The 127,088-nt window shown below is 53.0% G+C and overlaps 1 protein-coding gene across 2 annotated transcripts; it reads right to left on the bottom strand.

Moving 5' to 3' along the window:
* Positions 1 to 6,973: 6,973 nt before the first annotated feature.
* On the bottom strand, positions 6,974 to 126,385 carry ACOT7 (acyl-CoA thioesterase 7). 2 transcript variants are annotated; one of them, XM_087446906.1, is made up of 10 exons: positions 126,228 to 126,358; positions 111,572 to 111,742; positions 88,370 to 88,487; positions 81,477 to 81,633; positions 76,303 to 76,394; positions 70,018 to 70,132; positions 61,524 to 61,610; positions 41,273 to 41,389; positions 27,086 to 27,270; positions 6,974 to 7,382 (listed from the first exon to the last, which is right to left on the bottom strand). In XM_087446906.1, the coding sequence occupies exons 1-10, from the start codon at positions 126,356 to 126,358 to the stop codon at positions 7,284 to 7,286; spliced, it is 1,272 nt and encodes a 423-aa protein (XP_087303032.1). In that variant the 3' UTR covers positions 6,974 to 7,283. The 2 variants fall into 2 exon arrangements, with proteins under 2 accessions (XP_087303032.1, XP_004425584.2); XM_004425527.2 differs by lacking the exon at positions 111,572 to 111,742 and having other exon boundaries at positions 126,228 to 126,385.
* Between the last annotated feature and the right edge of the window lie 703 nt (positions 126,386 to 127,088).

Below are 127,088 nucleotides of genomic sequence, written 5' to 3'. Positions count from 1 at the left end.
GTTGAGCCCAGATGGGCATTCTTGCCCCATGCATGCCCTGTCCCAGAATAAGCCCTCTTACCATCAAATGTCTCCAAATCCTTGCACAGCCCACAGCCTTCCCCAATGCATGTCGGGGGCCCTCAGCTTAATCTGTCCCACTTCATTTGGCCAAATGAAGACGTGCCTGGCAGGAGGAGCCCCCTAAAGCTCCTCTGTGAGGTAGCGGTGACCTGGCGACCACTTTCATGCCCACTCTGGGAAAGGGCAGCCTGCTTGGTCCAGGTCAGCCTCCAGCCAGTCTTCCACGGGGGGGCACGCCTGGCAGGTCCTGGCACTACCACAGGCTGCGGTTCAAATTATGCTCCAGCATACTACCTGTGTGGCCTGAGGCAGGAGGCTGGGGTGGACAGACACTATGTCTCTAAGGCCCTGGGCTAGGTCTCGCACACAGTGGGTGCTATGGGTGGCCAGCAGTATTATGCTCTGGATGCTTTGGGCAGCATGGGCCTGGAGACACCCCAGGGACCAGACCGTGGACATGGGATGCTGGGCAGGAAGCCTGGGTCAGGGAGGTGCCCCATCCTGCCAGAGGGCCGGGCAGTGAGGCCCTCGCTCCCCCTTCCCAGCCTGGCAGCCCTCAGCCACCTCCCTGTGTGGAGAACTGGCCGGTCCTTCTGAGGTGAGGCCCCCACCACAGGTCCCTCTGGCCCCAGCCTGGGGCAGGCAGCTTGGGGAGAAGCACAATGCTAAGTGAAGGCCTACAGTGTGCTCCACCTACACTCGGCCCTTCTCATCTGAGAGCCCGTTTAATCTCATTCGCTGCAATGTGGGAGGAACAGGCCACTGCAGGCCCCTGGCGCTCAGGGCAGGGGAAGCAACGCTGTCCGGACAGCTGCCAGGCACCCCTGCTTGTCTCGTCGGAGTTCTGTTGGTCTGTCTGTGGCCTGACCTGCCTGGACGCGGAGCGACTCCTGAGGATGTGTCTCATGTATCTTTGTGACCCTGCTGCGGGCCTGCCCAGACTCCTGACCCAGGGAAGGAGTCCATTCTGAACCACACCAGCGCCCATTAAGGGCATCCTAGCCTAGCCTAGCCCCAGACTTCTGGGGCGAGAGAAATTCCTTCCCAAATATTCGGCTTCTGCTTGCAGAGCGGCATCCCCTTCTCCACCCCAGACCCAGCGTGCGAGGTGGGGTGGCCCTGCTGGACCCTTCACCAGCCATTCCGGTGCCCAGTAAACCTCCTTGACCTCAGCATACAGAGGCCTCACAGGCTGGGGTAAAGAGCTGCTAGACTCCAACTCCAGCTCCCCGCCAGTTACTGGACTCAGCTGGGCCTCAGTTTTCTCATCTGTAAGCTGGACATGATAGTACCTACCTCAAAAAGCATTGTGGGGAGTCAATAAGCTAGGCTAGGAAAAATGCTTAGAAGGGAGCCAGGCACACAGTAGGTGCTCAATAAATGCTTGCCACGCAGATGTCTGCACTAAAGCCCTCCCAGCTCCCTGTGCTATGCTGTCTTTTAAGGGCCAGGACACTGAGCTTGGAGGTGTAGGTGAGCCTCAGACCTGTGGGCAGACACATAATCACCCCAACTAGAACCTGGAACAGCCCAGCTTTGGAGGTGAAGAGGCTACAGGGCTGCCCCTGGGCCTGCGGGGTACCTGGCAGCCTGTCTGGGGTCCAGAGCAGCTGCTGTGGGCCAGAGGCTGCAGACACCAGTGATGCTTATATTATCAAATAGGAACCTGGATTCAGCATGCACCTGGTGGGCCAGCATCTATTGCCACCTGCATCGGGCTGCCTCGGCAGTCAGATTGGGAGGTCTTCCCACAGATACCCAAGCAGACTGTCTGACACTTGTGACCCTGGGCCCAGCCCGGGCCCAGCCCACCCTGCCCACCTTTTGATCACTGGTGCAGCGTAGTGGGAAAGGTGTCCCAGGCTGGCACTGGCACGCCCGTTCATGGTGTGCCAGTTCTTCCCCTCATCTAGCCTAACAGTGCCTCACTGCAGGGAAAGGCTCTAAGTCTGTGGGCAGAGGGAGGAAGCATCCTCCTGCGAATAGGCATGCTGCTCCCAAATAGCGGCCTAGTGATTCTGTGTGAGGGATACTGTCATCATCCGCATTTTAAAGATGGTCAAGCAGACGCAGATAGAGGCAAAACCATTTGCCCAAACTTATGTGCCTGAGCCAGGATCCAGACTCCGCTTGCCTGACATCAAAATCCTGGCCTCTCAAACCCTAAAATGGGCAGGAACAAGGCATTTTTTGTTCCTTGAGCTGAGGCTGTCTTTCTGAGCCTCCCATCCCTACAGGATGGATGCTACTGTCCCCACACTACAGATGGGAACACTGAGGCTTGGAGCCCAGGGTAACACAGGAAGGAAGTGTGAGGGCTGGATTTGGGGCCCAGGACTCCTGAGGGTGGTGGTCCTGGGATGGGGAAGGAATGTCACTGGGGTGGGTGTGATGCAGAGTGAGAGTGGGCTGACTCTGCAGGGAGTCCCCCTTCCTCCAGGTTGGTGACCAGAGACCCGCTGATCACACACCTGCTGTTCATTCTTCACAGAGAGCAGTGGACACCTGGGCCAGACCCCAAGGCTGGGATCTGGCCAGTGCGGCCACCACCCAGGGTGTCGCCGCCCCCTGCTGGGAAGTTCCTCCTGCATCACACTCGAAAGCATTCCCGCAGCATTTCAGGATGGGGCTTCCCATCTCTCCCCGATCCCGGGGACCCTCCCTTCCTCCCAGCACATCCCAGGGTCCCAGGGCAGGCTGCGGGTGCGACAGGCCTGGGATCCACCCGGCCCAGAAGACTCCCTCCGCAGGGTCTGCGGGGGGGGGGGGGCGTGACGTCACGGCCCCGGGCCAATGAGGCCGCGTGGCCCCAGGGCTCTATTGCGCAACAAAGAGAACCCAGAACTTGAAAGGATTCCCCGGGCTGGGCTCGGGCTGCCGCCCCCAGGCTGCTCTCCGCCCGCGCTGCCGCCGCGCAGGGCGGGGTTCGCGGGACCGAGCCTCCGCATCGCCGGCACGCCCCCCGCCCGCCACGCCCGCCCCCACCCCCGCGGTCCCCGTTCCTCGCTGCTCCGATCCCACTGCTCGATTCGGCGCGTCCCTGCCTGCGGGTCCTGCCCCAGCGGGGACCCCATCCCTGCCTAGCCCCGAGGGCGCGTCCGAGCGGCGGCCCGGGGAGCCGGACACTGGCTGGGCTGCAGTCCTCGGACGACTCCCATATTATGCGGGGCAGGGGTGACCAGGAACCCTCAGACCGGTCGTCCCCGCCCCCTCCAAGCAAGCCCCCTGGGGCGGCGCTGCCAGGCCCGGAGGCGGGGGGACGGAGGAAGGGGCCGGCCCCGGGGAAGTTACCCCGAAGGTCCCCAAGTTGGGGGGGATGCGCAGCCCTAAGCGGTGCCCACGGCCCCTCGAACAGAGCCTGCGACCGACAGACCGCGGGCAGCCCCTCCCCGCCCAGAGTCCTCCCGCCGGGGTTCCTCTGCCCGGGTCCTCCTGCCCGGCCACCCCCGAGCCAGGGCGGCGGCGCTCACCCTGCATTCCGGCGCCCGGGGCTCCTGCTTGATGCTCCCGCCTCCGGCTCCGGCTGTGGCTCCCGCGCCCCCGGGCCGAGCGCGGGCCGCCGGGGGCCGCGGGGGTGGCTGGCAGCGCAGCGGCCCGCGGGCCGGGGCATCCTGGCGGCAGCCACTCGTGGCCGGCGCGTTCCGCTCGGCTCGGCCGGGCCCCGCCGCCCTTCCCTCCGTCCCTCCCTCCCCTCGCGCCGCGGCCGCCGCGCTCCTCTCCCGCCGCTTGGCTGGCTGCGCCCGGGCGGCCAGGGGCGGGGGGCGGAGCAGGGCGCATGCCTCCGCGGGCGCCTCTGCACCGCCCCTCAGCCCGCCCCGCCCCCGCCCCCGCCCCTCGGAGGCGCGGCCCGCCGCCTGGTCCGTGGGTCCGCGCCTGGCGACAGACCCCGCGGAGGCGCGCCCTCCCCACCCGCCCCCGGCCGCGAGGCTGAAGCCCCCCTGGGGAGGGCGGAGCCTCCCCCGACGCCTGGACCTCGACGCGGCCCCTGGCTGCCTGTCTTCTTAGGTCGGTCCACACTCCTGACGCCGCTTCCGAACCTCGTGGAGAAGACCCAGGCCCAGAGTTCTGGGGGCTCGGAGGCCAAGGGGGCTGGGACAGGAATGGACAATGAGAACCTAGGGCCAGGGAAGGGGGGCTCAGGGAGACCTTCCCGGAGGAAGCCCCATCTAAGGTGAACAATCAGGGCGGGGCGTGGAGAGGACATGGGGGCCTGGGGACTAGCAGCTTCTAGGAACTGGGGAGTTGGTCGGGGCCAGGGGACAGATCAGGGAGAGGCGAGCTGGGGCCAGCTAAGGATTCAAACAGCCTTGGGCCCTGGGGATCTACTGCGGGACTCAAATGAATGGACCACCAGGCTGCCGGGTTGTTGCCTGGATCCTACCGGCTCAGGAATGTTGTCTGTGAAGCTGGGACCACGAGCGCAGCTGGAGAGGCCAGGACCTGCAAGCTGGCGCCCTTGGCTTCCTCTCTCCCCTCCCTCAGGAGCCAACCCCCCAGCACTCCTAGTGGGGGCACAGACTGTCACCCATAGGCTGGGGGACATCCAGGGGAACCCATTAGTCCCCTTGATGGGGGCCTCTGGAGACCCCTCAAGTCATGAGAGCGAGTGGCTGCTGGCATCTGGGCCTCCCATTCAGGCAGAGGATCCTGCCTGCCTCTCCTAGGAAGCCCATGACCACACACCCTGGGCACAAGGCCTCTGGAGTCACTCTGGACTGCCCTGCATGGCACTGTCTTGCCCATGCATCTGGGAAGCATCCATGAGTGGGCAGCCCTGTGTCCGGAGGAAGGTGGGCAGGTGGGCACCTGCCCAGGACCAAACCCAACCACATGTAGCCAGTGCTGCCTGTACCACTCCATAGCCTAGCTCCTGCACCCACCGGCTCCACCCCCCAGGAGCACCTGGGAGGTTAGGAGCAGCTTTTGGGGGGCCCACTGTGGGCCTTAGGGTCAGTCCTATGAAACAAAAGTAAAGGTATTTGTATAGAAAGGCTCCACAATGAGGCAATGAATTTGTATAGAAAGGTGGGTGAATGGGGAGTCCTGGGCCATGTACTCCCTGTGTGTGGCTTCTGGGTGGTCAGGGCCCCTCGTGAGGCCTCTGTGGACAGGCCAGCTCCCTGCCCAGGTGTCCCTGGTTATAAATAGGCCACTAGCAGTGGGAGAGGGGCACAGGGTGGCTGGTAATCAAGTGTGTCATTTCTAAGGTAAGCACAGGTGATTCAGCCACCCAGAGCCTTGGGCCACACTGCTGCCCAGCCGGCGGAGGGCAGGTGCCCCAGGCCTTGGCCCCAAGCGGCCCTCTACCAGCCCAGCTCACCCCCTGCTGCCTGTACTAGTTCCCCTGCCCCGGGGTTAGCAGGCTCTGGGGGCAGGTGGGAGATGAGCCTCTGATGTCCAGCCCGGGGCCTCGGGCTGAGTGCTTCACTAGCCTGGGCTCCTCCCAGCTGCCCTGGGAGGTGGGTTTTAGGTTCTTGGTTTGCCCAAAGCCCCACAGATGAGTGACCAAGCCAAGACTGCACTAGAGAGTCTGAGACCAGGGCCCATCTTCTTTTGAAGGATGTAGATGCCCCGGGGGCCTGCTTCCCTCAGGGAAGCCTAGGGATCAGGCACTGCTAGACCTGCGTGGCAGCTGCTGGTTTTACAGACCTTGGTTTGGCTGGTCCTGGCTGGGTCTTCTGCTTGCCCTGCAAGGCAGGCCTTCTCATGGCTCTTCAGGGGTTGGCACAGGGCATGGGTGGAATTGGGGAGGCCCTCCAGGGGGCTGAGGGGCAGGGTGGGGTTGCTGTGGCCTCCTGTGGCGAGTGTGTTCCCACCCCCTGCTCCCAGGCAGGAAATAACCCCGTCAGCTGGGACTGGGGCCTGACAGCCGAAGACAGATTCCGAAGCTCTTGGCGGGTGTTTCTGCACATCTGGAGCCTCGCGCTCTCTCTCTCTCTCTCTCTGGGGCTCGAGGGAGCCCTGGGCAAGGCTGCAGCTGTTGGCAGCCAGTCTCCATCTCCAGGCTTGGGGGACGAGCCTGAGTTGGGAACATTCTCCCAGGCGCCACTACTGGGTGTGCTTGGTGGAGGGGTCTTTCTTAGCCGGTGGGGGGAGAGGGGGGCGGTCCTGGCCCCTGCAGTGGCCTTGGCAGCTTATCTGCCTTCAAGGCCGCTGGACCAAATGTACACAGACAGAGTGACACAGATGCATGCACACGGCCTCACACATGTGCACACACATATGCACAGACGGACACAGATGCGTGCTCACACACACACATAGAGCCTCACACTGACACCACTCACATACACGGCTCCCAAACCCCCATCCCACAAGCCATCCTAACAACCCCCCTGCCCAAGTGGCTGGGGGAATTTCCATGTCAGGCATGGGGCCCTGGCACCAGCTGGGAGGCTCCTTCCAACAGAATCCCTGCCTCTCGCTCCCAAAGGTGAGGGCTGAGGTGTCAGGGCCGCTTCTAGTGAGAAGAGGCCAGGGCAGGGCTGACATGCTGAGCCGTCCTCTGGTCAGGTGAGTTCAGCTCTTTCTGCACATCACCTCCCTGAGTCCTCACAAGCATCCCCTGCCCCCATATACAGGAAGGCCGTGCAAGGCTCAGAGCTGGCATCCTGTATAAGCCAGAGAGACAAGGTGTGGGGTACTGGGTGGGGCCTCAGGGCCAGGACGTGGATCCAAGGCCCTGAGGAGGAGGGGTGTTCTCTCCAGCCAGCAAGTCATCAGGCCAACCTGAGTGGGCACTGTGCCTGAGGTTCTGGGGTACACGTAGATACTGGCATCAGAGGGGAGGGGCAGAGGGTGTGGGCCCAGGAGGAAGGTGGGCCGGCGAGTCCATGGGAGCCCCTACCCCCATATCCTGTGCCCAGGGGGCGAGCAGTCCCCCAAGACAAACGACTACCCAGAACCAAGCTCCAGCCAAACAGCAGCTTTATTAGTGACGCTGGTTCTTTACAGACCACGCAGTGTGCGCACAGGTATACCCAGGGTCCCCAAGGACTGCCTCTGGGCATTGGGACAATACTGTGTAGCATTTACACGGGAATGATACAAATCAAGCTTTGGTGTATAGGTTTTCAGGAGAGAGTACAGGTTAACACTGCGAGACGAATACTTCACACAACACCAGCTCTCGGCGTGAATTGGGTTTTTGGCCAAGGGGGTAACTTCTAAGTGATTAGATGCTGGGGGCTGCTCCGGGCCCAGCACAGGATAGAGGGCGTCTAGGGCTGAGGCTCCGCTTGGCCCTGTCTTTTCGCCTTCATCTGCAGGTACCGCCCTTTGCCTTCCTCAAAGCGCTTCTTCTCGTCCTCGGTCTCGGGCTGTGGACCACACACAGAAACAGAGGCAGGTTAGAGATGCTGCAGAACTCGGGACCATGGGCTGTGGCCTGGGCCCTGCCCCAGGAGGGCACTGAGGACCCCGCCTGGCCCTGCTGGCCTCCTGGGACTGCCTGGGTGGCAGGTGCCGGCCTCAGGCCCACCTTTCTGACAGGCCCATCAGCCGGGCTGAGATGCCTCAAGGGGACGGGGAGCCTCCAGTGGCAGAGCTCTGCCGAGGGGACACTGAGGAAGGAGTCCCTGTGATGCTGGCCTCGTGGGCACGAAGTAGTCAACAGGGAACTGGCACCCCCACATCATCCTTCACAGCAGGCAGGACTCCAAGCCCCAGTGCCTCTTGGATAATGGACTGCAGCTGAAAATGCAGTTGATCATGAAATGGAAGAGGGAAAGACAAAGCAGAGCCGAGCGAAAGGAAGGAACAGAGGGACCCCAAGCTTGCTCCACTCCCAGGGAATGCCAGCTGCTCACGGTCTCTGCCCCAATGGTAAGTGGGGGCTGTGTGACAGCACCACACTGTGCTGGCTGTGTGACCTTGAGAAGGCCACTTCCTTGAATGGGAGCGATAGTGACCGCTTTGTGGGCAAGGAGCCCTGGACGACACAGATGCCCAGGAAGTGGCACCTTGAGCCCTCCTCACCCCTTTTCTGCCGCTTCCTTCCTTTGAGCGATTTAAGCTGGGTCTGCATACTCAGGGGGCAGAGCCAACTGACTAGCGGGCTTTGGCCACAGGCTGGGATTTGCCTGGGAGGGTGATGGTGCACGCCTGCCGACCTGGCGTGATTATGAACGGTGCTCCCTTTCACTCTCAAGGGTGGCCTGGCCTCTAAGTGGTGTGGCCGAGGGCAGAGGTCACCACAGCAGCAGCAGGCGGTCACTTCCTGAGGCCCCATCTGCTCCACTGCAAAGTTCTCTCCCACCCGCCCTGGCCAGGGATTCAGGTAAAGAGCTGTGCTCATTCCTCGGGGACGACATTTCCTCGCGACACTTTGAGGGTGTCTGAAAGCCACAGAAATGGGGCAGTTGCCCTTCATCCACAATGACGCCAGGCCCAGCAGCTATTTTTAGGCCCAAGTGTGTACAGACAAATGGTATACTGCACAAGAGAGAACAATCAGCAAGGACGTAATGTCAGGTTAGACCACATACTCCTCCTTCAGCCTTCTCAGAAACCGTTCTCTAAATGTCACCAGGTGGAAACTGTCAAAACCTTGCCTCTTGGAGCCAATGGAACATTCGGGTATTTAAAGGACTAGGATTGTGCTCCTTACAGTGCTTCTGGGTCCTGTTTGAAGTCTTCAGAGCACACGTGGAAAACGGTGGCTTTTCCAAGACATTTTATTGAAGAAAGTCCTCTTGCTGCTCTGATTTCATCTCTGGCTGACTTTTTTGCTAAATGAAACTTGAGGCTATGCAATTTGACCTGAAACAGCCCAGGGAAAATGAAATGTTCTATCTGTTTTCGTGGGCAGTTCTAAGGGGGCACGACCCCAGAGCTTCCTGGGGGCAGAGGACTTGGAGCCCAGCCCCTGCTGCTGAAGGCACCCCATGAGGGCAGGGCCACATCCTGCTGGGCCTGGCTGAAGGCTTCTCTGCACACCCAGGCAAAATGTGCTAGACCAGGGCTTCTCAAATGTTTATGTGCACACAAACCCACTGGGGATCTGGTAAATGCAGATTCTGATCCAGTGGGTTTGGGGGTTGGGGACTGAGATGCATTTCTAACAAGCGTCCAGGTGATATGAGGCTGCTGGCCCCTGGACCACTTTGAGTAGCAGGGCCCTGCCCACCTCCATCCATCCTGCCCCTAATAGGGGAGTGCCAAAGTGGCCAAGAATGCAAGGTCAAGGCCACCAAGCTAGGACAGCAGGGCCTTTTTCCTCCCCCTTCCCTACGAAACTCACTCAGGGTGGCCGAGGAGACCTACGGCTCCCATTCATCTGCAGCAGCCAAAGGCCATGGCTCAGCAGAGCAGCATGGCTGGCCCCTCCTTAGGGGAAGCAGGGGCTGCAGCTGGGCTTCCTGCCTGCCTCGCAGAGGACCCCATCGTGGGCAGTGCGTGTGGGGTCCTGGAGCTTGGAACTGGGGAGTCGGGGCCTACTGGGGCTGGCTGAGAAAAGGAGAGCTGGAGAAGGGCGGGGGGGCTGGACCACATGCTAAGGTTCCTCTTGGCTCTAAAAGCCCAGCCTCCCTCTGCTCAGGGTTCTGGAACAGGCCGGCCCTCTAGCTGGTGGAGTTTCCCTCCCTGGGGCAGGGAAAAGAAGGCAAGAGGCTTGGAAAGAAAAGGAGAGTGTGAGCCTGGCCTGGGCAAGGCAGCAGGACTGAGAGGGACAGCCGCCCAGGCCTCTGCCGAGCCCACTGGAGCCTGGTCCTGCCTGATGTGAGGGGCCTCCCTGTTTCTCCAGCCCATCAACATTCCTGGAAACCGGCAGATGTGGCATTCCGGCAAGGAACTTGGTCTCTAAGTGCCTGGGTCACCAGCCAAGTGCTCCTGGAGCTCAAGGGAGCCAAAAGAGGGGCTCAGGGAGGGATGGCAGATGGCCCTGTGGAGCTGATGGCATGAGCTTGGGAGCCGTCATCAGGGGTGCCCTTGATGGCGGGCAGGAATGGACCATCTGAGGCCAAGGCCCTAGGGAGTGGGCAGCTGGCATTGGGGCCCAGGAGACGTCCAGGGAGCAGCCCCACTCTCTGCAGCCATCACTCTGTCCATCTGTCCATTCATGAGTCTGCAGATCCCTGTGCGCCGTCCACTTTGGTTCTTTCCCTTGAGGATGCGCATCACTGTGCCACTTGTGTTAACACCACTGACAGCAAACCTGCAGCAGGAGCGAGGGTCTCCATGGCCTCTGTTTCCCCAACTGGGAAAGGGAGGTGAAGCCTCTGAATGGTCTGTGGCCAAATGGGTTTGGGAACCGGCACTAATTGGCCTCTGACAATAAACAACACACACTGGATCAAAGTTCTGAAAGGCTTGAAGTAAAATAAATCTGTTTAACTTTGTTTAATCTGGGCTTTTCCAAACTGATTTGGCCAGGGACCCCTTTTCCTAGGGAACCCCATCTTGGGGTTGGCCGAATGGGAAGTGCTGCCCACATTCTTCTGCCATCAGCTTGCCATGTGCGGCATCAAAGCTGGCCTTGACAGCCCTGGGAGATGCCCAGATGGACACTGGCCAGGCTCTGTTGGCCTCTAGAATGGGCCACTTCTGACGCAGGCCAGTGGGGCAAGGCCAAGGCGCAGGCTGGCCTAGCTCGGGACCCCCACCATGCTGCATGCCCTTCCTGGAATGGCCTCTTCATTCTGCCCCGAAACTAGCCCAGCCTCCTCTCCGGGGCCAGGGTGGGGGCGCTGGCCAGCCTGGTTTGGATCTGGCTTCACCACTTAGCAATTGTGAGGCCCCACAGCTTCACCCACATTCCTCTTCTGTAAAATGGGCCGCTGTCCACTCAACAGGGTTGCTGCGAGGATCACAGTCCTCTTGCTGTTCCTGTTCAACGTAAAACCAACATAAAGAGTGAAAGAAGCCGGGCACAGAGGCCCATCTCAGATATGAGTCCATGACATGAAACGTCCAGGACAGGTAAATCTAGAGTGCAGACTGGTGGTTGCCAGGGCCTGGGGGGAGGGGTGATGGCTAAGGGGTGCGCTATTTCTTTTGGGGTGATGAAAATGTTCTAAAATTGATTATGGTGATGGTTGCAGAATTCTGTGAATATACTAAAACCCACTGGATGGTACCTTTAAACAGGGTAACTGTATGGTGTGTAATTACATCTCAATAAAGCTGTTTTAAACCAAAACCACCACGCAGGTGAGCACGTTCTCCTCACAGTTGACAGCAAGTCAAAGGCAAGGTTCGGCGTGGTGCCCCCACCACATCCTGCAGAGGAGGGGCAGCGGGGCGGAGGAAACCGCCCTGAATTAAACCAAGCGCTTTTTCTGCTACGGCAGCCAAGCCTCACTTCATCCACTCCCCACATGCACACAGAGCACCTCCTGCAAGCCGCTCTGTGCCAGGTGCGGGGACCCTGCCTCGGGAGCTGATGTTCTAGCTGACAAGACACCAAAAAATAGGCAGATTATGCAGCATGTAGGAAAGTGATGATGGCACAGCAAAAAGACAAAATAGAGCCGAGTGAGGGGTTGGGAGGGCTGGTGCCGGGGAGGGCTCCCAGGAAGGTCCCGATCCACGCGAGGTCCTCGGGGCCATCTGCCAACAGCAATGGCTGCCATCCTCCCCATCTGGTCACTCACCAAATGGCAGAGCCAGTCACCCCGGGAATGGCCTCCTTGGAAAGGAGCAGAGGGCAGCATCCCAAGGGCAGCTCAGGGCAGACCCTTGGGCAGTTCCTTCCACCCTGTGCCTCAGTCTTCTCATCTGTAAAGTGAGGAGAAGAGTCTGTCCCTCTTGGGTCTATGTGAATGCAAGGAGCAGAGGGAGCACCCAGGCCATCCCCAACTGGAGGTCTCAGCACACGGTGGCCCCTGTTAGCTGGCATATGATCTGTCATTGGGGTGGGGGTCAACCTGGATGACCTTCTGGGTCCCTTCTAACTCTGGGCTCAGGAAGCCAGGATTCTTGGCGATTTCCAGCACAGAGGAATGCTGCATTTTATAAGCAAGAGCTTGACTCTGGGACCACTGGTCCCGCAGCAGCTGTGAGGAGAAAGTCTGGACCCCAGGCTGGTCTCTGCACGGCGAGAGGCTGCCCAGGGCCCGATGGCCAGAGTGCAGTCCGCTAGTAAGAATAAGCCAATGACAAAGATCCCTTACCTCCTAGAGACAACACGCTGAAATACTTGGAGGCAATGATGTGATCTCTGAGACTGGCCTCCCATGAGCCCGGCGGGGAGGTGGCCAGAGGTACAAACGGACAAGATTGGCCCCGTGTTGATAACTACATAGGATTTCTTTCTACTCTTCACTTTTGCATATACTTTAACTTTTTATAATTAAAAAGTAAAGAAAAACTGACTAGACCCATGAGGTCAGCTGCAGTTCTAGGAAACTCAGCCCCTCCTGCCTTCCTTGGGCACAAAGGACTTCAAGTCACACGCAGTCAAGGTGCCGAGTCTGGGGGAAGCTGCCCCCCCACCCTGGGCTCTACTTTCCTGAGTCCCTGTTCCCAGTCTCCCCACCTGGCACTTTCCTCTGGGACAGAACAATACTCGCAGCATTTTGGTCCAATCCACACGTGTGTGCTGGGACCCCACAGACCCAGCATAGCCCTGCCCACCACTGTGTCACGCCCCAGAACTGAGAACCGGCTGGGCCCTCATCTCTGCTAAGCCACGCCCCACAAGGGAGCTCATGGGTGTTGCTGGTGATGGCCCACGCACTTCCTAATGACCTAATGACCTCTGCTAAGCCTGTCCTCCATAACTCCCAGGTGTGGGACGCGTGAAACACCCATCGGGGCTGGGCGTCACTTCCACGGTCATGCAACCATGTCCTCCAGCTGCCCAGGTGAGCCTTCTGCAATGACCGAGCCAAGATCCTTCCCGCCCCACCTCCTCCCATGAAGGCCACGCACGTGTGGTGAACTTGCATGAGCTAGCGGTGAGCAGGGACTGCTCAGGTAAGGAGGTAAGGAGGAAGTTCTCTGGGCACCAGCCTTAGGGAGCAGCCTGCATCGAGAGAGTCCTGACGCATGCCAGGCACCATTGCAGCACGTTGGAGTCTGCATAACAACCCGTGAGGAGTCAAGTCATTACTCTTCCCCTTCTACCAGTGAGGCCACGAGGCACAGAGAGGTTGAGAGCAAGTGATAGCTGGCAAATGGCACGGTCTCGATTTGAGCCTGGGCACTGCTGCTGCCCTCTGGGTCATCCTATGCCGACAGGCTTTTAGGGGTGGGCTCAATAGTGGGGAAGACGGTGACCTTCCAACGTCCCCCTGGGGAACGGGAAGGGCCTGCCCTCCCAGAACAAGCCTGGAGCCCATCTGGACCTGCAGGGGCTCAGCCACCGTGGCTCTTCTCCATCTGGGAGGGGACAAGCCTGTCAGCCCACCTGGGTGAAGGCCCGCTCTCCTGCTGGTGCCAGCCTGCCGGGGGCCCAGGGTCAGGGATGCCTTCCTGTCCCAGTCCCCTCGCTCCAGCTGTAGAGCCAGGTGCTTCTCTAAGGAGCTGTGGGAGCTCTAGTAGAGAAGAGCAGATGTGTGCTGCACCCTCCCTGTCGGGCCCAGGTGCCAACACTCCGTCACTCCCATGAGCGGGGAGTGGGACACACGTGGCTGCCAAGAGCCCAGGTTTAGTGCAGCACCGCCAGGCAGCCAGGGTGTCCTCCAGATTTCCACAGACACAAACCAGAACACTGACCCTTCCGTCACATTTAGGGGAAGTCAGATGGTGGGGCATCACCCCCGTGCTTTTCCCCACACTCATGAGGAGTCCTCTCTCTAGGTCATAAGCTCTGGGAGTGAGGGGTGGGTGCCTCTGGAAGCAGGGGAGCTGCTTCTGGAAGCAGCTGGGAAGCCAGGGGAGCACAATGTTGGGTCCTTATCAGTGCTGGGTCTGGGGGGTGAGCAAGGTATGCGAGGCGCCCTGGTGCCAGTCCCACGGAGGTGCTCACCCCCGAGGTGTGCACACGCAGGGTGGGCACCTCACTCGCCTCCTCTCGCCCCACCTGGTGCTGATGTGCAGCTGTGACAACTCAGTCTAGCAGGGCTTTTCTGAGCTCATCTTCTGGTCAGGCCTGAAGCACCACCCTCCTCCAGATTACGACGCACCTACTCACCCCTCAACAGCCCACAGGCCATCAAGTGTTCCAGAACGTGGGCGCCAGAGGCTCTGGACACTTTTCTCACTAGTCCAGTCAATGCATGACCTGAGGAACAGCAGAGGCTGAAGTGCAGGTAATTTCTGTCTATGCTGCTGGTGCAAAACACGGTAAATTCTAGTGTCCACTCAGTGGAGGGAGAAGCCAATGCCGGCACTGGGCCTCGTGGCTGCTCTGACATGTCTCTGATGTCCAATATTCCGCAGCTAACTTATCAGCCAGGATCTGCCCTCGGACAGAACTAATGCCGTCTAATGATGGATGTGTAGGCAGCCGGCTGGCCAGAGAGCGAGGCCGAGACATTTGCAAGGCCTGGAAGGAAACGGCCAGCTAAGGGCTCATCTCTATTCTTGTCTCTGGGGATGGTGGCATGAGCTGAATATTCCGGGCTCTATGGAGTCCAGCCAAGCCTAGGAGGGGTATTCAGTTGACATCTGGGCATCAAGCACCCACCTTACGAGGGCTATCACCCCAAATGCTGATGGCCTTCCTCATCTACTTGCCCTGGAGGATGTCCAGCCAGGGCAGAAGTTTATAAACACAGTCAAGGACAGTGAGGTCCCTCACTGCCACTCCAGGAGGAAACGGAACCAAACGGAGGCAGGCTGTGGTAGCAGAGTCCCTGCCCTGCTGGCTGGTGGACATTCAGCCTTGCCAGGGCCGTGAGCTTTGATAAACAGCCCTGCTAGCCAAGTGACTCAGAGGGGCCACCACTTCCCTGCTGGGTGTGGAGCTGACAGAACGAGACAGATGGCTCCCAGCACACGGCCCCACCCACAGCCCAGCTGCCGCCTTCTTGCAGCCCGTCTCCTTCCATCCAGCAAAGTAAATAAATACATAAGTTGTTGGCTGTTGCTGTTTTTAATGGAGGCTCGGGGGCGGTGGGGAGAGGGAAAAGGCTCCTCCATGGGGAGTCACATTTGTTTCAAGTGCCTGAAGCTGTTGGCGGGAAGGGCCCAGGACCACCAGCAAGCGGCTCTCAACAGCCCAAGCAACCCCCAGCCTAGGGAGCTCGGGCTCAGGGGGCTCCCCATGCACATGCCAGGAAGAGAAGAGGAGGGGATGGCAAAGGGGACTGAGGATAGTTCAGGGCACATGCCCCCGCTTACCATGGGCGCAAGGAGGTGCCTGCCTGGTACAGGGGCCAGTGGAGGGGGCTGAGGTACCAGGCTGCAGGTCACAGGCACCTCAGCGGTGCTGCCCACCTTCCCAGGGCCAGACTCTCCCACCTGCAAAGTGGGGAACCCAGGAGGTGACGTGGCAAAGTGCTTTCCACAGAGCTGGCACAGGCAGTTACGTCGTGTGTGTGGGTGGGTGGGTGGGTGGGTGTGAGTGTTACTCCCGTCATCACAAACAGCCTTGGAGACCAAGTGCACTGCTGTCTGCCGACCCACAGCACTGCCCTGGGAGGAGGGCGGATGGCCCTGGGCGTCACCTGAAGGCAGCAGAGCCTTCGGAGCTTCACATCCAGCCACAGGGACACTGGGATGAGGGAAGGCAGGTCGAAAGTGCCCTTGCCCCTCTGCTCAGGGGGAGCCTCTGGGCCCACTGGCTGCAGGGGCCTCCGCTCTGCGTCTTCTTCCTTCCTCCTCTCACTCTTCCTGCCAAACGCTGTCTTCTGGGCTCCTTTCCATTGGAGGGGAAGCCTGTGGCTTTCAGAGCCTAACAGTGCAAACCAAATGTTTTCCATTTTGCGTTTTCTATGCTTCAAGAACACACATTTGGAACTTGGCACAGAGGGTTAGTGACTAAGTTCCACCCTCAGTAAAATCAATAGCTTGTCCTTTTTGTAATTAATGAATGTCTAGTGCGAAGAGGGTTTCCAGTGGTGATATAACAACTTCCTGTGAGCCTGAGGGACGCAGACCTTCTGAATTAGGAAGCCAGTGGCTCACCCTCTCCCGTCTTCATAATGGGAGACAAGGGGGGTCTTGGGACAACCATGCAGGCAATTAAGAGCTCTTCTGATCATTTCGGCCACTCCGCGTGCCCTGGTGAGTGAGGGTCACTGTGCGTGCCAGGCAAGGATGAGCTCGGCATCCAAGACCCACTAGCCTCTCAAGCAGCTACGTCCCCAAAGTGCAGCTCCACCCTCAGACCCTGACCTCAGGGGGCGGGGCTGGGCACCCGGGGAGCCGCTCTCCATGGGCCAAGCCAGGCCGTGCCCCGCCTGCTCCCAGTGGCTGCAGGCCTGGGCTAACACACGCTCCGCTGCGTCTCTGTGGGGTCTCCAGGCAGCAGCCGCCAGCAGACACAGCCAATAATGACCCTGCTGTGGAGAGTCATCAACACCCTCACCAGGGGCTCCCCTCACCAGGCAGCATCAGCTTGGCCCCTGAAATAACTGCCCCTGTGTGCAGCCGTGCAATTCCTCTGCATCAAGGCCAACAGGAGGCTGTGGAAGAGGTGGGGAGCTCAGATGCTGCCTGGGAAAAGGCAGCGAAGGGTTACAGGCTTCATTAGAAAAGGGAAATCAGGACTGGGTTCTACCTGGCGGTTCTCTCAGCAGCTTCTCCACAGGCTCAGGGCTCCTCGGCTGGCTCGTGCACGCCCGGCACACAGTGCTCGCTCCTGTGCTGGGAGTGTTGACATGGCTGTCCCCACCGGACAACGACAATAAGGAAGATCAGAGCTGCCGTTTGCCGAGCGCTTACCGCGGGCTGGGCCTGGGCCAGGAGCCGCATTCTCACCGCAGGCCTCTGGCCTCGCGTGCATTCACTCTGTGCTGGGTCGGAGTCTTTCCTGCCCTCTGTCTGAGGCCAGCACCGTGCCTGGGACACAGCAGGGGCCCAGGGGGCATTTGTTGAGGGAATGAGCGAACCAGCAAGCCACAGAAGATCAAAGTAAGAAAGCCTTAATTCCAAACCGGTGTGGTCTTCATGCTAAAAAATACCGATGGTCTTGCTCAATGGACACACATTCAAGCATCATCTGCCCCCAGTCAGCTCCGGAGGGCTCAGACCACCGAGGGGCTCAACAGGGTCCTGCGACGGTGACAAGGCGCGCCGGGAGTGTCCAGCACACCTGGGATGGATAACTCCCCAGAAGCACCTCCTCTTCTGCTCGCAGTGCTGCCATGCTTTCCTCTGATTCCGTGTGCATGCGTGTGTGTGTATGTGCACACCCACATGAGTGGGGAAGCCCTTCTGCATCCTTCCTACCATTGTAGGGGTTCCGAGGCCTGTTTCTTGCCTGCATCTCTGAGCACAGGGTTCAGAAGTGTCCCTGGCCTCGGCCAGGGTACTCCACTCTGCCTCGCGGAGACAGCATGGTGCCACCGAGAAGCAGCCGGTTCTCACAGGCTCAGGAGCAGCCCCTTATTCTGCCCCATGACACACCAGGCACAGTTTGCCCTGCTGAAAACCCTCTCTGGGTCCTGCAGCCCTGGCCCTCGTTTGGGCCCAAAGATTCTCACAGTCTTCTCCCCCAACCCCCTAATTCACCTTCCAAGGCAGCCACAGTGGAATCTGGGATGCCCTGACTCTAGGTGGGATCCCCTTCTTTCCACCACACCCTCTGCAAGTCCCGCCCATGGGTCTCCCCTCACAGCCACCTTCCCCGCACCACACAGGATCAGGTCTAACAGTGCTCCCTGAGAACTGGCTTCTGGGTTTTCACATTCTATAGAAATCAAAATAGCAAGGGGTCGCCTGGATCTGTAGACATGGCACCGAAGCAATAGGAAGCCAATATTCCATGCGCAGAACCTACCAGCGTTTTAATGAGAAAAGATGTATCACTGATGGGATGGGCACTCTCTTTTGGAGAGCCGGCTGTAGAGGGTCTCTAAAGCACTGCTGTTCCAGCACAGGGGCTAGTGTGGAGCTGTCAGGGACACAGTGAGTCTTCCAGAGATAATCTGCAGACTAGACAAGTTAAGATGTTCAGAGGAAGAGCTGGCTCACAGCAGAGTGCAGGTGAGAGCTGGGCTGTACCCTCTCATCTATGCCCCCCATGGCACCCACATCCCAGCTCCATGGGAGGTGGGACTCATGGGCCACTAGAAGTTACCAAGCACCAACTATTCATCGAATAGAAGCAGCTCCAGGATTCTGGCATTTTCCCATCACAAGACAGACTCCCTGCTAAATGCCCAAAACCAAGGGAGAGAGCAAACACTGAGTCAAGAAGCTTCATGAATATTCTGGTCCCCGACTCACCCCTGTGGGCTGGCGGCAAGGAGGAACGGTGCAGGGCACAGCCTCCCTCGCTAATGTGGCTTCTCAAACCCCTCCAGGAACAGATGTGTCAATCCTGCTGCACTCCAGTACATTTGAATTTCTTAAATTAGGTAGCAATTAAAAATCATTCCAAAAGTTTAACTTTGGCTAAACGAATGCAGGAAGCAGACCAAAGTGCTGTGACCGTAAAGCAACTGGTGTGGTGGCATCCCATCCCGGGACACGATCACAGGGACTGAACAAAGGGGCCACAAAGTGCTCCTAATGTTCTTTAGGTCATGAGATTCTCTAGGACAAGGCGTGGCCCTCCTACTGCAGGAGCCTGTGACACTCAAGTGTCCAGGACACCTGAGGCATCTCCCTAAGCCAGGAAGCCACCTGGGTCCCCTGGCCCATGACAAGTCCCCTGTGGGGACCCTCTTTCCTACATCCTGGGGGTGGGATGTGCATTCTCTTGCCTTGTTGAGCCGTGTAGAGCAGGCCTGGCTGTGGTCAGGAGAGGTGGCGGCTGCCTCTGCTGCTGATGCTTCATCGTGAGGAATGGAATCCTCCCTCCACGCCATGTGCTTGGGGTCCTGTCACTGTGGAAAGCCTTGCCTCTGTGCTTCCTCTTCAGTGCAAAGGAGCAAGGAGCCTTCTAGTTAGATCATCATTGAGACAGCATGGAGAGGAACTGCAGAGAGCAACCTCCTGGCCTGTGATGGCTCCAGTGGGGAAACTGAGGCTCAGAGACAGGAAGGGGCCAGCCATGGCCAAGGGGCTCAGGATCCTGCACTAGGTTCCTCGAGCACCAGCCAAGACCTTCCATGATGGGGCAGGCCCGCTCTGTGGTTTGGGTTTTCTGGGAGCCAAGACTCTGCCCCACCATCTCCACATGACGTGGCTGTGCAATTGGGCCTCGGCCCATCGGAAAAAACGTTCATTTTCCAAATGATCCGCAGAAGCAGCTGAGTTAGCACTCTTTCAAAACCCGCATCGACCACATGCTCGGGATGGGCTCCAGGCTTCCCCCTCGCCCACCCCTCCCCCACTCTGCCCGGTGACTGCACACTTCTTCCTCACACCAGTGCAGAACGCTGGCACCTCCGTTCTCACATGTGCTCCAGTGACACCCTGAGTCTCCTGGGACCCAGGGGCTGCAGCAGCCACCTCTGAACCAGAGAACGGAGGCAGGTGTGGCGCTAGGGAAGGCGCTTGCTCTGGCTTCAGCAGACACAACTTGGTTCTCACGTTTCTGGAGCCTGAAAAGGCTTCCCACATCTAGGCTTGAAAAAAATCACCAGAGGTGGTGCTGGGGCCACTCTGGTACCAAGTCCCCAAGGAGCCACCGTGGTGGTTCCCCCGTGTCCATCCGCACAGGCCACGTTTTCAGCCCTGGTCAGTGGTCTGTGGCTGGTCCCACACCCTGGAGGTCAGAGGGCACGGCCACAGGGAGGGCTTTAGAGGGAGGCAGGGCAGCCATCGGGGTCCGGACCTGGTGTCCAGACCAGCAGCCTGGCTCCACGCTCCACGTTTGCCTCTTCTAACAATTAGCCTGGAAGGTGCTGGCAGCTGCCGGGACACGGCGCAGCAGGCCCTCCCCAGCATAAAATATTCATCAAGAAAAACTCCAAACAGCTACACTGCCTTTGGTGTCAGCCGGGCCTTGGGGATGGGAGCTAAAAATAAACAGGAGGTTGAAGAATTGCTGACAGTGGGGCGTGTGTGTGTGTGTGTGTGTGTGTGTGTGACGGGCAAGCAGGGAGCAGAGGAGGGATGAGCCCTGCCGCGGGCACATGCACGTAGGCCTTGCAGAGCACATGTATGTTCTGAGAGTCAGATGACGCTTGTGTCGGTGGTCCCCCAGTGAGCGCCACGGGCCAGGCTGGAGCTGAAAACCCCACTCTTGGGAGTCTGCCCACCTTCCCCACCAGAAGCTATTTTTATCAACATCGGTGGGCCCCAGGACACCTCGCTGAAGAATCAAAGATTATATTTGATTAGCGAGAAATAGCCTGGATCGACACGAAGCCGGCCAGCGGGAAGATGTAGCCATTGCCAACTGCTGGCCCCTCAGACCTGGGGACTTAGTCATGGTCCCCTTCACTCCAGCAGGTGTCTTTCCCCACCACCCCACCCCTCTGCAGCCCTTGTCGTGCCCTAGCACCTCCTCCTCCTGGGCTGGCCTCCCCCTAAACACCCTTTCCAGCTCATAGGTTTCTGGAAAGGGCACAGGGAGTCTCCTGGGTACAGAAACTGGCCCAGCTCCAGGGCCGCTTCCCAGCTCCCCCCACAAAGGGCTCCTTGACCACAGGCTGCTATCCATGGGAGACTGGACCCCGGGGGCGCTGAGGCCCTCCTCCCAGAGCCCACACACTGCTGACCCCGGCTGGCTGCGGCACTGGTCTCCCCAGATGGCTGAGTTCTGGGGTGCACGTAGGGCGGGGGCAGCAAGCGCAGCCATGGCGCCTTCAGCCAAGCCTGCGGCAGCTGCTGGACTCCTGGGCGGCGCACCTTACAACTTGCCAGCGGCCAGTACTGCAGACCTTGCCAGAACGCCTTGCCAGAACGCTGTATTTACGCAGTAGAAGCCTCTTCAAAATGAAGGTGGTCCTGACTCCTCAGCTATCCTTGTGCTTACGCCCAAGGGGGCAGCCCTGCAGGCCCCGCCCTCGCCCAGCTGACAGAAGAGGGCCTGCCCTGTATCAGCTGGTGGCCTCCAGGTGTCACCGCCCCCTTCTCTCCCGTTACAGGCAGCCGGCTCCCGCCTCCAGCCCTGCAGCCCTACACGTTCCTGGTTCCTGGTTCCTTTAGCACGGACCGTCGCCGAGAAATGGCTCCCTCTCCCCACAACTCCAGGCCCAACCGGAATGCAGGGCTCTCACTGAGGCCTCCTTGGAAGGAAACTATTTAAGTTGCAACTGCTCCCCCAGCAAACGTGGATCCCTCACCTCCTGCTTCTCCCTCACGGCCCTTGCTGCCACCTAACGTTCTCTATTTTCCCTACTGTCCACAGTCTCCACCCCAGGAGGGTGTCTCCAGGAAAGAACAGTGAAGAACAGTAGACAATTAAGGAGCTCCTGATAGAAATTAGCTCGTAGAATCCTCACCTGCCCTTTGTGGCATGTCCTAGGGCTGCCACCATTGTACAAATAAGGAAACTGAGGCACAGAGAACTAGTATGTTCAGAGCCCAGGCAGCAGGACGCCAGCTCCCACCTGCGGGCCCGCCAGCATGGGCAGCGTCTGCAGCTGGGAGGCGAGCAGGCTGTGGGGTCTTCAGAGACCTGCAGTTGCTGCTCCCACTGTCCAGGGGAGCACCGACTGGCAGGATAGAGAGATGTGGCTGGGGAGGTGAATCGCTCCCAGATGTGTTCTGAGCCCCACTCTGCGGGCATCCTGGGGTCACATCCTGGGGCAGGGGCTGGATACTAAGCTGATGCCTGTGCACACCAGACCATCTCAGCTGGTGCTGAGTGCCCAAAGAGATGGCGTGGTGATGGGAAAGAGTTCCTGGGTGGTGGTGGGGCTAACGCTTTATCTAGAGAGTCCAGAAAGCCATCTAAGGAGGAAACATCTGAGAAACAGTGGAAAGAGCTGGTCCTGAGACTATCTGAGGGAAAGTGTCCAGGAAGTGGAACAGCAGGTACAAAGGCCCTGAGGCAGGAATGAGTTTGGGGGTTGAGGAACAGAGAAGGCTGGCTTAGCTGGATCCCATGCCAAGGGCACCAAGGAGCCACTGAGCACTTTAGGCAGGAGAAGAAGCAAATCCATTTTGTTTTAACAAACTCACTCAGCTGCAGGGTAGAGTCAGATCAAGCACAGTAAGAACAGAGGAGGTAGTACAGCTCAGGGCTGAGCAGGGATCCAGCACAGGGACGGGGTCTAGGAGACGGTGAGTGCAGGGCTGAGGAGGGATCCAGTGCAGGGATGGGGCCTACAGATGGTGGGCAGAGGGCTGAGCAGGGATCCAGCACAGGGATGGAGCCTAGAGATGATGAGCGCAGGGCTGAGCAGGGATCCAGCACAGGGACGGGGCCTAGAGATGGTGAGTGCGGGGGCTGATCAGGGATCCAGCACAGGGACAGGGCCTAGAGACGGTGGGTGTGGGGGCTGAGCAGGGATTCAGCACAGGGACGAGGCCTAGAGATGGTGGGTGTAGGGGCTGAGCAGGGATCCAGCACAGGGACGGGGCCTAGAGATGTGGGGGCTGAGCAGGGATCCAGCACAGGGACGGGGCCTAGAGACGGTGGGTGTGGGGGCTGAGCAGGGATTCAGCACAGGGATGGGGCCTAGAGATGTGGGGGCTGAGCAGGGATCCAGCACAGGGATGGGGCCTAGAGATGGTGAGTGCAGGGCTGAGGAAGCATCCAGCACAGGGACGGGGTCTTGAGACGGTGGGCACGGGGCTGAGCAGGGATCCAGCACATGGACGGGGCCTAGAGATGCTGAGTGCGGGGGCTAAGCAGGGATCCAGCACAGGGACGGGGTCTTGAGACGGTGGGCACGGGGCTGAGCAGGAGAGAGGAGCCAGCCAGCTTCTCTCCGACTCACTGAGAAGAGAGAACACACAAGAAGTGAGATTTGGGCAGGGTGGGCAGTGGGGATAATGATTTCGCTTCGGGACAGATCTTGTTTGAGATGCCCGTGGAAACCCCGTGGAGAGAGGCATTGCTGGCAAAGTCAACCTGGGAGTGAACAGCAACACAGGTGACGCCCCGGTGTGGGGCCTGGACCCAATCACCCAAGGAGCGGGGAAGGGCGCAGGTCAGGGCCTCAAAGCCTCACGTTTAGGGGACCATGGGTGGCCGTCTGGACACTGCAGTCCCAGGGAGTCATGCCAAAGCCAGGAAGAGGCCAGCAAGATAAAGACAGAGTGTCCTTGAGTCTGGCCACCCTGCTGGAGCCGGGAGGCTGGGAGACGAGGAGGAGAGAGGTCCAGGATTCGCCTGTGTGAGGTGGAATTCAGCATCCAGGACAGAGATGTTGGGGGCGGCCTTGCTGACAGGTGTCCTCAAGGGGCACTGTGACACCATGGAAAGAGACAGGACAAGGGTCCTGGGGAGAACTGGTGCGAGCCTGCATCTGAGAGCCAGGAGGAGCAGGCGAGGTTCTGAGAAGACCCAGAGACACGCGGTTGCAAAGGTCAAGGACGGAGAAGGGCAGGGGGCGCACTGGCGTCAGCCAAGGGCACGGGTGGAAGCCGTCCTGCCATGGCACCGGGCGGTGGCTTGGAGTGAGGACAGGCACCCCCAGTCCTCGTAGTTGGGGCACGGGAGATCCCTTTAGGCTCATGGCAGAAGTGGGGCTCCCTGCCTGGAGAAGGGAGCAGCTTTATAAGCACAGGAGGAGTCTGGGGGGTGGAGATGAGGGGCGAGGAGCAAGGCTTTGACAGGGAGGTCCGGCCAGCACAGGAAACCCCAACACAGGGCCCGAGGCTTAGGGCTGTTGGCTCGCAGTGGTGGGAGGCTATGGGGCTGGAGATGTCTGGAAGAAGAGGAGGAGGCCGAGAGCTCCCCGCCGCCTGACAGGGGAACTCGTGCCCCACAAGCCCCAAGTAGGGGAAGGCCCGGTCCGGAGTCATAGGTGGGGAGGCGACAGGAATGTTGGAAACAGAGTGCCGGGGCAGCCTGCCGGAGGAAGGCTCCCAGCCCCGGCTCTCACCTTCCTTCCTCTCAACCTGGTTGACCCCCTTATCCTTCAAGGCTGGGTTCACAACCCTCCTCTGTGCACCTCCCACCCCAACCCCACGTCCTGAGGGATCTCATGATCTGCCACCAGACTCACTGGAGCCCCAAGGTGGGACCCAACCCCAGCAAAGAGTGAGCAGAGGGAGGGGGATGTTGGGGAGGGACAGGAGAGGGCTCTGCAGGCAGCTGAGGCTCCTGCAGCCACAAGAGAGGCCTCCCTCTCACCGTGGCCTCGGTGAGGCCTGATAGCTCACCCACCAAGCTGGGCGCTGCCCCCGCAGGGCCTGAGAGGCCCAGGAAGGAAGGAGCAGGGGTGGGTGAGCGCCTCCAAGGAGGCACCTCAAGGGGCCTCAGCTGCCACTGAGAAAAACCCCCTCAGGCAGACCAGGGGCGGGCCAGCCAGGTGGTCCTCCTCAGCCACAGGAAGAAGCAAGTAGGGGCCTCATTCCCAGCCCGTGGGAGGAAATGAGATCTTAAATGCAGTATGTTTATTTGTTACCGAGGTTTTTAGTACATGCTCTTCTCTAAGAGGCGCAGCATCTGTGTGGGGAGCAGGCGCAGTGGGGGTGGCAGGGGGCCCTGTGAGGCGCTTCTGGAAGCAGAGCTCAGACTGGCAGGGGACCGAGCTGCCTGCCCAGCCACTTCCACAAAAGCGCCAGGCGCTCGAGAGACCCCACCTTGCCCAGGCCACTCTGCTCCCCTCTCCCTCACCCCAGCGGGCAGGAAGCTCCGACTACAGCCCAGGGTCCTGGATTCCTCCTGGTCCCTGGAAGAGCTGCCCCCAGTGACAGACATGGGGTGTGGCTCAAGGAGAAATCAGGAGCAGCCTGAACGGACGCTTTTTCCACACAGCAACACCAAGTTGTGTGCTGGATCCAGACCCAAGCTCCCCAGAGACTAGCTGTGTGACCTTCCACGAGCCCCTCAGCCTTGCTGGTCTGAGGGGGTCCTCGCCTGTGTAACGGGGTAACGAGCAGGGAAGCTCCCGTCCCCCAGAGCTAGGAGAGGATGGCTGAGAGAAGCAGGCAGAGAGCTCAGAGCCGGCGGCCCCAGGACACGGTCCAGGTGGGGCACTTACCCTGACCGGCATTCGTAAGGAATTTGTGAGGCTTATTATAAAACCACCATCAGCCTCAAGGAAATCTGGAAGCGTCATTCATTCATTCATTCGTTCATTCAATACACAATTACCGAGTGCCTCTCAGCCAAGCATCCTCATCACCCACCCACCATCTTTCCTGTTCACCACCTGGAACCCCAGCTGCCTCTGGCTCCTCGACTCTCAGGCTTCCCGGTGGCCAGCACTTGCCAAGATGTTGGGATTCCAGCTCCTGGGACCTCTCAACACCGCCCCCGGCCCACCAGCCTTCCTGGGGGCTCCTGCCCACTGCCCAGGCACCACTTCACACCCCTCCCCCCAGCCTGAAGGCCACGTGCCTAGTACACTCCCCCTGCTCCTCCGAGTGCCCACACGGACCATCTCCCCTCCCCATCTCAGCTTTAAGCTTGAGGGCAGGCCTTGCACATAGCAGGATTCACGCATTTACAGAGGGTACCCACTAAATGCTGAGACTGTTCCAGGCCCCAGTGACCCATTAGGAGCAAACACGCTCCTGCCCTCGTGAACCTCAGTCTCGGGCGGGAGATGGACAATCGGCAAATGACGGGCAGACCTAAGCTGGGGCAGGTGGTGGTGATTTGGAGAAAGGTGGGGCAGGTATGAGTCTAGAGGGGACTGCGGGGCACTCTGCACAGGTGATCAGGGGCTCCTCCGAGGAGGTGACATCGGGCCTAGACCAGGGTGATGAGTATTCAGCCCTGAAGGTGGGTCTGTGCAGGGGCTCTAGACGGGCAGAGAGCAGGCTGGGTGGGCGGCGGGGCACGTGCAGCCTCAAGGCGAGGGCAGGAACTTGGAATTTATTCTAAATGCACCAGGACCCTGGAATCTCTCAGCAGGGAGGTGACAAGATCTCAACAGTTGAAAAGAGATCCCTCTGGTGCTGTGAAGAATGGAGTGTGTGTGAGGGTGAGGGAGGGAGGGAAGGACCAGGGAGGAGGCTGTGGTGGCCCCAGGTGCCACCAGGGACCTGGGGGCCAGGAGAGAGGCAGCGATGCCAGGACAGGGGTGGATGTGAAGGGGGGCGGGGGGACCAGGAAGTCTCCTGGGATTGTGGCCTCGAGCCCTGGGGGACCTGGGGTATCATGAGCTGAGATGGGGGTGGGGGGCAAGATGGAGGGAAATCATTGTATGTTCCTTGAATCCAGCCTTTTGTTTACCAAATTAGGAAAATGTTAGCAAGGCCCCGCCCCCCAGCCCCCCTGGAGTCTCTACCCCCCAGGCTGCCCGAACAGCAGCCTCTGGAATTGTGTTCATTTTAGACCTCAGGCTGCAGAGCTCCAGGATGGTGATTGAGCGAACATTGCTGGTAGCTGTGACCCTCCAGGGTCTATGCCTGGGCCAGAGACCCTCACCGTCTCTGGGTAGAGCTCAGAGGACCCAGGCTCCCAATGGCAGCAGCTCATGTGTGAGGCTGTGTGGCCAGGAGTCTCTCTATGCACACCCAGGGCAGAGCACAGCCGAGTGGCTGAGGCAGGGAAAGGCCACGAGGCCCAGAGACCCAGTCCTGAGGTGCACATCACACAGGACATGCAGGCCAAGGGCTCCTGGAGAGCCCGGCCCTTGTGGGGGCCTCACTCCCACTCGAGCATTTGCACACAGCGTCAGGAGCCCCAGGCACTGCACTCATCCTCGAGAGGAAATGCCGATGACAAGGAGCTTATAAAGGGGTCTCTCTCGCCCTGGCTGCCTAGTCCCACCCCCCAGTCCACAGAGGAAAGCCCTCACATTTGACCTGCACCACAGCCGAGGTCGCTGGTCCAGGGAGCAGCCAGGCCTGGGCCTGCTCTGACCCTTTGGGAGCCGAGTGGGGCCCAGCTGCCCAGAATGGGCTCACGTGACTCAGTTTCTCCTAAGAGACCAGCAAGTGCAGACTGGGCCAGCCCAGCGGGGGAGGGCGGCCATTCCCGAGGACACAAGGGCCAGAGGTGGTCACTCACCACGAGCTGGGGCACAGGCAGCGGCTTGCCCTCCTGGCTCAGGGACACGTAGGTGAAGAAGGCACTGGCGGCCCGGTAGCGCTTCTGCGAGTTGTCCACCACGGGGTCGGCGTCCACCAAGACCTCGATTTCCATGGACTTATTGCTCGTGAAGGTCATGCGCCCAGAGATGGTGATGACACATCCTGCAGAGCACAGACAGCGGGTTATGGGGACAGCGGACGGAGGGGCCGGGCTGGGCGGGGCGGGCGCAAACGTTAGCGTTACTGAGGAGTTCAGACACCTGGTTAGATAACAGACCATTTTAAAAACTACTAGGACAGTAAAACGACAAAACATTAGTAGCCTGTGAATGTTTATCTTTCTAGTGAGCAGACGCTTACTCTCATCATTTACATAAACATTTAGAGTTGAAGGGATCTTGGTGGCCATCATCGAGGTCCCCCACCCCAACTGCCCCCCGAGTTCAGTGTCTGCTGGAAGAATGGTTCGGGCCACTTCTGCCCCTCAGGGGCAAGCCCCCAACCTGTTCTCAGGGCGCTCCAGGTGTGAGCTGGCTCCATCTCTCGTAGGTTAAGGTCAAATCTGCAACCTGCACTGTCCACACTCTGGCCTTCCCTGTGCCCACTGGAGCCACAGCTGCCCCACCACATTGCTCTGAGCACCACTGAAGAACCTTCTTTCACCTTCCCTGGCCCCTTCCCAGCTCCCTAGCTGCAACATTTCCGATGCTGGTCTGATGGAAGCATTGGATGCTTGGTCGGGCCAAGCTGTCACCTTGACCGTGGTTCTATGCTCCCCTGGAGTCACTGCTGCACATCAGCCCACGTCCTCCTATCCCTCCGTCCAGGCGGGACCACATCTGTCCTGTCAGGCTCTGCTTCTCTCTGTCGGTCTTGCCCATGGGACTAGAGCTCTCCTCTGAGCTGCAGACAATCTGCCTTCCTGCGACATGACATACCTATGCTCTGTCCCTGGTCCGAGTCCCCAGATGCTCACTACCTGCCTGCACCAGCTTGGTTCCCTTGTTGATTATGGCAAAGGCCAAAGTCATATGTTTCCCTAACACTGTCCCTCTCTCCCTCAACCTCAACCCAAGCTCTCTGCACTCCCCACACCCCTGGGTCCCAAATATCCAACCTGGCAGTTGCTTCTTGACCTAGAGCCTCTCTTCTGCCCCCCACCCTCCAGGTCACTGGCTCCCACCTACTGCCTGGCCTTGGCCCTCCCTTTCTTCTACTTAATTCCTTAATCTCTTGAAGTTTAGTTTTTCTCCTATAAACAGAGGTGAGTTGCCTCACGGGGTAACTATGGGGATGGCATGAAACGAGCCGGGCTCTGAGCCTCGTGCCTGGTGGGAGAGGCACTCCGTAGTCATCATCACCACCGATGGCAGTGTTTTGGACCACAAGGCAGCACTAATCCTCGGGGGCTTTCCACCAACACGTGGCTGGGGCACCCCACTCTCCCACCCCCCCAGCACGGCCTCTTTCTCGGCCAGGCTCAAGGACATCCCTACCCAAGTGCAGCATATAATGCTGGGACCTCCTCCCTGGAAGCAGTGCTGGCTGCAGGCACCCCAGGAACCCTGATATCTGAGCTCCATGGAGACAGGCCCCAGAAGACATTTTAGAAACCCAGGAAGACAGACAAGTCAGGGCAGCACAGTGACTGTTAGGGGTGAGTGTGTCGGTAGGCCAGAAGCGGGAGTGGTTATTCCATGTTATAAAGTACCAGAATGTTCTATGCCACATTCAACTTCATACTTACAGGAGTGCTTCATGTTGGATACAGCCATTTCTGAGAGGGAAGGAAGGCCACGTGGTCAGTGACAAGTGGCATTATGTGAGCTATAAGGGTACAAAGTCACGTGCAAAGCAGCCAGGGTATATCCTGGGAATGGGGAGCGCACAGGGCCTGTTTCTCAGGCAGGGAGCGAGAAGGGTCAGGGGGTCATCCCTGAGGGTCTCCACAGCGCCTCTGCCTCCTCTCCATCAGGCCACCCCCAGTGTCCAGCCAGTACCCCTCTCATCCATGACCGTAAGACTCAGGGCCACGACCTGAGAAGCAGGGACGAGCCCTTCCCACGAGAGGAGACAAGAACCCCCGGCCCAGGGGCGTGGACGTGGGGCCACCCTCACTCAGGCTGCTGCTGCTGCTGGGTCGGCAAATTCCAGAGGCTTTGGACACCAACCGTTTGTTTTGGAGAAGGATAGGAATGTGCCTTCCCTTGTGTCCCAGTAAGTCCCCCACCAATTGCCATGGCAAACTCATGGCTGCTTACAGCCAATTTCTGGGTTAGGAGTCTGAAGAAACTTCTAACTTGAATCAAAAATGATTTCAAACATCGAAGTCGGTTGATGATGAGCATTAGTTAGACACAACAACAAAAAGAGAACCTGCCTTGAGTGCCACTTACAGTACAAAATACAACGATCGCTTCCTAAAAGTCAGGAAAATTTCAATTACAGCCAAAATCCCAGCCTTTTGACCTTCAGAAACAGCAACATCATTATTCTAACAAGCCAGGCTTTAACACCGTGGGGCCGGCCATGGGGAGGGGCTTGAGAGCTAGAAGCCTGGTTGGGTAACTGAGGGGCTGGGACTTAATTGGAAACTGACAAGTCCCAGTCTGGTTACCAGGAGAGACTCCAAAGCTTCTAAGGCCCCCTCCTGGCTGAGGGCCTCCCCTCTCCCTGACCCTGGGCTGGGAAAGTGCACCCCACATGACCCCAAGGTCTGTGGTCAGTTGTCAGGGAAGGGAGCCACAGGCGCCTTGGGGCAGCTCCAGCCACATCCACTGTTTGTCAGCTCCCAGGCGCCAGGAAGGCTCATGCCAAACGCCTCACCTCCTGCCTCCTCAGGCTCCCACCAGCCACCGCAACGTCACTGCCTCCCTCAGCATCCAAGAGTGCAGTGCGGTGAGTCCGTGGTGGGGAGGTTTACCAGTGATGGGTCTCAGCTTTATGGGAACAAACACCTCAACTCTACAGAACCCCTCCAAGCTGCCCCTTGCTCCCACATTCTGGCCTTCTGTGAGCTACAGAAAGCTTCCAGCGCCTCTGGCCTCCCTCTGTCCCTGCCCCCGTGCCGGCCAGGCCCACCCTCTGCACAGCCAAGGTGCTCTTTCTTCAGGGAAGCTGCCCAACAGACTTTGGGTGCCTCAAAGTCTAGAACAGGGTTCCTCTCCTTCAGAGCACTCAATTCCATTGGTACCCTCCCATTCGTTGCTTATCTGTTTGACTGATGTCCGTCTCCCTCCCAGCCTGGAAGCCCACAAGAGCAGGTGCCCCATCGTCCCTGAAACCAATGTGTGGCCCATGGGGATGTGGTTCACGTGTGGATACCAGCCACTGCAGACTCCTGCTGGATGGGGACCCTCCTGCAGATGCTTCATCTCAACAAGCAACGTGGCTGCCCCCAGGCCCTTAGAGCCCAGTGTGGCCACAAGGTCTGGCACTTCCACCCCTCCCCCAAGGCATGGGGCTGCGGCAGGGGACACACACACACACCAGGAACATGGGAAGGGCAGATGCAAGGTGGCTCACCTTGTGCATGCTGGGCCAGGCTCAGTGTCAGCCTGGGATACTGGTGGGCCCATCTGAGGAGGGGGGACCACAGCCCGAGTTCAGCTTGCATTCTCGTTCTCTTCAATTTGTCTCAGAAACTGTCAGAGCAAGCACGACCTGCAGGGCCACGGCAGCCACGCACTCAAAGGCACTCCATGGGGGGCAGTGGAGACGCTGAGACACTGCCTGGGGACTTTTCCACTAGGTCACACATCCAAATCCACAAGGAGGACAGCTCGTTTATTTAAAAGAGCGAGCGTGACCAGCTCAAGGGGGAAATGGCATCTCTCACTGGCACTAGGTGCCACGTGCCCACCTAGGACAGGCTCGGGGCATGGGGCCACCCTCCCTGTCCAGGGTATGGGGACCAGGAGGGGAGCTCCTGGTTCTCCTCTGAGCCTCTGAAGCAACAATAGCCAGACAAAGCCCTGACACAGCCCGTTCCCCAGGAGGTGTCTCCACGAAAGGCAGGCTCTCTGAGGCCTGGAGCAACACTCTGGGGGGCCCTTGGTTCCCCCAGGCTACGGTGCCTTGGGAAGGAGCCCTGGGTGCCAAAGGCTTTAGGGTCCGATGGGTCTGGGTTTGAATCCCAGCTTGGCACTGGGCAGGGGCAAGCCAGACACCTCACTGTGCCTTGGTTTCCTTATCTGCACATGGGCACAGGAGTAGCCATCTCACAAGGAGGTCATGGCGAGGCTGCAGACATGGCCACGCTGAGATCATATGGACATAGGCGCAGGACAGTAATTTCTGGCGGGGTCTGAGTGCCCTTCCACATCACAGCCCTCCAGGAAAAGGCACCTCAAACCCAAGGGGAGAGTGTGCTCCCAGACACTCTGGTGTATCTTGAAGGGGTGAAAAGACTTGTACCAAACAAGGTAATAATAAGAAGTGACATTTAAAACAAACCCCCCCCACGTTTTTCTTTTTCTGCAGCAGGCACATTTACACTGGGTAAGAAGCTGCTCCTAAGAGTCTAAATGAATAAAATGGGCTATCACGTCAGCAAGGGCGTCTTCATCTTTTCAGCTTGTGAAGAACATGGGGTAACAAAGCCTAGAAAACCTTTGCCTGTTCTCCCTGGGTTCCAGGAGATCAGCAGCTGTGCCAGAGCTGACACTGAGATGAGACTGTATCGCGGTTGACCCTGTAGGGGAAGGCCTGGGCCACAGCTCAGCATCCCCAGCACATGAGCCTGGTCCGAGAAGTGGGGACTGAGCCGTGCTGACAGGGTCCCAGGCCCCCGACACATAAGGAACCCTCCGGACCCGAGTTCCAGTGCAAACACTCCATGAGAGGCTGGGATAAGCCAGGAAGCTTGCTGTCTCTGTTCCCCCATTGCTAATCCCCCAAACCTCAGAGGCGCCCATATCTGTGGCCGGGGAGGTTTGGGATGGAGGGAGGGGCACTTCCTCTCACAGGGCTTTGAAGATCCCAAGGGCTGAGGAGCCCCTTGTTGCTCTCCTGTGTTCTCTACCAGTGTCCTGTCCACAGGGCTCATAGGGTAAGACACAGGGTGGGGAAGAGGCAGAGCTCACAAATGGGCTGGAGCCCTACCTGCCTCTTTGGGAAGACGGAATTAACTAACTACTGTGGCAGGCAGAACATCGGCCCCCAAAGATGTCCTCATCCTAATCCCCAGAACCTGTGAAACTTACACGGCAAAGGGACTTCACAGAAGTGATTAGGCTGAGGATCTTGAGATGGGGAGATTAGCCTGGATTATCCAGGTGGGCCCAATGTCATCACAAGGGTCCTCATAAGTGGACAAGGGAGGCAGGAGGGGGGCGTCAGGGAGATGTGACAATGCAAGCAGAGTCAGAGAGATGCTGCGCTGCTGACTTTGAAGTTGGAGGACAGGGCCATAAGCCAAGGAATGCATGTGGCCTCTAGGAGCTGGAAAAGGCAAGAAACAGATTCTTTCCTAGAGCCTCCATAAGGAACCAGCCCTGCCAACACCTTGATTTTAGCCCAGTGAGACCCGCGTCAGATGTCTGACCTCCAGAACTGCGAGATAAGAAATTTGTGTTGTTTCAGCCATGAAGTTTTTGGTAAATTGTTACAGCAGCCACAGAAAACTAATACAACTACCTAGGTAGAAGCTAACTGGATAATTTTAATGCAGTTCACTGTTTTCTGGGCTGTTACTGGCACTAAATCATAAGTAACTATAAAATCAGGAGCATAATACTTTATGAAGCTCAGAGAACATCATTTTTAAATAGTTCTATCGTTCATTTCTACTTAACATGACATTTCCATGTTTCAAGCAGAGATTCTATGGCAGCAAAAAACATCTGGAAACTTGAATGAAGTTCCAAGGAAAAAGAAATGAATTCCTAAGGTGATTCAGGCCAGGTCCAGCACCTACACGGTACAGAGCTGGTGGGTTTCCGGTGGGAAGGATGTTTGGTGCGAGTGTGTGGAGATGATTTAACTTGTTCCATCGAGGGCCCAGGAAGTCGATTTTTGTAGTTATTTTGCCAAAAAAATATCAACCAAAATGAAGGGACACATTTGTATTATATTTTGTAAGTTTTGTCAGTCCCTTATTTGGTGGTTCCAACTATCTGATTTCTAACTGAATTTAGGAGTTGGAGCTTAAATCAAATTCCTCTTGTGAATTCCAGAAAGGAGCAGAGCCCCGTGAGTAGTTCCAAGAAGCTGAGAAGCCGGTCCTGTCTGGTGAGTCCCAACTTGGCCCCCAGGCTCTGACGAGTGCTCCCCCTGCAGACCGTGCGCTGAACAGGACTTTGCCAACAGAGGCTGCTTCATGGGAAGGCTCTGCACCCAGTTCTGAACCGAGCTTGGATGGAGACTCGATGCCGTGTTGAAGGGAGCTCTGGGGCACCAGACATTGCGCTAAAGTGCTTTACAGTATTCCGAGAGCATGGGCAATCAGCACCCACACCCTAGCAGCCATGCCCAAAGAGAGACACTGGGGACTGAGTCGACCAGTGCTGCCCAACAGAACCTTCTGCCATGGTGGAAATAGTCTCTATCTGTGCTGTCCAATATGGTAGCCACCAGCCACGTGTGGCTACTGAGCACTTGAAATGTGGTGGGTGTGACCGAGGAATAGCATTTTTCATTTTATTTACTTTTACTTATAATGTAAAGTGTGGCTAGTGACCGTTGTGGAGGACCGCACACGTGGGCTCCTGCAGGCAAAGCTGACATGACTACAGTGTGGAGCTGCTGGAGACTGAATTGTCTGCCTCTGACTGCCTGAATTCAGCAGGAAAAGGGCCCCAGGGCTAACGCGGATGAGAGGGACACAGACAGAGCAGTGCCTTCCTTGGGGCTGGACTCCTCTGACTGCGAGAACCTGTAGCAGGTTTTTGGGCTGCTTTAGGCAGCCAGGAGTTTCATAAGCGACTGTAGGGGGAGCAGCTGCCACTCTGGGGGCCCAGCGTGAGCATCAACCATGGACGGCGCTGCACCGGATCAGCAAAGCTCACGCCCCGGGTCCTAGTGGCGGATGCCCATGTTAAAGCCTGGGCGTGAGACGACACCAGAGCGTGGGGCTCAGAGCTCTGACCCTGGAGCCGACGGTCCGGCCTCCCCTCCCAGCTCCACCACGGACCAGCCCTGTGGTCACGGGCAGTTTCCAGATCGGAAAAATGGTGATAATAGTTCCTGTCTCATTGGGTAGGGTCAACTGTATACCCCTCCAAGTGAGGGGTAAATCCTATAAAGCACTTTAGCACAATGCCTGGCACTCGAAAGTGAGTAATATTAGTTAGAGTAAAATCGACGGAGTGCCTGCAGTGGGCTGAGCTGTGAATCACAGCTAACTTCTGCTTTTAAATCACTGCTGAGCTGCCTGGAGTGGCACAACCCAGCTGGGCTGGCAGGTGCCCCACTGGCTCCCCCGGTAGACGGCCGTCTCTCCAGGGGCAGATTTCAGCAGTATGCCAGGGATTTGGAAAAGAAAACAGAATAATAAAAAATTGCTCTAACCAAGGCTGAGAAGTTGCCAAGTATTTCAAACTTTAAGACAAGCTCAGCATTTAAGCTCCAGAAAGAGCCATGGCGGTGAACTTTCTTAAGAAAAGTGAAATGACTTTGGTATTTCTTACATAACACACCCCGAAGCATTTTCTAGAAGATTCCTCATTTTCTACCCTAATAGTCTGGGGAGATTGCTTCTCCACAAGAAAACTTCAGCTTTAGGTTTTCCTACCCAAGGCTTCCAAAACCATTGCATCAAAGGTCACTATTTTACCCTTTAAGTTTTCTTAACAGTTGCCTTGGCATTTTAACATCTCAACTAAAAACAAAAATCGGAAATGGAGCAAGTGACCTGTAAAAAGTAAGTTCACGTTTTCAAGCCTCATCAGCCCTGAATGATGCTGGCATTCTTGTCACACGGCACACTGCTGGGCCGACCACACCCCACCTCAGCAGTGCGGGCCCTGTCCCAGCATGGGGTGCTCAGTCCACCGCTGCTGGGCATGCAGCCCTGGGAGGCAGGTGGCCTCAGTGTTGTCACCCACCCTCCGACAACTCACTGGGTCGGTGATGCTGGTGTCCTACACAATCCAGCCTCACAGACAAAGCGCTCTTCCCTTCACCTTGACTGCTGGGGTGAGTTTAACTCTGCAGTCCTGCCGAGGACCCCGAACCTGGCTGACACATGGGTGGGAAGGGGGAACAGGCCCTAGCAGACTTTGAGTGTCAGGTGGAGGGCCTGGGCTGAACTTGGTGTCATAGGCAGCCACTGAGGCCGTCAGCAGAGAAATGACAGATCACCGGCATTAAAGACGGCGAAGGTGTGCGTGGCGTTGGAATGGGGGAGGGTGGGGGGTGGCGAGGGTGTAAGAGAGGCGGGCCCTCCTGTGGTCTAGGCAAGCATCAACAGCGTCCCAGCAGAATCTGGTTTGTAAACAGCAAATGTGCTCCCCTGCTAGAGAGTCAGGTCACCAAAGGACGGGAGGGACCTCTGCATCTCCCTGAAAAGCACCCTCGTCGTTTTGTGCATGTGGGTGTGGGGAGCCCTCCCTCCTCAGCACACACCTCTCGTGGCTGAAATTCAAAGTTGTCTCTGACCTTCCGGGCAACGTTTTCCCGATGCAAAGCTGCAAGCATAGCTTCCGGACGGACACCCCCCTGAGTGACAGGTGAAGCCACAGCTGGGCCTGGCATTTGGCTGATATGCACAAAGGACCGCTCTTCCTAGTAAGCAGTTTTCCCAGAGGCTGAATGGAGATAAAGCAAAGCATTTCCTGCCTTAGATCTGAAGAAGCCAGTCAACCCGAAGGTCTGGCCTCCCCTCCATTCCACTTGTTTCCCTAATGAAATATGCTGAAATGGGTAAGTCAGAAAGTCATATTCCAGCTGCTAAGACACTACCAGTGGTCATCAGAATAATGGCCCCCTAAAGATGCCCACCTCCTAACCCAGGGAACCTGTGACTATGTGACCTCACATGGCAAAAAGGACTTTGCAGATGTGATTAAGGACCTCGAGATGGGGAGATGATCCTGGATTATCTGGGCAGCCCCAAAATCATCACAAGGGTCCTTATAAAAGGGAAGCAGGAGGTCCAAGTAAGAAGAAGCAGATGGGGCGATGGAAGCAAAGGTTGCAGGGAGGGGCCAGGAGCCAAGGAATGTGGGCGGCCTCCACAAGCTGGAGAAGTCAAGGAAACAGATTCTCCCCTAGAGCCTCCAGACGGAACACAGCCCCATGGACCTCTTTTAGACGCCTGACCTCCAGAACTGTGAGAATGAATTTGTGTTATTTTAAGCCACTAGTTCGTGGTAATTGGTCACAGCAGCTATGGGAAACTCATACACAGACAGCGTGTTTGGCTGGCAACACATCTTAACTTCTGGGCTTTTCCCCACTCTGTCATATCAGCCTCAGGAGGTGGGGGGGCACCCCCTCCCAGGAGGACCAGGAGGATGGTTGCTCATGTGTGGTGGTGTGTGATGGAAGGGACCCTCCAGGGCCGTGTATCTGAGATATGGCATGTGACCAGGCTGATGTGCAAGCATTTGTAAAACAAGGCAGCGTGGGTGCTGCCCGATCAGGCCAGTTGCTGGCTGTGGACAGCTGCTGCACTATGGCCACAGCTCCGGGGTGCCCACCAGCTCAGTCGCCTGCATGTGCCCGGGACCACCAGCCAGCACCCTTTCCATAAAAATATCATTGCTTGGGGCCGGTCCCGTGGCTTAGCGGTTAAGTGCGCGCTCCACTACTGGCTGCCCAGGTTTAGATCCCGGGCGCGCACTGACGCACTGCTTCTCCAGCCATGCTGAGGCGGCGTCCCACATACAGCAACTAGAAAATGTGCAACTATGACATACAACTATCTACTGGGGCTTTGGGGAAAAAAAGGAGGAGGATTGGCAATAGATGTTAGCTCAGAGCTGGTCTTCCTCAGCAAAAAGAAGAAGATTAGCATGGATGTTAGCTCAGGGCTGATCTTCCTCACAAAAAAATATATATATGTATCATTACTTAAAAAATAGTCCTTATGCTGATTAAGTTTTACACTGGACTTAGGAACGAGTTAATTCTATGCCTCAACGAAAAGAAGGTCCATGCCACTGTGTTTTCTTGTCATCACGAAACATTTGATTCCTGGGCTCCACCTTAGTTCTCATTTCAGGGGCTGACCCCATCTCCCTGCCATGCAGAGGAAAGTCACTGGTCCTTCATCAGTGCCCCCATGCCAGGGAAGCACAGAGCCTCTCAATTTTGCTCCAGTGGAGCTGCCCCCACCCGGCTGTGTGACTGCCCTTCTCACAACCGGGGACCCTCGAAGCCTCTCCTTCTCTGGGCTGAGTGCTGACTTTACTGCTGGCTCTCAGGGAGAAGGACCCACACCCATGGGAGCAAGGGTGGGAAAGAGGCAGCTTGGGGCACAGAAAAGATTTTACCAACCTTACAATTTTGCGAAAGAGAAAGTGAGCTAGTGTCTCCAAGAATTAAGCTGTAAGGAGAGAAAGCGTTTGCGGCGGGTTGAATAGCAGCCCCTAAAAGATATGTCCATTCAGAACCTCAGAATGTGACCTTATTTTGAACAAAGGTCTTTGCAGATGTCACTGAGCTAAGGATCTCAAGACGAGATCCTCCTGGATTATCCAGGAGGGCCCCAAATCCTGTGACAAGTGTCCTGATAAGAAACGGAAGAAGAGAAGAGAGAGGGGAGGAGGCCACGTGAAGATGGAGGTAGAGGTTGGAGTGATACGGCCACAAACCAAGGGGTGCTTGGGAACCCCAGAAGCTGGAGACAAGGAAGGATCCTCCCCTAGAGCCTTCTGAGGGAGGCATAGCCCTGCCCTTGATTTTGAACTTCTGGCCTCTAAAACTGGGAGAAAGCAAATTTCTGCTGTTTTAAGCCCCCATTTTGTGGTCATTTGTTGCACAGCCCTGGGACACTCACACACTGCTCTTTACAGCACTAAACTCTGCCACTGCCCCACACGTGGACACACGTGCTGGGGTTTCATTCCCACCAGCAGTCCCCAGGCCTGGCAGATGCTGTCTCAGACCCCGAAGGGTGGCAAGGGCCTGGGCCCTCGGCCCCTTCACATTACAGTAGAACCACAACGCGAGAGGGAAGGCACTGGGCCAGAGGACGGCAGCAGCTCGGAGGCCGCACCCTGGAGAGTCCCCAGGTTCACAGTGATCTTGGCAGATTCGCATCAGAAGATCAAGCAGAACAACGGGGAATGTCAATTCCCACCTCCTCAGCAAGTTTCTGACACAATTGGATTGCTGTCGTCAAGAACCTAGAGCCAGAGGATCACCCCAGGCTGAGCCAGGCTTGCTCTGCATTTCCTCAGGGAGGAGCAAAGGATGTGGAGGAGAAGGAGCCGGTATAAAGCAGCAGTGCCTGCAGAGCTCTCTGCCCCACGGAACTTAAGACAAAATGTGACAATTCCGTCTCTGAAGTGGGCGCGGCCTGTGTGCTGCCAGAACTGAGACCTTGCCCTGGAAACGAGGGGACAGGCTCTTCAATAGAGCCATGCAAGGAGGAGAGAGGAGACAGCCGACGACTTCGCACGGGGATGTTCCTCTGGAAAACAACAAATGAGGTGTGACAGTGTCTAATGGCCCCAGAGGACACAGGCACAGAAACAGGCCAGACTCCTTCATCGTTATTCGAGTTTGGCCCAAATTCCTTTATACACAAAACGAGATATGACCTGAGAAAATAGAAACAATCTCTCTGCTCCCCCAGGGCTCCCCAGGCCAGGCCTGAGCACAAGGCCCAACCAGCCCAGCTCTGGGGCCCTGGGCTCGAGGCCAAGGCCGTGATACCACCGAGGCGCACTGGGTGGGGCCATGGAAGGCTCAGCATCGCAGGGCACAGCCGGGCAAGCCCATGCAGCCCACCCTCAATCTCACTGCTTGATGGAAACCAATCCACAGTAGAATGTTCTGCCAGAAATTACAGCTTCCGAAAATGAAGAACTCTTTCTCTGTGTTCTGGAATAAGAGTAACTTTTAGATATGAAAAGTCTTTGTCAAAGCAGTTCCACATATGAGTTACCCCTGGTGTCTTCCAGGTTGTCAAATGAACTCCTAGAAAAAGTGCTCTACTCCCACTAGAGTTCATGGTCTTCCCTCAAAATTAATAATTCCTACCGACCGGGACCCCACCATGCCCCTCCTGGAGCGCTCCTTGAAAGTGAATTCTGGTCATACGAGGGACTGAGGGTGAGGAGTCTGGGCAGGGGTCCCTCCTGTCTAACAACGGTCAACCTCTCATTCTTTGGGAGCTTCCCTCAACTGCAAAGCACGTTCGCTGACTGGGCTGATGCTGAGGAAATCGGCCAGCTATCTAGGAAAGTCTATTTCTTTTCTTAGTGGTTCTCAAAGGGCACTCGAGAGACAATGAACAGACCAAGTTCCATGGAATGTATGTGTGTTTTCCACTGTGGATTTTCAAGTCATATTTAACACTGAAGCTCATGTGTTAGATCATGGTAATTTACCCAGGAGTAGTTCCAGAAAAAGAAAGCCATGGAATCGTGGTACAACAGGATTTGTCCTTTCTCAAATGTTCATGCCACAACCATATACAACACTCAGGGCCCACAGAGGACAAGCCAAGATGGACAAGACCCACTTGTTTTGGGCAAATTCTAAAATGACAGTGTGGGGGCCAGCCTGGTGGCTCAGCGGTTAAGTGCACGGGCTCCACTTCGGCGGCCCGGTGTTCGCAGGTTTGGATCCCGGGTGTGCACCGACTCACTGCTTGTCAAGCCATGCTGTGGCGGCGTCCCATATAAAGTAGAGGAAGATGGGCATGGATGTTAGCCCAGGGCCAGTCTTCCTCAGCAAAAAGAGGAGGATTGGCATGGGATGTTAGCTCAGGGCTGATCTTCCTCACAAAAAAAAAAAATAAAATAAAATGACACTGTGGTCTGTGTCCGTGGCAAACACCTACCAAGTAAGAAGGGATTCTGCAAAGTAGAGGGGAATAGTACCGCAGACTGTCCTTTTCCTCACCCTAAGAGCACCCCCAATCCAACGTGGGTAAGCTTAACCTGCTCTAAGTCACGGCAGGGAGGGGCGGCAGCCTCCTATCCTTCCAATTGCAAGATGCTCTGTCCCCAGCACATAGGCCGTCACTTGCCAGGTGTGTTCTGCAGGAGAGAGCACAGTGGCCAGACCAGGGCCTTGCAGGGTCTGGATAAGGCCTTTGTGGCTCTGGACACAGCACTGATCCACTGAGTGGTGCTTCTCGAGGCCCACAGCGAGGACAGTGAAGCTTGCCTTTCTTCTACTTTGCCACCTCCCACGGCCAAGGACTTGTCTGACCCGACAGCTTTTTCCAACGAGCTGCTGTCACGGCGAGACTTCTTCAGAAGCAATACCAGGCTCTTGCAGCTCTGACACCACCCCAACTCCACAGTGAAGTGCTGCTTTTCAGGGGCCCAGAGCCCCATCTCAGAAGACACAACACAAACAGAAATCATCACGTGTCTGGAGGGGACATCCGCTTTACATCTTCAGACCAGCAATAACGTGAGATGAGCACAGTGAACCGTGCCTGCACACATCGCAGAGGCCCTGCCTCCCGTGTCGGCAGACTCAATGGAGAGACGGCAAGCATTGTTTCCAGAGGTGGGCGGGGGGCAGCGAGTCCTTGGGACTGGATTTCTGTGTTGGGAAAAACTACCACACACCAGCGCTGCCCCAGTGGTGCAGGCAGGGCTGACTGAGGACTGCGGTCCATGGGCTTCTCTGTGCCGACCCCGTCGTTTCTTACATCATGGATTATCTATTCCTCTCTGGAGAGGAAACGTGCCTGCCACAAGATCTGGTGGCAGTGGTCACAGCGTTGTGCTCACAGGATCTTTGTAGGGCTCCATTAGTGGGGCATTTTAAGAGGATGAGTTTATACCGCTCTTTAGTAGAATAAAGCCCCAACCATATCTAGTTACAGATTTTACCAGATTGAAAAATCAAATCAGTGAACCCTAGCTTCACAGACGCATCAACAAGGGCCAAGCACAGGACTCTGGCTTCCTGCTCCTTGTGGCAAGTGGGCAGACACCAGGGCCCAGGCGACAGTGTGAACCAAAAGCAAAGTGGTGTGAAGGACCAAGCAGCCAAAGCCACCCCCTTCTCTCCGTCAGCAGAGTTCTGTTACCTTTTCTGATCTTGTCATGGAAGTTAATGGCATCCACAGAAGCTGTGACTATGTTGGTCTTGCAGTGACGAGCAGCCACGATCCCGGCCACCTCGTCCATGAGCTTCATGGTAACACCTGCACGGAGAAGGGGCACATGGCAGATTAGACATGAGGGAAGGGGAGACTTTTCTATCCTGCAAACAAGTCGTAAAAAACAAAGCCCTCCCATACCCACCATCCGGGTGGCAGCCAGCGCTAGGGGCGGGGTGCGTGATCGGGGCACGTCGAAGCTCATGTTGTCAACCTGGCTTCCTCGGGAGCTTTGGAAAATGGCCAAGGCTGATGTTCTGGGGCGCTAACAAAACGACAATCCTTTTCCTAACTCCACAGATATCTTATCCCGCCAGCAAAGTTTCGTTACAGTATCTACTGGAATGGCTGCCTCGCAAAGCTGGGTAACAAGTGTTGGTGGGAATGTGGAGGAATCAGAACCCTTGCACTGCTGGTGGGGATGCAAAATGGTGCAGCTGCTTTGGAAGCAGATTGGAGTTTCTCAAATGGCTAAACATCAAGTTACACGTGACCCAGCAATTCCACTCCCAGGTGTGCACCCAAGAGAAAAAGAAACAGGGTTTCACACAAACACTTGCAGCATCATTCATAATAGCCCAAGAGTGGACACAACCCAAATGTCCATCAAGTGATGAAAGGACAAAGAAAATGCTGTGGATCCATATGTTGGCATATTCTTTGGCCATAAAAAGAAATGAAGCACTGACGCACGCTACAACGTGGACGAACCTTGAAAACATTAAGCTGAATGAAAGAAGCCAGTCACAAAAGACTGGATATTGTATGGTTCCCTTTATATGAAATGTGCAGGATAGGCAAATCCATAGGGTCAGAGGGAGACTAGTGCTTGCCCAGGGGTAGGGGGTTAGGGGGAAATGGGAGGGACTGCTAATGTGGCTGCGGGGTTTCTCTTTGGAGTGATGAAAATGTTCCAAAATTGATGGTGGTGAAGGCTGTGTAACTCTGTGAATACACTAAAAATCAATGACTTGTACACTTTAAATGGGTGAATTGTATGGTACGTGAATTGTATCTCAATAAGCTGTTATATAAAACAAACAAAACGAGAAAGCCAGGCTCATGCAAGCCCGAGGTGTCATTAAAACCTCAGGCTGCAGATGCCATTTGCTCTTGCCCACACTCCCTTTGTTTGATGGGATCACAACTGAACACCTGCTAGTCCCCGCCCCCCAATTCTTGAACCCCCGTTACGACACGTATATTATACTTCTTATTTCATCTGAAAAACTTTAAACCATATCTTTTATTAGGTTGAACTACATGAAATCGCCAAAATCATCCTTTTTTGTGTGTGTGTGTGTGAGGAAGATCAGCCCTGAGCTAACATCCATGCTAATCCTCCTCTTTTGGCTGAGGAAGACCGGCTCTGAGCTAACATCTATTGCCAATCCTCCTCCTTTTTTTCCCCCCAAAGCCCCAGTAGATAGTTGTATGTCATAGTTGCACATGCTTCTAGTTGCTGTATGTGGGACGTGGCCTTAGCATGGCCAGAGAAGTGGTGCGTCGGTGTGCGCCTGGGATCCGAACCTGGGCCGCCAGTAGCGGAGCACACGCACTTAACCGCTAAGCCACAGGGCCGGCCCCAAAATCAACCATTTTTGACCTACAAAAGCAATAAAGTGATACTGATCAACCTAATGGCTATCAGAAATCTTAGAAAGTTATGCACATTCACCCTAGGATACAGAATGATTTATGAAAATCCAGAGAGAGGCAGAAAGACAGGCTCCATCCCCCTCATGAAAGCCAGGCTTGCGTGGAATCGTATTTAGGGCGGGGTCAGGCAGGTGACTAGGGAAGTGAGGAGGGCTGGCGGGGGCCCTTCTAAAGGACAGCCACTGCCCAGACCTGCCTGCTGCCCCTACCCCCAGGAACGAGGGCCCCACTACCAGCCTCCTGATGTATCAAGAGAAGATGGGAACCTACATGCTTATGAGGAATCTGCCGATTTTTAAACATTGGTCATTAATTAAAAAATCTCTTTACTGTATGGGGGAAACAGAAAACGATATAACTACAAAAAGAACCGAAGCCCTTTCTGTACTGGACCAGAGGCCTCATACAAATACAGCAGGAGATGCTTCTTAAAAGGAACACAGGAGACAGAGGGACGGGCTGGCCCTCTGTCTGCTTGGGATATGAGGTTCAGTATACTCTTCTCTCTACTTTCGTGAATATCTGGGCATTTCCGGAATAAAAAGTTTTTTTTTTTAATTAATATTCTTGATTTAAAAATTATGCTTTTATTACCAGGAGTTTTCTTATGGAAGACCCTGCTAAATGGTGATAATGATAAATGACAATGATGGTCGGGGGGAGACACGTGAGAGCTGTGAGAGCCGGCACTGGCCATTGAAAAGCACTTTCAAAGACACTGGCGCATCTGTTCTCAACCTGTGCAGCAAAGTATTCACGTCCCCAGTTTTCAAATTAACAACTGAGGCTCTAAGTCACATGGAGGTCCAATTCTCAAGAAAGTGCAAGTGAAACGCTGGGAAAACAGCTCTTTGGCAGAGGAGAGAACCACAGGTGCCAGGTTTCATCCCCAGGCGACTGAGGCTCTGGGAGCTGGCAGGGCAGGGAGCCTCCAGGCTTCAAGTAGCTTGGCACTCTAAGGTCCGAGACAAGGGGTCATGTTGCTTTCCAAAGAGGCTGTTGGGTTATTTTAAGTCATGATTGGAAGTAGACATGGGCAGCCTTGCCTAAGCCCACCACGAGTCTCTCTTGGCCTTTCTACCCACAGCAATGGGCCTCCGGGAAGGCGGGCGAGTGCTGGCTTGGCAGGGTGGAGGCCTATCAGCCAGGTCCCCAGCCCAGGGTTCCAAGGAGGTGAGAACACAAAACAGCATGTGGGTCATCTGGAGTGTCAACGCCAACCACCTCCTAGGAGGGCCATCTCAGCTTCTGCATTAACCGCTTAACCGCACCAGGCTGTGACACGGCCCAACCCACACGGTACTTCAGACTTCAGACTCTGGAGTCAGACAGCCTGGGTATAAGTGGCCCCACCACTGCCTGGTGAGTAGCGGGGGAGGGCACGAGGGCCCATCACCACCACCACCGCCTGGCTGGGGACCCTGGGCAGCCAGATGGCCCTCTGAGCCCTGGGCTCTGCATCTGCAAGGTAGGAGGGGTGACAGCACCTACCTGCAGGTGACCAAGGAGCAAATGGGACGAGTCTCGTGGCCACTCAGTAACGGCAGCTATAGTTATGAGAAACAGGACTACTGAACGTCTGTTAAACTGAAAGCTGATTTAATTCGGTTTGGAGGATAAATAGAAAAGGAAATAGTAGTGAAATGTCTCAGAATACCAGGAAACATGTGGGTGAGAACCACACACACTTTGCTCGGGGGGCAAGGGTGGAGTCCAGGGGACAGGCAGCCTGACTTTGCCATGTGCCAACCACAGAGGGCCCAGAGGCAGGTCTGAGACCCACAGCCCATCTGCTGACTTGGTCGTGGCTTCAGAGTGTGTGTGCATATGTGCGTGTATGTGTCTGCACGTGTGTGCGTGCGTGTTTAAGTTTCCTAGAGGGAGTGAGAGAGCCCACAGCCCGACTTCTCCAAGGTTGATCTGCCTCATAAAGAATCGAGTTGTTACAACAGCTGGACAAGTGGCCCTTGCTCACAAATGGAGTCTGGAATCCATTTCCCATAGACTTGCTCTAAGCACGGTAAGCGCACTTCCTCCAGCAGCCAACAGAGCGCATTCCGTCTGATGAAGTGTCGAGACAGGTCGTGTTTGTCACGAAACGATGCTGCACTGCAGATAATTTACATCAAGAAAATGTCAGTCTAGAATCTGCAAACAGTTGAACACAAGAATGATGAAGACACAGGATTCTAGTAGAAATGGGGGGTAAGTGTATTTTCACTAGAGGATTTAGAAGTTTATGACAGAATGGGCATCATGTGTGGCTGCCCTTCCTTCAGGTGGAGACACCAGCAAACTCAGGCACATCAGGTTCCTTCTGAGAACAATCAAGACAGAGATTGTTCAAACAAGATTTTTTGAGAGAAAAATGAAGAAAGGAGACAGTGAAGTCTGGCACGAGAGAGAGGAAAAAAGTGGACATGTCGTGGAGAAGCAATGATGCCACTGGGAGCAGCGAACCAGACACAGCACAACAGCTGGCGTTCCTGAGGCTCCGGTGCAGGCTCTGCTCCAGCACATTGCTGGTCACCGTGCTAGGAGGTCGGCTCCTCAAGGGGGAGCTTTGTTCACTGTTGTATCCCAAGTGCCCGCTCTGTGGTAGGCTCTCAGCGAGACTGAATGCAGGAATGAATGAATGAATGCTGACCCTCCCTGGACAGCAGCCTGTGAGGTAGGCCCATTACTGTCTCCATCTATCAAAGCAGGAACTGGAGGCACAGCACTCCCCGGGTAGAGTGGGATCAGCCCCTGACCACAGGGCACCAGAGGCCACACCGTGCTGCCTCTCGATCCAGGTCCTATGATAGTGAGACTCGAGGTGGAATTCCTAACTAGATATGATTATGGGAGAGAGCCCAAGACCATGGGGAGAGGTGAGGGTGGCAGTAAAATTAGTGTTCAGGGCTGGAAGGCCACAGCCCAGAGCTCCCAGTGTGGGAGCCACCAGGCGGTGTCACAACCTGGGGGTGGGGGGTGGGGTGGGGAAGAAGGGTAAGGAGGTGAGAAAGGAAGGGAAAGTTGCACTGGAATTCATGTTCAGAAGGCAGACAGACCTACAGTCAATCTCTTGTTTGTGTGTCCTGAAAAGAGAAGGAGGGAAGAATAACTGGAAGCAACCGTAGTCAGCTCCTTCAAACCTGGGTTTTGCCCCATTTATCCAACATGCTGGTAGAGATCCCACAAGGGACTTCACTGTTACTAAAAATACTGCAGGATCCAAAGTGCAAGCCAGCCAGGATGGGCTCCGAGCCCAGGGCAGACAGGGGAGGACACGAGCAGCTGGGTGAGCTCCTGATGCAGATGCCCCCACCAGCCCCGTGCGGCAGCACCCTCAGACCATCTGCATCACATGACATGGAAGCCAGCACGGGTGGGGACATGCCTCATTGTCCCTGCCCAATTCAGAACCCGGCATACAGCGCTCAGAAAGGTTGCTGAATAAATAAACGAATCAATGAATGGAGGAACGTCGGCTAACAGACCACCATCACCTCAAGGAAGCAGCTCCAGTACCCAGCTGTAGGGCCCGTATTTGGGCAACAATCTGGTTCACAATTAGTCCATTTGAGGCCAGGAAAGACATGCTTATCCAATCCACAGACCCCAAAGCTAGGTGAGCCAGGTGACTTGTTGGATAACAAATCAATATTTAAAATCACCTTACTAGGGGCCGGCCCAGTGGCGCAAGCGGTTAAGTGCACGCGCTCCGCTGTGGTGGCCCAGGGTTCGCTGGTTTGGATCCCGGGCGCACACCGACGCACTGCTTGGCAAGCCATGCTGTGACGGTGTCCCATATAAAGTGGAGGAAGATGGGCACAGATGTTAGCCCAGGGCCAGTCTTCCACAGCAAAAAAAGAGGAGGATTGGCAGATGTTAGCACAGGGCTGATCTCCTCACACACACACAAAAAATCACCTTACTATGTCTGCTGGATAATGACGTTTAAAGAGACAGCTCCCTCCCGACTCCAACAGCCAGCATACAAATCTGAGCTGGGAGACCCAGGGAGAGGATTGTGATTAGCTGCAAACCTGACACAAAACAACAGAAAAGGTAGACTCATGGACTGAGTTCACGGACTGCTAGTGTCCAGGTCAGAGGGTAAAGCACGATCCCACTATGCGTGTCTATGATTAGATTACACCTCCAATCGGGGGGTTATCCCGGGTACCAAACAGTGACTAATACGGGCAGCAGGTGACCAGGACGGGGAGGAATCCCAGCACTCCGCAAGACACGGAGGTCTGGAAAGAACTGGGTGTGCTCCACAGGAGAGGGCCTGGGGGAGTGGGTGGGGCTCTGACCCCATCTGCCCCCTTCTGTTAATCTGTACCTCCTGGGGAGGCCACGGTAGGGTCAATGGGAAGTGACAGTAAGGTAGATTTTAGGGCTTACTACATGGAAAAACTCTCTGTCCAAAACTCAGGTGTTTGGCCTTGTAAAGGCGAGGGCCCCCAGCCCCTGCTGTGGCTCAGACAAGCTGTGGGATCAGAGCTGGAAGCAGGACCTCTGCTGGAGAAGACAGACCTCACTGGAAACCTGCCTGCGGCTCCTGGCAACCTCAAGTCTGTTTTCACAAATGCACCTTTTAGTGTTGCTCCATAGGGCTTGGAGAAAAGGGAAGGATAATTGTGGTCCTTTGGGGTCCTGTGTACAAAGTGGACTCTGGCGGCTACTTAGTGGGAAGGGAATCAATGTCATGAAAACCGAGATTATAATAAAACGTTGATTACCAGTGTGATGACCTGGTGAGGAGCAACCCTGGACAAATCACCGTGTGGGTGTGGTTCTGAGACATTCTTGTTATCTGTTGCTAAGAGAAAATGACTCTCGCAGAAGTAAGACACTTAAAAATCCACATATTTTCATCCCATCATGACATGTTTGTAAAGACTGTTACCGAAAAATACGTCTATGACTGTAAACACAATATACTATGATCTATGTGTCAATTGAGAAAAGTAAATTTTGTTAAAAAAAAAAAAAACCTAGAAACCCACCTGCCTGGTTTGTAACTGCCCTTCCTCCTACCTTTGCCCAGTGGGACCCTTGGTCTTGCCAGAGGAAGCCACCAGCCCTCTTTGACACTGGAAGGCACCATCTCCTCTTCACTTTTTTACTCTTTAATTAAAAATATCAAGTACCAGAGTTTTCTCAAAAATGCCTCTTTTCAAGTTCCTACTGAAAAACCTCATCAATTTCTTCCCATTGAGGTACCGTAGGTGCTGCCGACGACGGGAAGATAACTTTGGCAAATTACAGTCTGTCGCGTGCTGTCCCTATCACCCAAGGTTCGCCATTTAAAAAGTGACAACAAAATCGTAGGATCTGCTGTCCTTGGAGCCTGCATTCAGTTCAGGAAGGAAAAAAATAAGACTTGCTTGGCCACTAACATATAGATAAACATCGGGTACCAAAGATATTTTTGAATCTAACATTTAACTGCTTACAGGTTTTTTTGAAGTATCGACAACATGTTGACTGGCTTAAAAATAGCAGCTTAATGTTATTTTCCCAGGCCCGACTGCCTGACTGGGTCACGCCTGCCTAGAAACCCAGAGCAGCAGTTAGCAGCTCTGAGCCGGTGCTGCTGACTACACTGTGGGTGGCGATTTGCGATGCCCCCATTTCTATATTTAATCCCAACTGACGAGTGTGGGTGCCAGCCTCCTATATTAAGAAAACGATAGTAAGTTCATCTTATTTTAACTAGCACACCCTTTTGAAATTATAAGGGGTTATTCTAAGAGCCAGGTGAGTGACAGCCTCCCAAGACAGTCTGGCTTCTCCCTCCCTAGTTCCAAACGTACCTGCAGGCACCTCTGTGAACCAGGACCATGGGCGGAGGAATATGAATTAAGGTAATTAATAAGGGTTATTTTTGGCAATTAATGCACGGTGTAGTAAAGATGTCGGGTTTCTAATGTCAAAATGTCAAAAGTGGGAACTCTGGCAGAGGCCTCTGGCACAGCTGAACTGTGGCTCCCATATGCCCAGAGCATCACAGAGCCAGGGAACCAGGGAAAAGGGCTGCTCCGCCGTATTTTATTCCTCACACTCTGTGTCAGGGACTTGAGAAGGTCACAATTAAATCTGCTTACTGCTGTTGGTGGATTCCTGACCCAACTGCCATGGAGCCCAGGGAGAAGGTGCAGTGGTCACATGCGAGCCCCCTCCCCGCTCCCGACTGGGAAAGGCAGGCCAGGGGGAGGTTGTGGCCTCGGCCTGGAGCCCACACAAGGCCAGGTCGTGTCTTTGAAGGCCAAGATCCATTCCCGTGGGTGTCAGTTTCCTCTCTGGAGTCTAGACTGAAGTCAGGAATGAAGGCTAATACTTAAGAATTACATGTTCATGATGTCGGCAGGAAAGATGCTGTTAGAGGACGTCGGCCACGTGTGTCCCTAAGGAATGCAGCTAAAGAGGAAGCAAAGCAGATTAACATGGCATGAAAACCAAAAGATGCCCGTACACTCGCAGAGAAGGACGTTCTCATGCTGTATGGCTGACCACGTTTCTCAAGCAAAATGTTTTGCATTTCTGGAAGAAGAGGGAGGACTGCTGGCCAGCAGGGACTCAAAACCACACATGTCCCAGCTGGAGGAGGCTGCTGAGAGGTCCAGCATGGGCAGGAGGAAGCCAGTTCCTGGGACAGGTGTCAGCAGGCCCCTCTGACGGCCAGCTAAAGAGGGCGGGAGGGGCCGTGGTTTCAGCCAGTTCACAGTATCAGCGGTTTTCAGGGTTGTAACCAGACCCTCACCTCTTGCCCTGCCCCCTAGAGCCATCTGGATGGACATGAAGCTGCTCTTTGGAGCCTTAGCTGCTGAGAATGATGTTTTCAAAAACAAAGATCCTTAGAAAGTGAGACCTGGAAGGAACGTAGCTATCACCTAACACAACTCTCGGTTTCCTACCGAAGAAACGGGCGCCCAAACCAGCATTCACTTGCTCCTCTCTTGACCCCGCTAGACCAGAAGTTCTTCAAAGTAGGAAACATGTCTTACTCCTCCCTTTTCTTCCTTCTCCCTCGACCAAGGGCTCGACATGCAGCGGGGGCTCCAGTTAAACAAGATCACAAAACTGGAAAGGGGCACCTGTGCTTATTCTGTATTCTTCAGGGAAATCAGTTCCTCCTACAGGTGCAAAATACTGCTTTTTCACAACTGCCCCATGAAAATCAAGCAAACAAGAGTATCAGGGCGGGAGGCCTCACCCCACACCTCGCCCCCCAGACTCCCTCTGCTTGGGCCGACAGGCTTCTCTCACCCGTGTGCCCCTGCCTCCCTCCCCCTACGGGCCTGCCGTTTCCTGTGCCTCCTGCTGCAGGTTTCCTGGCCTCGGGACCCCCAGGCAGCTATGTGTGTCCCCTTGGCTGCTGCACATTTGTGTGAAGGATCTGTTGTCAGAGAAGGTTTGCCTTCCGATGTCTCAGGTGGGGTGGTATCTGTGTCACACTCTGCCACGTCCCCAGGCCTCGCACAAAGATGGACACAGGGAAGGTGCTTGGTAAGTGTTCAGTGAGTTAGGAAGCCATCATCATGTGTTCCCCCTACAAGGTGAACACACAGCTTCGAACACTCCTCCGGATGGGGCTGACCCCGCTGTCATCTCCATTGCCCCACTGCAGTTCCATGCAGGGACCACCTTCCCTCTTTCCAGTTCATTCACTCAGCACATTGCCCATCTACTCTATGCCAGGCCCTGTTCTCAGTGCTGGGGCTGCAGCAGCAAACACATCAGATCAAAGTCCCCATCTGGGAGCTTCCATTCTGGCAGGGGTGGCGAGCCAAGGCGAAAGCATCTGTCAGGTGGTGGTAAGTGCTTTGGAGCAAGAGAGAAGCACAGTCAGGGGATGGGTCTATGTTATATAGGGCAGTCAGGAAAGGCCGCCATTTCCCCAGAGACCTGAAGAAAAAGAAAGGCAGCTGTGCAGTTGTCTGGGGGACCACAACCCAGGCAGAGGGAAGGAAGAGCAGCCCAGGAAGAGGGAACAGCAGGTGCAAAGCCCACAGACACAGGTGTACCCCGTGAGTCCTGGGAACAGTGAGGAGCAGGAGCAAGGGGAGAGGACGGGAGAGGACGGTAAGGTGGAGGGGGAGGCACATGGGAAGACAAGATCCTGGAGGGCCAATTGAAGGAAAGAAAGGGCACAAATAAAAATACTAGGCTTCTACGTGGTGTGAGACAGGAGCCACTGCAGGGTTCTAAGCAGGCACGGCTTGATCTGACTTCTGCTCTAAAAGGACCAGCGAGGCTGCTATGTTGAGAAGAGACCATCAGGGAAGTCGGGAAACCAGGTAAGAGGCCATTTCAATGGTAATGGGTAGACCCTGAGGTGACGGGAGAGGTGTCTGATATGTTTTGAAGGTGGAGCCCAAAAGACTGGCTGACAGATGAGATGGAGGGTCTACATGAGAGAGCCGAGTCATGGATGACCGCGGTAATGCTGGCTTGACAACCAGGATAGTCTGGCTGCCACTACAGAGGGAAGGCTGGGAGGAACAGGGTCGGGGGAGCCAAGGAGCTACATGTCTGAGACCAAATTGGAGAGGCCTGTCAGCCATCCCAGGGAGGTCCTGAGGAGATGGCTAGAGTCCAGGGGAGAGGTTCAGCTGGAGTTATAAACACGGGAGCCACCAGCCTAGGGCGGCATGAGACCTGATGAGTCACGGAGAGGGGAGTGCAGGGTGCAAGGATGGGCCCCAAGGCACTGACGCAGGCAGGAAGGGTGAGCGGGAACGGCATGGGGACCAGAGGGGCAGCAGTGGGCAATCCCTGGGCCTCAGGAAGGAGGTTAAGGAAGGGCTGGATGAACTGTGAGCACTGAGACCTGCCCACTGGGATGTTGACAGCAGGGAAGCGTTTGGAGCAGGTTTCAGAGAGGACAATGAGAGGGACAGGAGGGACCAAGTGCAGACACTTTCCAAGGCACTGAGCTGAAAGGTGGAGGGGAGGTGTGGGGGCAAAGCTGGGGCCAGAGAGACCTCTCTGAGAGGGAGGAGAGGACTGGCCTCCAGTTGCTGCCCTGAGGGGACCAAGGACAGTGTGACAAGTGGGTGACCTGACTGACGACAGTCCCTATCCCGTTATTCTTTTTCCTAAGCGAGTGAACGGCAGAGCCAGGGAGCCCTGCTGGGTCGGCAGGGCTGCCCTGGAACTCGGGCCCCCCGGCAGGGCCAGCACTTCCCCCAGACCCTCTTAGCTCATTAGAGCTGGGGGTGGGGAGGTCCTTACTGAGATACTTATCTGTAGACTCACAACAGCACAGCATAGAAAACAACTGCACCCCGAGCTCACCCCAGAGCCATTCAACGTCAGGTTCACCCACTGTGTCACGTTCACACTGCCCTGACATGACCGGGGGGTGCAGACGGGATTGAGACTGACCAGGTCCCTGGCCTTGGCAGCCGAGGCAGAATCAACCCAGTTTAGTGGTCAGTGACCACCTCACACCTGAACCAAGGGCCAGGGCAGCGTGAGGCAGACAAGCATGGGTTCCCCTGCAGAAGCGCGGCCCCCGCAGGGCGCTGTGAAGTACGAGGCAGAGCTGGTCCTACAAGTGGGAAAGGCGCCCTGCCCGCCAACCTGGGCCCAACCTGGCAGCCTGATCTAAGGACATCAGAGCCACAGCTGCCAACAGCTCAGGACACAGCCACCTGCCAGCATCAACTCAAACCATCTCTCCAAATGATTTCTTTCATTCATCAATGGACATTCATCAAGTTCCTTCTATGCACAAGGTGCTCTGCAAAGCACTGTGGGAGAGAGGCGAGCAAGGATAAGAAAGGTCATGATCTGCAGGAAATGAATCCCTGAGATTACCACAACTATTATCACGGGCAGAAAGGCTAAAGTGAGGAATAGGGGAACAGTAACGGAAGATGGGAACAGTAACGTGCTGTGGCGCACATGGAGGGGAGGGTGCCTGGCCTGGGGAGGGAGGGGCTCCAGGAGCAGGGGGAGGAGACAGGATTTGGTCTGGGCAGGCAGAAATGGGTGGAGGTGGGAAGAACAGGAGGAACAAGGACATGGAGGCAGAAAAGCACGAGGCATGTTTAAGGGAAGAAAGTCACAGGTGAGTGAAGGGGCCGGGAGCCACGAGGCTGGATGCACCCTGGAGGCGGCAGGGAGGCCGTGGTTGCAGAGCTGTGCTTTGTCAAGACTGACCTGGCTGTCTGGGGCAGATCAGGGAGGGGAGACCCCAGAGGTGTGGGGGCCCCAGGACCTGGTAACTGGCAGAGGGACGAGACAGGTGGAAAGTGCTCTGATGGCTCAAAATGCACAGGTTCTCTGGTCATGAAGATTTGGAGGGGGACCAGGGTGGGGACAGTGCGCAGCCATGGGACAGCAGGGGCCTGGGTCCAAAGACAGGAATGCAAAGTCAGGCCCGCTCCTTCCTCCTTTCCGTGGGTGGATTTTGTTACTCTTTTTCCAATTTCAAGACTTAGGTATTTTTAACTTTTCTTTTTAAGTAACACAAGATCCAAGTTACCCACTTTTTCTCTGAGAACATCTTTAGCCATACCCCTGATTTTGATAAGAAACATTCCCCTTTTCATTATTTTCTAGATAATTTAGAAGTCTGGACTTTACTTTTTCTTTGACCAGAAGTTATCTGGAGGAGTGTTTCTTATCGTCTAGCTGGTTACGTTCTTGTTATGGAGGCTTAGGCTTAATGGGGCCCACAACGGGGAATTTATAATTAAAATGCTCTTTGTAGTCACATACATGATCATATTTTATAAATGCCCCCCTGGATGGTAGAAAAAGCATGTGTTCTTCGTGGAGTAGAACGTTCTCTCTCTCTGTGTCAGTAATGAATAAAACTAACATAGTAAATAAAATCAGAATGGTAACAATAACTAACCTTTATTAAGTACTCCCTACATGCCGGTTGCTTTCTCTGTGTTATCTCATTTAAGAAAAAGAAACTCTAAGGCCCAGGGAGGTTAAGTTAGGCAGCCGCAGTGCACAGTACCGGGCGCGCCACTGACACAACAGCTTCAGAAGTTCTGAGAAGAAGGGGTAAGTGGGGAATCAAGAGAAAGATCAGGGCCACAGGCCATTGTCCCAGGGAAGATGCCCCCGGGCCGCTGGAGCCTGGTGAGGACACTGGAGCGGGATGTAAACAATCTGTTGGTGCCACATGGAGGAGGCCACAGAGACCACAGGGCTGAGTGAGTCACAGGGAGAAAAGATGGAGCGAGGGAGGAGAAGAAGGCCCAAGACAGACTTGGGAGAACACCCACACTCAGGGCACAGGTGAAAGGAACGATTCAAGATTCAGGAGACCCACTGGAAGTCCTCGCCCTGGGTGTGGGAGAACCAGCTGGGAAGCATGCCACATGCAGACGCCTGGGCCCACCCGCCTTACTGAAGGCGTCTCGGGGAGGGGCCCAGCACCTGTGTCTCCACCAAGCCGCTCTGATGCCACCACAGTGTGGAAGGACCGTGGATTCAGAGTGTGAGTGCAGGAAACCTGAGGTCAGTGCGTCCAGTGCTCTTGAGGGGTCAAGGTAATGGGGTGGGGTGTGAGGACATAGTTGCTGCATTTGTTGAGACAAAAGCCCTCTAGCCATGCGTTTCTGAGGGCCTGAACCATCAGGACCCCCTGGGACCCTCAGTATTAAGGAAACAGGCCCTGTTCCATGAAACCCTCCAGGAGAAGGGCCCAGGAGTCTGTGTTTTCAACAGGCACCAGACAACTGCTGAGGGACAGACATGTTTAGGAGACTGTTGTAGCCCCAATTCACTGCCACATGTCCCTGCATTGACCACCACCTCTGAGCAGGGGTAGTTTTTACTCAGAACCAAATGTGGTCATTAACACATGGCTCTTGTCTAAAACAGAGAAGCCCCACTTCCATTCCTCTCAGGCTCTGAAGATCTGTTCAGGACCTGGAGAAGCAACCAGAACAGCCAACATGGGTCCTGGGACAAGGGCCCAACAGGGTCCACCTCTGGGCTGAGAAGAAGAGACTGACGTAAGCTCCCCACGGTGTGCGAGGTGCTGGGGGGCCAGCCAGGCCCGGGTCCTCTGACCAAAGTGGTCCCGGAGCTGACCACCCAGAACAGAGCTGCCGCTGCCCCGACTTTCATTCCTTCACTAAAAGTTTCTAAGCTCCCTTCCTTTCCCAGTTTTTGGGGCCTTTCATGGAGTAATTAGAAGAGGACAACAGTCATCAACCGTAGGAACAAGGTTCTTGTCCTCCAGCTTTGTAAATAGTCAGCATGAAAAAGGGCTGGGGCTGCTTACTTAAGGATGTCTGAGAGAAAACAAGAGAGATTTCAGAGTTGGGAAATATTTTTAGAAGGAGGGAAATACACTCTGTGGGCACTAGATTCCAGTAAGGTTCACTGTTCCCCAGCTGTGTCCTCTTTTCCAGGGTCAAACATTTATAGTAGCTGTTCCGAACCCAGGCTGTCCATCAGAATCACCTGGGCCTCCCCATGGTGTCTGGGCCAATTGGTCTGGGGAGGGCGGGTAATCTGTATTTTTGAGTGCCCCCGTGATCCTAGTGGGCAGCAAGGATGAGACCACGGGCTGACAACCTCTTGGGAAAGTAAAGAGACCCACACCATGACCTTAACTTGTGCCAGAGGAGAGAACTAATAACTCGATATGAAGGATGGGCTGGCCAAGTGGGCAAACACCTAGAAGAGAGTGAGAAAAGGGTCCAAAGCCCAAACGAGGGGCCAACTCTATGAAAAAGGAGGAAGGGAGAGACAGCAGCAGAGGAAGAAGCTCTGAGATACAGAAAGAAAGTCTCAGAAAGCTCGCCATGGATGCGACACGAATTTCTTAATAACATAAGAGGTAAGACCATCTGCTAAGACTGTGTGCCTGGACGGGGCGGTCCCAGAGCTGCAGAAATCAGATCCGAAACACATGTAGCAGCGACTATTCTCAGGAGCAGTGGTGTGGTCCCCAGACCAGCAGTACCAGCATCCCAGGGACACTTGGTAGAAATGCAGGGTCTCAGGCCCCTCCCAGACCTGTGAATACGTGGGGTGCTCAGAAACACTGGGGTAGGGCCCAGCAACATAGAGCAGTGACTCTGGAGGGAAGGCTTGTTGGCCGCAGCACTAAGCAGCAGTGCAGTAGAGTGGGCTGGGGAAACACTCAGAAACTGCAAGCCATGCTACTGGTTGTTCAGAAACTGGACGGTCAGGGATGGGCCCTGGGACTAGAGGCTAGAATGAGGAGTGAAGATCAGGTTAGAGGGACGGGGAGAGGTGTGGCCACAGAGCGAGGGAGAGAATCTACAGTCCCTGGGTTTCTGAACAGAAACCTCAGAAGCTGGAAGATGATGCAGTAATGTCTCTCAGCCCTGCGGGCAGAATGCCATACCAGCCAGGAAACGTTTTCACACAAGCAAAGTTCAGAAAAACCACCCTTGCACTCCATGACAGTGAATATCCCCTCACATTAGCTCTCACTTTCTTCTATAGTAACTCCAGACACATCTGCCCAGCAGCCCCAGCCAGCAGATGTGGCCGTGTCACTACATCGGGCCAATGTCATCACAGCAAAGTGGTGAATGCAGAATCCTGGGTGTGCCCTCCATAGTCTTTTGGGCTGGAACACTGATGCAGTGATGTTCCATTGTGCACCACACAAAGAGGGCAGCCCCCAGGGACAGCAGAACAGGGCAGAAGGAGCCTGGCTCCCCAGTACCATGGAGCTGCCAGATCAGCTGTGGACCTCTTACAACTGCATCCTTACATCAGAAACAAGATCTTTCTTGTTGAAGCCACTGCTGACTGGGGCCTCATCACAGCAGCTGAGCCTTTATCCTGGGTAATATATTACCTTTCATAGGAAGCCACTGGAGGATGTGTTCCACCAGGACTAGCAAAGAGAAAAATCAAGGATCCATGAATCAGGGCACCCAACCCAGTGAGAGGCAAAGGACGTCCCAGGAGAGCAGTTTAGAGCAGGGAACGAGCAGTCCAGTTTGAGAAGGACGGAGGGTGGATATCTCCAGGGAAATACTAGCACTGAGCAGTTATCTGGCAGGCCAGCGGTATCGAGCAGCATTTTACAGAGCTGCTGAGGGTGGGAATGACTTGGATGGATCCAATGACTTGGGTGGATCCACTCAAAGTAAGTGGAAAACGAGGCAGTAATGAGCTACCGCAGTAACAGAGCTGCACAAGCGACGCGCTCACAGTACTCTACTCGGCTCAGCCCTGAGCGGTACTTACAGACGCATCAGCCTGAAACCGAGGAGCCGGCAGACACGTGGGAACACTGAGTCATGCACCGGAAGCAGCAGCTGAAGCTGCTGGGAGTGGAATGCGGAGCGAAGGGAGGACACGGGGTAGCTGTGTTTTGTCAGAAGCCATTTTGGACCATTTCCACATAATACTTTTGGTTTAAAATAATTAATTTAAAAATAAAAAAGTGCCAACAAAAAATCCAAGGCCACTGAAAGTTCAGAAGTGAAGAATTCACACTGAAGACTCCTCTGGAGTCTGCCCCGAGTGGGGCCCCAAGCTGACCCCCAGGAACTCTCCCCCACTCAAGGTCTGGCCACAGCGGTGCTGCACTGGGGAGCATGTCTCCTTCCACCGCCTGGCAGGTCAAGAGCAGCGAGTCCCCCTCTCGGGCTGAAGAATCCGGAGAGAAACAGCGACGGGCCAGGGCCGGGAGAGGGGAGTCCCAGAGGAAAGAAATCAGAGCAAAGAACATCTCAGGACCCAACAGAAAGAGAACAAGACCTTTAAGGAGATGAATCAAACAAACAGACACAAAACCAAACACCACTTTTTTACCAAATTACTAAAAAGTGATGTTTCATGATATAGTTAAAATCCATCAACACACAAAAAACACCTCAGGAAACGAACATACCTGCAAACAAAAACAATGAAAAGCACTTTCTCTATTTCAGGCGATTTTCATATTATTATTCATTCTATATGCCGCTACCTAACAGAGTTCTTTAATTATTTGAGTTATTTTTATCACTGGATCTCTTGGGTCGTCCAGGTATGTTACTGTGCCATCTGCAGAGACAGATAGCTTTACTTCTTTTCTGCCAATTCCTGTGTCTAATTTTTTCCTCCTGTGTAACTGCAGCGGCTAAAATCTCCAAAATGATGTTAACTGGGAATGAGGGAGTAGGCACCTTTGCCTTATTCCTGACCTCAGGGGAAGGTCCTCTGAGCTCCCCCTTTGAGCAAGATGCTCACTTTAGAGCTCAGGTACCTGCGTTTCATCATGTTAGGAAGTACCATCAATTCTTATTCTTACTGAGTGTTTTCATCAAGGATGGATGTCCAGGTGAGTTTATAAAAAGGTCTTGATTGTTGTATGAACCTAAACACCCCCACAGATCTCTGCTGGGTCCCCCTTCAGGTTGTACAACCAACAATGCGGGAGGGATGGGGGAGAGGAGAACAAAGAGAAAAAGGCCTTTTTTGGACTGAGATCCCAGCACTTTCAGGCGGTGGAAGGGAAGACCTATATTGATTCACACAGGACTCAGGGAAGGCAGAAGCCAAAAGCCAGGCTAGCGCTTCGGCACAGAGGCCCTTAAATTCAAAACCACAGAGATGCGGCCACTCCTCCTTCCTGGCGGGTCACAGAGTGTCCTCTGCAGCCCCGTGTTTACTCCCTGCCTCTCTTCTATGGCTCTCATGAATGATCGGAGGTTCTGCCCACGCACCCAGGAAAGGAGAAATGACCTGGCAGCCGACTGGAGTCCTGGATTCCACTGTAATCTCCAACCCTTCCCATATATCTTTCACCAGTTCAGCGTTGCCAACATCTGTGTGGTGTGTGTGCTTTTTAAGAGGCGGGGTAGGAGCTAGTCCTCAAGATCAAGACTACCCCAGGGGCCAGCCCGGTGGCATGGCGGAGAACTGTTCGTGCTCCGCTGCAGCGGCCTAGGATTCGGATCCCGGGCGCACACTGACGCACCACTTGTCAAGCCATGCTGTGGGGGCAGCCTGTATAAAGTGGAGGAGGATGGGCACGGATGTTAGCCCAGGGCCAGTCTTCCTCAGCAAAAAGAGGGGGACTGGCGACAGATGTTAGCTCAGGGCTGATCTTCCTCGCAAAAAAAAAAAAAAAACACTACCCCACAAGTAAAACATCACAGGAAATGGGTTGGGGGTAGCGTCTCAAAGACACATACAGTATAGAATTACTGAATGAAAGCCAGATTAGCATCCATCTCAGTTCACCGTTTTCTCCTGCAATTGGCATCTACTGAATTACAGTTTAGAGAAGACTTGGATTCCGGTGATTTTAGATACCACTCTTGCCAACAGTATTCTCTCTATAGGGAAATAGAATAAAATCACACTACTCGGTTGTTTCCAGCACGGGGTTTATTCCGTTCATCAGATCCTGGTGAGTTACCAGGCGCTCTAAGAGCTGATTAGGTTTGGTAAAATTATTAGGCATGTTTTTTCAAATCATAGGCACAAAACCCCTATGAAAATAGGCATTAAATATTATAAAGCCACTATAAACACTTCTTAGACACACATTAAAAAATGTGCCTGTATCGAATGAAGCAGCTCAGGCTCCGTACACAAACATGACACACGGCAGATTTCCAGGGGATTTTCAACAACCTGCACTCCTTGCACTTTGCTGACGCCTTTCAGCACGTGACAAAAGAAGACTGGACTTAGGAGTGTGGACTTTTGACGACAGAAATGCCACATTACTGAACTTGCAACATGTAGATGAAATAAGCAAAAGTTCACAGCATAGAGTTTCACAAATCAGGTAGAATGGAGCTCTATGAGGATCAAAGACAATTATTAGTGGTTAGAGAAGCCTGTGCTTCAGATGGTTAGGCTCAGAAAAGGGGGTGCCCCCCACTTCCAGGAGGCTGCTGCTACTTGCAATACAAGGGGTGGAGACATGCGGGCTGGTGAGGAAGGGGAGACAGGAAAGGCTTAGGAGGCCACAGCTGTCCTCAGGGTAGAAAGACACTCCGATTGTCATATACTTGTGAGCCTGGAAAGTACCATTTGTTATAAAGTAGGCTTCCCTTGAGTAGGACCCAAGTTAATCAGATCTAGAGGCACTACAGCCAGCATTTAGTGAAAGAGGAAAACAATCATAAAATTGAAAAAAGAAATACACAGAAAAGGATCAGTTAAAAAAAAAGAAACAACCTTTAAAAATATATCTCAAATCAGGACCCACTCTCTGATTCCGACAGGCCCAGGCCCCATTATCCCAAGCTTCTCAACCTGAACATGACCTGTGCCCCTTGTTCATGGTACAAGCATCTGCAAAGTGCCCCTTGGAGTCTGAGTGAGGCTCTGATGCCAATACAAAGCATAAGATTTAGCCCTGCTCCTGAGGCAACTCCTGGTAGAAATATCAATGTAACCCTACACAGACTGGTACCATTTGAGCAGGGTTTTGAAGGATGAATGGGAGTTTTCTGAGTAGAAAAGAAATGAGAGCTTGGCATTTCAAGCAATTGGAAATGAGAGCACGAATGGCATCGTGCAAGTGCCTGTTATGCCTGGGGAATGATGAATAGCTTGGTACACCCAGAGCAGTGGTGCCCACACTTCCGTCACCCACATACCACCGTCACAACCTCTGCTATTGTCTATACCACTTAATGACTTTTCCTCTTATGTTTTTCCTTAAATCAACTTTTTTTTTTAAAGTTTACTTTAACCTTATCTGAGATGATAATATTCACTAAATTATGGATCTGATGTGCTACTTATATTTTCCCTAAGTCACAAAAAAATAACTACACACTATTGGGGGCCAGCCCAGTGGCGCAAGCGGTTAAGTGCACGTGCTCCACTGCGGCGGCCCGGGGTTCACCAGTTCGGACCCCGGGCATGCACCGACGCACCACTTAGCAAGCCATGCTGTGGCGGCATCCCATATAAAGTGGAGGAAGATGGGCACGGATGTTAGCCCAGGGGCCAGTCTTCCTCAGCAAAAAAAGAGGAGGATTGGCAGATGTTAGCACAGGGCTGATCTTCCTCACAAAAAAATAAATAAATAAATAAATACACACTATTAAAGTAAAAAGTGTCCCTCTATGAACCTGGAGCTAAGTCCTCCTGTGTTCCAGCCATGCTTCCCGAGCTAGGAACTTCAAGGCCTGCTGTTTGAAGTGGAATCTGACCAAAAGAAGAAATAAATGCAAACATCAGAGGCAAAACCATTTTTAAGTAGCCAATCTGATAGTGGGTCACACTGTTATGACTCCCTGGGGACGTCAGCGTCCCCCAAAAGGCCCAGCCCTGGCCCATGGGCAGCAACTAAACACCTCGTGGCTTCAAGCTCCCAGGGTTGCGTGTGACCCTCTGTTAGGACTGTCATCCATCTGACTTTCATTTCCAATTTTAAAAACAGGTGCCGACAGTATTTCAGAAATTTATTATGCAACCTCTTAGAAGTGTGAATTTCTACTTCACTAAACACGAGAGTCTACACCGGGTCAGATGGGAGCACGGCTTCCTGGGGCTGACGAGGAGCCAGTGAAGGCACAGGGAGGAGCGAGAGCCACTTGTTTCTTACCTCCGTGCACAAAGCCGTGCAGCGTGCAGTCCGAAGGCCCCACCAGGTGGATCAAGCTGGACTGGCTGTAGCTGACCGTGTTAGGCTCTGGAATTGCAAAGGAGAGAGATTAGGCCCCGGGACATCTGGATCCCACAGCTGAACGGTCTGCCAGCGCTGACGCTGCCCCGACGTCCGCATGGCCACCGACAGCGTCCAACCGCCATCAACTTCGAGAGGACTTCTCTAAGGAAAACTAGGGTCTCGAAACAGGCTCCAGTCGGGGAAGAGGGAGGCTTTCGAGGATTAATTCGCCACTCTGTTCGTGGGTCAGACTGTTGTTACTCCCTGGGGACGTCAGCGTCCCCCGAAAGGCCTGCCCTGGCCCACGGGCAGCCACTAAAGACCTCGAGGCCACAAGCTCCCAGGCTACAGTCTCCTGTCTGACTTTCATTCTCAATTTTATAAACAGGCTCTGACAATATTTCAGTAATTTATTATGCAACCTCTCAAAAGTTTAAATTGACACTTCATTAAACACAATGGCAGCTGGAGACTCAGAAGCTGAGAGAGAACCTGCAGATTCAGCCTCCGTGGACTCCACCTTGGGACTGAGCCAGCCCTCAGGCCCTGACGGGGCCCAGGAAGACACAGCACCAAAGGCCTGTCGGCTTTTCCCTCCCACCAGGCCAGCCCTCTTGGCCCCTGCATTCACCTCTCAGAGCACAGTCCCTCAGGCTGTCCCCCACTCACACAACGTGCTGCTGAAATATCTATAAGAGGCTGCATTAAAAAAAAAAAGATGAAATAAAGCCGTGTCTCCAGAAGGCAGACATTATACCTCAACACTGACTCTTCTGTCAGGGGTAGACCAACGTAGGGTCTTCCGAGCAGACTCCGCCGCTGTGCACGCTTCTACCTTCCCAAAGCCTTCCGGGCAGGGGTCACGCTCATTTGTTTCCTGCTGGGACAGTGGTGCTCAGACAGAGTGGCCCATTCCTGCCCCAGCAAAACCGAGCTGCAAGCCAGCCCACTGGCCACCGAATGACTGGGACACAGCGCAGATGGAGAAAGGTTCTGTCCGTATTTCGCTTAGAGAAGTCTGTGCAAGAAGCACTGTCACTCAGCAGCTGAGAGCTGGCGGCATGAGGGCCGTCCCGACCCAGAGGCCGGTGCCTGGGGTCTCCTAAGCATCACTCCGAGACTTTGTCTGATGCTCCCCACATGGGATTTCAAACTGAGTGGTGGCCTGAAGGGGTCACAAAGCAGGAAAATGAGTTCAGGCGAGCCAGGGCATTAAGTATTTACTTCCACACTCAGAAATTTTCTATTTGTTCTCGAGCCTCAGAGCTTAGAGTGATGAGACTCAAGTTTCGAGCTCGTGTGTGAAGTGCCGTCTGCTCCGAGAGGCCTCTGAGGCCAGGAGAGGAGCACAAGCACTGCTCGAGCACCTCGAGATGCTCCCGGCCGAAGGGCCCTCCCTTGGGTGCTTCAGAAGGGATGAAGTGGTTCTGACTCTGGAGTGGGAGTCTCATTTTTATCTCAGTCAGTTCCCGTCTCCGAGGGCTCTGGTGCCTGGCCTGCTCCCTCTGCCTTCTTTCCTGTTGGAGGCAGGCGCCGGCCGCCACATGAGGTCCCTTGTTCCTGCCTCAGGCCCTGCTGGGGGTGATCCCTTGCGCTGGGGGGTAGGAAGAAGCAGACTGTCATGGAGTCAGGAGCTGGTGGGCAGCAGTAGAGCAGAGAATTCCCTCCTGAGAGGCCACATTCTGGGGACTCCGCCATCCAGCCCACCCTTTTGGATGTAGGCCAAGTGGTCCTCGCAGGTGAGCAGCTCCGGGAGCTGGCGCACGAGGAGACTATCTAAAGCCAACCAACAGACAACATCAACAACTCTGAGCGAAGGGGCATGTGGGTAAAGGCTCCCAGGAGAGGAGCTCTGGGTGTCCCCTGCTGTCCCCTGGGACTGCAGTCAGTGCACATGACCTGTGGCTTTGACCCAAAGAAAGAGATGATCCTGCTCCCAGCTGCCCCTCAGTGCAGGCCTACCAAGACCCAGCTGCCCCTCAGAGCAGCCCGGACTATCCGAGACCAGGCTGGGCCTTGGGTCTTGGGGGAATGTAGCACGCCCTGAGCGGCTGCACGGGATGAGAAGGGAGGCCGAGAAGGAATCCAAGACTCTGCCCTCCCCAGTTCCTAATGTCACTTGGAAGTGGAAAAGACGTACCAGAAATCCTTGTTGTACTATGGGAGGTGTGGGTAGTAGTCCCTGCTAGTTAGGGTCCACCCAGGGCCACAGCTACACCGGCCTTAGGGGCCTCAGATGCCTGGACTCTGCCTGGGGAAATCGGTGGAGGGCCACAGCCCGAGGAGTCATGAAGGACACCAACGAAGTACCTCGGCCACCACAACCCTCAGAGAAACACCGCCAGCCAGCGCTGCCTGGCCCACAATGCCCTCAGTGGCAAAGGACTGTCTCCCTGCAAAGCATGCGGGCAAGAGCAAAACGCCCCAAGAACCAAGAACCGTGAACATGCTACGCTGCTTTCATTTGCTTTGTGTTCCTCTCACAAAAGACATGAAAGCAACTATTTTACAGCATGAATGGAAATGAAAAGCCTCAAATTTGGCCCAATCTCAGGAACTGCTTTGACCAGCTAAGAGATCTGTGTGTGGACAACGACAAAAGAATTTTTTAAAATTTCAAACAATGGAAAATTGCACACAAATATCTCTGTCATGCCATATATCTACTTATTCAAATGACAAGCCATTTGAAATAACTATAACAACCTAGCCAAAGACATGGCCCCAGTGTTATGCAGTAATGTTTAAAAATGTCAATTAAGCCACGTCTAATAATTTAATGTTCTTATGACTTGCATTGATGAGCTTTTAATAAGTGAGAGCACCAAAATTCTGACAGGGAAAAAAAGAATACTCCCATACGCCCCAAGTCCTCCTTTCCTTGGCCGTGAACTGTAACCCAAAGGGCTCTGCGGGTGAGGGGCTGTGTCTAATTTCTCTCGTGTTTGGTTCATGGTCCCTGGCACAGGCACTTCCTGGCCCTGGCCATCCTCAATGGCCTCTCTCCTGTTCTTTCATGTTCTGTTTCTGAGGCGAACCAAGGGAGATGTGAAGGGTATCTGCCAAGTGTAAGGTGAAGCCACAGAAATTTGGGGGTTATCTGTTACTGCTGCCAGTGTTGCCTTAAAAAATACATAAATCAGCACCAGAAGTGGGGTGCTGCTCAAATGAAAACCTTTGTTTTCAGAGGCCAAGGAGACACTGTTTATAATCACCCTGGCTTAAAAGGGGGGGACACTGGTCAACCTAACAATATGCCCATGGAGCTACAACACCAAGGGACATGGCTGCAGAGGCAGAGTGATCAGTGAGCTGTGACTTTCTGCTCTTAGCAAGGAAGGTCAGGAAGAAATGAGCTCAAGAAAGAAACAGCCAGTTTGTAGGCAGAACTGCAAGTGAATAGAGTCCAGAAATTTGGGGCATTAAAAGACTGGGAAAGCCTATTGCTTCTGGACCTGGGACTGAGGGAGACTTTGAGACCAAAAGCCCATTAAGACTCAGCCTTGTGTCAAAAATCAGGTTAAGGGTATAGTCCCCCTAAGTGTGTCTACCAGAGAGCCTCAAGGAAGCCCCGTCGAGTTGAGAGAGAGGCGTGGGTGAGGAAGGAACACAACACACCAGGCTTGAACCTATGCCTGGAAAGAGCTTGGGGGTGGGCCTGTCACGTGGAACGACCTACTAAGTGTAGAAGGTGACTGAATTCAAGGCCTGGACTAAAAAGGCTTTTGACTGGTCAAGCCTTAAAATAACCTCTGGGTCCCCAAACTTAGAGGAGCAGGAGGTGGGCTGCGAACCCCATTCCCCGGAGCCCACTTTGGATGAGGTCATGAAGGGTAGTGGGCAAGGAAGAACCTTCCAGACAGCAGAGCCAGGGGCCATGGAGATCCCACCCGAGAGCGGAATCAGGGTCTCATCCAGGCCCTCCCCCACTGCCACCGCATCACACCCTGGCGGGTCTCATCACATCCTGTCCAGGGCCCCGTGTTATTCTGCTTTCCCTGTCCCACCCTGTGTAATGAGTGCAGACAGCTCCTCCTCTAGTTTATCAGCGACCGGACCACGAGGTACCGAGTCTGAACTCAGTGAAGACCACACGTGACCCACAACACTGCGCTCTGAGGTCATGTGGTGGCTGGACAGATTTCGGGTCATTGCCCTTGAGGGTGAGGTGTCCAGGGTGTGCAAAGAATGAAAGGGGACTTGGTGATAGGAAGGCATGCTGCCTCCAGGCCCAACCCAGCAAAACCCCAGATGTGTGGGCCTCCCTGCTCTTTCCTCTTCCGAGGTAACCCCAAAAGCTATTTATTAAAGATTTGGACCTACAAGACTGAAGGGGCCTGAACGCCTGAGTACCCACCTTCTGGAGGAGACCCCCTGATTAGAAACACTCGATTTGGACTTTATAAGAAATAACCTCTACTGAGTTATGTACTTGGATTTTAGGGTGTAGCAGCGACCATGACCTTGACTGATACAGTGTCTAATCTTTGAACCTGCAATTGCAAAATGATGTCAAGAACCTGAGTTAGGTCCCCAGGGCAGCAATGGGTGAGATTCAACATGGCCATCAACAAATACACAACTCCCCTTTTCTGTGTTTCCAGCTGAGGAAACTGAGGCACAGAGAGGTTAAGTCTCCATGGAGGCAGAGCTGGGATTTAAACCCAGCAATCTGACTCCAGAACCTACATTCCTACCCCCCCTTCCCCGCCCCCGACTCCCCCATGCCTCACTCCCTCCCCAGAATGAGTGCTGATGGGAGCAGGATGATGTGGCCTGGCCAGACCCTGGGGAGAAGTCTCTCCCACTCAGGGTGAGCCCCCTGACGGGCACTGAGCACTCTCGTGATCGGCTCAGAGCTAATCTGCCTTCACGGGTAGCCAGGCATTGGCTGACACCAGGGACGCAGAGCCCGGGCCCAGCCCAAGAACCAGGCGCTGGTCTGACTTGCCAAGACCCCAGCTGCACTGGCGGGGGGACCACACTTCAAGGTGAACACTGTTTCAAACCCAAGGGCCGGGGATGAGGCAGGCACTTGAATTCATCTGAGGCAGGGCTGATTTTGCCATAAACCCAACAGCCCCAAAAACGGATGGTCAGTCATACGGCCAAAAAGTCCCTATGTGGTTAAAGCTGGACAAGTAACAGCAGTGGATTGAGGAGTTCAAAGTAAGTATATTTTCTCTTGTCAGATGGAGAACAATAAGATAAACTAGGATTTAAAGAACTACCAGACTCTCTGAAAAGACACCTGAAGGATGAGGTCGGCCCCTCATGGGGGTTGCTAGGCAACAGTCCTGACAGCAGAAATCCGGTTCTGGTTTCAAAAGTGATGGAGAGTGGCAGATACAGGGAGTTTCGGGCGGATGGTGGTGGGGATGAAGGGCCAGGAGGGTAGCAAGTCTAGGACCAACCCCACCTCATCGGGGCAGGGAGGGGGCTCCTCCCATGGGAAAAGGCACGAATGTTAGCAAGACCCCACTCTGCCCTTCCCTCTGAGCTGCTGGCCCTGTTGAAACAACCACAGCTGCCAAATCCAGCCCACGCCGAGCCACCACCACACAGGAGATGGTGGCTGTCCTGGGTGAGCCCAGCCCCGCTCCAGGCACTGGGAGCCCCACTTGGAGGAGACCAGCCCCACTCTGCCAGGGTGATGCTGGTTCCACCAGGAGACTGAAGGCAGAAAGGCAGACGACAGTCAAAAAGACCAAAGAATGGATACGCGATTTCCTTAAGAAATAGTTAAAAGCCAGTCCCTAATCCAATCATCTGAGAAAGATGCATTTTTATTGGAACATAAAAAAGGAAAAAAATAAAAGCTTGTAAAAATCTACCAAGAAATCTTGCGATTCAGATTGCCACCTTTGATTAATACCCCTGAAGAATAATAGAGCCTGAAAAATATTACCCGTTAGATTTACAAACAGAGGACAACAAATGGAAAATAATCTCACGAGTGAAGGAATTTAAACTGATTGAAAACCCTGAGTAATTTTAATTTCCCAGACGGTCAGTCAAAGGAGTTAAAGCAGGATTAACCTCACAGTTCTCAAAGCTGAGACTCAGCCCTCGGTCCCAGCTCCCACCCCAAACACTCGCCAGAACTCGCACACAGAGTGGGGGGTCCGAGCAGCCCCACATGCCACCCAGCGCCTCCTCCCAGCTCCCCTCCTTGCCTCTGTTGGGCTGACACTGTCTCTCGCCTTCTGTCTCCCAGAAGGACACTGGTCTCTGGCTTTGGGGCCCACACGAGTAATCAGGATGACCTCATCTTGAGATCCTTACTTGATTACATGTGCAATCAGGTCACAGCCACAGGGTCCAGGGATTGGGACATGGACATGTCTTCTAGGTGGGCCACCGTTCAGCCCACTCCAGCTTCTCCCAGGAACAGCCTCAGCACCGAATCCGCGTCTTTCCTGGGGCATCTCTGCTCCTTTGCGCCACTTTGCAGTCCCTGGCGCCTCTGCCTGACCTGCTTGCTTGCCTGCCCTCCCAAAAACAGGGCCTGGGCCTGGGGTCGCTCTCTGCCCGTGGCTCACGCCCCCAGAGCCTGGGTACACTTGAGTCATCACAAGAGATCCCAGGCCTGTCTGGTGGAGTACTGGTATAAACTATCTGTTTACATTTGATTTGATATGATTTGATTATTATTTTTGTGTGTGTGAGGAAGACCGGCTCTGAGCTAACATCCACTGCCAATCCTCCTCCTGTTTTTCCCCAAAGCCCCAGTAGATAGTTGTATGTCACAGCTGCACATCCTTCTAGTTGCTGTATGTGGGACATGGCCTCAGCATGGCCGGAGAAGCGGTGTGTCGGTGCGCGCCCGGGATCTGAACCCGGGCCACCAGTAGCGGAGCGCGCGCACTTAACCGCTATGCCACCGGGCCAGCCCCTGTTTACATTTTATTTTTAAAAGCTACCACTTAATTGGGGTTTCAGAAAAGCAGCAACCTCCTTTCTATTAACACCGACTGGTAAAATTTCTTTGTTTTGATGTTTGTTGAAAAGCAGACGCGAAAAGAACAGTAAAGACACCAACCCACGCACAGTCCACCGGTCTTCGCTTTGGGCACGGCGAGGGTGGAACACGGGAAGGATAAGGGAGAGACAAGCACAGGGAGACCAAAAGATTTGCAGATTCCTATGCAAACCGAGTAGACACTGCCTGAGAAATCAGGTACACACAGGCTAAAGAACAGAACTGGAAACTGAGAAAGTCCTGTCCTGATCCACACACCTGCTGGGTTTCCACCAGTGCTCCCAACCCCCACCCAATGCCAAATGTGGACTGCAGCCAGCAAGGCGGGCAGGCAGCCGGAGTTTCACCCAGTCTGTGTCCTGGAGCTCAGCACGCTCCTCAGCGGCAGGGGCCAGGCAGAGCTTGGGGGGCAGAGGCCAGCGCACGCTGAGCAGCTTTGCCGTGAGGAACGGGATTACTCGGGCAGGTCCGCAGACAGCTGCCAAGGACCAAAGCCAGAACTCAAACACCACCCGCGTCCAGGGCCCTGAGGTGTTGCCCTGTGGAACCTGCGCAGAATGGACGCCACAGGAGCCCAGGCCATCGCGACGAGGCAGAGAAGCACACAGCACGTTCTCGAGAGTCCTCTCCACCTGATACAATGTGGTCATCGTGCGTGCAGAGGGGTGAGGCACGCCACCAGGAAGATTCACCATCCCAAGGGCTCACCATGTCCCGATGGGAACAGACGCCCCCGAAGAGCCCGCCCTGAACTGTGTCTGCACGCCGGGGGAGTCCTCTGTTAAGGACTCTGGGAGGAAAAGTCTTTTCTGGAGGGAAAGCATCCCTTATCTCTATGTTTGGATTTTGGATGGACATTTTGTTAAAGCTGGCCCACCCTGGACTTGAAGGCCAACGGATGCAAGACTAGAAGGAAGCAGCCCTAAAAGGGAGCCTGTGCACCCCACAGAGCTTTCTCACCCTCGCAGCCAGGGTGGCCAGAGTCTGTTTACCAAGGCGACATCTGGGCGAGCGGGCCAGTGAAGAAGAATGTGGGAAAGCTGCGTTTTCTCTATTTTTTTATGAGCTGGAAATCCCATCAAAAACACGCTCCTGGGTGAACTTGGAGGACAGATACAGCAAACGCAAATTCTCCGTGAGCAGGTGTGCATCTCTCTGCCTAGGCAGTGGGCCCCCTCCACAGGCGCAGGGCCACCCATTCAACGCTCCATGGGAACAGATGCCCCGAGGCCTCCAGGGACTTGCTGAGCCGACTCATCATCCTCCTTGCTGGCTGTGCCACTTGGGAAGGGGTTTATATGGCACAGGGCAGGGCAAGGGGACAGCCCCCTGGGAATGCAGAGAGCCTGGTCCCAGGAGACAGGGGCCCCAAGAGGAGGACATTCATGAACTGGCTATGTTCTGCTCTGCCGACGATATCAGCCCCCCATCCCACGCCCCAGCTTGTACCTGGATTCAGGACGGGCTGGACGATGTCCCCGTTCCTCCACTTGGTCTCCATGCGCTCCAGCTTCTGGGCCTCGTACCGCTTGCGGCCCTCCTCCTCTTGTTCCTGCCGGGAGTACTGTGGGGAAGCACAGACACGGGGTCAGGCTGCAGCAGTGGGCTCGGCCTTCCTCCCCTCGCCCTCCCTGGCCGGGTGTGGCTCAGCCTCCCAGGTTCAGGGCTGTGGGCCCCTTGTGTGGCCTGCCTTTTTGTAACTGGAACTATCCTTTTTCTGATAACATATATTTGATATAAATAATAAAAATACAGCAGGGGCCGGCCCGGTGGCATAGTGGTTAAGTTTGTGAGCTCCGCTTCGGTGGCCCCGGGTTCACACGTTCAGATCCCAGGCACGGACCTATGCACTGCTTGTCAAGCCATGCTGTGGCGGCGTCCCATATAAAGTAGAGGAAGATGGGCATGGATGTTAGCCCAGGGCCAATCTCCCTCAGCAAAAAGAGGAGGATTGGCATCGGATGTTAACTCAGGGCTAATCTTCCTCACCAAAAAAAAAAAAAAAAAAAAAACAGCAAAGGTGAAAATATCATGTAGGCCCCTTGCCCCCCGAGATAACCTAGGTCAAATGTTTGGTCAAATCCTTCGTTGAGTTATTTTTATGCCCATGGCTATATAAAAAGTTCTACCATGCTGTACGTGAAGTCTAAAAGTAGCAGTATTTCCTCCTCTTACTGTATCAACCTAACATAACTTATGTGATGGATCCATCATATACGGGCATGTAGCTTGCCCCCAGTTTTTCACTATTAAAACAATATCATACCAACCATTGCAGTCACTTATCACTTTACACCTGCCCCATTCCTTCTTAGGATTCTTTCCAGGATGTAGAACTACAGTCAGGGAGCCCCTGAAAGGCCGCACCCCCTCTCCCACAGACGGGGGCGGAGAGAACAGGTTCCCATGTGCCCCTGACCCGGGGCAGCCTCGCTCTGATGACCCCCGGCCAGTCAAACAGGCTACACATTTGCAGGGAACGTGTACCAAAACTAAGACAGCCAAGACGTTAAAAGTAAACGTGAGGGCCTGGCCCCATGGTGTAGCGGTTAAGTGCGTGTGCTCTGCCGCTAGCGGCCTGGGTTCAGATCCCGGGCGCGCACCGACGCACCGCCTGTCAGGCCGTGCTGTGGCGGCATCCCACATAAACTAGAGGAAGATGGGTACGGATGTTAGCCCAGGGCCAGTCTTCCTCAGCAAAAAGAGGAGGATAGGCATGGATGTTAGCTCAGGGCTGATCTTCCTGACAAAAAAAAATAAAATAAAAAATAAAAATAAATAAATAAATAAATAAACGTGAATATAAAACTTGGCACAAACACTGGGGCTCCTGAGTCCTTTGGGCATAATGGAGGGTGTCGGGCCCTCACATGCCCACAGTCCTCCAGCCCAGTGTAGGGAACTCCCCCCAGGAACCCCTCAGAGAAGCCCCAGGCTGGGCCCACAGGCCCTCTGACTGCCCACTTCCCCCAGGTGCCCTCTCCCTTCCTGTCCCCAGAGCCCAGGCCCTCCCTGCAGACCACTCTCCTTTGGATTAGCTCTGACTTCTGCCCTTTCATTCACTCAACCAGCATTTCCAGCTGAGCCCATGGAGAAGCCACCAAGCTCAGGGATCCGCATGCTCCTCTCTGCCCCCACTGAAGCCTCTCTGACTTAAACAAATTCACTTTGGACGGCTATTTCAGACCTTCTTTCAAAAGCCAGTTTTAAATGTCTTGATTTTCCTGCTTGTGGCTCTGCTCCAAAATCATACAGGGTCTAAACACCATTCTGTGGCTTAATTACCATTATCTCAGGCTTGAGAGCCCATCTCGAAAGGCGGGTGCGAAAGGAGCGGAGTGGGTTGTTCAAAAGAAACAAACCTTGGAGAGTGTTTAAGTTTGCAGTGGACAATTTAACCTTTTCCTCCATAAATAAACTATTTCCTAACGTTCCACTGTCCAAAGCAACGACCGTAAGAGGAGAGTCTGTGCTGTGCCTATCTAGTACAATTGATGGCTGAACTTAAATGCCCTCAAGAAATATCTTTTAAAGAGATTTTTTTAAAAAGAGCTAACCTCCCCAGTCTCATAAATCCTTACTGTGTCCAGCACACTTGTCAGACCTCTGCAGTCACACGGGGACTGATGGAGGCCTCAGTCCTGACACGCGCCCCAAGGACGAGAAAACACAGCCTCCTCACAAACACTTCCCTGCCGGCTTTAAATCTGGAAACAGAATCACTAGAACATTCTAATGACGGGCTGGCATCCAGTTCTCACCCCCAAGGGCTCATCAAACCCTCTGATTTGAAGCAGAAAACAGCTCAGCCCAGACATCCAGGGCAACAGTCTGTGAGAGCCTCTTAACTCAAGCACACATTCACACATTCAGACATTGAAAAAAACCAGTGTCGGGCCGGCTCCGTGGCTTAGCGGTTAAGTGCGCGCGCTCTGATGCTGGCGGCCCGGGTTCGGATCCCGGGCAAGCCCCAAGGCGCCGCTTCTCCGTCCAACGCGAGGCCGAGTCCCACGTGCAGCAACTAGAAGGATGTGAACCTATGGCATACAACTATCTACTGGGGCTTTGGGGGGAAAAAATGAATAAATAAAATCTTTAAAAAAAAAAAAAGAAAAAAACCAGTGTCCATTCTCCAACGGCCACCCCAGCCTGTCCAGGGCTACAGCTGCCCTCCAGCCACTGCAGCGGTCTCTTTTTCCATCATAGGGCCATTGAGGTCCCTGTTCCCTGGGAGAAAAGGTGGAGCAAAGTGGCAAAGTCCTACACCAAATGACGCTACACTGGGCAGGCAGCTGGGCTTCTTCCAGGGAGATGCACACGTGCAGTAAATCCACACATGCGCATGCACGCGTGTTGAGGGGAGGTGTGTGTATGTAGGGGGTGAGTGCATGAATTGTGTGTGGAGAGAGAGGCGTGTTCTGTGTGTGAGGCTTCTATGTGTGTGTGATAGCTACACATGTGTATTGAGATAGATGTGTGATAAACGTGTGTAATATGTATATACGTATGAGAGGTATGTGTGAGATAGATACACACACGCAGGCGTGTGTGTTCTTAAATAAATGACAGCTAGCTGCAAAGGGCAGGCAGGAGGATGCTGGCAGGATGCAGAGAAGGAAGCCTTGTGGCCAAGCTGCCAGCAGACAAGCGTAAAAGCCCACTGCAGCCGGACGGAGAAAGACGCGGGCTTTCCAGGATCAGGACTCTGGCCAGGCCATGCCAATGAAAACAGCGACCTATATTTCATCAACTGAAGGCTCATATGTGGGCCTAGCATGCGTGGGGGGAAGAAAGCGCAAATAAACATTAGCGACGGCTGCAGCTGGGAGCTGTGTGGCTTCTCCCATCTGGAGCTCTCTCTGCTTCCGCCCAGTGGAACGGTTTCAAAACACCCCTCTCAAGGGCAAAGTTGATATTTATGTCTTGTCAAACCCGACTAAACAAAGGGGATGGGAAAGCTACCGGGCTCCTTCAGGATGTGGGAGGGAGAGCAGGGAAGAGGCGATGGCGAGGCGATGGAGGGAGGCGCGAGGCAATGGCGAGAGCTGCCCTGTCCCTGGGGGCACGGGGAAGGGAAGCAGTGAGTCTGATGCTGCCTGCCCCTCCCCCGCAGGCTAAGGCCCAAGAGCTCTCAGCCCGAGGGCCCTGAGGAGCCAGAGGAAGCAAAAGCTAATGTGTTTAGCCCAGGACTCCTCCTCCAGTATCCGTCCCTTAAGATGCATCATATGGCACTGAAGCCAGAGATACGGCGTGCTAGAGACTTCTAAATTTTGTAGCACCTGAAAATGAAATCAGTTAAATAATTGTGTTTGAGTATTTCCATGTGATGTGCTAATTTAACACCAAGTGCTTAGTGGGAAAGACGAAAGCAGAGGTAGCCACACTTGGAATTTCTCAAGAGAACAGTCACTGTGCCGCCAACTCACTCCAGCTTCTTGGATCTTAAAACCCCCCAGTTAGTGCCGCTTGAAAATGACGCAGTTTCCACCTCACAGAGAGAGAGACAGAGAGAGAAACAGGGAGACAGAGACAAAGAGGGAGGAAGGGAGGGAGAGGGAGAGACGAAGAGAGAGGAGAGCTGGGGGGGCTGGGTTGGCCTGAAGGGCAGTGTTCTGGGTTGAACAGTATCCCACAAAATTCCTGTCCACCTGGAACCTGTGCGTGTGACCTCTTTTGGAACTAGGGTCTGTGCAGGTGTAATTAGTTAAGATGAGGTCATACTGGCGCAGGATGGACCCTAAATCCAATGACGAGTGTCCGTAAAAGGAGAAAGAGATTCAGAAACACACACACAGGAAGACAGCCAGGTGACAACAGAGGCAGAGGTTACAGTGATGCAGCCACAAGCCGAGGAATGCCAGCAGCCACCAGCAGCTGGAAGAGGCAGCAAGAATCGTCCTCTAGAATCTCTGGAGGGAGCACGTCCCTGCCCACACTTGGAGCTTGGACTCCTGGCCTCCAGACTGAGAATAAATGTCTATTGTTTTAAGCCTCCCAGCCTGTGGGACTTGGTCACAGCAGCCCCAGGAAAATCATACAGGTGGGACTCGTGGGAACCATCTGGCTCCACACCCTGGCCCTGAGCTCCCGCCTGCTCTCCTCACATGTAGAGGGACAGGTAGCACCCATGCTGGCCGAGCGTTGGTGGCACCACCACCCTGCTCTCACAGCATCAAAGGATGGACCACTGACCGCACCCAGGCCAAGGTCGAAGAGCCCCTCCCATTCAATGTGAAGAGGGCTCCCCGTCACCCTTAAACTACCTTAAAAAGGTAGTCTTTTAAGGTCCAGACTAATGACAGCTGGAGACCAGCAGCCGGCCACTCCACCTGGGGAAACACCCCCCGGCCCTCGACTGCCCTCCAGGGGCCCCATCAGACACAGCCCGGCACGAGGAGCGCCCCCCGAAGTCTTACACCTGCAGTGGCCCAGGGAGCAAGTCCCCCATCACCCCAGGTGGCCCAGGGCCATGGGAAGGCCGGCAGGTGGGAGACAGAGCTGGCCTCCTACAGGTGGGCAGGGCCTGGACCTGGGAGTCCCCGTGACTGGAGAGAGGGGGAGGACACCAAGGAGGAGGACAGGGACCGTGGGTGCCAGAAGCACCCGGCTTCTCCGTGAGCCCTGTAAGCATGAAGAGCAGGCACCAGTTCTAAGTTCCCGGTTCTATTATTTTAAAAAATTTGTTCTTGGGCCGGCCCCGTGGCTTAGCGGTTAAGTGCGCGCGCTCCACTACTGGCAGCCCGGGTTCGGATCCCGGGCGTGCATAGACGCATCGCTTCTCCCGCCATGCTGAGGCTGCGTCCCACATAGAGCAGCCGGAAGGATGTGCAGCTACGACGTACAACTAGCCACTGGGGCTTTGGGGGGAAAAAATAAATAAAATCTTTAAAAAAAAATAAATAAATAAAAAATAAAAAATTTGTTCTATATATATCTCGACTGTAGGAAAACGCTCCCTGCAGGGGCAGACGCTGCTAGAGCGTTGGGCTGTTTCCCTCTAAAAACTGCCTTCTCCTTGTAGAGAAGAGAGAGAGCAGAGAGCAGCAGGCCTCCACGGAGGAGCCGATCACACGTGTCCTTGGAACACGCAGGGACTCGGGAGTCACAGGGGGAGGTGTGGGAGTCCTGTTAGGGAAGGAACTAAATCCCTCATCGGCCAGTGTTCGCCCTCCCGGAGCCTCCTGCCCCACCCTACTGGGATGAAGTCTTGACGCAGAGATGCGTCTCTATGGCAAAACCAAAAGGAGAGAAAGCAAGGGAGGAGGTGGACACCAGCAGGGGCCATGAGGGGAGAGGAGAGGCTAAACAAGAGGTGCCTTAGCATCTGCTTCCTCAGGGGCCAAGAGGGGGAGCCGCTGGCCTGCGGAGGGTGCCTGGAGGTCCTGGCTCTCGGCAGAGGACTCTTCACCGGCACGGTCCTGGCACCTGCCCTTCCTCTGGTCAGGGAGTGTGATGAAGGGTCCTCCAGGAAGGTGTCCACAGGGTCTGGTGATGAAGGGTCCTCCAGGAAGGCGTCCACAGGGTCTGGGTCACCCACACTCGCATTCCCGGCATGAATTAAACCCGCACTGTGAGAGCCCAGACAGGGAGGCCCCCCCACACTGGCGCTTCCTGCTGGCAGACCCACCCACACCCCCACTGCTGCTCTCCTAGGACGCCTCCTGCCATCACAGGAGATGGCAGTGACGGGCCTCTGTGGCCTGCCCCAGCAAAAAGTGGAAGGGGCCTCCTTACCACGACTGGAGGCACCTCCAGGACCTTGTCCACGTTCTTCAGCGACAGGGGCACATACCACAGGGTGGCCTTATTGGTCAGCTTTTTGGTACCTTCAGAGAAGAAAATCAAGTGAGTGATGGCCTGGGAGTGAGCAGGAACTGAAACACCACCGCCTCTGGTCCCCGACCCGCAAGGCCTCTGACCCCCAAGACCCCCAAGGCCTCCATTGGCCTCCAGGTGAGAGCGTGGAGGGGTCAGCCCCGTGGCATAGCGCTTAAGTGCGCGCACTCTGCTGCTCGCGGCCTGGGTTCAGCTCCTGGGCTCCCACCAACGCACCGCTTGTCAGGCCATGCTGTGGCGGCGTCCCACGTGAAGTTGAGGAAGATGGGCACTAAGGGCCAGTCTTCCTCAGCAAAAAAGAGGAGGACTGGCATGGATGTTAGCTCAGGGCTGATCTTCCTCACAAAAAAAAAAAAAAGAGAGAGAGAGCGTGGGCACAGAGTGTGGGCAGAGAGCGTGGGAGAGGCTGTGGCCCCCCACAATGCTGCCCCTCTCCAGAGGCTGCCGGAAAGACTTCAGATCACATGGTTTAAGCCCGGGGGAGCGGGGGGTCCCAGGCCTGTTGGCTTTGTAGCACTTTCTACCACGGAGGACCCACACCTGGAGGGCACTGACTCCAGGCACGCTCGTCTTTGCAGGCAGTGACACAGAAGGGGAGTGTGGTCATTTACACATGCCAGAAGCGTGAATTTGCTGCCAGCTGACTCAGAGCCCCAATCCAGAGATGGGCTGTGTGCTGTTGACTTCGACTCTGGGCAGAATGGCAGGAAACAGAACTTTCTTGGGGCACTGAGCCTGGCCTCAGGGCAGAGTGGGGCTGCCACGGCAGGGAGGCCCATCTGGGCTGAGAATCACAGGCTCATGGCCCTTTGGTGCCAAAACGTGCCTGGAGATCACTTGGTCCACACCCCTCACTTGTACAGGAGGAGCCTGAAGCTCAGAGAGGTTATGCGTTTACCTAGGGTCACACAGCAACTTGGTACCTTTCTGAGTATAGACCCAGGCCTCCCAGTGCCCAGTACTTTCAGGGAAATATTTGCAAGGATGTCTTTAAAAAGTTGCCTTTTCAACATGGAAGATTCTCAATGTAGAGAAGAATAGCAAAACTGCAGGATAGAGAGAGAGGACACGGAGAAGGCAGGGAGCAGCCCGGGCTTCCTCCCCAAAGTCCCACCAGGAGCTCCCTTCCTACCAGTTCCCTCTGACCGGCCCTCCCCAAGGCGAACCTGGGGCTTCAGTTTCCTCCCCTAAAGACCAAGCCAAGTGTCAGGGGGTCAATTAGAAGGAGGGCGAGGCCCATGGGGGTGGCCCTGTGTCCCTCCCTCAGCCCTGACACAGTGGCACCATCAGGATAAGAGGCTCCCTGCGCTTGGGAACCACAGGCAAATAATATGGGAAAATATTTTCGCTGCACTTTGACTGAAAGTGAATCTGACAACCTGCTTTTGGGAATAAAGATTTCCAGTTTGACTGGGCTAGAGCCAGCCTGACAAGCTGGTTTCCATGGAAACCCCGAGTGGCCCTCCTCTAGACCTAAATGAACACCGTGGAGCAAATGAGGCAAAACATGCTAATTGTACTTTCTCCATCATTTAATAAAACCATCAAAAGACAACTGCAGCATTAAAAACATCTATTTTAAAATCTTAAGAGTTCTGAGATATTTTCTGGAGCAATTCGCAGCAATCATGTCCCAGTTAGCTTAATATTTTGACAGCTGCTGGAGATGAATGAGCCGTCTGCAAGGCAAACGTTTGCTGGTTGTCTGCCTGGGCGTGTGCTCGCTTGGCTGCCTTGTGACAGGCAGCACAGTCCCCGGTCGAGGGGGACACACAGAACAGGGGACCCCTGCCTCCTGTGGTTGAGACACACGAAGCTGTCACACAAACAGCTTCATGGGACAGCCTTGTCAGGGCGAGTGACCCTGCGTATGTCATCTGCTCGCCGATCTCGGTCTCTCCACCTGTCAGAGCTCACCGACTGCCCACTGGGCCAGGCACTGCTCCAGGCATCAGGGGAACTGCAGTGGACTAGGCAGCCATGAGCCCTGCCCTCAGAGGGCTCACATCCTAGTGGACACGTGGGCAGAAAGAGACACATCAAGACAGGAAGGCCTCTCAAGATACAGGGTCCCAGAATGAGATTCACACAGATCCAAACATGGAAACAGAGAAAGGACGATAGAGAGACAGACGCACAGAAGGAGCAATGAGAGAGACACAGAGAGGGCGACCCAGAGATGAGAGTAAGAGATGAGAGTAAGAAAGGGGCGCCTGGCCCTTCAGCAGGGGCTCTGGGGCAAGATGACCAAGACATGTAGAAAAGCCACAGCCTTGGGGCTCCAAGTCCCCCATGATATGGGGGAGGCCTGAGGTTGGGAGAACACCAGAGCTGGGGACCTAGCCCCAACTCAAAAGGGTGAGCAGTGCTGGCCCATCCCTTGCCTTCTCCAAGCCTCTATTATCTCATCAGCACAATGGGATAACACACCTGCCCTGCTGTCCCGTGACGGTGAACACCCATGGCAGGGCTCCTCACAGCCGGTTCTTTCCTTCAGGCTCTGCATGCCCATCCAGCAGGGAAGGAGCAAGGCCGAGGGCTGCGGCAGCTGGGGATGCTCAGAGGAGGTGGAAAGCATCCTTACTGGCGGGGCAGAGGGCTGTCACCTCACCCACTCTGCCCTCTTGCCAACATGGGCTCTGGGCAAGAGTCTCCTGCCTCTCTGTGTCCACTCCTGCCCCCTACAGTGGGCAGGGTCCTTTAGAAAGTGAGTTCAAGCATGTCGTTCTAGACAAAACCCTCTGTCGGCTTCCCATCTCAGCGTAGAAGCCCAAATCTTCCTGATAACCTCTGTTCATTCACTTCCTCATCAATTACTGATTCTACGTCTGCTTTGAGCCAATGGAAGCTACCACGAAGAGGAAGACACGACTCTTTCCCTTAGAAGTTCATGATCCAGAGTAGGGTTTCTCAGCCTCAGCACTACAGACATTTGGGGCCAGATCACTCTTTGTGGCGGGCTGTCCTGTGCATTGTAGGGTATGCAGCAGCATCCCTGCCTCTACTCACTGGATGCCAGTAGCACCGCCCCAACTGTGACAACCAAAAATGTCCCCTTGAGAACCACCATGCTGGGGGTTAAGCCAAGACCCCAGGCATACCTATGATGCAGTCTGAGCGTGCTGTTGCTGAGAGATGCACTGAGCCTCGAGACGGTGGGAGCCAGGTGGAGGATCCCACCCAAGGTGCACCAGAGAGCCTAGACCAAAGATGCCAAACCTGAAGATGTAGATACATCCTCCAGGGGCAGGTTTGTGAGGCAAAGGTGAGCCCCGGTTCTCCAGGCCCAGGTGGTCAGTAGTGGCGGCCTCAGGAAGGCAGGCCTCTCTGATTGCTCCCGCCTTTCCCCGCCTCCTGGTCCGTTCCAAGTTGGAGACATACCAGCAGATTCACATGTTCCCTGCGGTTAATGCTCAGAGCGGCCCCATGTGGGACCTTCTTCCCTCTGAGGAGCAGGAGCCTCCAAATCCGCCCTCAACCCAACAGCCTGGCAAGGTGTTTCCTCTCTTTCTCCCATTTCCCGAGGGCCTGATAGAGACCCAGGTCCCACATGCACCCACTTCGACCAGGACAAAGGATGGGAGGTGAGCTCTGCTTTGAAAGCCCCAGAAGGCCTTCCTGTTTCCTCGCCTCTCTTCCCCATCCACACTCTGTTCATTGGGGGTTCCTCTGGGCTGCGGCCTCTGACATACAAGAAAGGGGGCTTGGATGAGAGGGATCTGTAAAGCAGGCCCCTCCCCCTACTTTTGAAGTCGCTGGCTCCCTGACACCGGAAAATCACGATGAAAACATAACACTGCTGAAATCGCTATCAACAAATAAGCATGAAGATCAAGAGAAGCCGAGCGCACAGCAATTTCCCCTCTTCCGTCGGGAGGTGGGGAGGCTCGACCCCCCCAGCACAGCCCAGGAGAGGAGGTCTGGGCCGCGGGTGGGGCAAACCACAGGTGGAGGGAAGGATGACAGGGACTCCAAGCCCCCGAATGTGGGAAGACAGTGCCCGGGCACCCCTTTCTGTGCCACAGCCTGGGACCAGCATCAAAAGGTCCCCTTGATGCCAGAGCCACCTGCCGAGCGCAGGGCTTGGGCCACACCGTGAAGCACAGGAGCGCTGACTGCTCCCCTGACCCCAGGCCCTTGCTCAGCTAAATCATTCACTGTGCTGTAGCTGGGCCTGCTGAGGTCACCAGAATGTTCCAAATGGATAACCGTGCTCCTGGCCCATGGAGAGAGAAACCTTGAGCCCCTTACAGAGCTCTGAGCCCAGCACTCTGCAGGCAGCCACAGCCGAGAAGGGGGTGTCAGGAGGAGGGTGCAAGACCCAGGCAGCTCCTTCCTCCAGAACCAACTCGGACTCTCCTCTGTGTGGGATGATGCATGGCCTGGGACAGGACGTGGGCAGCGAGGGGATGAAGGGGCCTGCCTTCCTCATCAGCAGCCAGGTTATAAAAAGCAGTGAGTGCCAGTGCAAACAGAGCCACACTCCCCTGCAGCTCCCAGCGGGAGCATGAAAAGCGGTTTCCATGGTTACCACACTGAGGAAAAGAATATTCAGATCCAGAGTCAAAGGTTCGCCCAGTGAGCTGCAGCCTAAGCCTGGTTTGCAGGGCCAGGGGAGCAGGGTCAAGGGTCAGGGCAGGCCTTCCGGGGCAGATCCACTGCGTAGGGAAGGGTGAGGCAGGCAGTGAGAGGTGGCAGAGGGGCCAGAGGATGGCTTGTGCCCTCCCAGCCCGCTCCCACCCCTCTGCCCAGGACAAGCTGGCCAGAAGGCAGGACAGGCAGTGGTTGCACACTCAGGGCCGGAGCCCGACGGCCAGGGCTTGAATCCTGCTCCAGAGGTGTGATCTTGGGCTCGCTGCTTAACTAATCTGTGTCCGTTTCCACATCTGCAAAGTGAGGATGGCAGAAGCACCTGCCCACAGGTGGAGGGAGGAATTAAGGGAGGTCACTCGTGGACAGTGTTATTAGGACCAGCCCCTTGACTGACGTGAGCTGGACTGCTGCCCTATTGTCACTGCTGTCATCACTGTTGTTCCCAACCAAGCTGGCTGGGGGAGGCGCGCAGAAGTTACCTGTGAGGATGTTTTCAGACATCACGTTGACCTGCACTTCCACCGAGTGCTTGGAGGTGTAGGTGATTCCGGCGCTGACGTGAGCAACCTCGCCGATGCACATGGGCGACAGGAAGTCAGTGCGCTCGACCCGAGCCAGCGCGGCCACGCAGCGCTCCTGCAAAGACCAGAGACGGTCAGCCCGGCCGGCGAGCCCCAACTCTGGAGTTGTTCCTCGAAACCTCTTTATTTTTTTTCCACTGTGAAAGTAACGCAGTTTATTGACACCACACATTCCCAAATGCAAAACCAAGGGGGTGTAGAAACATCCGACAGGACCACTCCAAAGCACTGGACAAAGGTGATTCTCTGAGAGGTGGGATTACAAGTGGCTTTTCCTATTTTCTAATTTTTCTACAAAAGACATGTATCACTTGCATAATGAAAAGTGAAAACAGACACGCATACTCATGATGGAAAACTTAGGAAATACACAAAAGTAGACAGAGAGAGGAGGGGAAATCACTCCTCCCGTCCAAAGATAACCATGGTTTCTATTTTGGGATCTTTCTTTCCAGGCTTTTTTCCCTAAGAATAGGGGTTTTACTGGTTCATTTGTTTGTTTGACTGGCTCCTTGTTTCACAGTTTTAGTCTTAATATAAAGTGGTGCAAAAGCTAAATATACACTTTCACAATCTGCTTCTTTCCCTCAACAGGAGGAAAAATAACCTGCCCATGTTATGACAAGCTCCTTGCAATCACTATTCTTCTCTTTTATTTAAATTTTGTTTATCCTCCAAATAGGTAACCCATTCTTACGACAAAAAATTCAAAAGGAACAAAAGGGTATATGGCACCAGGTCAGTCTCTCATCACTGGCCCCCAGTGATGGGGCCAGCCAGGACCCCCTCGGTAACCGATGGGACACAGCCAGTGGGCACAGCCACACGTGAGGACCCAGCTGGAGGCACTCCACAGTCCACTCTGGAGCTCATTCTCCGCTGGCACATGAAGGACTTCCTCATTCCTTTCCACGACACTTTCCATGACTGTCACTTCATGATACTCCACTGGAAAAATATTTTTAATGGCCAAATAGAATGGAATATTCTTCTGGTGTTAGAGATTTGGGTCAATCCCAATAGTTTTTTACAAATAATCTTGAGATGGGCATCCTTTTACTTAAATCCTTTCTAGTATTGGGGATTATTTCCCGGGTGGAAGGGACAAATACTTTGAAACATGTTCCCAAAGGACGTCTCAACAGGACAGCAGTGCCTGACGTGGCCTCGGCGCCTCCCGGCACCAGCACTGAGAAGCAGCTCATTTTTCATCTGTTGCTGACTGGACGACACAAAAGACGGCCTTGTGTCTGAGCAGTGGGACTGTGGATCTTCATTGCCAAACAGAGCACTTAGCACTTTTATGCCTTTCTACCGGAAAGCAGTCGTGTATTTTTTAGGATGTTAGACAGCATCCTAAAAAATGGGTCTGAGACACTCCCTGGCTACCCCTCGGAGGTACTTTTGAGGGCCTGTCTGTCAGGCCCTGTGCAAGCCCCAGTATTTGCTTTCCCAGGTAATTCTCACAGCACCCCTTTTGCACCCCAAATTTGCAAGGGTTGGAGATATGAGGCTTGCAGGCGACGGTCAGCTCAAGCCCTGGTGTGTCTGCGCTCTTCCCACCAGCCGCCTGCTCCCACCTGTGGTAGCGTGCACATCCTTTGGCCCACCCTAAACCCACAGGACCTGCCTCTTTGGAGGGATGCCAGGGGACCTCCATCTTCACCCCCTGCCAGGTGATTCTCAGGCACATGGGGTCAGGGCTCCCGTGATGGTTTCTGTTCCTATAAACATCCCAGAGTCAAATCTCAGTAAGGCAGGAGATCAGGGAGACTGGGAGAGGTCCTAGGGCTAAGCAGGCAAGAGCAGCATGTGGCTTCCCCACTCTGATTCGCATGGGCTTGTTGTGCCCCCCCAGACACACACACACACACAGTCACTCATTGCCTCTAAAATAATGGGCAGGAATTCCGGTCTTTCGCCCCTAAGTAAATTTATGTGGCTACAGTGCCACCCACTGGCAGAAAGCTGGAAGGGCAGCGCTAACCAGAGCCAAGCAAGAACGAGGGGTCAGCCTCCAGGCCACTTCTCGGAATTACCCAAGCACTGCTTGCAAGACCAAAAACAGAATTAAACCAGGTGTCTTTTTAGAGAGTGGTTACATTATGGGATGGTTATGCCCACACACAGGTAACACATATGCAGAAAACAGTAATGTTTTCAAATGGAAAGTCAGCTTGTTTCTCATCTCTCTGAGCACATCTGAGCCTTAGATGGACCTGAGCCTTTTCATGGCTACAAAGGCATTCCTTCATTCACTATTTATGGAGCCAGGCACTGCGCTCGGCGCTGGCATTTAGGGGGAGTAAGTCAGAGCACCTGCCCTCAGCCTGGGTTCTGCTTGGAGAGATGGATGATAAATCAGTAAACAGGGCAATGCCAGATGGCATCAGGTGCTCTGAAGAGGACAGTGTGGGATGTGGGGGGTGGGCAGCTTCAGATGAGGGGGCTGGGCAGCCTCTCTAGGGAGGGTGCATTTGAGCTGAGACCTGAATGACAAGGCGTCAAGCAGGAGAAGGTGTGGGCGCCCTGGGCAGAGGGGACAGGAGGGCAGACCCCGCAGGGGAGCTGGAGCAGGGCTGTGCGCCGGGGGATACAGCAGGGGCACGGGGAAAGAGGTGAGCAGGGCTGTAGGGCTGGGTGAGGAGTGGGTCAAGGGCCTCTGGGAGGGGCAGAGGAGACACAAAGGCAGACTGGCTCACGTTCTAGGCCACACACTTTGAGGTTGCGTGCATTTTTAGCAGGGGCATTTGTGTTCCCTTCCAGAATCCAAGACACTGCTGGCATGACTTGAGGCAGGGAGATACAGAGCTCCTTTCCGTGCTCGTAACACAGACCTCCCAGAAGCCCTCAGGCCTGGCACAGTGATCCCGGCGACTGCCTCACACTTGCTCTTCCCAGGCTGGAGGCCACTTATGAATCTTAAGCTTGGTTCTCTCTGGGCTTAAAATACTAAAGGAGAGACTAATGTTTACGGAGCCCCTCGGGAGTCTTACCACACTCTCATTTCATTACTACACGACCCTGTGAGAGAAGTTTTTGCTGTGACTCTGTGTCCAGCTGGGGTGCAGACAGCACAGGCCGGGACCCAGGGCGGCTCCAACTTGACTGTGAGCTGCTATTTCCCGGGATCTAGCAGGGCACTGGGCCCGCCCCAGGCATTCCATAAAGACCGTGTGTGATCCAAAAATTCAAAGTGTGGACTGACGAATATTTGTATTCAGTATGAATACCTCAGAGCTGTAGGCGTCTCTGGCTCCCAACACCTCAGATGCACCTGTAACTCCCTGCTTCTAGGGCTTAAAGTGAGAGGAGCAGCCCCACCCTGAGAAGCAGCCAGGAGGATTCTGATTAGCATCTACCCCAAGAAGCGCCCTCTGCGACGCTCCCAAAAGTGATCCGCCTAGCACCGCCTGTTGGGCGCAGGTGTCCTGGAAAACCATGGGGGCCGGGCTCCTGAGCAATCACGAGGCTTCGGGCCAGGACAGCAGCTTCAGAAGCAGAGCCAGACAAAACAGCACGGGGCCCTGGGCTCAGATCCCGACTCCGCCACTTAGCAGCTCCTGCCATTGGGCGGTAATTTCCCCTCTCCGTTTCTCAGTCCCGTGTCTCAGTCTCTTCGTAAAATACGGATAAGAAATGGTACCAGCGGACTGCCGCCAGGATTCGAGGGGACAATGCGTGGAGCGGAGAGGGCTGAGTCACCCCTCTCTCACAGACATGGGGGCTAGGTGAGTGAACACATGGTCCAGAAATGGTTCGCTCTGATTACTGTTATCATTTGAGCCACACCTGCCCCCACACCCCTCCAGACCACCCTCGGCTGATGCCAGCTTAGAGAATGCAGCTCTGTGTGACTTTTGGAAAGCCACACAACTTTTCTAGGCCTGTTTCCTCACCTGCAAAGTGGGGTTAAGGAGACGGCTGGGAAGAGTGCCAGGTAAGGAAGGCCAAGCACTCAGCACAGTTCCTGGAGCATCACATGCGCACGTTAAACAGAAGCTCTCCATAGGATGACTATTCCAGACACACGCTTCCAGCAACCAGCAGATGGCTAACGGGAGCCCACTACGTTCCAGGCCTTGGGCCAGATGCTGAGCATCTGGCAGGGAACAGACAGGCAGAAGTTCTGCTCTCATGGGGCTTACACTGTAGTGTGGAAAGCAGCCCAAATATAAATAAGGAGAGTGCACAGTGTGCCAAAAGTGATAATGCTGTGGAGAACAACAGCTGGGAGCAGTGAGGGAGCTGGTTATCAGGCAAGGCCTGAGTGGAGGTCATATTTATGCAGGGACTAGAAGGAGGTAAGGGAGAGCCATGTGGGTCTCTGGGGAAAGAACAGCCCAGGCAGAGGGAAGAGCCAGTGCAAAGGCCCTGGGGCAGGAACGTCAGCCAGTTCAAGCAGCAGCAGGAGAGCTGGAGTGGTCAGAGAGAGTGTTGAGGGGAAGGAGTAGGAGATGAGGACGGGGAGCTGGGGACGAGTGAGGCAGGAACAGGGACTTGTGTGGACTTGGGCTTTTACCCTACAAGAGATGGGAGTCACTCTCACAGAGTGATGTGCTCTGACTTCATATTTAAAGGGTCTGGCTGCTGTTGGAGAACAGACGAGGTGAGAAGGGATAAGCAGGGAGACCTATGAGAAGGCTGTTCAGGCAATTCAGGTGAGAAGTGACAGTGGCTTGGACCGGATGATGCTGAAGCTGGAGAATGCTGCTCAGATCTGGAACCATCCAGAAGGTGGAGCAAACAGGATTGGAAGCCAGCGTCCACGGACGTGAGAGGAAGAGCAAGGTCAATGGAGAGTCTAGGTTTTGAGCCTGAATAACTGGAGGCCGTGGAGGTCACCTACTGAAGAGAGGGACACTGAGGGAGAAGCGGCCTGGGGGCAGGCCCGGACTGTCTTTTTGGGCCTGAAGGTCAAGGGGCAGATTAAGCATCCAGGTGCAGTCAGCCAAGGGCCCAGCTGAAGACAGAATCTCAGGGCCACCTCGTGGTATTAAAGCCACAGACTGGAGGAGGCCAACAGGGGCACGTAGATGGGGTGCCCCAGCCCTGCCCACAGCCCCAGCAAATCCCCTCAGAGGCCAGCATCAGCCCCAGGCCAGTATCCAGCCACCTGGAGCTGCCTGGGGCTCACAACCCCTCTCCTGAGCCTGGAACTTCCAGATCGCCATTGTGGGACCACCAGCCCAGAGGCATCTCCAAGCCAACGTGTCAAACCTGTCCCTCCCGCACCCCCTGGCTCACTCTGGGGAAGGAGTGAGGAGGAGCAGGAGCTCAAAGCACAGGTCCAAGGCCTGGATCCATAGCCCAGACCCACCACCTGTCTCCCCATGTGGCCTCGGGCAAGTATTCAACCTCTTTGTGCCTCAGTTTCCCCATCTGTGCATAGGGGATAATAAAAATAACCCTCTCTACCTCTGAGGAGTGTCATGAGGATTACATGAGCTAAAGCACTCCAGGGCTCTGCAAAACCCCAAGTGCCTACTACAAGCCAGCGGTTACTTAGAGCATTGCCACCCACTTGGCCTCCAAGCCCCTCCCTCTCCCTCACTCCCCAGTCCTGGGACGTTTCCTTCCCAATGTCCCGCCTCTCTTGCCAGGCCTGCCTTGGACTCTGTCTCTCTCAGAGGATCTACCAGGGGCTTGGCCCACCCAGCCCCAACCCCTTGGGCTCAGGCTCGTCCTCCCACCGCCATGGCACTCTCTGAACGTGGCCAGGTTGACCCCAGAACTCCAAGGGCACTGCAATAAATTCAAACTCCCAGTGAGGCTGGCAAGCCCCTCCTTCGGCCCAGCCCAGCCCTCTCATGCCTCTCCGTGTGGAGGGCCCCCACACCCACGTCCACCTATACACACGCCCCCCAGCTTGGCTCATTCTACACACGCACACACGTGCATGCTGCACACACCCCAACACACACACACACGCATGCGTACACACTATGCTCGCGTGGAATCTTCCTCTTGCAGCACAGCAGGTGGCTAGCCAAGGCCCACGGGTACAGAGGCCATGGGCATCCTGCAGTTGTTATTTCTGTGCCGGCCACAAGGTGGAGGCTGCAGCACAAGACAGAATCCTTCCCCTGGAACCCAAGGGCAGGCTTCCCTCTCGATGGCGGGCCTTCAGAGAAATGTCGGGTCCCACGGGGCTGGGTCATGGCAGGAGACGATAAGCTGAATGCCCTGCAGCTGCCCTGAAATCCTAAAACTAGAAGGCCTGGTCCTCGTCACCAGCAGCAGGCGGAGAGCTGGCACCTTCGAGGGCGCTTGGCAGGGCCTGTTGGGGCTTCAGAGCCAGAAAGCCGCCGAGGCGAGAGCGCCAGCACTCGTCCACAGCCACCCAGGTGTCGGTCAGGGAGGGATCCAGGCCCAGGGTGGTCTGACACCCATGATAAACTGCCACCCGTGCAGGCACGGATCTGTGAGAGTTGGGCTCCCAGGGGATTCAAGAAGCTAAGACACTTCCGGAATGGAGGGGGAGGTGCTGAAAAGGTGGCTCTGTCAGCTGGCTCTCAGCTTAGTCTCTGGTGGTCCCCACCCCTCCTCGCTGAGCCCTAAACTAAGCACCATTCCCAGGGGTTCCTCATCCAGGGCCTACTGTGCTGGAGATTCCAGAAGCCCCCAAGCCCTGGGGCCGAGGGAGGGGGAGGCTCCAGGCCTGGGCTCCATCCAAACTCCTTTCCTGACCCAACAGTGGTGTAGCACTGCGCATAGGAGGCAGGCCTCGTGGGTTCTGGAATCTTCCGCATGATTCCAGCCAGGCCGGGGGAGGGTCCCCAGATGCTTACCCCGTTCTGACTGTTACAGTGCCGGGTGCTAATGATGGCCCCCGCCTCCTCGATCATCTTCAAGATGGTTCCGCCATGGACGTTGCCGGCCACGTTGGCGTCATCTGGCCGCATGATCCTAGGCAGAGGAGAGAGAAGAAGGATGAAGCCTCTGGGAAGGATGTCACTTGTGAACAGTGACAACCTGAGGAGAGGAGAAGGTGCTCCAAAGGGCTTGATGGCTCCCAGAGAAGGAAAAAGAACTTTCCACATGTTTGCTCAGGGTGGGGTGCTGACCTGACAGGCCAGACAAGGGGCTGCAGGGTTGTGTTTCCACAGGAGAGAGGAGGACAGAGAGGGGCCCTTCCCCTGGAGCCACAGGCACCCACACACGCTTGGCCAGGAAGGGGTGACAGCAGGGACCTTCAGCAAAGGCAGTGAGGCAGTGGCACGGCTGAGGGGGTTCCCAGCGTGCCTGCCCCTCCCGGTTCCCGGGCCCGCCAACAGCCAGCAGAGCTGAATGAGCACAAGGTCACAGGCTGTGACTCCTTGGAAGATGGACTAATGCCCGGGACAGCTACCTCAGTCAGGAGTCCCGGAGGAGCGGCTGTTCTGAGAACTGGAAACGCGTCACAGCTTCGAGACCTCAGTGAGCCACAGGCCCGCGCACAGCCTGCCCCTGGCCTGCTGAGCTCCTCAGGGGCGCCTGAGGAGCCCAATTCCCCGGGACTGAGAGCTGGCAGCTCTCCAAGGTCAGGGAGAAGTGAAACACACTCCATTTCCCCAAAGAGGAAAAACCGCATCCTTGCCATGAGCAGCCAGCGCAGAGAAGCTCCATGAAATCCCACCAAGCCAGCCTGGTGCTCCCACCGTGGGCAACCCCAGCCGAGCCTGGCACCTTCCCAGACAATCATCTGGCTAAGGAAATCTGCCTGCACCAGCCTCAGGAGACAGGTGCCACGGTTCCAGCATGCCCAGCACCCACCTGCAGGTCACCCAGCCTGCCCCAGCCCTGCTGGCCAGCATGGCCCCTGGGACCAGCGCCCCTCAGCTCTGGGCCACGGACCAGCCTCCAAGTGTAGCATTTCCTAACGGCTCCTCTCACAGTTCGGAGGCTAGCCAGTCAGACTCAGAAACTGTTCCTGCCCCACTCTTACCAGCTGGGTGACCTGGGCAAGCTGCCAGAACTCTAATTCCTCCACTTCCTCATCTACAAAATGGGCATAATAACAGTACTGACTCACACCAGATAATGCCATTACAAGCCCAGCCAGTGTCTGGCACACAGCCAATAAGATAAACATTCGTCAGCAGTATCTTCCCTCCTCTGTAAGTAGTCAGCCAACCTACTGCAGGAAGGTTGGAAGCTCTGAGAAATAGCCGTTAAGATGCCATTTTCAAGAGCAAATGAGCACTGACATCCTGGGGTGACTGACAGCTGTCTGCACCTGTCGCCCACCCCAAATGTCACCCCTTCATCCTGGGGGACATTCGGCAAGAGGAACAATGGCTTACTCAGGCCACCAGTTTCTCATCCTGCGTCATCAGCTCAGGGGCAGCAGTCACAGTGACCCAAGCAGTGACCCCAGAGCACAGGAAAGAAGCTTCACTTGGCTTCTCAAATGTTCATTTAAAAGTATTTTTGAATCAACTCAAAATGGATTAAAGACTTGAATGTGAGACCTGAAACCATAAAACTCCCATAGGAAAACATATGTAGGCAGTAAGCTCCTTGACATCAGTTTGGCAAAGATTTTTTGGATTTGACACCAAAAGAAAAAGCAACAGAAGCAAAAATAAACAAATGGGACCGCATCAAATTAAAAAGCGTCTGCACAGCAAAAGAAACCATCAACAAAATGAAAAAGCAGCCTACTGAATGGGAGAAAATATTTGCAAATCATATATCTGATAAGGGGTTAATATCCAAAATATATGAAGAACTCATACAACCCAATAGCAAAAAAACAAATTCAATTAAAAAATGGGCAGAGGAACTGAATAGACCTTGTTTCAAAGAAGACATACAGATGGCCAACAGGCACATGAAAAGGTGCTCAACATCACTAATTACAAGGGAAATGCAAATCGAAACCACAATGAGATATCACCCCACCCCTGTCAGAACCGCTGTTATCAAAAGATAACGCGTTGGCAAGGATGTGGAGAAAAGGGAACCCTTGTGCACTATTCATGGGAATGTAAATTGGTGCAGCCACTATGGAAAACAGTATGGAGGTTCCTCAAAAAACTAAAAATAGAACTACTATATGATCCAGTAATTCCACTTTTGCATATATATTCAAATGAAATGAAACCATTAACTCGAAGAGATATCTGCACTCCCATGTTCACTGCATTATTCACAATAGCCAAGATATGGAAGCAATCTAAGCATCTATCGACAGATAAATGGATAAAGAAAATGTGGTATATATACACAATGGAATATTATTCAGCCATAAAAAGGAAGGAAATCCTGCCATTTGCAACAACATGGATGGACCTTGAGGGTATTATGCTAAGTGAAATAAGTCAGACAGAGAAAGACAAATATCATATGATTTCACTTATATGTGGAATCTAAAAAACGCAAACTCATAGACACAGAAAACAGATTGGTGGTTGCCAGAGGTGGGGGTGGGGGTAGGAGAAATGGGTGAAGGGGGTCAAAAGGTACAAACTTCCAGTTATAAAATAAGTCCTGGGGATGTAATGTACAGCATGGTGACTAAAGTTAACAATATTGTATCATATATTTGAAAGTTGCTAAGAGAGGAGATCTTAAAACTTCTCATCACAAAAAAAAAAATTGTAACTCTATGATGTGATGGATGTTAACCAAGCTTGCTGTGGTGATCATTTTGCAATATATACATATATCACATCACCATGTTGTACACCTAAAACTAACACAATGTTATACGTCAATTATATCTCAACAAAATCAGAAAAAAAAATAATTAAAAATTTAAAAAATATAAAATATATTTTTGAGTTTTAAAAACTTGAGCTTATACTATTTTTTTTAAGTTTAAGAGGTAGAGACCTCTTAAATAACAAAACTACTGTATCAACCTCTTTCCTTTGTATTTCCTTTCAATTTAGTAAAGAAGGGCAGATGGTCCATTCTGCACGCAGGATGGCCCTCCTGTGTGCACAGGGGCCCTGCAGAGGCTGCCACAGGGCAAGGGCTGGGCGGGAAGAGCAGAGCCCCTGGGTTCCATAGGCATGAGAAAACTTGGGTCCAGCCTTTTCTAGGAGCACCAGAGCCTGCCTCTAGGGGAGCCCGGTTTACCTCTGTGGGGATGGCTCCGCCTGTCTGTAACGTGGGGCTGTCGACGTCAGGTTGGCTCACAATGATGCAGCAAGGGTGGGGGAGAAGTGCAGACAGAGGGCCCCAGGGGAGGAGGAAGTGCTTACATCCGGAGCGGCACTGAGGAAGGAACTGATACAGAGGCAGCCTTTGAGACAGGAGAACAAGGCACAGAGCCATCCTGCAACACTGGGGGTCCCTAGGGACAGCACTATCAACATCCCACGGCCCCTGGGGACCCTGGGCACTTGGGACTAAATGCCAGGAGCTCCAGACCGCAGGCTCTCCAGCCCGAAAGCTCACTAGGACACTGGCCATACCCCACCTGTCCTGGTCACCCCGAGTCCTGCATGCACCAAGGACTGTCCTATCTCCCTAGGCCAGCTGGCCACCCAGGCACACAGTGCAGGTACAAATCTCCCCCCGGGGCCTCATCCTGACCGAGCACTCTGTAGTTACCGCAAATGCAGGGGGGCCAGAGCCCAGCTCACTAACCCATACCCAGTGGCTCCAAATCAGCAGCCTTCCCCGAAGCCTCACGTGGGATTCCTTGCCACGCCCCTCACTGCTAGCTGACTGTGGTTGTGCGGGAATTTGACTACAGGATGACAAAGCTTCTAGATTTTCAAGAGAAGCTGGAGATCCAGAGTTTAATATGCAATCTCCTGATATTTGAACGGCACCTAATTGAAACGTGTTTCAACACCGCGCAGGCCAGCTTAGATGGGCAGAGCAAGTGGTGGGCCTGACCCAGTCCTGGGGGGACTGTTTGCAACCCATTCTCTCTTTCACCTCTCTCCACCCCTCCATCTAGGCCAACCCGCACTTCCTCCCCCTCCTCAGACCCCAGAAACTTCAGGGAAAGGTGGAAGGTCAGCCCCGGGAGTCCTTCCTGCATCCCCCAGAGTCCTCCTGAGTCCTCTCAGCTGACCAGTGGCGTTGCTGCCTTCCCTCACCAGGCCCACGTCCTCCACTCTCCCCGCCCTCCCAGCCAAGCAGTGGCCGACTGACTCTTGTCTGGAATGTCACCGTGTCACTCTCCCCTTCTATTCCAGCTGCTCCTGCCCCAGACCACAGGATGAGCAGGCCAGGGCTGGGGCCCAAGGCTCATCGAAGTGGACACTTAGCCACACTTCCCCTCTGGAGCAGACACCAGGCTGATGACAAGAGCTCTCATGGGGCTACGCAAACACAGGTCAAGGGGTCACTCCCAGAGGGGTGGCCACCCCACTTGGACTCTGGGAACACTTCCCGGAAGAAGTAACACCTGGGCCCAGTCCTGGAGAGCCAGCAGGCTGATCCCGAGGGCAAGGGGAAATGGGAAATGTTCCAGGGAATGGGAGGACCTCAGGGGAAGGCCCCAAGGCAGGAGAGCTTGGTGAGTCCGGAAACAGAAGGCAATCCCCCAAAGCTGGCCAGTGGCCCAAGAGGGGTGAAGAGACGGGCTAGAGGATAGAGCCAGGAGCTTGTCATGCAGGCCTGGGGCTGGAGACAGTCTGGACTTGTCCTGGGGGACAGGCCAGCACTGGGAGATACTGAGGCAGGGCTGGTGTGTGGGGAGATGGCTCTCTGGCTCAGGGTGGAGAGCAGGCTTCTACACTTGCCTCTTGTCTCCCAGACCTAACTCACAACTTATCCCACTGCCCCAAGAGCTACCTTCTTAAGCAAAAATCTAGTCGTCACTCCCCTGCTGAGACCCTCCACAGCCCCTCCAATCTACGGAATAAAGATTCAACTCCATAGGGAGGCACTGGAAGCCCTCAGAGATCTGGAACTTGCCTGCCTCATCTCCCACTGCCCTGCAGGGCTCAAACCAGTGCTGTTGGCTAGGCACACCTTGACCACCCCATCACCCTGCCTGTGCCCATCTGTCCCAGCAACATCTGACCTAGCCTCAGTGAAGGGGGGACTCCTCGGTGAACGGGGGAACCTAAGTGGATATAACCTTCCAGAGGGCAATCCGGAATTATCCATCAAAGCTCCAAGTGCACAGGCGTGCACTGAATTCAAAAGCTCTGAATTGCTCTGACGTAGCAATTCCACTTGTAGGAATTTATCCTACAGATGTTTCCACGCATGATCCAGCTAAGTGTGTTCAAAGTTACTCACTGCAAAGTTGTTTACAATGCAGAAGACTGGCCATATCCCCAGTGTCCACCAAAAAGAGACTAGTTAGATTAAGTCACATCCACACCACGCCATAGTGCACAGCCTTGAGCGAGAGCAAGGAACACTTTCCGAGATGTGCTGCTGGGGGAAAAGAGGCAATGCACAGGACGATGGGAACCAGGTGACTATACCTGCAGGGCCAGTGTAGACTACCTCTAGAGTGAGGCACGGGAAGCTGCAAGTTTCCATTGACCCTGGAGAAGGGAACTAGCAACTGGAGTTGGGAGGGAAATTTTCCACTACGATGCCTCCATGCCTTTGGAATTTAAAACCATGTCAACCTGTTCAAATAAATCAATCGTCTTTAAAATTTCCTCAAAGCACAGCTCAAATGCATGTCCTCAGCAAGGTCTTCCCTGATCTCACCACATCAGAGCCACCACCCTCTAGACTGGCCAGCACTCGGCCCACAGGACCACTCTGCAGCAGGGCTCTCTGGGTTGAGCACCCACCCACACACCCTCAACCCCACCCCCTGCTGGACAGGACCATGCCTGTTCCCGAGGGGCAGGAGGGAGGCAGGGGAATGGAGTGGGGGATGCCACTCCAGGAGGGAAAGGATGGGCAAGGCACAGCCTGGGAGGCCGGGAGGAGCCACCTCTGTTCCCCGCCGCGAGGGCAGGCCCTGTCCCTCTGCTCCTCAGGGTCCTGCCAAGGCCAAGCCAGTGCAGGCCACACACACAGCCTTTGTACTGGGTTGAAAAAGATATGTTCAAGCCCTATCCCCTGGAACCTGTGAATGTGACCTTATTTGCAACAGGGTCTTTGCAAATGTAATCAAGTTAAGATGCGGTGATTAGGGCAGGCCCTATTCCAGTATGACTCCTGTCCTTAGAAGAAGAGGAAAATGTGGACATACACGGGGAAGAAGGCCATATGACAATGGAGGCAGAGATTGGAATGATGCATCTACAAATCAAGAAATACAGGAATTGCCAGCAGCCACCAGAAGCTGGAAGCAGCAACGAAGGATCCCTCCCTAGAGCCTTCAGAGGAAGCACGGCCCTGCCAACACCTGGATTTGAGGCTTGTGGCCTCCAGACTGTGAGAGCACACATTTCTGTTGTTTTAAGCCACCCAGTTTGTGGTCATTTCTTGCGGCAGCCCCAGGAAACTCATATAGCCTGTGCCCCCGGCAGCCCCTGGCCCCGGGGGCTTTGCTCCACCGCCAGAAGGCACTGAGCCCCACGGGGCCAGTGGCATTGGCTGCAGCCTGAGCCTGGCTCAACTCCTGCTCCCTAAGCCCGGCCAGCCCAGGCCAGGCCCCCGCACAGCCTTGGTGGCAGCTCCACAGGGGGATGACCCCTGCCCGCGCTTCCTACAGCCCCCCAGCAGGGGGCCAGCATCTGGGATTCTGACAGGAAAATGTCAGTGCTAAAATTAACACACTGCTGCGTGCGTTCCATGGTAACTAGAGGTGGGGGGGCTTGTTTCCTTTATCCAACAGTGAAAGCTAAAATATCAGAAGTAGAAGGTGGTGGCACCGAGCACAGCCAGGTTTCCATGACAGATAAAGTCCTTTCACAGAGGAGTCCCCCTTCAAAGACAGGCAGAACCACTGGGTCTGCTGCCGTGGTCCAGGTGGGGGCCCCCAGAGGGCAACCAGCTCTAAGGACACCTCACAGATTGTGCTGGAAGCTCCCTGGGCCTGTCCCTTCTGAATTAGGCTCAAACCAGAGCAGCAACAACAGGAACACAGCCAGGACTGAGGCTTTTGGACAGACCTTCCTCCCTCCCTTCCTCTGGAGCTGCAGGTGGCAGTCATCATCACAGTGATGGCAGCACAGGCCTAGGGCCTGCGGACACTCCCGAGCTTCCTTCCTGCTCAGCACAGGGAACAGTGCCAGTATCGAGGAGGCGGGATCTGAACCGGGGCCTGAAGGACAGGCAGGTTGGAGACAAAGAGGAGCAGGGGTTGCCATTCCTAGCAGAAAAGGAGCTGTGGGGCTTACCTCGGGGCAGGCACGTGCCAGGAGGACCACATGCCTGGGGGGCTGGTTCACACCAGGCAGCCTTGACCGTGGGCCTGGAAGGCCAGGGTCAGGCACACATGAACACCCCATGTTTCTATGCAGGGACTCTGCCGAACAGAAGCCCAAGTAGCATTGCTTATCCTCTCCAATTTGCTGCCTGAAAAGGTTCTGGCAAAGTTCCTTCAACCCCCAGAGACTCCCACTACATCCCCCAGAAGAGGCAGGGGTACAAGAAATGGCTGGTCCAGGAAGAAGCACCTAAGGCCCTACCAGGCCCCAGAGCAGGACAGGGGAATGACCAGAAGGCTCCACATGCAGCCCACCGACCAGCACCTACTGATTCCAAGAACCCAGAGTGCTCTGGGGCTGAAGCAGGTGGGAAGTTCAGCAGTGCTCAGCCCAACCGCAGAAAACTGGCTGGCAAGAGAAAGAGAGGCACCAGGAGCAGCAAACAAGAAAGAAAAGCAGTTGCCATCATCCTAGGGGCTCAAGCTGGCTGGGAGAGTGCTGAGCCTAGCAACCTGATTCTTCCGAGCACCCATGATCTGACCCTGCCAGGAAGCCAGGTGGTCACCCGGAGGCTGGACTTCCTGTCTGGGCTTTGCTTAACCACCTAACGTCCACAGTCAGTAAGAACTGGGCCAGGCACGGATGCCCCTGGCAACCTGAAGCTAGCCAGTCTGCTGGACACAGGGGCTGCCTCCCCTGTACCCACCCAACCCCTTCAAAGTGCCCCCAGACAGACCATCTGCTGCAGTGGCCCCCACACAGGGGGCCTATGACCTGTGGTACCTGCTCAGCTGGGAAGCCACGCCAGCTGGGACATCCCAGGTCCCGAGAGAGGCGAGGGAGGCAGCTGCAGCCGAGTCACCCATCCTCTCCCCTGAAAGCACCATCTCAACTCCCCACCACGTCGGGTCTGGTGGGGAGCACCCTATCTTCCTGGGCTGCCCAATCTAACCAAGAAGACGCTGCCTCACCAATCCGAGGAGTCTACCAAAAGCTGGTTGTCGTAGAAACCTCGTTTTGTAAATAATTACAGTGGAGAAGAAGAAGTAAATCTTCGAGCTCTTCCGCTGCTGGGCCATGAGATCAAGAAGTCACAGGTGCCGTCTCTGAGAAGCCCCCGGGAGACCACTGGAGAGGGCAAATGCCTACCCCAGTCCTCCTCTGGAATCTCAGCAAAGGACCCCATTGCAAGCCTTCCAGAGCTTCCTGAAATCCACACAGGACAGGAGGGTCAGGGGCCAGAGCGAGAGGTCTCATCAGACGCAGAGCCCCAGCATCCTGCTCAGAGGAACTGGTATCTGAAACCTGTCCCCAAGGCCACCTCCCAGAGCTCTAGGGGCGTGGATGGGCAGTGCAGCCAGCTTGGCCAGCCTCAGCTCTCCTCTAGCTGACACCCCCACCCCACCACCACGCACACCTTCCTCCTCCCCTCTGAGGGGCACAGGCTGCCAGAAGAGCCCCCAGTCCCCTCCAGGCAAACAATCAGAATGGCCCCGGTGCACGTGTGATGGCTGCAGCCCTTGGAGAGCCTGGACGTGTTATGACTATGACTATGCCCCAGTGCCATCCCCTCACAGGGCTGTTTTCTCGGGAATCCTGCAGCGAGTTACTGCAGTTGAAACTCCCCAGCCAGCGCATTGGGCACAGAACAGCCTCTGTAAATCTGGCCAGGGTATGGCCGGCATGAATGTAGAAACCCGCCTGCGGGCCACTCCAGGGTGTCCTTCCTAAAAACTCTTGCCCTGGCTTAGCTCCTGGGCACCAATCCAGCTTGCCTATGGGGCAAGTCTGGCAGGCTTAGTGGTCAAGAGGGAAAGTTGGGGCAGAGCACTGATTAGCTTTAGACAAACACTGCCCATCACCCTCCCTCACACAGACCCCTCATCAAATGCCAGAGCACTTCCGCCTCCTTTAGACAGCTACAGGTCCTGGAGGCCTTTCTAAAATAGAGGTAGATTATTACTAAAAGTGCAAGTGCCACTGCCCCAAGTCTTCCCACTTTTATGCAAAAAGAAAGAGAAAGAAAATTCCAGACTGACCAGCACCACAGCACTGGGTTCCCGGTGGGCAGGAAGTGGCAAGGCTGCACTCGGCTCTGCCAGCCCAGGAAGCTTAGTGCCTAGAAGCCAAGCCCTTCTGAAGGGGAAAGGGAGCCCGCCGACCACACCCCAAATGTCTGCCTGGAGGGAGAGTCAGGGCTGAGTCTGGCCAGAAGAACTTCCCAAAGAGCCTTCCCACCCGCGCAGCCCGACGGGGTCCCAGGCCAGGACGGCAGATCTCCCTCAGCCCCTCAGCTGCCCCCACGGCTCTTCATCCTGAGAAGAAATGACTCCGTTTGCTGGCAGTCACAGACTGTTCCTGTAGGGCAGGGCCATCCCGCTCACCTGGCGGGGCACAGAGCAAAGTGCCGTGAATATGTGTCAAATTGGAGGGTGACAGAATCCTGAACCCTGCCTGTGCCTGCCTGGCACCCTGGTTCCCCTCGGGTCAGCTTTTGCACACCTGGCCAGTGGCAAGTCTGGGGCAGCAGCATGCCCCTTCCTCCTGCCCTCTCTGCCCAGAGAAGCCTGGCCCCGCTCCCCTCCCCCGGACCAAGAGGCAAAAGTGCTGTTTGCACACACGTCTCAGGACTGGGGACCACGGCAATGGGTTCTGAGAGCCCCCCTGGAGAGCTGCACGCTAGGTCTGGTCGAGTCCATCGCTTACCTTCAGGTCGGAGAAAAGGTCCCCAAGGCCACAGGGTGCCCACTCCAGCCAGAGGCGTTCCAGAGCCACATGTCTAGACATCTTGGCTCTTCCCACCCTGGTACCCACAACCAGGGTCTCCCCCAGACACCCCTACCCCTGGCCATCCCAGAGTTTCCCCACAGCTCCCAACTCACAGCTTGGGCTTCTCCCTAAGACAGGCCTCGTCGGCTCCCTTCCTGAAGACTTTAAGGGACACGCCTCGCCGAAGCACGAGCATGGTCTCCACAGTCTCCACTGGTCCCTCCCAAAGCTGCAGCCAGATGGACTGGAAGAAGGGGCCTTGGCCCAGATGCTGCGCCCTTTGGACTTGGCCCCCTCCCTCCACGCGGGCATCACTGCCTCCCTAAGCAACCCTGGCTTCTCTCTTCTCTTTGCCTCAACCCTGGGCATGCTGGACACACCACCTACCCCAGAGAAGGGGCAGCCACCCCATCGCTGCAAATACGCGTGTACCCATGACCTTTTCAAATCCCTTAAAATCACAGGAGATTGGAATGGAAAGAGATCTTGGAAATTACCTGGTTCAGACTCCAACTTCTCCCCGTGAGGACAGCAGGAATGGAGAAGTGAGTAAGCCTGCCCCAGGCTCACATTGGGTAGACTCAGCCGACAAAGAGCAGCACACAGTAGAGGTGGTGTCCCAGGAAGGAAGGCCAGCCCGAGGGAGAAGCGTCCTCCCGCACACTATAACGATCTGTCCTTGCGACCAAACACCAACAGGTGACGCACTGAACTTGATTAAAGTGACTCACATACAAACAGGAGAACCGGGCACAACTTGCCCCACCAGGCTCTTTTTAAGTTCTAGAGAGATCATTAAAATAACACAACTGGCTTAAAGTCCTCACTGGAGTAAAACAGAGAAATCCAGAAACCAATATGAAACTAGATAACAACTTTCTAATGATAAGTCAGCCAACAGAGGCGTGAGGATTTACACAGCATATGATACAGAGATACAGGAGAGTAACATGCAGAAAAATAAACTGAAATCCATGGCCAAGATGACACTATCTAGAGAAAAGCTTCTAAACAAACCATAGAAGTTAAGACCAAAATGAAGTTATCTTCTTGTTTTCATCATTAGTGGAAAGACACTTTTCAGATTTAGAACGATCCAGTAAACGGTAGGCCAGATCAATGACTTAAAATCCGGATACATAGATATGACCTAAACCAGTGGAACCAAGATAAAAAAAAAAATTAGAGAAACAGAATGGGGATATGAGGGAATCTGCAAGAAACGATGCAATGAATTTCAATACCTAAAACTCTATCTACAACTCAATCAGATCAGTAAGGACCAGACCAGGCCTCCATAGATACACTGACTCAAGCCATTAACAGACCTTTCCACAAAGAGGAATCATTTGCTGTCAGACAGTTCAGCCTTATGAGTAAATAATTTCAAAGTAAACAGCTATAAGGTGCTATTTCACATCTACTAAATTAACCAAGAACCATTTTAAACGATAAAACCAGATGTCTGGAAATGTTCATAGCAACATTATTCATAATAGCTAAAAGGTGGAAACAACCCAGATGTCCATAAGGGATGAACAGATAAATAAGACGTGGTCTATCCATACAAGGCAATATTATTTGACCATAAAAAAGAATGAAGTACTGATACACATTAAAACGTGGATGAACCTTGAAAACATCATGACAAACGAAAGAAGTCAGACAGAAAAGGCCATGTATTCTATGATCTCATTTATAGGGAATGTCCAGAACAGGCAAATCCATAGAGACAGAAAGTAGACTAGTGGTTGCCAGGGGCTGGGGGCGGGGGAACAGCCAGTCACTGCTGTTGGGCAAAGGATTTATTTTGAGTGAAGAAAATGTTCTGGAATTAAATAGCGATGACGGTTGTGTAACTGGATTGAAGAGTCCAGTCGTCCAGGTTCTTGGTCAGCGTAAGAGAGGAATTCAGACACTGACACAACGGCAACAGCAAGCAAGCAAAGATTTATTAGAGGAAAGGTCAGATACACTCCAAGTGAGGAGCAGGCAGTGCCAGAGAACGCAACTGCCCCATGTCTTGGCCCGAGGCAGCGGGGCTAATGCAGGTGGAATTCGTATGTAAATTAAAGAAAGGTCAATGTCCTCTAGAGGTGAAGAGCAGAAGGCTTTGTATGTGTTGTTTGTGCACTTGTTATCTTTATCGTCGTGGTTCAAGGTCTCAGACTCCGGTGGTGGCGGTGGCTGCACCAGGTGGGTCTTAGTTCCCCTTTATCTGTATCTTGTGGGATGCCAGCAAGACGCTTCTTTGATGTAGCAAAGAAGCTACAGCTGTGATTCCCCCGCTCATGTCTGGATGCCAGTAAGACGCTCCACTGATGCGCTCCACTTATGCGGCAAGGTCTCCAACTATGATCCCCAGCTCACGTCTACCTAGCTACCTATCTCCGTTGCATCGCATCACGGTTGTGAATATAACAAAAAAACACTGACATGTACACTCTAAATGAGCAAATGAACTTCGTGGGATATGAATTATATCACAATAAGCTGTTATAAAAAACAAATGAATGCTGGAAGCCATGGGGAAACGGGCCCACCCCTCCCGCCTCCCGAATCAGCTTTATCAGAGAGCCCTCAAAACACTCACTCCTGCCCAGGAAAGTGCTCCCAAAATTTAACTCGAAGAAAATCACACATAGCTGGACAGGGGCCTACAGTGGACAGGGGCCTGCAGCGGCAGTGTTTCTAAACAAACAAAGCAGAACTAGCTCAGGGCTTGGGAACATCCTAAAACACGCACGAGGTTGTGTTTGGTGCATATTTTTCTGGGGGAAATGGCCACCATTTTCTTGAGCTTTCAAAGGCATCTGGAATCTGAAAAAGGACAAGAGATGGCAGCACCTCTTCTGTCCATCTCTCCCACACCTGCCCAAGGAGCAGAGGGACCACCTGAGTCTCCAAGGAGAAAGGCAGGAACTGAGAGAGCCAGGTGCCTGGAACTCAGGAGCTCACTCGGCCTAACTGACCAGAGGGGTCTAAGAGAGAACGCAAGGGGATCTCTGAACCGCCCTGCCTAGACTCAGAGGCCACGGTCCTCGCTTGGAAGATTGCCGCCATATCAGAGGAAGCCGCAAGGGGCAGAGACTCACAGACAGACTACATAAGAACTCTCAAAGCTCAGTGGTAAGAAAACAAATGACCAATATTTTAAAAACGGGCAAGAGACATGAACAGACACTTCAACAAACACGATATGTGGGTGGCAAATACACACGTGAAAAGATGTTCAACATCATTACACATTAGGGAAACGCAAATTAAAACCACAGCTTAGAATGGCTAAAATCAAAAAGACTGACTGTACCAAGTGTTGACGAGGATGTGAAGGAAGTGGAATCCTCAAAGGCTGCTGCTGGAAATGTACAATGGCACAACTTTGGAAAACAGTTCGGCAGTTTCTTAAACAGTTAAACCTACACCTACCATATCATCTAACGTTGTCCTCCTAGGACTTACCCATAGTACCAATAGAAGCATACGTCCCTACAAAGACTTGTAGACGGAACATTCATCGCGGCCTTCCTTATAATAGCCAAAAACTGGAAACAACTCAAATGACCATCCATAGATGACTGGATACACTGATAATCCACACGACAGAATACAGTTCAGCAATAAAAAGGAACAGACTACCAATACACGCAACAGCATGGATAAATCTCGAAAGGATCATGCTGAGTGAAAGAGGCCAGACAAAAAAAGAGCACATGCTATGTGGTCCTATTTCTATAAAATTCTAGAAAATGCAAATTAATTAATCTGTAGTGACAGAAAGTGGATCAGTGGCTGCCTGGAGCTGGGGAGGCAGAAAGGAGGGATTATTAAGAAATAGAAAGGAAATCTCAAGACGATGGGTATGTTCATTACCTTGATTATGGTGATGGTTTCACAGGTATATACATATGTCAAAATTTATCAGATTACTCACTTTAAATATGTGCAGTTATACAACTTATACCTCAATAATTTAAATTAATAAAAATCTCCCCCACCCCACCCCCATGGCTGTCTTGTAGAGAATTCCATGCTGGTGGCAAGCACCTTGGGTTTCTACTTTAGTCACTGACCCTGGCAGGGCTCACTGGAACTCAGCCCATTTCTCTAAGAGGTCACAGCAACTGGAGCAAAGGCCCCCAGGAGCTGAGCCAGTCCCTGTTCTGGAGCAGGGCACCCCAGGCATCTCAGCCACCAGCTCATACACTGCTAGTGGGAACGCAAACTGGTGCAGCCACTATGGAAAACAGTATGGAGATTTCTCAAAAAATTAAAAATAGAAATACCATATGATCCAGCTATTCCATTTCTGGGTATTTATCCAAAGAACATGAAATCACTAATTCAAAGAGATATCTGCACCCCTATGTTCATCACAGCATTATTTACAATAGTCAAGACTTGGAAGCAACCCAAGTGCCCATCAATGGATGAATGGATAAAGAAGATGTGGTATGGGCCGGCTCCGTGGCTTGGCGGTTAAGTGCGCGCGCTCTGATGCTGGCGGCCCGGGTTCGGATCCCGGGAGCGCCCCGAGGCACCACTTCTCCGTCCAACGTGAGGCCGAGTCCCACGTACAGCAACTAGAAGGATGTGAACCTATGACATACAGCTATCTACTGGGGCTTTGGGGGGAAAAAACTGAATAAATAAAATCTTTAAAAAAAAAAAAAAAAAAAAAGAAGATGTGGTATATATAAATACAACAGACTACTACTTAGCCATAAAAATAACAAAATCATGCCATTTGCGACAACATGGACGGACTTTAAGGGTATTATGCTAAGTGAAATAAGTCAGACAGAGAAAGATAAATACCATATGATTTCACTTATATGTAGAAGATAAACACAGAGATACAGAGAACAGATTGGTGATTACTAGAGGGGAAGGGGGATGGGGGAGGGCAAAAGAGGTAAAGGGGCACATTATGGTGACAGATAAAAACTAGACTATTAGTGGTGAATACAATGCAGTCTACACAGAAGCTGAAGTATAATAATGTACAACTGAAATTTACACCATGTTATAAAGCAATATGACCTCAATAAAAATGAAAAAAAAAAAAAAGAGGCAGGAAGGAGGCGGCCAGACTGCCCTGGAGTTCCAGGTAATAGGAGCCCTACCTGCCCAGTGCCACCAGGCGCCACCTTGGCACCAATCAAAGCCCACTCTCACGCCCACAGGAATGGCAGTGAAGCCCCCACTGGGCAGATGAGCAAGTCCTGAGTACTTCTCTAGAGTAAACAAGAGTATAGGGCCAATGGTGAATACGGCCATGCCAAGTCTCACTGTGGAAGAGGCTCCCAGGCTTCCCTGAATGTTAAGAAAGACGTCCCCTGAAGACACGGGGCCTGGCAGCCTGTGGAGAGAAGCCGGACTCAACGGCGAAGAGGCCGCAGAGAGAGCGGAGCAACCTGTCAGCCTCTAGAACCCTGGCCCCACACGACATCCTGGGTGTCAGTCCAGCAGCCCATCCTGCCGGACATCGCCTGCAGACCACGTCGGCAGGTGACCCCCTAAGAGGCTGTGTGGAAATGTCTGGGGCAAGATGGCCCAGTCATCTTGCAGTCATGGCTCTTCCACGTGCCCCTAAGTCAGCCACTGCGCCTCTAGGGTCTGCTTCTTCCCCTGTAACATGGAGGGTGAACGCAGAGCTGAGAGTTCCTCGAAGCCGTCACAACTTAACATTGACTCCCAGGCTCCCCAGACCAGGGAAAAGGCCTAGCATAGTGAACTCCTGGGCCAGGCCAGTTGAAGGAACCAAGTGAGACACTGTTAAGAGAATAAAGAGAGAAACCACAGACTGGGAAAAAATATTTACAAAACACATAACTGATAAAGAACTTGTATCCAAAATATACAAAGAACTGCTAAAACTCGACAATAACAACTCAATATGAAAATGAGAAAAAGATCTGAACAGACACCTCACGAAAGAAGACAGACAGATGGCAAATAAGCATATGAGAAGATGCTCCATATCATGTGTCATCAGGGAATTGCAAACTAGAACAACAATGAGATACCACTGCACACCTATCAGAATGGTCAAAATCCAAAACACTGACAACACCAAACGCTGGCGAGGATGTGGAGCAGCAGAAACTCACTCATTGCTGGTGGGAATGCAGAATGGTGCAGCCACTTAGGAAGACAGTTTGGCAATTCTACAAAACTATTTAATTAATTCTATTCTATATTCTATTAATTACATAAAAATAAATGTAAAAACTCAGTAGGTACGTGGGAGCAATTAAAAGCAAAATCAAGTCAGGGGCTGGCCCGGTGGCATAGTGGTTAAATTTGCACACTCTACTTCGGGCAGCCCGGGGTTTGCTGGTTTGGATCCTGGGCGTGGACCTTCGCACGGCTTATCAAGCCATGCTGTGGCAGGCGTCCCACATATAAAGTAGAGGAAGATGGGCACAGATGTTAGCCCAGGGCGAATCTTCCTCACACACATACACAAAAAAGTAAAATCAAGTCAAAAAATTATCATTTGGTATAGCTGAAATAAGAACATTACTAATCTCTTTCATATAACATGGGTCAATTAGGCCACTTCAGGCTCACCTGTGAGTGTCTCCACCTCTAGGAACCTGGCTTTTATGAGGCACATGATAGGGTGGGGCCAGCTGTCATGAAAGGAAGCACAGAGTATCAAACAGGATCTAGTTTCCTGAGACAACAAAGGGCACCAAAAAGCAATTTAGCTGTTAAAGCTCTGAGTTCTAAATACAAGCCTAAAGTTCTGGTCACCAATTACAATGATGGCGGGGGGGTGTCCCTATCACCAAGCAATTCTCTGACAGCCGCTGGGTGTCCTACAATTCAACTCAATTCTTTCTTTCTTTCTTTTTTTTTTTTTTTTGAGGAAGATTGGCCCTGAGCTAACATCTGCCAATCCTTCTCTTTTTGCTGAGGAAGACTGGCCCTGGGCTAACATCCGTGCCCATCTTCCTCCACTTTATATGGGACGCCACCACAGCATGACTTGACAAGCGGTGCGTTGGTGCACGCCTGGGATCCGAACTGGCAAACCCTGGGCCACCACAGCGGAGCGCACGCACTTAACCACTTGTGCCACCGGGCCGGTCCCTCAACTCAATTCTGACTCTGCCTACCCCAAGATAGCATCAGATCCCACAGGTTAAGGGCTCAGTCCTACAAGACTGTCCCTGACTTCAGACACCAATCACAAGTCCCAGTTGTCACCTGTGCTTCTGACCAGCCAGCTACAGATAAAGCTTCTAATGACCTCCTCTTCGGGTTCAATTAATTTGCTAGAGCAGCTCACAGAACTCAGGAAACCCACTTACTTGCCAGATTACTGATTTATTACAAAGGATATTAAAAGACATGAATCAACAGCCAGATGAAGAGATACATAGGGCAAGGTGTGGGGATGGGGCGCTTCCATGCCCTCTCCAGGCTCACCACTCTCCCCGTATCTCCACGTGTTCACCAACCCGGAAGCTCTCTGAACCCCATCCTTTTGGGTTTTTATGGAGGCTGCATTACATAGGCAAGACTGATTAAATCATGGGCCATTGGCCATCAATTCAACCTCCAGCCTGAGAGGTCAGGGCTAGAACTGAAAGTTCCAACCATCCCTCACATGGTTGGTTCCCCTGGCCACCAGCCCCCATCCTTAGGTGCTTTTCAAAAGTCTCCTCATTAACATAAACTCGAGTGTGGTTGAAAGGAATTTGTTATGAATATTAAGACATCTTTATCACTCTCAACACTTAGGAAATTCCAAGGGTTTTAGGAGCTCTGTGCCAGAAACGGGGATGAAGACCAAATATATATTTCTTATAAAATATATATTCGTGATTTATAAATTATTGATTTATACTTTTAAATTTGTGCTTTTTATATTTTTGCACAATTTCTTGCCCCCAGAGAAAGTTATATTTATAAATCACAATATCACAAAGCCACACCTCAGCGAATATAGCACCAGAACAGCAAAGAAACACACAAACAAATAAGTGTGGCATTTATTGAAAATGAGGGCCACCCATCCTTGCTCATCCTGATCAGTTACAAGGCTAAAGTTTCCACCTGCTAAGTGCCCAAAAGGTAACGGAATATTTAGCTGGCTCAAGAGGCTGGAATTCAAGGCCTGGAGATTTTCAACAGGTGGAGAAAGAGGCAGCATCTGCCTCCAGCATGCCCCCTGCCGGTGACAGCAGTGTGCCAGGACAGGCCAGGGCAGGGTGGTGGGAGAGACACACCCCTCTCTGTGTTTTCCAGCCCCCATTCCTTGGGTGACAGCAAAGCACACACACCAGGAGCCCTCCCGGGACCCACTAGACAAGTTCTACAGGGGCAGGTACTGTAGGGTCTTCCCCAGCCCCAGGGGTGGGCATACGGGCAGGTGTCCAGCCAGAGCCACTCACTTTCTTCTGGGCACCTAAGGCTCAGAGAATCTCTCGGCCTTATGCCGAGTTTGGGAGATACATCCCACCTTAATCCCACTCATTCATAAACCAAAGGTAAGCAACAGGCCATTTTGGGGGCAGCTGGTGGGTGGGAGCTGTCTCCATCGCCCACCCCTCCCTTTAGCAGCATCTGCCCCTGGTCAAGGCACGCCATGAGGCACAGAGAACTCGTCAGACCTGGGTTCTAGTGCCCACTGTGCTGACCTTGCGCAAGTCACTCCTGCCCTCAGTTTCCTCATCTGTAAAACGGAGGTAATTCCTTTGCCCCCCAGGACTCAGAGCTAACCAAGTGAGCGTGAAGGGTCCAGGCTGCAGATGGGAGCCAAGGCGAAGTCTCGGAACGTGGGTGCTGCCTCTAGGGCACAGGGCTGCTCCCCTGACAGCTGCTGGGATGCTCTGCCCCACAACACCTCAAGAGGGTGGGAAAATTAGTTTTGCAAAAGCAATTCTTTCTTCTTCTCCTTCAGCTCCCAGTCTGAGAGCTACCTCCCAGTCTAGATTACAATTCTGATTTGCCTAACATTTCTGATGCCCAATCAAATGTGCTTGCAGGGCTCTGGGGCAAGCTCCAGGGCATGACTGCTACATGCAACCTCCCAACTCTGGAGGTTTTAAACACGCCTTAGGGCCGGCTCCGTGGCTTAGCGGTTAAGTGCGCGCGCTCTGATGCTGGCGGCCCGGGTTCGGATCCCGGGCAAGCCCCAAGGCGCCACTTCTCCGTCCAACGCGAGGCCGAGTCCCACGTGCAGCAACTAGAAGGATGTGAACCTATGACATACAACTATCTACTGGGGCTTTGGGGGGAAAAATGAATAAATAAAATCTAAAAAAAAATAAATAAATAAACACGCCTTAGATGGCCAGAGTCACCCCTGCTGGCCCCTGGCCTGCTGCAAGCCTGGGCCTCTGGGCCCTGAGGCCTGAAGGGGTGAGATTCAGGGCACGGGGGGTTTGGGCTGTGTGGCATGGCCCTGGGAGGGTCTCCAGTGGGGACCCACCCCACAGGAGGCTTGGACAGCAAGAGCCTGCTACCTGCCATGGGACAGGCTGGTCACAGAACAGCACTGGGGTGGGGGTGGGGGGTGGGGCAGAAAGGCCAGAAGAGGGTGGGGGTTGGTATTCAGGGAGCGGGAATAGGAAACAGAGAGATGTAGACATCATACACAGATCATACACAGACCTGAAGAGGCGTGGACAACTCTACAAGGAAACCACGCAGGTAAGGAGTGCTCCTTGTCCTGTAGGGCACGACTTTTACTGTCAGTCATGGACTTTTTGTTTCCGTCTTCAGGGCCAGAGATCAACGACCCTCATAAAGAAGCAGCGTGGGTGAAGGTCAGGAAGTGCGTGCTTTTAGCCCTCCACTGACCATCCTGTGACCCTGACAAGTAACTCAGCCTCTCGGAACCTGTCTCTCAGTCTATAAAGAGGGTGTGTCCACATCAAAAGAATGAAGTTAGACCCCTACCTCACACCATATATGTAAGAGCTGAAACTGTAAAACGCTTCAAAGAAAACAGGAGTAAAGCTCTGTGACATTGAATTTAGCAGTGATTTCTTAGATATGACAACAAAAGCAAAAACAACCAAAAAATATATATATTTTATATATATATACAAAAATCAGACTACATCAAAATTAAAAAAACTTTTGTGCTACAAGAGATAACATCAAAAGTAAAAAGACAGCCCACTGAATGGGAGAAAAATCTTTGCAAATCATATACCTGACAAGGGACTTATCTAGAATATAGAAGGAACTCTTACAAGTCAAATAAATAAGCCAATTGAAAAATAGGCAAAGGACCTGAATAGACAATTCTCCAAAGATGTACAAATGGCCAATAAGCACACAAAAAGGTCTTCAACATCATTACTCATCAGGGAAATTCAAATCAAAACCACAATGAGATCCCATTTCACACCCACCAGGATGGCTATAATCAAAAAGACAGAAAATAACAAGCGTTGGCAAGGATGTAGAATCCTCTTACACCGCTCGTGGGAATATATAATAGTGCAGCCACTTCGGAAAACATTCTGGCAATTCTTCAAAAGGTTAAACACAGGGTAACCATATGACCCAGCAATTCCATTCCCGAGTAAGCTGTTTTTACACACACCACCTCTGACACCAAACATGTGGGTTTTTTCCTCACACCAACAAATTCTCTAGCTCTCCACCACCAGCTGAATGTCCTACAATTCATTGCAGTTCTGCCACTAACAGCCCAGAGTTAGTGCAGACCCCATATTTCAGGGCTCAGTCACAAAAGACTGCCCCCACTTTGGAGGCCAGTTACAAGTCCTGAGCTGCCCATACTTCTAACAAACCAGCTATAAATTGGGGGTTCCCAAGACCCCCTCCTCAGGTTGGATAATTTGCTGGAGCCGCTCACAGGACTCAGCAAAACACTTCACTTAAATTTATTTGTTTATTATAAAGGATACAGCTCAGGAACAGCCAAATGGAAGAGATGCACAGGGCAAGGTATGGGGTGGGGGTCAGGGTGTGCAGAGCTTCCATACTCTCTCCAGGCACACAGCCCTCCCAGCACCTCCACGTGTTCAGTAACCCAAAGCTCTCTGAACTCTACTGTTCAGGATTTTTATGGAGGTTCCATTACGGAGGCAGGAGGCATGACTGATTAAGTCATTGGTGGTTAACTCAACCTCCAGCTCCTCTCCCTCCACCCTCAAGTCGAGGGTGGGGCTGAAAGTTCCAACCCCCTAATAATGCCTTGGTCTTTCTGGCACCCAGCCCCTGTCTTGAAGCTGTCTAGGAGCCCCCAGCCACCAGTCATCTCATTAGCATACAGAAGACACTCATCACTCCAGGATTCCAAGGGTTGTAGGAGCTGTATGCCAGGAGACAAAGACCAGATACATATTTCTTATTATGCCACACTAGGTATATACCCAAGAGAATAAAAACATATGTCCACACAAAAACTTGTACAGGGATGTTTATGGTAACATTATGCATAATAGCCAAAAGGAGGAAACATGGAAATGCCCATCAGCTGATGAAGGGATAAACAAAATGTGGTACATCCATACAGTAGAATATTATGAAGGAAGCACTGAGACATGCTACAGCATGGATAAACTTGAAAACTGTGGGGGATCAGAATTGGCCACCCCAAAATTTGTCTCTTTGCCTTGATTATTTTTAAGAACAAAAGACTCTGAAAGAAACTTTGACCTTCCCCCTAACTGCCTAAAAGAATTTAAGATACAATGCCTGTTCCAGGAAGGAGCTAATACCATAAAATAACTGTAGTGTAATGTAAAATGTGTCTCTCAGGCACATTGCCTAGAGAGGGCCCCCGCAAACACTCATTTAACAAACATTTGCATTTCCATCTCCACATAAATTGCCCTCCTCCCCTTTGAAGTCCCAAACCACTAACCCCAACATCCTCCTTTGTCTTTAGCTGAAGATGGTATTTAAGGTGGTGACTTCGGCCATTCTGGCAAATTACTCAGTTTTCCTGGGTTTCTTCCATGTACACAAGTTATTAAACTTTGTGTCGTTTTCTCCTATCATTCTGTCTCATGTCAATTTAATTCTTAGACCAGCCAGAAGGACCCACAGGGTAGAGGAACTGTCTTCCTTCCCTACAAAACATTATGCTAAGTGAAAGAAGTCAGTCACAAAAGGCCACATCACATGATTCCATTTATTTGAAATGTCTAGAATAGGCCAAATCTATAGAGAAAGAAAATACATTAGTGGTTGGGGGGGTGGGGGGAGAATGGTGAGAAAGGGCTAAAGGGCATAGGGGGGTTCTTTATGGGGTCATGAAAATGTTCTAAAATTGATAGTGGTGATGATTGTACGACTCTGAATATACTAAAAATCACTGAATTGTACACTTCACTGGATGCAACATATGAGATGTGAATTATATCTCAATAAAGTTGGTACAAGAGGAGGGCTATATATGCCCATTCAACAAAGTTTCTGTAAAGTTGAGAATAAAACACACAAAAGCCACTGTAAGCAGCACAACACTGCATTGCTGAGAATTAGCAGATCAGTGAGGACAGCTCCCCTGGCCCCCCACAAGCCTGCTGCTCCAAAATCACTGCTCAACTCCCCGCCCCAGGGGAGAGCACACACCCACGTCCCAGACCCCTAGGCAGTGTGTGCACAGGGAGCAATGCACCAGCACAGCTGCTGGCGCACAGGTGCTTTGATTACCACACCTGCCTCAAGCCCTCAAAGATGTCAGCTTCCCAGAGCCCAGGGCCTGCCAATCCCAGAAGCCCGCCTCCTCCACCAAAGCTGGGTAGGGTTCAACTGGTCCCTGGCAAAAAAACATGCCAGGTCTCCACTGAGGACAAACGTATAAGTGGGCATGCTCAATCTGACAAAACATGCAGTTCACCCAACACCCAGCACCCACTGCTCACTCCAAACAATTTCCAATAAATCCTGAATCATGTGGGCCAAGGCCTTGGGGCAGGCTGCCCAGTCTGCCAGGGTAGAGACAGCACTGCTGTGGCCACAGATGTGTCCCTGTCATCCTACCTTGCAGTGACACAGAGTCCAGACAGCAGATCAGACTTGGTTCCAACAGCCCAGATGGAAGCCCGGTATCTCTCCCTGGGCCCCTTGGAGCTCCTGGGCACCAGATCCTTCCAAGCAGCTGCCGACCTGATGAGCCCATGGAGGCAGACAGCCCAGGCAAGTAGCTTCATCCTGCGGTGAGTGATGGGCCAGACTGTTTACCCAGGTACCAGCACGAGACTCAGCAGCCCCGTCTCCGTCTCCTCAGAGCCCTCCCTACAGGAACGCAGCAAGTCTCTTTTTCCAATAGCCTCCTCCTGGGACCAACCCTCTTCCTATCAATCCATGGTCAAGCTGACAGCTCTCAAAGAATGCTTCTCTGTAAGCCCAGTGATGCAAAGAATTCAAGACTCGGCCTGAAGTCAGAGAGCCTGGCTCTCTCATAAGCAAATGAAAGAGGAAGGCAAGAACAGGGCCACAGCCTATCTGCCCAGGAGGAAAAAACGGGTGGGGCTATGAGCAACACTGGCCAAGATTCTCACCTCCGAGACCAATAAACCTCTGCAACACATCAGGCCAGACCAGTACAGCATAAACCCTGTTTGTTTTCTTTTTTGTAACGCTAATACGTGACTTAAGCTTTGATTCCAGGCATCCACTTCAAAGATGGTGATCTCAAATAAACACATCGCCAGCCACAAGCCTAGATGATAAGCCAAGCACCTCCCTCCACTGAGGCACCTTCCTTTTAGAGATCTCGGTTGATTTCAATAACTGACCATTTGAGCCACTTGTTTTTTCTTTTCCCGCTCTTTAAATTTCTGCTCCTATGTTTTAAATTCACCAATAGTGAGCCCATGAAACTCCAGGCCCCTACCCTCGACCCCAATAAAAGCAACACCCCAGGCCCACACACACACACACACACACACACACACACACACACACACACGTGCACACTCTCTCTCTCCCTCCCCACGACATCACTGTGTGGCCCCAGGTATACTGTGTAATTTCCAGGTCCTGTAAGTAATAAAGTTTTGTTTTTTCAAAGTTTCCTGATGGTTATTGCTGAAGGGCATCTTGCAATCACAGTAAGAACTACAAGAGCCAGTTCAACCGCAACACTGGTTACTGATAGGCTAAGACTGACACAAACACCAGGTAGGGGCAGCTCCACCTGGGCTGGACGGGCCTCTGCACAGCAGGTGTCAGGAGAGCTTGGAGGCTGCCAACTAACACATAGGTCCTGGACAGTAGGGTGGCTGAGGAAAAAAGACACATGCCCATGGCAGAAGGTTCCCATCCCTACTTCAGACAGTGGCTCGCAAGCTCCATGGAGAGCTGAGGAAGATACAGATTCCTATGCCCCCACCCCCCAAGATGCAGGGACAGCAGGTCTGAAGTGGGGACTCAGGAGCCTGTTTTTCTTTGTATTCTTTATTGTGGAAAACATCAAAAGCTTACAAGAGCAGAGAGAAGAAGGAAATGAATCCCCAAGTCCCCATCAAACAGCTCCAAGTGATCGACTCTGGTTCCTCTCTGCTCCCACCCACTCCCCAACTCCAGATGAGTTTGAAACAAATCTCACACATCACAGCTTGGCATCCGTAAATATCTCGGCACGCCTCTAAAAGATAAAAACTCCTTTTAAAAACAGAACCACAAAACAATTATCCCACCTAAAATATAATACGAATTCCTTAATATAATTAAATATGAAGTGAGCGTTCAAGTTCCCTTATTGTGTTCTAAATGTTTTGAAATCTGCACTTGTGAACTGTATCCATAACCACCAAAACCTGGAAAGAATCCAAATGTTCATCAACTGGTGAAGAGATAAACTGTGCCTATAATGGCATACCACCAGGCAAGAGAGAGGAAGGAAGTACTAATAACACACAAGAGTGAAACTCACAAGCATTGTGCTAAAGCTATGATTCCATCTATATAAAATTCTAGAAAAGGCAAAACTATAGTGTTAGAAAACAGACCTGTTTGCCAGGGGCCTGTGTTGGGAGGAAACTGACTGCAAAAGGGGCAGGAGAAAACTTTTTGGGGTGATGGGATGTTCTATGCCACAATTTTGGCAGTCATTACACAGGTGTACACATTGTCAAAACTCAGTGAACTGTATGTTTAAAATAGGCATATTTCGTTTTTCTGGAGTGACATCAGCATCATGACGGAGTGAGTTGTTCCCTTTGTCTCTACCCTCTAAGTTACAACTAAACCAAGAGAGGATTCCCTACACAGCACAATAGGATGCCTGAGAGATCCACGCAGCCATTCTTCTGAAAGTGGGTGGACTGGACCCCTGGGAAGCAGTGGAACTAGGTGAGCGGACCCCTCTCCCTCCCCAGCGGCAGCGATTCAGGTCGCAGGTCCTCACTCAGCAGTTGATGTGACTGTAAGAAGAGGCAGGGGCAGCCCAGCCTGTGTGCGAACACTTTCGGAGTGGTGGCTCAGCCTGCAGGAGTGCCCACCGTGCCACAGCAGGCCCCGCCTGTGGGAGCACTCCCCACTGAGTGGCGGCAGCTCAGCCTCCGCAAAGGAATGCTGCCCACCAAGTGCAGCAGCTCAGCTGAACTGCCCGCCATGGTAGAGCTGGCCCACGCTCGAAAGAAAGTGCCCCTCCCCTCCTGCCTAGTGCAGCAGCTCAGTCGGTCCCCTGCCGAGTGCAGCAGTCCTGCCCGCACAAGAGCAACCCATCAGAGGAGCACAGACCGCTGCCTGCGCATGCGTGCATGACCCGCCAAGCGGCTGCGGCCAGCAAGCAAATGCAAAGCAACCCTACCGGCACAACTTCCAGCAGATGGGGTGAGATCAGAAAACACAGCTCCTGCCCACTCCCAGCAGTGGCAGGCAGAATCTGCAACCTGATACTACCACAAATGCACCAGCAAAGGATCAATTCATTAAACACCATGAAGAACTACAGTAACACTTCAGAGCAGAAGGAAAATGACAAGTCTCCAGAAACCGATCCCAAAGTCACAGAAATTTACAATCTAAATGACAGAGAATTCAAAATTGTTGTCATAAAGAAACTCAACAAGTTACAAGAAAACTCAGAAAGACAGTTCAATGACCTCAGGAATAAAATTAATGAGCAGAAAGAATTCCTCACCAAAGAGATTGAAGGTCTAAAAAAAAAAAAAAAACAGAAATTCTGGACATGAAGAACACAATGAGGGCCAGCCCCGGGGCTTAGCTGTTAAGTGCACACGCTCCACTATTGGTGGCCCGGGTTCGGGTCCCAGGCGTGCACCGACACACTGCTTGTCCAGCCATGCTGAGGCGCCGTCTCACATACAGCAACTAGAAGGATGTGCAACTATGACATACAACTATCTACTAGGGCTTGGAGAAAAAGGGGAAAAAAAAAAGGAGGAGGATTGGCAATAGCTGTTAGCTTAGGGCCAGTCTTTCTCAGCAAAAAAAAAAAAAGAGGAGGATTGGCATGGATGTTAGCTCAGCGCTGATCTTCCTCACACACACACTAAAAAAACAAAGAACACAATGAGATAAAAAAAATAACCTAGAAACCATAAAAAATAGAGCTGACATGGAGAACAGAATTAGTGATTTAGAAGACAGAAATATAGAAATGCTTCAGGTGGAGGAGGAGAGAGAACTAAGATTTTTAAAAAATGAAAAAATTCTTCAAGAAATATCTGACTCCATTAGGAAAAGCAACATAAGGATTATAGGTATCCAGAGGGAGAAGAGAGGGAGAAAGGAGCAGAGAGCTTGTTCAAAAAAATAATAGCTGAGAACTTCCCAAATCTGGGGAACTGGACTTAAAAGTACATGAAGCCAACACAACTCCTAATTACATCACTGAAAAAAGACCTTCTCCAAGGCATATAATATTAAAACTGGCAAAAGTCAATGACAAAGAAAAAATATTAAGGGCAGCAAGGTAGAAGAAAATAACCTACAAAGGTACCTCTATCAGGCTTTAAGCGGATTTCTCAGCAGAAAACTTACAGGCTAGGAGAGAATGGACTGATATATTCAAAATACTGAAAGACAAAAACTTTCAGCCAAGAATACTCTATCCAGTGAGACTATCCTTCAGATATGATGGAGAAATAAAAGCTTTCCCAGATAAACAAAAGCTGAGGGAGTTCATCTCCACTAGGCCTGCCTTACAAGAAACATTGAAAGGAGTCCTCCATCTGAAACTTAAAAGCAAAGGTTTACAAAACCTTTAGCAAGGAGATAAACATTGTCAGAAAATTTCAGGTCTATATCAGAATAAGTTAGTAAACACTTAATTATAACACAAAAGATAAAGGGAAGGAAAGCATCAAAAATAACTATAAACACTTCAATTTAGTCACAAACTCACAACACAAAAAAGAACAATTTGTGACAACAATAACTGAGAAGCGGAAGAGGAAAGGGATGGAACCTGCTTAGGATAATGGAGAAAAGAGGCTGTCAGAAAATGGACTATCTCATCTATGAGATCTTTTATACAAACCTCATGGTAACCACTAAACAAAAAATCAGAGCAGAGCCACAAATCATAAATAAAGAGAAAACCACCAAACTTAAATGGCAGTCAGAAATACAAGGAAAGAGAAACAATGGAAATATAGAACAACCAGAAAACATGAGATAAAATGGCAGTATTAAGCCCTCATATATCAATAATCACTCTAAATATAAATGGATTGAATTCTCCAATCAAAAGACACAGAGTGGCTGGATGGATTAAAAACAAGACCCAAAAATATGCTGCCTCCAGGAAACACATCTCAGCTCTAAAGACAAACAAAGGCTCAGAGTGAAGGGATGGAAGACGATACTCCAAGCAAATGGCAAGCAAAAGAAAGAAGGTGTTGCCATACTTACATCAGACAAAGCAGACTTCAAGATAAAAAACACCATGAGAGACAAAGAGGGGCAGTATATAATGATAAAAGGGACATTCCACCAAGAGGACATAACACTTAATGAATATATATGCACCTAACACAGGAGCACCAAATTATATAAACCAACTATTAACAGACCTAAAGGGAGAAATTGACAGCAACACAATAATAGTAGGGGACCTCAACACTCCACTTACATCAATAGATAGATCATCCAGACAGAAAGTGAACAAGGAAACAGTGGCCTTAAATGAAATACTAGACCAGATGAACTTAATAGATATATATAAAACATTCCATCCAAAAACAGCAGAATATACATTCTTCTTAAGTGCACATGGAACATTCTCAAAGATAGATCATATGTTGGGAAACAAGGCAAGGCTCAACAAATTTAAGAAGATTGAAATCAGATCAAGCATCTTTTCTGACCACAATGCTATGAAACTAGAAATCAACTATAAGAAAAAAGCTGGGAAAATCACAAATATGTGGAGACTAAACAACATGTTGGGCCGGCTCCGTGGCTTAGCGGTTAAGTGCGCGCGCTCTGATGCTGGCGGCCCGGGTTCGGATCCCGGGCACGCCCCAAGGCACCACTTCTCCGTCCAACCCGAGGCCGAGTCCCACGTACAGCAACTAGAAGGATGTGAACCTATGACATACAACTATCTACTGGGGCTTTGGGGGGAAAAAATGAATAAATAAAATCTTTAAAAAAAAAAATAAATAAACAACATGTTACTGAACAACCACAGGATAAATGAAGAAATCAAAGGAGAAATCAAAAAATACCTGGAGACAAATGAAAATGAAAACACAACATACCAACTCTTATGGAATGCAGCAAAAGCAGTGCGAAGAGGGAAATTTATAGCAATTCTACAGGCCCACCTCAACAAACAAGAAAAATCTCAAAAAGTAATCTTTTTTTTTTTCCTGAGGAAGATTCACCCTGAGCTAACACCCATTGCCAATCTTTCTCCTTTTGCTCGAGGAAGATTCGTCCTGAGCTAACATCTGTGCCAATATTCCTCTATTTTGCACATGAGTCACCACCACAGCATGGCCACCAACGAGTGGTGTATGTGCGTGCCTGGGAACCAACCCCCGGCCGCCAAAGCAGAGCACGCAGAACTTAACCACTAGGGCACAGGCTGGCCCTCAAATGAGTAATCTTAAACTACACCTAACAGAACTAGAAAAAGAAGAACAAAGCCCAAAGTCAGCAAAAGGAGGGAAATAATAAAAATTAGAGCAGAAATAAATGAAATAGAGACTAAAAAACAATAGAAAGGATCAATGAAACTAAGAGCTGGTTCTTTGAGAAGATAAACAAAACTGACAAATCCTTAGCCAGACTTACTAAGAAAAAAAGAGAGAAGCCTCAAATAAATAAAATTAAAAATGAAAGAGGAGAAAGTATAATGGATACCACAGAAATACAAAGGATTATAAGAGAGTACTATGAAAAACTATATGCCAACAAATTGGATAACCTAGAAGAAATTGATAAATTCTTAGACTCATACAACCTTCCAAAACTGAATCAAGAAGAAATAGAGAATCTTAATAGACCAATCACAAGTAAAGAGATGGAAACAGTAATTAAAAACTCCCAAAAAACAAAGCTCAGGACCAGATGGCTTCTCTGGAAAATTCTACCAAACATTCAAATAATATCTATCCTTAATATCTATCCTTCTCAAATTATTCCAAAAAACTGAAGAAGACGGAACACTTTCTAAGTCATTCTATGAGGCCAATATCACCCTGATACCAAAACCAGACAACTACAACACAAAGAAGGAAAATTACAGGCCAATATTGCTGATGAACATACATGCAAAAATCCTCAACAAAATATTGGCAAATCGAATACAGCAATACATTAAAAGGATCATACACCACAATCAAGTGGGATTTATACCAGGGATGTAGGCATGGTTCAACATCCACAAATCAATCAATGTGAAACACCATTAACAGAATGAGGAATAAAAATCACATGATCATCTCAATAGATGCAGAGAAAGCACTTGACAAGATCCAACATCCATTTACGATAAAAACTCTCAATAAAATGGGTATAGAAGGAAAGTATCTCAACATAATAAAGGCCATATATGGCAACCTACAGCCAACATCATACTTAACAGTGAAAAACTGAAAGCCATCCCTCTGAGAATAGGAACAAAACAAGGGTGCCCACTCGCACCACTCCCATTCAACATAATACTGGAGGTTTTGGCCACAGCCAAGTATGCAAGAAAAAGAAATAAAAGGTATCCAGGGGCCAGTCCGGTGGCGCAAGCGGTTAGGTGCGCACACTCTGCTGCAGCAGCCTGGGGTTTGCCGGTTCGGATCCTGGGCATGCACCAACGTACTGCTTGGCAAGCCATGCTGTGGCAGCATCCCATATAAAGTGAAGAAAGATGGGAACGGATGTTAGCCCAGGGCCAGTCTTCCTCAGCAAAAAAAGAGGAGGATTGGAAGATGTTAGCACAGCACTGATCTCCTCACAAAAAAAAAAGGTATCCAAATAAGAAAGGAAGAAGTAAAACTCTTTGCTGTTTGTGGACGACATGATTCTATACATAGAAAACCCTAAAGAATCCACCAGAAAACTATTAGAAGTAATCAACAACTACAGCGAAGTTGCAGGGTACAAAATGAACTTACAAAAATCAGTTGCATTTCTATACTCTAATAATGAACTAGCAGAAAGAGAAGTCAAGAATACAATCCCATTTACAACGGCGACAAAAAGAATAAAATATCTAGGAATAAACTTGACCATGGAGATGAAAGACTTATACACTGAAAACTATAAGACACTATTGAAAGAAATCGAAGAAGACATAAAGAAATGGAGATATTCCAGGCTCATGGATTGGAAGAATAAACATAGTTAAAATGTCCATAATACCTAAAGCAATCTACAGATTCAATGCAATTCCAATCAGAATCTCAATGACGTTCTTCACGGAAATAGAACAAAGAATCCTAAAATTTATATGGAACAATAAAAGACCACAAATTGCCAAAGCAATCCTGAGAAAAAAAGAACAAAGCTGGAGGCATCACAATCCCTGACTTCAAAATATACTACAAAGCTCTAGTAATCAAAACAGCATGATACTGGCACAAAAACAGACACACAGATGAATGGGAGAGAATTGAAAGCCCAGAAATAAAACCACACATCTACGAACATCTAAGCTTTGACAAAGGTGACAAAGGAGCCAAGAACATACAATGGAGAAAGGAAAGTGTCTTCAATAAATGGTGTTGGGAAAATTGGACAGCCATGTGCAAAAGAATGAAAGTAGACCATTATCTTACACCATACACAAAAATTAACTCAAAATGGATTAAAGACTTGAATTCAAGACCTGAAATCATAAAACTCCTAGAAGAAAATACAGGCAGTACACTCTTTGACATCAGTCTTAGCAGCATCTTTTCAAATATCATGTCTACTCAGGCAAGGGAAACAAAAGAAAAAATAAACAAATGGGACTACATTAGACTAAAAAGCTTCTGCAAGGCAAAGGAAACCATGAACAAAATGAAAAGACAACGCACCAACTGGGAGAAAATATTTGCAAATCATATATCCGACAAGGGGTTAATTTCCAAAATATATAAAGAACCCACACAACTCAACAACAAAAAAACAAACAACCCAATCAAAAAATGGGCAGAGGATATGAACAGACATTTTTCCAAAGAAGATATACAGATGGCCAACAGGCACATGAAAAGATGTTCAACATCACTAATCATTAGGGAAATGCAAATCAAAACCACAATGAGGGGCCGGTCCGGTGGCGCAAGCGGTTAAGTGCGCGCACTCCGCTCTGGTGGCCCGAGGTTGCCGGTTCGGATCCCAGGCGCGCATCGATGCACCGCTTGGCGAGCCATGCTGTGGCGGCGTCCCATATAAAGTAGAAGAAGATGGGCATGGATGTTAGCTCAGGGCCAGTCTTCCTCAGAAAAAAAAAAGGAGGGTTGGCATCAGATGTTAGCTCAGGGCTGATCTTCCTCAAAAAAAAAAAAAAAAAACCTACAATGAGATATCACCTTACACCCATCAGAAGAGCTATAACTAACAAGACAAAAAAATAACAAATGTTGGAGAGGATGTGGAGAAAAGGGAACCCTCATACACTGCCAGTGGGAGTGCAAACTGGTGCAGCCACTATGGAAAACAGTATGGAGATTTCTCAAAAAATTAAAAATAGAAATACCATACGATCCAGCTATCCCACTACTGGGTATTTATCCAAAGAACATGAAATCAACAATACAAAGAGATCTATGCACCCCTATGTTCACTGCAGCATTATTCACAATAGCCAAGATGTGGAAGCAACCCAAGTGCCCATCAACTGATGAATGGACAAAGAAGATGTGGTAATACAAGATATTGTATATATATACAATGGAATACTATTCAGCCATAAAAAAGACAAAATTGTCCCATTTGCAACAACATGGATGGACCTGGAGGGTATTATGTTACGTGAAATAAGCCAGACAGAGAAAGACAAACACCATACGATTTCACTCATATATGGGAGATAAACAACCGCATGGATAAAAAGAATAGATTAGTGATTACCAGAGGGGTAGGAGGTTGGGGGGTGGGTAAAAGGGGTAAAGGGGCACATATGTATGGTGACAGATAAAAATTAGACTATTGGTGGTGAGCACGATGCAGTCTACACAGAAACTGATATATAATGATGTACACCTGAAATTACACAATGTTATAAACCAATATGATGTCAATAATTTTTTAAAATAAAATAGGCACATTTTATTGTATGTTCATTATACCTCACTAAAGTTGATTTTTAAAAAACATAACTACAATACAATTATCTCACCTTAAAAAAAAACTAGAAATTCCAGTGACTATTCAAGTTTTCCCAAGTATCTCATAAACGGTTTAAAATCTGCATTTTGTTTATTTTTTACTGAAGTATAATTTGCTTGTAGAAAATCTGCAGTTGTAACAAGTTTCCTCAGTTATTCAGACATAGGTAGTCTATGGGTAGGGTGACCATATAATTTATCTCCCTCCCCAGGACTCCTCTGAGAGTGGAAGAAAGTGGACCCGGAGGCACACAGTGCAGTCACCCCGTCCAGGCCTCACCTAGAGAAGCCCCGCCCCACAGGAGAAAGCAATTTCTGGCCTGACGGAAAGTGGGGAGCTGGTCCGTTGTGGTGCCAAGTCGAGGGCGATGCCAGACTGCCTGGCCCACTTAGAGGGGAGGTTGGACAGTAGGTGAGCATAGCCTTCCCAACCACAGGCTCTCTTGGCTGCAAAGACTATGTCTTCACCCAGGGCCCCCACATCCCAGCAGGAAGGGAGCCAGCTGTGTGTTGTTTTATGGAACATTCCAGAACACTAGCTCTGAGTGTGGCTTCTATAAGTCAGATTCTATGTTTTCATTAATTACACCGTAAACCCAAAGACAGAGCTCCAAGGGAAAAAAATTCCAACCCCATAACATACTAAAATTCAGGCCCACTCCACTAACATTTGTTGGCATATCTACTAGATGCCAGGCACTTCCTAGGCACTCATGGTACAGCAGTGAGCAAAGCAATCCCTGACCTCCAGACACTTCCTAACAGATTTGCATCTAAAAGCACGGCAAGCTAAAGAAAACCTTGTAGACCTCACACACCTACCTACAAACAAAGGATTCCAAGGTTATCTGCCCTGGACACGTCCACGCCAAGGTCCACCTCCACTAGCTCAGCTCTTTGGGAGCTGACTGCAGTCCCCAGAGAGCTTCTGAGCTTCCCTTAGGAAATCTTTCCCCCAGAGGCCTACCATGAATACCAGTTTGTTAAATTCCTCTACATACTGCACTGTCCCATAAGGTAGCTCCTAGTCCAGGAGGCTATCTACATTTACATTTAAAAAAAATTAAAATGAATGCAATTAAAAATTCAGTTCCAGGGCCGGCCCCGTGGCTTAGCGGTTAGGTGCTCGCGTTCCGCTGCTGGCGACCCGGGTTCGGATCCCGGGCGCGCACCGACGCACCGCTTCTCCGGCCATGCTGAGGCCGTGTCCCACATACAGCAACTAGAAAGATGTGCAGCTATGACATACAACTATCTACTGGGGCTTTGGGGGAAAAAATAAATAAATAAATAAAATTATTAAAAAAAAAAAAAAATTCAGTTCCTCCGCGTCTGGCCACATTTCAAGCACTCAATGGCCACTTGTAGCTAGTGGCTACCATATTGGACAGCGCAGACATGGAGCATTTCCATCACTGCGGAAAGTTCTAGTGGACAGCGCTGCTCCACATCATACTCCCCGACAACCTATTACGTGACATGTCCTTCAACTTTATTTCGACAAACAGTCAGGGAGCTTCTCCTAGGGGCCCACACTGATACCATGATTAAGCCTCACAACAGAATATAAACCTAAGCTTGGGTGAGCAGTAGAAAAACCCCAACAACGGAGACAACTGGCAGGGAATAATCCACCAGTCATCTTCAGCTCTCTCGTCCAGTCAAGGTCCAAGGCCGATCTTGGCCGAGTCTTTAACCTCTGGGGGCCTCTAAGGGTTCTTCCGGGTCTGACATTCTAGAACTCCGAGTCTAACAAGAAAAAAAGTAATTTGCTACAAAGCATTAATTAACATTACTCAAAATAAACCAAAGGACAAATGCTCTTCTGCGGCTTTAAATGCTGTCACAGAGCCTGCATCTGTAGGGCTGTTTCAAAAGGAGAGGACAGCGCCCCCGACTGGCCTGGGTTGTCCAAAGTTCAGGCTCTCTGGGGTAAACGGTTCCCTTTGAGAGCTCCCGTTTATAAGTGTCCGGCACTGTCAAAGGTTTCCATCCTCACAGCAACCCTGAAACAGGCACTATTATTATCCCCAACTCACAGATCAGAGAACTGAGGCCCAGCGAGGTGAAGGACCATGCCGGAAGCCACACACCTGCAAGAGGCAGAGCTGGGATTTGAACCCAGGCCGTCGGCCTCTTGAGCCTGTGTTCCACTTTTCAGACAAAAAGGGCTTGCTTTACTTACAATGTGCCAGCCATTCTGCCAGGCACTAGATGTGCTTTCTTTTCTTTAACACTCAGAACAACCCATAAGAAAATGGGGGCACAGAAAGGTTACCCAGCTAACACGGGCAGCAGCCAAATTCACACCCAGGCCTTGGACTGCAGAGTCGGCTCTAACCACTGCCCTCCACAACCTTTAGAGCCCCTATCCCTTCAATATCTCCTTCCCAGCCAAGAGCACGTGACCACTCTTTATTGTCTAGGATGACGTGGGTTTGGGCACCCACTCCCTGCTGGACTGTGAACCCTCTAAAGCAGGGACCTACTTTTCCAGGTTGGTGTCCCTCCCTCACGGCGCTTTGGTCCTTGGAGTCGTCCAGTGAAATTTGTTAAATTCACGGGCTTGGCTGTCCTAGGCCAGGAAGCTCCTCTTTCAACAGAGGGTGTGGGCTCAGATGTCCTTAAAGGGCTCCCCACCCTGGTGTGTCCACTCTCCAGTGTCCTGGGGGTTCTCTGGGCCAAGCCCTTGTGACCACGGCCCTCATCACCACATCCCCCCCACCTTGGCAGTTGTGCTGGGCACCTGAGGCTAACCTCAGCTAGGTATCCTGCCCAAGCACCCCACGACCAAGGTGGCCACTCAGAGATATCGCGCAATTGTGAATATGCAAGAGGCAGCCCGGGAAGCAGGGTGAGTAACAAAATGCACACACACAGGCTTGTACACACATGGACATGTCTAAAGCTATCCAAAAATCTACTAAATGTTAGAGGCTGGTTTTATAAAAGATAATACGTATAAACTGGCTATTCATCATCCTTATGAAACAAATAAAAGCCCAGCCTGGGCCAACCCCGTGGCTTAGCAGTTGAGTGCGCGCGCTCCACTACTAGCGGCCCGGGTTTGGATCCTGGGCGCGCACCGACGCACCGCTTTTCCGGCCATGCTGAGGCCGCATCCCACATACAGCAACGGGAAGGATGTGCAACTGTGACGTGCAGCTATCTGCTGGGGCTTTGGGGAGGGAAAGGAGGAGGATTGGCAATAGATGTTAGCTCAGAGCCGGTCTTCCTCAGCAAAAAAAGAGGAGGATTAGCATGGATGTTAGCTCAGGGCTGATCTTCCTCACAAAAAAAAAAAAAGAAAGAAAAAGCCCAGCCTTCCTCCAGTAGACTGAAATCAGTATGTTCTTTTTAGGGGAGAGTGCAGTGGAAAGAACACGGGCCTGGAGACAGAAGACCTGGCGGGGGATGCCCCCTGTGCTTTCGGCTGGATGACCTTACAGAGGCAATGGGTCTCCCAGAACCTCAATTTCCTCCTCCACCAGCACGAGTGGTGGAAATCCCTGTAGTCCTCCCTTCCAAGGAAGTTGGGCAAACCAAATGAGACGAGAGATGTACAAGCCCTTTGCAAATGATGAACCCCAAGGTCACCCAGCCAAGAGGAGGCAGAGCCTGAACCAAAGACCTGACTCAAGGCCCATGTGTCTCCAAATATCAATTCCTTCTATTATTTTTGCCCCAGGATCTTGAAGTGGGTGGGGCCCAGACAGCCACACAGCCAATAACAAAGCAAATGGAGTAAGGCTCCCCCAAAGATTTCTTCTCCCAAGAAAAGTCAAAACTGACCTTGAGGTCAGGAAAGGACTTTGACTAGGTCAGAAACGGGGGTGAGGTCAGGGAACCCCCTTGATCCAGCACTTCCTGAATGCCCAGCCTTTGTCCAGAAATGTCAACATCCACAGGAAACTAACCTGGCTTGGACCCAAGGTCAACGTGATGCCCGACCACCAAATTTGTGGAACTCGTCCCCAAACAAGAAGCAGCTCTCACTCTTCTTGGTGCATCACGCAGGACAGGCCCTGTTGCAGGCCCCAGCGCCTGTGCGGCCTTCCCAGACTTCTTTTCTTTACTTAGCTCATGTTCAAATACCAGCGTGCCTGCTTCCGGTTCTGCCCAAGGTAATGGAGAGTAACCTTGAGGCTGCCCTTCCCTCTCCTGTGGGAAATGAGCCAGCTCACATCTCCCGCTTCCTCTGGGGGCCTCTATCTACCCCAGTGCCTGTGGAGGAAGGCAGGGGTTGTTCACTGTGAAGAACAACCCTTTGCCCCCATTGTTTAAGATGCTTCCAGGCTCAATGGACCAATCCCTCTTCTTAGCAGTAAACTGTTAGAGGGGAAAGGTATTTTCTGTTCCTCCTGTTAACACCCAGCTCCCCACAGAAACCGAAGCAGTGCAGCGAAGGGACTGGATATCTGCAGCCCCCGCCCACTCGGGCACCTATGAATGGGCTTGCCGGGCTCCGGCCGCCGCCCAGCGAGCTGGTTACCTGCGCCCCACCTCTCGAGGGATCCGGTGGACTTTGCACCACCGCCGGATAACGACCTCTAATCAGGGGGCTCAGCGGAACCTGGGCTGGGATTCCGGCGTGCTCGGGCGCCGGGCAGGGCGGAGCTGAGCAGGGCAGGGGGCGGGGACGGCTGCGCTCCGACCCCCGCCCGAGGAAGGGCGCGGCGCCGATTCCTTGGGCAAACGGCCTGCGCGACCACGGCGCCGCCCCCAGGATCCGCCGGAGGCCGGCGAGGAGGCGCGCGGAGAGGCCGCGGCTCTGCGACACCAGAGGAGCATCCGGCCGTGGCCAGGGCCGGGCGCGGGGAGGGGGAGGGGGAGGGCGCGGAGGGGCGTGGGGCAGGCCTGGGCGGTGACCCAGCATCCTTGGCCGTGCCGCGCGACCCTCTTACCGGCAGATCTGGATGGCGGACGGGGTCTCGGCAGCGGGGCCAGACATGCTGGCGGCGGCGGTGGGCGGCTGAAGGAGAGCGCAAGTGTCTGGCAGGCCGGGCGCGGAATGAATGAGCCTGGGCGGCGCCATGGAGGGGGAGGGCGGAGGCGGGGCCATGGCGCCGGCGGCGAATCGAACGCGGCCTCCTGCGCAGGCCCCGCCCCCGCCCCGCCCCCTGGGCCGCGGCCGGCTCTCCCCGCCGCTGCCTCTGGCGGCGCGGCGGGGCCGGGGCTGGGCACCGCTTCCAGAAGGTTCGGCGGCGGTTGGGCGGCGCCGGGCTGGGTGGCCGCGTGTGTCAGCTTCGCCCCAAGTGGCGAATGTTCGTGTGCGGTGTTCCTGCGCCCGCGCCCGGCAGTTGGCGGGTCTCACGGCGCGCCCACGAGGCGCTGCGGCCGGCGGGCGGTGGGAAAGGCCTGCAGGAGTCCGCGTCGGGGTCGCTTCTAAAATCAGCCCTGAGGGGAAACTGCAGGCGGTTTCCCGTAAACGAGCATTCATTCATGGCGGAGCTGCTGTTTCGTGTTCGCTGGGAGGCACGTGGGTGCACAAAACGGGGAACCACGAGCGGTCAGGCCGCAGCAAGTGCCTCTGCGGCAGCAGCACACAACTGCCGAGTTGAGCTGGAAAGAAGAGAGGAACGGAGGTCTGTCTACACTGCCCGCTGCAAACTGCGTCGGGGTTATTCCCAAGATCTCCTGGGATCGCTGAGCGTTTGCCTGGGGGTGCACGTGATGCAGTGAGGAGCCCTAAGGATGCTGATCTGTTCCATTGCATACGATATGCCCCGCACTGGAGTCCAGGCCAGGTCGGGGTCACAAAATCT

This window comes from Ceratotherium simum, chromosome 22, assembly GCF_057802395.1.
Source record: "Ceratotherium simum simum isolate JZ-2026a chromosome 22, ASM5780239v1, whole genome shotgun sequence".
NCBI classification, from domain to species: Eukaryota; Metazoa; Chordata; class Mammalia; order Perissodactyla; family Rhinocerotidae; genus Ceratotherium; species Ceratotherium simum.
Note: the sequence above shows the minus strand (reverse complement) of the source record. Positions and strands in the feature narration are given on the sequence as shown.

What these genes read in the sequence shown, in the direction of transcription:
- ACOT7 (XM_087446906.1), bottom strand. Translation starts at nt 126,358, where the DNA reads ATGGCGCCGCCCAGGCTCATTCATTCCGCGCCCGGCCTGCCAGACACT. An exon ending in CCATGACAAGATCAGAAAAG is followed by an intron (nt 27,271 to 41,272) that starts GTAACAGAACTC and finishes TGTGCTCTGCAG; the next exon opens with GATGTGTCATCACCATCTCT. An exon ending in TGCCTGTGCCCCAGCTCGTG is followed by an intron (nt 7,383 to 27,085) that starts GTGAGTGACCAC and finishes TGTGGTCCACAG; the next exon opens with CCCGAGACCGAGGACGAGAA.